The 144,179-nt window shown below is 35.7% G+C and overlaps 1 protein-coding gene across 4 annotated transcripts; it reads right to left on the bottom strand.

Annotated features, from left to right (window-relative positions):
* Positions 1-24,070: 24,070 nt before the first annotated feature.
* On the bottom strand, positions 24,071-136,536 carry Snx7 (sorting nexin 7). 4 transcript variants are annotated; one of them, XM_087213172.1, is made up of 11 exons: positions 136,166-136,354; positions 120,102-120,178; positions 109,737-109,810; positions 106,981-107,163; positions 101,309-101,419; positions 100,735-100,899; positions 97,992-98,190; positions 93,243-93,442; positions 90,332-90,418; positions 48,353-48,505; positions 24,071-24,560 (listed from the first exon to the last, which is right to left on the bottom strand). In XM_087213172.1, the coding sequence occupies exons 4-11, from the start codon at positions 107,149-107,151 to the stop codon at positions 24,483-24,485; spliced, it is 1,164 nt and encodes a 387-aa protein (XP_087069298.1). In that variant the 5' UTR covers positions 107,152-107,163; positions 109,737-109,810; positions 120,102-120,178; positions 136,166-136,354; the 3' UTR covers positions 24,071-24,482. The 4 variants fall into 4 exon arrangements, with proteins under 4 accessions (XP_087069298.1, XP_021103502.1, XP_004869158.1 ...); XM_021247843.2 differs by lacking the exon at positions 109,737-109,810; XM_004869101.3 differs by lacking the exons at positions 109,737-109,810; positions 120,102-120,178 and having other exon boundaries at positions 136,166-136,536.
* Between the last annotated feature and the right edge of the window lie 7,643 nt (positions 136,537-144,179).

Below are 144,179 nucleotides of genomic sequence, written 5' to 3'. Positions count from 1 at the left end.
AAAATGGACTGAGAGCAACCAGAAAAGTAGAAAAGCATCTTCACTGAGAATGTAAGATGTAAAATACAACAGATATCAAGTGGGAAAGACAAAAAATTTATTCATAAAGATTAAGCATTATCTCTCCTTAAACTATTGTATAAAATACATTTTATATATAAAGCATAAAGATATAGCTAGGTATATTCTATATGTTGTATGATTGAAATATACAACAAATGTTTAAATTGTTAAAAAAAAATGTGTTACAGTAGAAGACACAGTGCCCTTGATTCCCCTCAAAACACTTACCTTCCTTCACTTCAAAAGCACTTATCCCATCATTCTTGTCACTTTCTGAAACAGTTCTGGAAATCCTCTTTCATGAGAGCCTGTAGTTGCACTGTCATGGTTGCAAAACATTTATCTTTCATGGTCATTTTGACTTTGGGGAAGAGCTAGTTTTATGGTGCCAGATCTGATGAATAAGGTAGTTGAGGACACACTGTAATGTTTTTAACAGCCTTCCTTTCCTTTGGATGGTACTTAGCACTCACTGTATTTTCTATTACACCTTGTAGATATGAAAGAGGACTCCATAAATGCTCCTAAAGTGAGTTAGTGATGGGATAAATGTGTTTGAAGTGAAGGTGAGTATTTTGAGAATTTTGCTATACATTAATATAGCAATGTATCTTTCACTGTAATAAATGTTTTTTAAAATTAAATATTCATCATATATTTTTATTATATGTGAATACTTTCTAGATATGAAATACATTTATTACTGAATTTCTGCTTTGTATGTGTAGATCAAGTTGATAAGTCAAAATTACTTTATGAAAATTAACTATTTTATTTTTTAAAAATCAAGTTTCTTATTTAGTATCAAATTGGCAATCCTTAAATTTAAGTGTTTCAGGTGGTATTTATTTATCTTTTAAAAAGATGAGTATTTTGCCCAAAATCTGTACCAAGGAACAAGAGTCAAAGGTGCCTAAGCATGGTGCCTCCTGTGTACCAGAGAACGGTAAGTAAAGCACCTCTCACAGGTCACATGCGGCAGTGACGGACAAGTAGCATTTGATGTGAGTATGCTATCTGCAGTAGAAGCAGCAAAATACTGTATATTAGAAAGCTATCAAAGGGAGGAAGAAGATGCACTTTAAAAGTACATTTGGCTAAGTTCTGACTTCTTTCAAATTCCTGAGGCCAGGACCTAGTATATAACTTGTGGGGCCCTTTATTCAAAAACTTATTATGCCTTCCAAGATGGAGGCAGCAGAGCATTAAATCAAGCACCAGAGTCTTAAGTGTAGGGTCCATTGTGACTATACAGGACACTCTAAAATGTCCATCCAAAGACCCTGATAAGCATTTTCTTTGAAAATTCAGAGACTTGGTTAATCTCCAGGGTTCCCTACAGACTTTAGAATTCTGTATCATGACTTACATTTCTCAGATGAAAATGATTATAATGTTTATTTCTATGGCACAATTTTATGATTTTTCCCTCTGAAAATGTATTATTCATCAAATTATCTTCCAGTATTTGTAGTATACTTGCCTTAAAGGAGAAAAAATACTAACCTCTTAAATGGAATTCTTGATGATCTCTATCACATATTTCTAAAGAAACACTTGACTAAGGATCTGTGTAACACCTTCTGGACAAAAAAAGAAATTGAAACTATTAGATATTTTCAATCTTAAAGTTTAGAACTGGATAATAACAGTTCTTTAGTTATATTTTCTATTTTAGTACTTTAAAGTTCACCACAAGATGCAAATTATACCATCAAGCCATCTTGAGTTCTTTATGTTTTTGTAATATAATAATTAAACACAAATGTTTTTCTTTTAAGGAAGTATTGATGTTAGCATTCTTCTCCCCTCCTCAACATGCTAGAAACTGAATTGTTTACAGTGAGATGCATTGCAAGAAAGCAGAAATAAAGGAACAAGCAAAAGCAAGAGTGAAAAAATAAGGATAAGAAGAAAGAAAGTAAAGAGAAAGAGGAAGGAAGAAAGGAAGAAACAAGTCAATACTGTGATGTTACTCTAAGGAATATTTATATTTTATATTAAGGAATTTACAGAAACAAAATTAAGTCACTGCAAGGACAATTTAAGTAAAATTCAATGGAGAAAAAAATCTCTAAGTCCTTCTAGGTTTGGTGTGGACAAGCCACAGAGCCTAGGCTCAGGGCCGAAGGCATCTCATGATACCTAGGCTTTAGGTCTGTGATCCACCACAGATGACTCATAGTAAGAAGTGGAATTCATACACTGTCCACTGCACGCTCTGAGGTACTGTGGATACTTCTGGTACTTGCATCTAGGCTTTGTTTTCCCTTAGTAATGAAGTTTGGATTTTATTTGGTAGAAGCTGTTTATACAAACACAAAATTACATCTCCAGTTTCCTTTGAAGCTGGTGTGCCATATGACTTGTCACTGAATTGTGATAAATTCTGGCCATTAAATTAAAGACAAAACTATTTATTATGGGCAATTTCCTAATTGCCAAGTTCACAATGGCTACTCCCTACACGTTCTCTCCAAAGTAATTATCTTTACTTTGTTTTTACTTACCCTGAAATTGTCCTTCCTAGTTTTCAAAAAATAAGAATCTGACATTTTTCTCTTCAACATTTTAGCAACTCTTTTCAAGTATTTACAGTTGTTGCTTTAGTTAAGATTTCAATAATTTCTAATCTGGGTCACAGCAACAAATTTTTAATTAATCTCCCAACCTTTGATGTAAATGTAGTACTTCAGTTTGTTTTGTGTTCTATACTAAATATTTTCATGTTTTCTCTAGTAACTTTGAACTAGCAAAAATTGCTGAGAATTACAGCAATTTATTATTCCTGTGATTGTATTATTGTCAGGGTGATTTTGACAAGCAAACTTCTGGAACAGTGGGACATGCAATATATATGATATCAAGTGCCACCAGAGGACAGGAGGGAAGAGTGATTCTTAGAGAATGTAGAAAAATTCATCAAAGAATGGGTAATAATAGGTAAACCTCAAGGAAAAAGCAAGACTATGGTTGTACTAGTTAACATTCTCTCTGACAATGCAGAAGGGTTCCTTTTGCCCCTGTGGTCTCACCAGCATTTGTTATTATTTGGTTTGATGATGATGGTCATTCTTTCTGGAGTAAGGTAAAATCTGTTTTGTTTAATTTGCATTTCCCAGATGGCAAGAAATGTTGAACATTTTTTCATGTATTTATTGGCTATTTGTTCTTCTTTTGAGAAATGTGTTTGATTCAATTGCCCATTTTTTGGATTGGGTATTTTATTTGGGAGGTCTAATTTTTTAAGTTCTTTAGATATTCTAGATATTAGTCCTCTGTCTGAGGAACAGCTAACAAAAAAATTTATTTTTCATTCTGTAGATTGTCTCTTCACTCTCCTGGCTGTTTCCTTTGCTGTGTAGAAACTTTTAAATTTGATATGATCCCATTTGATGATTACTGGTACTATTTCTTATACACTAGGGTTTCTGTTTAGAAAGTCCTTGCCTACACCTGTGTGTTCAAGAGATCTAGCTATTTTATCTTCTAGAAAATTAAGTGTATTTGTTTTAACATTTAGAGCACTGATCCATTTTGATTTTAGTTTAGTACATGGTGAGGGATATAGACCTAGATTTAATCTTCTGCATGTGGATAGCCAGTTTTCCCAGCATCATTTATCAAAGAGGCTATATTTCCTCCAGTGGATGTTTTTGGCTCCTTTGTCAAAGATCAGAGAGCTGGATGCACCTACAGTTGTTTCTGCATCCTCTATTCCAGTGGTAGTGAACCTATGACATGCATGTCTCAGTGGGCTGTTATCATTGAAAGCTCTAAAAGGCTTGCTATCACTGCTAAGTCTGTTCCATTGATCCATATGTCTATTTTAATGCTAACACCATGCTATTTTTATCCGTGCACCTTTGTAGTATAACTTGAAGTCTGGGATTGTGATGTCTACTCCATTGCTTTTGTTGCCCAGGATTACTTTTATATTTTGGGTCTCTTCTGCTTCCATATTAATTTTAGGATTGTTTTCTCTAGTTCTGTGAGGAACAATATTGTTATTTTAATTGGAGTTGTATCAAATCTGTATATCAGTTTTGGAAGTATGGCCATTTTGATAATATTGGGGCTGCCTATACAGAGATATGGTCATTTTTAATTTTCTGAGGTTCTCTTCAAACTCTTTTTTTCAGAGTACCATAGTTTTTGTTGTAGAAATTTTCTACTTTTGGGGGTAGGTTAATTTCTAAATATTTAATTTTTTATGTTATTGTGCATGATATTGTTTTCTAATTTCATTCCCACTGATTTCATTGTTTACAGGAATGTTATTTTTATTGATATTATATGCTGTTATGCTACTGAAGTTGTTTATTAATTTTAGGAGTCTTTTGGTAGAACTTTTTGGGTCTTCTATGAAGAGGATCCTGTCAACTGCAAATAATAATTCGTCTTCCTTTCCTATACATATCCCTTTTATTTCATTCTCTTGCCTGATTGCTCTGGCTGATGTTTCAAGTATCATTTTGAACAGAAGTGGTGATAGTGGACATTCTTGTTTCTGATTTTAGAGGGAAAGCTTTCAGTTTTTCCCCTATTTAATAGGTTTGCCATAAACAGTTATCAGATTGAGATAAAATCCTTCTATACCTATTTTCTGAAGGATTTTTTTTTCATCAATGGGTGTTGGATTTTCTGAAAAGGTTTACATCTATTGAGATGATTATGTGATTTTTGTCCTTGTATCTGTTGATGTGATGCATTACATTTATTGATTTGTGTATGTTGAACCATCCTTACATCCATGGGATGAAGCCTACTTGGTCATGATGCATGATCAATTTGATGATTTGTTGCATTCTGTTTGCCCATATCTTGTTAAGGAGTTTTCCATTTATGTTCATTTAAGAGATTGGCTTGTTGTCCTTTTCTAGTTTTGTAATCAAGATATGCTAGATTGCAGGAATAACTCTGGGAGTACTTCTTTCCTTTCAATTTCATTAAAGAATATGAGAATATTGGTGTTTGGTCTTCCCTGAAGTTCTTGTAGAATTTACCAGTGAATCCCTCAGTACCTGGGATTTTATTAGTTGGCATTTTTAAAATTACTACTTCAGTTTCATTGCTTTTTATTGGATTATTCAGGGATTTGATATCTTCTTGGTTCAGTTTTGGTAATTCACATATATCTAGGAATCTATGCATTTCTTCTGGATTCTCCAACTTATTGGAATACAGTTTTTCAAAATTGTTACCAATAATCCCCTCTTAGTGGTGTCCATGGTGATTCTGTCTCTTTCATTTCTAATTACACTGATTTGGGTCTTTCCCTTTTTTTGGTAGGATTGTCTAAAGGTTTGCCAATTTGGTTTATTCTTTCAAAGAACCAGATCTTTAATTCATTGTTTCTTTGTGTTGTGTTTTTAGTCTCAATTTCATTAATTTTTGTTCTGATCTTTATAATTTCCTTCCTTGTACTAGCTTTGGATTTGTACTGTTCTTGTTTTTCTAGGACCATGAGGTGCATCATTAGGTTATTTACTTGGGTTATTTACTTGTCTCACTGATGTTCTAATATGAGCATTCATAGCTATAAGCTTCCCTGTTAAGACTGCTTTCATTGTGTTCCATAAATTTTGTTACGTTGTACTGACATTATGATTTGATTCTAGGAATGGGACAGGACTTATTTAATATTTATTTAATAATCTCATCTATCTCTAGATAGTCACCATAGAATGTATTCTCCAGTGATGGCATCTCTTGAGAGCAAAGAGTCCATTATAAGAAATACTGATGGTTGTGATGTTTTATTTCATCCAAATGAGAAATGTGTGGGGTTGATCCATCTATTTACCAACATAGGTATCACTCTTCCATCTATCATTACTATGTTACTATCTATCTTAAAACTTAGAAGGGAGAAGATTCCCATGAAAGTATGAATTTATATGTCTATTTTACTTGAAAAAAATGAGGACTGGCTTTTCCATTTAGGTTATTTGGTAGACATTTTCTATTAAGTTGAATGAACCATGTCTATAACTTCAATGTTTTGATAAAAAGATTTAAAATACTGATTTAAGTACTGTATCAAAAATTGTAATGGCAAAAGTGTATTAAAATTATCAAATTTTACATTTCTCCAAATCTTTCTGTTTAACAAGGTCACTTGACACTATAATAATTAGGGATTATAATTGAATAAGTTTCGGTAAAACATATTTTCTATTTATCCCAGAAACGGAGAGGAGAAGCAAGTCCTTGCGGCATCAGATAACAGCCCCACTTGCAGCTTAGTTCTCCCCCCACCGGAAACCCCATGGTGAGAGGCACCTCCAGCTGCCTCCTCTTCAGATCCACTGTGGTGTTCACGTGGGTGCCATGTTGCCCCTGACTGCTCAGAGAGTAGCTGAGTAAAACAGAAGTACAGACCCGGGCCTTTTTTTTTTTTTTTTTTTTTGACAATTCAGGACTCTTTTAACAGGTTTTTTTTGTCGTTGTTTGTTTTTGTTTTGGTACTAGAACTCCTTTGTGGCCTAAGGCTTTCTTGGGCTTGAGTTCTCAGCTGAGACTCTTCACCCCTAGTTTTCTCTCCTGGTACTTCACCTCTCAGGTTCAGATCTGCACTGCAGCCTGAATGAAGTCTTCTGCTCCTCTTTTCATTATTTCTTACAGGAATATCCTCCATAAGTCTCCAGTGTTTCTAATTTTATCTTAGAGTGTCTCATCCGTATCTGAGACACTCTACTACTAAGGCACCAAATCCTTTTCTGATTCTGCAATTTTGGCAAAATTGAGAGGATCTAATCAAATGGTTCACTGCTAAATAATACAAAATTCTAATAATATATCTAGTAGTGGGATAATTGGAGTAGAAGGAATTGCATTCCCCTTCTTTGGGATTAACTCAGAGGTTTAGGCCTACCCTTATTGTTGTGTGAGAAAACAGTCTTGGGAATGGGTTTAAGAGATGGACAGAGGAAGGAGAGGAGGGGAGAATGAAGTAAAAAGAATTTTAAAAAAAGATAATATACATTTCAATTTGGAGACATGACAAACAAAGAGAATGTTGTTTGGTATTCTGGGAAAGAGATTCCCCATTCTTAAATATTTGAAATAATATTTTAAGATAACCATTTGAAGAGACAGCTTTTCATTTTCTCTTGATATTGCATGTGCAGATGTGAAACCAAAAGCCACCAACTCATTTCATACAGTGAGAAAAGAAAACAGAGGAAGGAAGCCAACAAACAGTGGGAACAATGTGTTCACAAACAAGGGAACTACTGAGAAACAGGTGAAGCAAACAGCCTAGGTGATCCTAATGCCCACCCTACCTATGGCCTTCCTAGTTAAATAAGAAAATATTTTTTCTCTGTTAAAGCTCTTCAAAATGCATTCTGCTTCCTTCAACAGTGTTCAACTTCTATTTCTTCACTTTTATTGGAACCGGTCCTGAGCCCAGTGTGGGCCAGTTCTCTCCTACAGGAGTGGATGCTTGTTTCCTACACTCCAGCTGCTCTTCTGGGACTGACATGTAATTATTTCTTATGACTTTCAGCATTGCCTCTATACGTGCTTCCAATTTATATTTCCTCTGCAGCAAAGGACCATTTTGGACCCAGACACTACCCTGAACTAAGGACAATGTATTTTTCTGTTGGACTTTCAGCTACATCTCTCTCTAGCCTCCACAACCCCCATCAGTGACATCGGTCAGTGCTCAGTGGATGGTTACAATTTCAGAGATTATTGCATCTAATCAATTTAGGTAAGCATCTAAAATAATTCACTTTAAGCTTATTCTGCTAAACACTTTTTATAAGGATACGCATATGTGTAATCACATTTGCATACATATTGTACACATGTAGATATACTTGCATATAAATATGTATATCTATGTCTCTCCATCACATTTAAAGCCTTTCTTACTATGACATTCATATCACAGATGAATGAATCAGAACAATGTGTAGCAAGTGATAGAGCCAACACAGGATCTCATCTCATAATCATGAGATAATATTTTCATTTCTGAAACTTGGGGTTAGTCTAAGGAAAGTACTAGGAGAGGGGCCAGCAGAGTAACTGGAGGCCCACAGCAGTAGCTATTTATCAATTGTTATCAAAGTATTTAAAAACCAGAATGACTAGTATTGCTGTACTAGTGTGAGACATCTTGAATATTAACATGTTATAATAATTTCAGCTGTTATAAATTTCAGATACTCTTATTTGTATTCTAGCCTTCTTCCTGCTCTTCTGCCATTCACAGCTTTCTTATATCCTCCTATGTGCCTGCTTTTTTCACTTGTTACTAAGGAAATAATAAAGCATACTGATTGAGTCCTTTCTATGTTCATACTATCCTCAACCAAATTTTGGCAACTGCTCACAATTAAAAAAAAAAAAGACTCCACCAAGTTTAAACAGCTTTCCCCAGGGCTCCTTCTTTCTCATTCACAATACTCCAGATATCCTGGTTTTCCATTTTTTCTTTCTACACATTAGATTTTTCCCTAGCTCAAGGCCTTTAAATGTACTGTTTCAGCCTCAATCTACTCCTTTTTAGCATGTCTGCTTAGTTTTTATTCTCTTGGTCTTCAGTAGTTCTTCCCTGTCTGCTCAATTTAAAAAGTTGCTCCACGTTATTCTCTTACTAGCCTGATTATATCAGAGCATTTGCCACAATTTGTAATTATGCATTTTCATTAAAATTGTGCTCCTTCAAAAAAATAAAAAAACATAATGTTGAGGTCCTAACTCCCTGTGAGAATGTAATCTTATTTCTATATTGAGCCTTTATAGAGGTAATCAAGATAAAATGAGGTCATCAGGATGGGTGCTAATTCAATAAGACATGTGCTTGTTAAAAGTGGCAATTTGGACACAGAGAGAGTTGCAGGGGAAGAAAATGTAAAGACACACAGGAAGAAGAAGGCCATGTGACTGGAGAGATGCATCTGTAATTTTGGAAACACCAAGGATTAGCAGCAAATACTGGATGCTTAGGAAAGACAAGGAAGGGTCTTCCCTAATGGGAAGACACTTTGATTTTATGCTTTGGGCCTGTTTTAAGCCACTCAATTTTTGTGTTTTCAAGGAAGCTTTAGGGACTAATAAATATGCTGAGATTTATTTAGTATTTATCACATGATATTTGCTCATGAGACTTTGGTTTCATGAGCACAGAGGAGATCTACTTTATTAACCATTGTTTACAGCAGTACAGGTGATGGTTTCTGAAACCTGTTAGTTGTGAAGTATGTGTGGAACTAAGGAATTACTGAATGATTGGATCCATGGATTATGGTATTTTATCTCAGATTGTTCAAATAAACTACATAAAATAAAAATAATTTAATCTTAAAATCAGTGATCATAATGCCTTAAGAGAACATTTTGATGCATAATTATCAAATGCCTCTCATTAGTTATTAGATGATTCCCACTAAATGAGAAAGCATTGTTCTTCTGATCCTGTCAATGGATTACACTGTCATATTTTAGAATAAAAAATACAAGCTCTTCAGTCTCCATGACTTACATGAAGACAAATATAAATAGAAACTGGAAGTTCAAATTTTCTCATTTGAATGTGATTAATCATACCCCTAAAAAATTGCACAAGCTAAAGCAGGCAACACATACAAATAGCTGCTTCATTTTAAAAAAATCATCTTGCCTGGTACCCTTAGAAAAATGAACATACATACATTTTCAAACCTGGGAAAATTGTAATATGTAAAGAGAGGAATATAAGCAATAGTATACATGCCATTGGCTTCCTGCTTTATTAACTCATGTCTTTCACTTACTACACACATTCACACACCAACCATATCCATGTACGTAAATATGAATTTAAATATATACTGTATCTACATATATTCACACATATGAATCACATATGAAACTTTCTTTGATATATCATAGTAAAGATGACCATTACTTTACCTTATTTCAGAACCCATTCATGGAGGAATTGGAAGTATTAAGTGTTTAGTAGGTAAAAAGTGGAAGCTGATGAAGAACTTAATAACTTTATTTCAGCCAAAGTAAGTAGTCAAAGTCAAATGTGTGTAATTTATTCTTATAATTCTCTGAAATGTAGATCTGGCAGATTAATTCCACCTTTCTACAGATGGAAAATTTAGGCCTAGAATAGTTAAGTGCTCAGAATTTTAAATGCTAACATGCCTTAAAAAAAACTATGTTCAGAATTTAATTCTAGCTTTTACAACTCTAAGAGTTTACCCAAAGCATTTATTAAACACATAGGAATATGATGTCTACATTTATGTTAGATATCAAAAAGATTTACCAGAAAGAATATCTTCAAGATAATCTTCTCTCTCTCTGAAACTGTCCATGCTGCTGTAATCCTACACATTGAAAAATGGCTCAGATATGGGAAATTCTTCTAGATCAGTTTACTTCCAATGAGTTTAGCAGTACCTAATAGTTGCATGTTTCTATTTCAGAATATGCAGTAGTCAAACTGATTTTCCCTTTTTAAAAAATCCGTATGTCTTTCTGTAAAAACAATTATATCTTCCTAAAGATTTTATGTTGTTAAATGTTTAACTCATGCTGTCAATATGTACAGATCCTAACAAACATTATTGTAGACAACACTGTATTAATTAGGTACTATTAGCCTTTATATTGAACAGGTACAAGAACATTGAGCAATTTTCCTAAGGTTATAGAACTATAAATGAAAGTCAGATAAGGAACCAAAGTGTGATTGTAAAGCTCAAGTAACTGAATATTTTCTATCTATCCTCTAATACATATTCACAGGCTGTGCCTTCTCAGTAATGATATCACACTGCTCTTTAACAAGTAAGCATCAGCCCAGAGGTAGGGGCTTCCGGGCCACCCTCCATTCCACTGCTCCTGGCCCAGAGGAAGGGGCTTACAGGCTGCCATCCGTCCTGCCACACCCGGCCCAGAGGAAAGGGCTTCTGTGCCACTGTCCCACCACTCCCAGCTTAGAGAAAGAGGCTTCTGGCCCACCGTCCTTCCCACCACTCCCGGCCCACAGGAAGGGGCTTCTGGGCCACTGTCCATCCTGCCACTCCCGCTCCCGGGAAAGAGGAAGGGGCTTCTGAGCTGCTGTCCCACTGCTCCCAGCTCAGAGAAGGTGAGTAGTGCAGGTTCCAAAAGCACTCCAGGTCAAAATGAGAAGACACATAAACTATTCTCAAAAGCAGACTTCCAGATCACTACAGCAACCCCAAAGGGAAATGAGATGGAACACTCTGATACTGAGCCACCTGGACCTAATGAACTGGGAACAAAAGAGGATCTGGAAAAAATGAAATGAGAAATAATTTCTCAGATAACAGCTGAGATTGAGCTAGTAGTGCAAGACATGACTAATAAATCTAGAGAGGAGCTGAGGTACATGATGGAATCTCAACATAGGAAACAAATGGAATCCATAAAACAGATGCAAATAGATTTCCAGTAGATCAAAAACTCCACTGAAAGTCTACACAGCAAAACTAGCCAATGTGGGGACAGAATTTCAGATATAGATGATAAGATTGCAATTAGTGACCAGGAAAAGAAAAATTGCTTCAAAATTGTAAGGGACCATGAGAAATCAATCCAGCAGCTGCTAGACAAAGCAAAGAAGAAAAACATAAGACTGACTGGAGTCAAAGAAGAAGAAGGAGAAAGTGCAGATGACATAAAAAATCTCTTCACAGAAGTAATGGCAGAAAACTTCCCAAGCAGGGGAAAAGAATGTGACATACAGATAAGGGAGGCATACAGGACTCCAAATAGCCTTGATCAAAAAAAAATTTACACATAGGCATATAATTGTTAAGATTCCAGAAACTCAACAGAAGAACAAAGTTCTACAAGCACTTAGAGAAAAGAAACAAATCACATACAAAGGAAAGCCCATCAGAATCACAGCAGACTTCTCAACACAAACCATCAAGGCAAGAAGAGCTTGGAGTGACATATTCCAAGCCCTAAAGGAAAACAGTCTGCAACCCAGACTGATGTAACATGCAAAACTGTCTTTCAAAATGGATGGAGAAATAAGATACTTTCATGACAAAGAGAACCTTAGGAACTTCATGAATACCAAACCAGCAATCCAAAAAATTTTAGACAATATCTTAGGAACAGACTATGAGGATCACAACCCCAGGAAGCACAGCAGAATGAATAAATTGGGCGAGACTAGAAATTAAATGCAAAGGGGGAGAATCAAACAAAAAGAAAAAGTCATGAAAATGATAAGTCAATAAGTATCAGTTATAACCATCAATGTTAATGGTCTCCATTCACTAATCAAAAGAAATAGACTGCCGGAATGGCTCAAGAAGCAAGATCCAACAATATGCTGCACACAAGAAACACACTTAATTCAAAATGAAACTCATAGACTGAAAGTTAAAGGGTGGAAAACAATACTCCATGCAACAAGAACCCCCCAAAAAGCAGAAGTAGCTATCCTCTTTGTACATCAAGTAGATTTCAGACCAACACTGATTAAGAGAGACAAAGAAGGACACTACATCCTTGTAAAGGGAATAATCCAATAGGAAGAGATGACAATCATAAATATCTATGCACCAAATGCTAGTGCACCCAACTATATAAAACAAATACTAATGGACATGAAAAGGAATATATGCACTAATACAATTGTAGTGGGGGAACTAGATACCCCACTGTCACAAGTAGATAGATCACCTAGACAAAAAATAAGTAAAGAAATACTAGAACTCAATCAAACTCTTGAACAGATGAACTTAACAGATGTTTATAGAGTGTTCCAACCCACAAAATCAAAATACACATTCTTTTCAGCTACACATGGGTCCTTCTCCAAAATAGACTACATACTCACACACAGAACATGTTTAAGTAAGTGCAAAGGAATTGAAGTTAACCCCTGTATATTATCAGACCATAGTGCGATGAAATTGGAGATCCATAGCAAAAGAAACTCAAAAAGTTTTACAAACATGTGGAAATTGAACAACACACTTCTGAATAACCAATGGGTCTCAGAGGAAATTAAAGAATAAATCAGACAGTTCCTTCAATTAAATGACAATGACAATACAACATATCGGAATCTATGGGACACAATGAAAGCAGTCTTACGAGGGAAATTCATAGCAGTGAATACACATATTAGGAAAACAGAATGAGCCCAATCAAACAACCTGATGCTGAACCTCAAGCTTCTAGAAAAAGAACAGCAGGACAAAGCCAAAGCTCATACAAGGGAGGAAATTATAAAGATCAGAGGAAAAATCAATGCAATGGAGACTAAGAGAATGATACAAAAAAAAATCAATGAAACCAAGAGCTGGCTCTTGGAAAGAATCAACAAAATTGACAAACCCTTAGCCAACCTTATCAGAAAAAGGAAAGAAAAGGCCCAAATCCATGCAATTAGGAATGAAAAGGGTGAAATGACAACAGACCCAGCAGAAATCCAGAGGATCATCAATACCTACTTCCAGAACCTATATGCCAATAAGATGGAGAAATAATCCTAGATACATATGACAGATTCCTAGATACATATGAATTACCAAAGTTGAATGAAGAAGACCTAAAAAATCTAAACAACCCGATATTAGCCAATGAAATTGAAAATGTAATTAAAAACTTACCAACTAAGAAATGCCCAAGTCCTGGTAGCTTCACTGCTGAATTCTACAATACATTTAGAGAGGAACTACTGCCACTACTGTTTAAACTCTTCAATGAAATTGAAAGGGAAGCAATACTCCCAAATTCATTCCTGAAAGTAAGCATCACCTTGATCCCCAAAGCAGAAAAAGACCCAACTGAAAAAGAGAACTATAGGTCAATCTCACTAATGAACATAGATGCAATAATCTTTAATAAGATACTGACAAACAGAATGCAGAAGATTAAAAAGAAGATCATATACCCTGACCAAGTGGCATTCATCCCAGGGATGCAGGGATGGTTCAACATATGCAAATCAATCAATGTAATACACTGTATCAATACAGTCAAGGACAAAAACCATATGGTTATCTCCCTAGATGCAGAAAAAGCATTTGACAAAATCCAACATGCATTTATGATAAAATCCCTACCAAAAATTGGAATAGATGGTCTCTACCTCAAACTGATAGAAGCCATCTATGAAAAACCAACAGCCAATATCATACAAAATGGTCAAAAACTGAAATCCTTCACACTAAAATCAGGAACAAGACAAGGATGGCCACTATCACCACTCTTGTTCAATATAGTTCTGGAAACATTAGCCATGGCAATTAGACAAGAGAAAGAAATAAAAGGAATAAAGATAGGAAATGAAGAAGTCAAATTGTCATTATTTGCAGATGACATGATACTCTATATAGAAAACCCCAAGAACTCCACCAAAAGTCTTCTAGACTTAATAACCAAATTCAGTAGTGTAGCTGGATACAAGGTCAACACACAAAAATCAATAGCTTTCCTCTACACAAACAATAGACTCACCGAGAGAGAAATAGGGCAAATAATTCCTTTCACAACAGCATCCAAAAAACTGAAATACCTAGGAATCAACCTAACAAAAGAAATCAAAGACCTCTTCTCTGAAAACTATAGAATTCTGAAAAGAGAGGTTGAAGATGATATCAGAAAATGGACAGACATTCCCTGCTCCTTGGTAGGAAGGATTAATATAGTGAAAATGGCCATACTTCCAAAACTGCTTTATAGATTCAATGCAATTCCAGTTGAGATCCCAGCAGCATACTTCACGGACCTTGAGAAAACAACCCAAAAATTCATTTGGAACAAGAAGAGACCCAGAATAGCAAAAGCAATTCTAGGTAACAGACACATGGCAGGGGGTATCACAATCCCCAATGTGAAACTATACTACAAAGCTACTGTGATAAAAACATCATGGTACTGGCAAAGAAACAGACCTGAGGACCAGTGGAACAGATTAGAAGATGCAGAAACAACGCCAGACACACTCAGCCATCTCATCTTCAATAAAGAAGCCAAACACCCTCACTGGAGGAAAGATAGCCTCTTTAATAAATGGTGCTGGAAAAATTGGGCTTAAAACTTGCCAAAGATTAAAACTAGACCTATATCTCTTGCCATGCACTAAACTAAAATCAAAATGGATTAAAGATCTAAATATTAAAATAGAAACACTGAACCGGCTGGAACAGAGGTTAGGTAGAACACTTGAAGACACTGGCATAGTAAAAGATTTTATGAACAAAACCTCAGTTGCCCGTGAACTAGCACAAACAATCAACAAGTGGGATCTCTTCTTATTAAAAGGATTCTGCACAGCAAGAGAAACCACCAGCAATGTGAAAAGACAACCCACAATATGGGAAAAAATCTTCACCTGCTCTTCCTCAGACAAAGGTCTACTATCTCGAATCTATAAACGACTTAAAAATATCAGACCTCCCAAATTTAAAGACCCAATCTGAAAATGGGCATCTGAAATGAACAGACATTTCTCAGACAAAGAAGTAGAAATAGCAAATAAATACATGAAAAAATGTTCAACATCACTGGTCCTTCGAGAGATGCAAATGAAAACAACGCTGAGATTCTACTTCACTCTAGAAAGAATGGTTGCTATCATGAAGTCAACCAATAACAAATGCTGGTGGGGCTGTGGGGAAAGAGGAACCCTGCTCCACTGCTGCTGGGAATGTAGACTAGTGCAACCACTGTGGGAATCAGTATGGAGTTACCTGAAAGAACTAGGACTGGAAGTACCATTTGATCTAGCTATTCCCCTGCTGGGTATCTTTCCCAAAAAATTAAAAGAATCATACCACAGTGATATATGTGCACCCATGCTTATAGCAGCACAATTTGTAATAGCTAAAACTTGGAAACAGCCCAAATGCCCATCAACTGGATACTCGATAAAGAAAATTGTTTTTTTTTTAATAAAATGGAGTACTACACAGCCATAAAATATGCGAAATTAGAGACATGTATAGCTAAATGGATGGACATTGAGGTGATACTCTTAAGTGAAATAAATAGGACACACATGTATCAATATCAAATAGTTTCTCTAGTGTGAGAAACTGAAAGTGTAAATAAGGCCTAAAAGGTATAATAGATAATGTGAAATAAGAAGAAAAGGGGCAAAGGGGAAGGGGAAGTGGGAGGGGGAGGGGAAAGTAAAGAAGGGAATGGAATTAATACAAGAAAATGGAAAAATGGAAACAAAGTCTTTGTAAATAGGGAGGGATGGATTGGTTGAAGGGAGGGCAGAGGAAGGTGAAAAATAAGAACCAAGAGAGATTATGTAAAGGTGCAAATTTCCAATGATGAGTGTCATCATATTGTATACCTAATATGTACCAATAATTATAAAGAATGATTGATAATGCGAAATAGGAAGAAAAGGTTCAAAGGGGTAGGGGTAGTGGGAGGGGCAGGGGAAAGGAAAGAATGGAAAGGAAAAATAATGAGAAATGGAAAAAATGGAAATAAAGTCTTTGTAAATAGGGAATGGAGTCCTAGGAATGGGGAAAAAATAAGAACAAAGATGCATCATGTAAAGGTACAAGTTCCCAAAGAGAAAAGTAAATGTGTGGTATACCTAAAATGTACCAATAAAAGAATTAAAGAAAACCAATTAAGCATTAGTATCCCCTGGAAACTGTTAGAAACGCAAAATCTTAGTTGGGTGTAGTGGCACATGCCAGTAATCTCAACACCCAGGAGGATGAGGCAGGAAGAACATGAGTTCAAGGATAGCCTGAACTATAGCAAGATCTTTATTGAAAAAAATATCTAGGGCCCAGAATCTGCATGTTAGCAAGGTCCCCAGGTGATGCAGGTGCCCACTGAAGTTTAAGAAAGAGCGATACAGGAGAACATGGATGTTGGAAAGAAATCTGAATTTCCTGAATTCCACTAATATTCTTGGACCCACTAATTTCTAATTTGGTCCATTTGGGCAAAATAATTTTGCAAAGTTCCAGTTTTCTACGGAATCATAAAGAGAAAATGGCACCTCTGGCTCTGTATTTCTAGAGTGGAAATGAGAAAATGCAAGAAAATCACTATCAGGCTGATTGCCACATTAAAGGACTCCATAAATGATGGATACAATCATGGATATTGACTCTTGTCCCTAAAACCTGCACTCAATTTAGGCTTCTGATAGACTTAAAATACCTGAAAAGTATATACATCTTCTCTTAAAATAATTAATCATTTGGTAGTATATCAAAACACAAATCAAAATAATTCCTTCCTTTTACTCTTTCTCCTCTTCTCACTCCTCATTCAGACGTTCCAGGACCTACCAGCCTCCGTACTGAGACCGCACAGCAGACAAAGAGGAAGACTCTGTTCCACAAGTTTAAGCCCTTATACGCTTGAGTCAGGAACAATAGAGAAATGAAATCAAATGATTCAAGCAGGGAGGCAGAGTGTAGATTCTGAACTTTCAGATATCAGCAACCAGTATTGTTCCAAAAGAAATGTGGGAAGACAAAACGATGATGCAGTAGTGAGGCTTTTCCAGAGAAATAGAAGCAGAAGGGAGAGAAAAAGGATTTGCCATGAAGCTCACATGATTATGGGGTTGACAAGTCCCCAGAGCCGAAGGCAGCAAGCTGGAGGCCCAGGAGAGCTGACGGTACACCAGGTCATGGAAACATATGGGAAATATTTAAATTTAAAGTTACAGTAAAAGAGATATTGCAATTAATCCCCCTCAAAATAATCGCCCTTGCTTTGAATACACTCATCTAATCATTCTTTTTTCTATTTTATGTGAAAATAAAATTTCATAACATAAGAATAACAATAGGTAATGCACTGTGTATTACTATCTTCAAAGTAGTTACTTGGAGTACAGGATGTAGACATAAAAGATCCTTTCTTAACAAAAAAGAAACAAACGGATAATAGCACAAAATTTTTATTTTCAATGAACTAAGAGAAACTAGTAGTATATTCTTGACATTTTCTGAAGCAGTTTTGGAAATACTCTTTTGTGGTTTTAGCTGTTTTGTCATGGCTGCCTTGATGTCCTGAATTGATTCAATATATTTACCTTTCATGGTCATTTTGATGTTGGGGAGGAATCAGAAGTTGCAGCATGCCAATCCAGTGAATAAGGTGAATGAGGACGCACGGAAATATTTTTACAAGCCTTTCTTTTAATGGATGGCACTTGGCAGCAAAACACACCATACTTTTGATCACAGCTCACAAAAATAAGAAAGAGGACTTTCAAAAACTGCTTTATAAAGTGCCAAGAATAGTGGCATAAATGATTTCAATGTGTATTTTAGTGTAATAATTTTTAATGTAAACACTCACCATATATTTTAATCAACCCTTGTATATCCAGTCTACTGGCTGACAGGTTTGACAGCCAGGAAAAATCGGTATTTTAATGTAACTCCAAAGACAGGAAAAACATCAATGTCCCAGTTCTGAGGTAGGCAGGAAGAAGCGTTTTCTCTCAGCCTTTTCAGTTTAGTTGTCCTATAACTGCTCAAAATTGGCCCACCCAAATTATGGAAGGCAATCTATTTTATTTAGTACATGAATTTAAATGTTAAATCATTCAAAAACAACCCTTAGAACAGATGTCATGGAGCCTTCAAAGGAGAGAAATATGAGAGAATTGTGGTGAAATACAGGGATTCTGTGTCTCAGGCTGAATGTGTCATGATGCTAGAGAGCCTGTGAAAGGTATGATGAAGTGGAGAGGCAACCAAACAGGAGCTACCTTGTCCTTTGAGATTTCTTATATGATAAAGGTTGACTGAAATAATATGAGGGGCTGGCTTTTAAATACCTTGATCCTAGAGTGTTCAAACTAAGATCCATGAGAGGACAGAAGTAAAACAAACCTTCAAGAGCTTAACCCTCAGATGGTGCTGAGAAGGGAAACTTAGAAGACATCACCAGGGTGGCACTCCTCACTCTGTAGTCATAAGAAACCCATGCTTGTCCCTTTTATTTTCAAGAGAAAAAGAAATAAGATTGGTGCTATTTAAAAATAAAGTGAAGTGAGGGTCAGGGATTTAGCTCAGTGGTTCTGCTGGCTGCCTTGCAAGCGTAAGGTCCTGTGTTGGATCCCTGGTACCCCCCCCCAAAAAAAGTGAAACAAAATAAAATGCCAAATTAAGTCTTTTGCAAAGTATCTGTAAAGGAGGAAAAAATGGTCACAATGCTACTGCTTTAGCTCAGAAAGTGATTTTCATATACTGTGTATTTGTGTAACTTTCACTTAAGATATTATGAAAAAAAACCTGGTTCTAAATTTTTTTAAAAAGCCCATCTTTGCCCCAGACTGCCAACATTAAAAGGTGCACTACTAATGGGGTAAAAATACTACATAGTAGAGGAATCCAGCAACACACTAAGATAACATCAATTACAGGCATGTAGTCTCTTAAATTGAAGGAGTTTCAATGTCTTTTTCCAAGCAGTAATCTTGATTAGAAGGCCAGGAAAAAGAAATCTCCACACAATAGACCAATTTCATTATTCTTTTTTTTTGTATATTAATTGGTACATTTTAGGTATACAGTACATTTACATTTATCATTGGGTGTTTGTACCTGAACATGATGTATCTTAGTTCTTATTTTTTTCCCCATTACCTATGCACCCTTCACCCCCACCACCCTTCCCTATTTACATAGACTTTGTTTCCATTTTTTTTTTCCTCCTCATAATCATTACTCTTTTTTTTTGGTACCAGCGATCAAACTCAGAACCTTGCACTTGTGAGGTCGGCAGCAGCACCACTGAGCTAAATCCCCGGCCCCCAATTTCATTATTCTTAACTTTCAAGTCTTCTTGAAATAATACACTGAACTTGATCTTTAGTGATATTGGGTATAGCAATACTCACATTCCATTTGTGTTAAGATAATCATACAGTTGAACATATCTGTAAAAGAAAGGATTACAGCTTTGTCATTCAATATATTCTTCACATCAGTATGTTTCAGTGGCTTCTCAATTCAGTATTTCAGGATCAGAATGTATTTTATGTACTGGGCTCCTGATTCAATCAAATCTAATGTAAAGGTTGTTTTCCAATACAGATGAATGCACTAATAACTCTAATTTCACAGTCATGTGCTATTTCTTGGCCAAAGAAATTATGATTGACTCTCTCTGTAATTACATGTGCTGGACTAATGATTTATTTATACTTGAAATCTCCAATATCTGTTCTTTGAAGAGTTATTTTTACATTAGTCCTTGCTTATTGAAGAATTTTAGGCATACGAAGTGTTAATCATATAAATGTAGAATATAAAATTATAAATGGATAAAAATTTATGTTTAATTAAAATTAGAGGATGGACATGTAATTCACCATTATCTTTTCCGATATTCTTCTGTCATCTGGGTAACACAGCCTCTTCTTTTGGATGAGGAACATCTAATATGTGGTCTAAATGAAAGCTGCCATCATTTCTTAGCCATAATCTCCCCAATGCTTCTAATTTGCATAGAAGTGGTAATTGACCTCTGCTCTTAGCCACACAGATGGGCCCAGGACAGGGATGGGGGTCAGGTTGAAATGAAGCTTGGCTATATCCCAAATCAGTCTTTCGGAGATTTTCAACTGAACTCAAGTTGGAAGGGACAAAACCTTCCCTTCCCTGTGGAAAACCTGGGTATTTGTGAGCCAGGAGCTACTAGTAGGCATTACCTAGCCTAACCTCAGCAGTATTAACATGTTCAGTGATATTCTTTGCTGCTGGGAGCTGTCTTGTGCATTGTAGAACATTTAGCATCATATATGGCCTCTACTTACTAGGTGCTAATATCACCTTCCTCCATAGACCACCAAATATATCTCCAGGCTCTGCCAGCTGTATGTTGTGTCCAAAATGGCACCCATCAAAATGGGCCCAATTAGAATCACAGATTTAGCCTCACAGGAGCAAGCAAGAGGAAGAATGGAAACAAATAATTCAAGAAAAGTAGAGATTAAAGGTAGAAACTTGAGTCTGTAACATTAAGTGAAATAAATCAGTCACACAAGCTTAAATATCACATGGTTCCTCATATGAGAAACCTCAAGTAGATATAATTTAAAGAGTAAAATAAAGACAGATAATAAGAAACACAGTGATAAAGCTTTTGCAAATGAGAAGGGGATCTAGAGAAGGAGAAAAGGAGGGAGAGGTGAAGAAGGGAAAGTAAGCCCCTCATGATAATTGTAATCATGTACTGCCAACATGTACGAATAAAGACAAAAATAAAGAAAGAGGATTGCTGAGGAAAACATCTCTAAATACATTCCTTTTTTATTATTATGTAAGCTGATCAGTTTCTTTTTTTTCCTTAGGTATTCTGATTCTGTTCTTTTGTCGAATAAAATAATAATTCTGAAACAAAATTAGTAAAAGACAGATGGGAAAACGGGAACAAAGAAGAATATAAAAAGAAATCAATCAGAAGGCTTGATCAAAGCATAGATTAAACCATGAGTTTGGAAAAGTTACATAAGAATTTACAAGCCTGTGTACAGAAGAGAACATAAAGGAACTGGTTGTGCTGGTCATCAGCATAACTGGAATCCTAAACAGGTTCCAGACCAAATTACCTGCAAGGTAGTCATGGAATGAGCCAAAGAAGAAAAAACTCTAGACTTTTATATATGACCTCTTGGAAGTATACATGACTTGTAATGATTTTAAAGTGTGTGAAGGTAGGTGTGTGTGTTTCTTGTTCTTTCAAAAAGGAACAAATAATGTTTCCTATTCCTTCAATTGAGAGACATTTTTTAAAAAGAGAGAAGGAAAGGTAGAAGCCATGAAAATGAGCTTCTGCATCTGAACCAGATACAAGTCAGATGTTAAATTTGGCTCTGCTATCTCCAAAGTTCATATGAGACATCCTCTCTGGCCATAACCTTCATCTAAGCACAATTTTGCTTCCCATAGATACAGAAAATAAGTTTCTTCCTAGGATTCCAGGTCAAAATAACTTACAAATTCATCATCAAAGCTTCAGTTTTCAATAGCCAATTAAGGCAAAATATCTTGAATCCTCTGTTCCCCCACAGGTAAGTGGAATGAAAAAGCAGTACTACTTGGTGCCAAGCAATTGTACAAGATGAACTTGTCCTTTCATAGTCAGCCATTTTCAAAACATACTAAATCTATCCCCCATTCTACCCATTCTATATAACAGTCACAGAGATGGCCTACTTAAATAAGTGTTTGTTTATAAGGTTATATTCTTGGGGCCAAAAGAAATGAGCCACAGCATACCTGTGTTTGGGGAAATAGTTACTGAAAAGAGATGGTATTGAATGAAAAGTATATATAGACATTTGGTAGATTTTTTCTTTTAAGTAAAAGTTTATGTTGCTATTGTTAAAGGGCTTTTTATGATAAGGTATCAAATAATCATGCTTCCATATTACTAACAATAATTACACCACAACACACATCCCAACCTTGTCAAGAAAGCTACACCAAAATTTCCACTGCTACCTGACAGCACAAGGATCTCTATGGACCTGTAACTCATCACTGAAAACTATGACAGTCCCTCAACAAGTAGTGCTGAGACAACCAAATACCTGCATGGAAAGGAATGAAATTGGGCCCTTTCTTCACACCATCAACAACAAGTAACCCTAAATGGGTCAAAGCCTAAAAGCTTAAGAATTTAAGCCTGAGTTTAAGACTCTTAGAAGAAAACACTGGAGTAAATTTGCAAAACCTCAGGCTTGACAATGTATTCTTCCCAAATCATAAAGAACAAAAGGAAAAAGTTACATTGCATTTCATCAAAATCCCAAACTTCTACAGTTTAAAGAGCATAATCAAGAAAGTAAACGATCATAATTTTACAAAGATCTGTATCTACAATTTATAAACAAGTCTTACAACTCAGTTAGAAAAAGGTAATATAATTTAAAAGTGGGTAAAAGATATGAATAGTTATTTCTCCAAAGGATATATATGTAAGTCTATATTTATTTATCTTATATATATATCATTTTTTTATCTTATATATATCTATATATCATCTATATATGGCCAATAAGCATAAATATGTCCAACAGTAGCACATGAAAACATGCAGTACAGACATGCAAATCAAAACAGAAATGAGGTACAACTTCATACCACCAGGATGACTATAATAAAAAGCCTCAAGTAATATCAAGTGTTGGTGGGGTTGTGGAGACGCTGAAAGCCTCATTCTGTATTGGTGAGAATGGAAAATGGTGCAGCCAATTTGGAAAATGATCTGGCAACTAAAATGGTTAAACACAGTTAAATAACCTAGGAATTCCACTCTCAAGTACAAACCAAAGAGAAATGTAAACACATGAACACAAAATCAGTATGAAATCACTCTGCATATGAATATCACTAGAATGTAAGCTCTCTGAATTGAGGTTTTATTTTGTTTTGTTTTTTTGCACTGGGGATTGAACCCAGGGCCTTCACACTGAGCTACATTCTCAGCTCTTTTTGGTTTTTTTATTTTGAGATAGTATCTCATTAACTTGTCCAAGGAAAGCTTGAAATTGTGATTCTCCTTCCTCAGTCTGGCACTATCGGCTTGTACCACCACACTGGCTAGAGTGAGTGTGTCTTTTTTTTATCACTATAATATTTAACACCTACAAAAGTGCCTTGCAAAAGGCAGATAGTTAAGAAAATGAATGGGCTAATGATAATAAGCTTACACCCTAAAAATAAAAGCTAGGAGTGATTTGTGAAGAATACAGTGAGTCGGGTAAATACTAGGTAGGAATATGATTATATACATACTTCTAATAACTCAAATAATTTAAATCTGTTTTGGATCTTCTTTTAATTAAATAACTTTGAACAAGTCAGCTTTTGAACTTATTTTTAATGTTAAATCTCTTAAAGTCTTAATATCAAGTTAAAAAGTATTTCAGAGAAAACTATGATGAAATCAGAATGAATATATAGCATACTTGTTAACAAGGAAATTCATATTGGAATCTGTTTCAGAGGCTAGAGCTATTGGTAGAAAAAGAGCACAACACAGCTCGCAATTTCATATGAAATCTTTTATTAAAACTGAGTCTTTATAACATATTTAAAATGTCATTTTCCACAATCAAATATTGAAGAAAAAAAATCTCTATTCAATTATTGGCACATAAATTTAAGAACATAATTAAAGTTAAGCAAAATCTTTATCTATATATATCTATTTCTATAATATAATAGACCTATATATCTATATTAATATATGTCATATAATAGATCTATATAGATTGATAGATATATATATCTCCAAACTCATGTCAATGACCTGGAATACCTGAGTTTTCAAGTTGCTGGTTTTCCAGATAGTGTGAAATGTTTTCCATCCACTTTACAAAGGGCACAGCTGATCCAGAAAGAGTAACTTTGGTTCAAAGATGCTGTCTCCCAAAGATCAAACAGAAGTCCTCAATGGGATTAAAGTTTATCTTCAGAGTCTTCTTCTATGTGAAGGTCAGTCTGTGTTGTAAGGAATGATTCCCATGTAGCAAGGCACTGAATAATGGAAAGACATCATGTGGTCAACAGCAATTTACCTCGGTGTGAGAAGGATTAATAAATCCTGACATATATGTTCCTACCACAAGCTATCTCCTTCCTCTCTCCCATCAGCTTGCCAGAACCACTGTCATTACCTACATACTTTAATTCTTAATGAGTGATGCTATTACCAAATAAGAGGGAAACATATCAAAATTTAAAAGATTAACACAGATTATTAGAAGTAACTCACTATTTTTCTCATTGTCAGGAAAGAAAATAGGGCTCTAAGGTATAGAGTGAAAGGTGGACCAGTTCAGATCTAAGGAGGCAGGGATTAGGCATCCAGATAGGGGTAATGGTGCAAGCAGGCCTGAGGTGGATGTGAAACCCACCATATCAAATGTGAGTTTGGGATGAACTTTTCTGATAGATTCTTTAGCTATAAATTAGGTTAATGATATTACCACTAAGACAATTATAAAAACTAAATTTATATAATCTGTAAAAATTTCTATGCAGACGCCTAGCACAAGAGTAAGTCCTGAAAAAATTAGCAATTACTGTATTATGACAGTCTTTTAGGGTTTTGGCAAGACTTGGTTATTGATGTTTAAAATATTAAAGAATTAAAATAACAAAACGAAGAGTTATACTTAACACACCAACAAGACATTAATCACGCAAAATTGTCTATTAATTCAAAAGAAGGCAGGAAGAAGAAAATGAAAATAGTGAACGTATGGGACAAATAAAAAATAACAGTAAGATAATAGACTCAAACCTAATCATATCAATAATCAATTTAAATGTCTAAAGCATAAACACTCCAATAAAAGATTCAAATTGTCCCGTGAATAAAAACAGGCCCATCTCTATTTTATTTACTTTATTATAAATATTTTAAATATAAGGACACAAGATGGTTATAATCAAAAGGACGAGTAATATATCAAAAGAAAATCTGGAATGGTTATATTAATATCAGATAAAATATATTTCTGCCAAAGATCACTATCAAAGATAGTGATTTCATAATTATAAAAGGACTAACTCATCTATATAACAATTCAAAATGTTTATCATGTCAAGAGATACAAAATCAATGAAACAAAAACTGTCAGAAAGATATGGAGAATGACAAACACACATCTATAGCTGACTTTGATTGGCCTCTCATGTTAATGGAATATGAGGAGAGAAAAATAACCATATGGTTTTGAGCCACATTATTATTCAAGTTGACCTAACTGATATTTATAAAACAAAAACATAATATACCTTTTCCTTCATGTGTACAAATAACATTTACCAAAACAGATCATATTCTGGTCCATACAAGAATTCTTAATAAATTTTTAAATGATTCAAGCCCTATGAAGCATGTTCTCTGAACATAATGGAATTAAATAAGTAATCACTAATAGAAAGATATATGGAAAATTCCTAAATATATGAAATCCAAACAAGAAAATTAAAAATAACCCTCTGTGTCAAAGAAGAAATGAAAAGAGAAATTATAATGCATTTTTAACTGAATGAAAATGAAAACCCAGCATATTCTAAAGTTTGGTATACCACTAAAGGCCACTACAGTAATATACAGAGAAACGTAGCAATAACTGTCTACATTAGAAAAAATGACTCAAATCAATGACTTTTGATTTCTACTTTGAAAACTAAAATGACAACAATAACAAAACCCAAATATATTAAACTCTAATTAGAAAGTGGGAAAAAACCAGTAAAGATCAGAGTGAAAATCAATGAAACAAAGAATAAAGAAAAATTAATAAAACTAAATGTTGGATCTCTGAGATTAATAAGACTGATAATCTTTTACCCACACTGATCATGAAAAGGAAAGATCATACAATTATCAAGAGAAAAGAATAAAAGCTGGTAATATCAGCTCAGATTCTATTGAAGGAAGAAAGAAAACACCATGAAGAATGCTAAGCCTAAATGTTTGACAACCTAACACAAAATACACTAATTCCTCAAAAGGCAAAAATGATCAAAACTCACTGCAGAAGAAACAGATAACCCAAGTGAATCTGAATTTAGTTTAATATTTTCCCACAAAGACAACTCTAGGCCCAGAAATCTGCCCTAGTGAATCCTATGAAATATAGGAAGAAATGCTACTAATTCTATACAAACTTTTCCAGAAAATTGAAGACACAGGAAAAAGAGTTCTAACTTACCAAAACCAAAGATATTACAAGAGAAGGAAACTATAGACTGATTTTACAAATAAATATAGATGCAGAGTTCTAAACAAAATTTTAGCAAAGAAAAGCCAGAGATCTATATAAACAATTATATCTTTACCAAATGGGTTGCTCCCAGGAATGCAAGGTTATATTCATTCATATTCAAATAGCAATCAATATGGCTTACTATGTTAAATACAATATTATCTCAATAAGACACAGATAAAGAATTGGCAAATTCCAATGTCTATTCTTTATTTTTTTAAAAAATCAGTAAATTAGGAATAGAACTTCTGTACACTGAGGAAGAACATCTACAGAAAATCTACAGTTCACATTGTATAAAAATATAAAACATATCTGAAACAGACAAGAAGCACATGGCTCATTTTTCCTCTGCCAGCTGGAGAAGAATATGGCTTAGCCACATCTGTTTATCATCTGCCCCCACTTCTTTCTCTCTGTTCCCCCTTTAGGCCCAGTGGACTGGGACAGTTTGCTTCAGTGTTTGCCCTGGTTATCAAACTGCCATTTTCCACTGTAATATGAGTGAAGCCAGGCAGTGTGGTACCCCCCACAATTCCTGCCACTTCAGATCATACTATTGCATTTTTGAAGGAGAGGGCACCCTGGAGTGACTAGGACCAGGAAAGGAGGGATCTCTTATCTGCATACTCAGTATTCACAGAAAGCCTTCTCCAAGAGTCCCTGGTTTCAGCCCTGCCCCTCACTCACCCAGGCCTGCAAGCTGCTATATAAGCACCACTCTCCAGCCACTTCGCAGCTTTTAGTCCAGGAGGGCTTCCTCCTGTGTACTGGGCCCCCATAGGACAGGCCCTGTTAAGGTAAAGACTCACTTTGGTGTTTCTATAAATCTGCTCATGGTCTATTTCTTGGGTAGTGTGGGCTCTAAAAGTCCTGTAAGTCAATTTGGGATTTTTATCCTGAGGAGTGTGAACAAAGCAGTTGTTTCCAAAGAAAAAGAAAAACTACTTAAGAGTTATTAATACCAGAGAGCTCCAGAGTCCACAGCCAATGAGGATCAGGAGCAGAGATGAACAGCTGGTAGAGTTGACCTATAGTGTCCAGCACAAACTGGCACTGGATGGTGACCACCAGGAATAACAGTGACAGCAGCTGGCTGTGTCAACTGTTGGCCCCCAGCATTACCTAGTGTCATTTGTTGACATCAGGGACTGCTGGCAGAGCTGCTCTTTGCCAATTCACCACATCCATCTGAATCAGGCACAAGAACCCTAGGTTGATTGGCAACATTAGTATTAGTAATTTATTTTATTTTTTAAATGCCGAGAAAAAGAAACACTCATTTTTATAAATACTCAAAATCGTCTTCAAATTTCAAGCATAAAAAGAGAATGAAATATAAAAATACCAAGATATAACTCAAAAATCTATCCATAATGTTTGAAAAACAAAGCAAAATACTAAGCGGGATCAAAGGGATGAGGGAGAGCAGAAACGTAATTCACATTTGGGAAGGTCACCTGTTACCCTTGTAAATCATCGTTCCACTGGAGCTCTCTGGTCTCTTCTCTGCAAATCCACACATCATCTAGTAGCTGTTAACCCTGCAGGGCAGCCCACCGCAATTACTGCTCTCACAAGATTTCACATCTTTTTGATAACTGCCAACCTATTATTTAAACGAACTTTTGAATATCCTGAAGTAAAATTCAAAATGAAATTCTGAACTGTCTGCTCTGTTTAGAATTCCTATCAAATCAGTGATCAAAATTGCACCAAAGATAGCATTAGTCTTCTAGTGAACACTCTTCTATCATTGTCACATCCTGCTTCAACTATCCTACTTCAAGAAAGCTTATGAGATTTCAGTAGTCAACCATGCCAATCAGTGTTATGAATTAACATTTTTATTTCTAAGCAATTTTTAAAATTGACAGTGAAATATAGTAAAAAGAGACAAATTATCTATCTCCACACTTAAGGCAGAAGAAATACTCATGTATTTTGAAATACTGAATATTATAGAACAATTAGCATAGGTTAACAAGAGAAATAATGTAACACTGTTGAGTACTCACAGGAATACTTGGTCAGGCAGTGTAATGGTTGCTTTATAATATCACTTTCTTTAAATCTCACAATGATAATTATGAATTTCATTTTGCCAATGAGACAGCTGAAGCTGAAATGTTTAAGTACATTTATGATATTGTAACTTTCATAAGTGGTGTAGCCAGTGTTTATCCATCAATAAATAAAAAATAACTAATCTCCTGAATTACCACCAGGGTACATTTAATAAGTCACTGACCCATAGGACAAGATGTCTTTCCTTTACTTAGTAGAAGGGCAATTTTGGAAACAGAGGTGGGTAAAAGATATGACTACAGTGGTAGTAGGATGATTAAATTTTAGGATAGTATTTACAAGAGCTGGATGTAGGGTAATTCCCTACATAGCTCTTAAAATTCTTTATTTCCAGGAGCACATATATCCTTTGAAGATGATTAAGTCAACACATGCTAGGTATATAGCAAGTGCTCAGTAAACCCAGATGACTGCAGAGAAAGAATGTATTGAATTACCAATGCTAAAATGTGGGTCTTCATACAAACTGATTTCTATTGCTTTCTAAATTTACAATGCTAAGTTTTGCTATAAAATCCTGGTCCCCAATCAGGTTGATAATCAGTAAGTTTTCTATCCTATAATCTACAGATTTGACCTTGAAATACGGAGCTCCTGGGGCTACCAGATCTCTTTTTGAATCTTAGTAGATTTTTTACTAAGCAAACATTTATTTAACTGCCCTATCCATTTAATAGTCACATGCCATAACTGATATCCTATAAATATATTAAGTTAATGTATATAAATACTTTTTAAAACAGTAGATGATCTATAACACTCCTTAATTCTCTTTATTCTTTTAAATATTTTTGGGCATGAAAACCCATATTAAAAAGCTAAAAAATGGATTTATACCATACAGTGAAACAATTTAGTTCAGTGAACATCTACTGTGCTGAACACTGTGATAAGTGAAGCAAACAAAGAATCATCAACTCGACAAAAAAATCTCAAAACCTAGTATGATTTGGCCTTATTTTAAAATTAGTTTTTAAAAGTGATTATAGTTATTTAGATGTGCATTGCTGTTATGTTATTTTCTCATTTTTTAAATCATTACAATCAGTGAAAGTAATTAACATTTGTCCAAATCAGAGTGACAACTGAAAATACCCAGTGTCACTGCTGACCTGATCTTGAATGGTGCCAAGCAGCTCAACTGAGTTGAGATTCTCATACTACCATGGGAAAATCAACAACACGAGTCTGACTTTTATTTGAACAAGGTATCACCATTTTCCAGTCATGTGATTTTATTTGATATAACACTTCTAATAAAATCAGGTCATTTCATGTTAGTTTAGAAAATTGTCTTTTGGAACACAGTATAATGTTTTTTTCAGTGTTCCATATGAAACTTGAGAGAATGCTTCTCACTGCATGTAAAGTAAGCCAATAAATACCCTGGATACACCATTAGCCAGGATTTGGGGGTGCCTGGAAAGCAAGTTTTTCACAAATCCTTGTGAATTGAGAATCCAGTGTACTTTTCCCCCAGACAGCTCTAATGGGTAGCAAAAGGGCAAACCCTGCAGCTTCTCTGTGAGGACAGAACTTTGGAAGAGCCAGCACAGCAGCTGTGAAGGGGGCCATAGTCGGGGACACATCCAACAGGAGCAAAGCCTTCTGCTCCTGCAAGTAGGCTTAGCATCTTCTCAATACAGAGATGGAATATTTAGAAAATGAAGCTTTAATTTCAAAACTAACTTTTCATTTTGAAGATAAATCTCTTGCTTCCTTACTAAAGGTACTGATGACATTTTGCCACTAGAAAAGGTAAATGTTTCTTCAGTTCTTTTAAGCAGGCAAAATCCTACAAACAGATGTGATCAAGTTTTCTACAGAAACGTTGTTACTACTGATAGAGATATAATATAGTGCTCTATAAATGCTTCCACATTTAATAAATATGGCATTTTCTCAAGCTTGTAGGATATGAGGACATTCTGTCGCCCAGTATGACATCAGGCAAATCTCTTTACTGCTCTAGCCTCATTTGTTTATCTCTGTAGGGAATAAAGGGCTTGAACTATGTGTGTTCACTAAGCCTCCTAGAACTAAATGGATGGTGTCCAGAGATAACTGTGACTGACAGCAAGCTAGTAAATTAGACCACATAACAAATTTAAAAACACGCTTTATCTTGCTTGCCTGAACCCAATATGGCATGTGGGAAGCATAAAATTTCACCTGCTCACAAATATTTGGTATTTACAAGATAATTATTATAATACAGAGTATCCAAAGAAGAGATTCAGAAATATGTGAAGAGCATTTTCAGTCAGCAGTACAGCTGCTATTACTACTAGCTGCCTACATTTTTTGAATGCTTACTCTGTGCTAGATACTGAGTTAAGTACCTTTCTTTCATTTATCTAGTAGCTTCGAAACCTACTTTCTACACTGGCAATTTCAGGTGCAAGTAAGGTTAGTGCTAGAGATATGCTAGTTGGAATTCCAAGAAAGACATTTATATACATGAAGGCTTAAAAACAATTTAGGTTTGGTGACTCACTGGGAATATTAAACTTTGTTTCTAAGTTTTTCCCTTCATTTTCATATATTCTGCTATATACAAACACATCTACAAGTATATTTTAATATCTAGGCAAATCTATAATGAGATAGGCAATATTACCTTCAGCACTTTATAAGTAAGGGTACAGAAGCTCATTAAAATGAAGTTCTCAAGTCACTATGCTCAAAGTTACAAGCTGTACCATTCCAAAGCCCATGCCCTTAGCCACCATGTGAAAATGTCAACATAATCACTGTATCTTCACAAGTAACGGGTCCAACAGTTCATGAAAACAGCTAATAGAAAATTTAGTTCCATCGAAATTGCAACAAAATTCAAAATAAAATATGACCTATTTATCTTGATGCTAATAACAAAATTTCTAGAAATTTGCATAAAACAATAACAGTGATACTTATAAAATATGGCAGAGGCCATGGAATGCAATGGTACATACTTGTAAATCCCAGCTATTCAGGGGACTAAGAAAGGAGGCTCACAAATTTAAGGGCAGCCTGGGCAACTTAGCAAGACCCTATCTCCAAATGAAAAAATAAAAAGGGCTGAGGATTTAATTCAGTAGTATAACATTTGCCTACCATGTGAAAATGCCCTGAATTCAATCTCCAGTACTGAAAACAAACCAAGATTAAAGCTAAACTTTATCATATATTTCTTTTTAAAACCAGAAATTCCTATTTTGCAAAAGTTATTGTGCTTCTACAAGTATGTCTTAGAGAGTACCAAAATAATTGTATATCTCTTAATAAACTAAGAATAGGAAATGTAATTGAGTAACCCCTAAATATTTCAATGTATCAAATGAACTTAGGCACAGATGGTGTTGTCTACATTTGAGAAAGCACTGAAGCTCAAATGTGTAATTATTTCTTCACTAGGTCAACATCATTGCAAAATTATTTAACATCTACAAAAGTTACAGTCTCACTTAAAGTTAGGGCAATGGCGTATGTGACATTTTAGTAACTGCTTATCACCTAAACTTAAGATCTGAAACATGAAAGAAAACTTTCAATAGGTACGTATTTTCAAATTCTGTAATATAATTAACCCAGAAAGAAATTAGTGATGATATTGCCAGAGAAAAGTAACTTCTATTATTTTGGAATAGCTCAAAATTATTCATTGAATTTCATTTTTAGAAAAGTCTAAATTCAGCTTCCAAGAAATCATCTGCCAATTTGTAATTTTAGAATATATATAGCTTTAAAAGAACATGATTTGCATATTATGTTTCTAAAATTACTTCTACATAGCTCTCAAGCAGTGTGGTGTATACTTATAAATGCAACAAATACTTAAAGGACTGCAAGAGAGAATGCAAAAGGACTCATTAGCTACAAACGCCATCTTGTGGTCTGTTTATTATTTTATCTTATTATTCTACAGATGTCTGACTTAAGATCTGTTAAAGATGGAAGGGACCTTAGGTATAACATCCTATCACTCTCAGTTTTGCACATGGGTAAACTGGGGATGCAAAAGGTATAATGCATTGTACATCTTTATAGGAAGAATTTATTAAAAGCCTAAATTTGGGCCAGGGATTTAGCTCAGTGGTTCTGTCGCCTGCCTCGCAAGCGCAAGGACCTGAGTTTGATCCCCGGTACCAAAAAAAAGCCTAAATTTGAATTCGTATCTTGTCACTTTTTCTATACCCTATCATCACAAGATAAAGTTTATCCAGTGTACTAATGGACGTTTCAAACATCAAGCTTGTGAAACTGCAACAAACTACAAAGAAGAACATATTTACCTTTGGATTACCAGAACATATATTAAAGCACTACTCTATGATATCAGCTTGGATGCAATAAGATTTGTGAGGAGTTTATGGACGAAGCAAGGTAGGGGCAAAGGCAAAAGATCAATAACTTCATTGGACAGATTAGCAAATGAGTATAGAGAGCATATGATTCAGATTTTACAATTAACTAGTGGCACTGTGATATCTAACTCTGTTTTTCATTGGTAAACTCACCTTTTCTATTCGAGATGCTATATCCTACAGTGTATTGTATGTGTATTTTAAGTCATTTCTTCCTTTTCTAATATTCTTCTATCCTAATCTTTAATAACTTCCCAAATGTACATCTAGTCCAAAGGGTGTGAAGAGGCAGAGACTATGTTGTTGTATAACTGTCTATTTTACACCTAAGTTCAACCTCCTTTCCATAGATAATTAAGAAATAATTATATTACAGAATACAGGGGTTTGAGGTGAGAATAGTATAGTAGACATCTTTAAGAAAGGAGAAACCTACAATAAAAATAAAAATATGTGGAAGCATAACAATGACTTGAATATCTAATTTAGAATAAAAATCATCATTTAATCTTAATTATACATTTCCCTAAAGTTTAGTTTATAGCTCTTTCTTCTTTACTTACCCCCAAATTCCTGGTAACAATCTTCCAAACTGAAAAATTTTCTCATATCTATGGTAGCTCATCTCCAAGTATACCTTTTCCACCACTGCCACGGTCAACCAATAACAGATGACCTCCAAAAGCAGTTCAAAAAGGTTTTAAAATAAAAATCCATCTATTGATGGTTTTGGACCCATAATCAGTGATGAATCCTATCCTCCAAGCATAAGAATATAATTTTTTAAAAATAAAGTCTCACTATATAGTTCACCCTGGTCTCAAACTCACCATGTGGCTCAGGGTGGCCTTGAACTTGCAGCAATCCTCCTGCCTCCACCTCCCAAATTCTAGGTATGCACCATTATGTCTAGCTCGCTCTAAGAATACAAAGTCTTATGGTCCTAAAATAGTTATTCCATCTCTGACCTTTCTCCTGCCGTATTAATCTTTGGATTTTATTTGAAAGAGGGAGTTGATAGTTCATCAAAAAATTATTTCCATTATATAGATAAAAAAGGGTGATGATATTAATCGTTAATGATTTCTGTATTAGAAACAGGTGAACGCTCCTAGATATGCAATACATTGCCAGGTAATGGGACTAAAGTGACTAAAAGGTGGTATTTCACTTTTGATGAAGATGGCCATACTTAAATTAATTGGACAGTTCATAGAGAAGTGGCGTGATATGCCCTGAACTTCCTAATCTAGAAATTCAGGCTTCCCAGTATTACTCTCAGTGGATAAGAGAATAAATAATGAGGGCTCAAGGATGTAACGGATTGGAAAATTTAACTGGTATAAAAATGGTTAGGCTGAGTAAATTTCTAAGCCTCTTAGTCTCTTAGGCAGGTATGTTTGCTTTGCAATAAATCTCATCTGCACATACTGTTCGTAATCTCTTCAATCCTGGGCTGTATAATATAGTTCTCAGACATTCTTCACATAGTTCCTAAAATACTGACTGTTTGTTCTCCAAAGGATTCTTTTTAGCAACATCAGTAAATTTGTCTTCCTGGGTACTAAACTTCGGGGCAAGCTTTAGTAATTCTTAGGAAGGATGATTGTAAAAAGAAAAGCAACACAATATGGAAGTCCTTGTCCTGGTAAACAATTATTCCAGCTACAGCCAACTATGTCATTATGACAAGGAAAGTGCCTCTTACTAAGGCAAACTGCCCCTTACTCAGATTTGGCCTAAGAGATGGGCAATATATTTAGAAAAAGACCATTTTTTTATTCCTTAATTTTATTGGTACATTTTAGGTATACAATATGCTGACATTCGTTATTGGGAATTTGTACCTTCACACAATATATCTTGGTTCTTATTTTTTTTCCCCATTCCCCTGCCCTCCCTTCAACCCCTCCACCCCTCCTTATTTACAAAGACTTTGTTTCCATTTTTTTCCTTTTCTCATACTTATTCCTTTCCCTTCTTTTCTTTCCCGTACCCCTCCTACTTCCCCTTCCCCTTTGGACCTTTTCTTCCTATTTCACATTATCTATTATACTTTTTGATCCTTATTTACACTTTTAGTTTCTCACACCAGAGAAACTATTTGGTATCTATGTGTGTGTTCTATTTACTTTACTTAAGAGAAGTAGAAATAGTAAATAAACATATGAAAAAATGTTCAATATCACTGGTCATTCCAGAGATACAAATGAAAACACAACTGAGATTCTACCTCATCCCAGAAAGAATGGCTGCTATCATGAAATCAACCAATAATAAATGCTGGCAGGCCTGTGGGGAGAAAGGAGCCCTTCTCCACTGTTGGTGGGAGTGTAGATTGGTGCAACCACTGTGGAAATCAATATGGAGATACCTCAAAGAACTAGGATTAGAAGTTGAATTTGACCCAGCTATTCCCCTGCTGGGTATCTTCCCAAAAGAATTAAAAGAATCATACCACAGCGACATATGTGCACCCATGTTCAGAGCGGCACAGGATACAATAGCTAAAACTTGGAAACAGCCCAAGTGCCCATCAACTGGAGACTGGGTAAAGAAAATGTGTCTTTTTGTTTTTTACATAAAATGGAGTACTACTCAGCCATATAAAACGAGAAACTAGAGACACATAGCTAAATGGATGCACATTGAGGCCATACTCTTAGAAAAATCTTATAATTTAATATAAACCATGTATTATGTCTCTGTCCTAAGTTTTTTGGGGGACAGGTTCTCACTGTGTAGTTCAGGCTGGTCTTGAAGTCACTATGTAGCCCAGATTTGCCTTGAACTCAGGACAATCCTCCTGTCCCAGCCTCCCAAGTGCTGGGATTACAGGTGGGCACCACCATCTCCGGCTGTGATTTAAAAGAAAAAGTCTAACACTACCCGTTATTCTTAGGGTTCAGAGCCATGTTAAATTGCTCTATTTGCATAAAAATTCTCCACCACTTCTATCTTTTTGGATCCAAGACAGATAGGCTGTTCACAGAGAGTGCAGTGGCATTAGGTGATCCTGAATGGTGTGCATCAAAATTACAGACGAGGTTAACTGCTTTGGACACAGGTGTCGCTGTTTCAGTATCCTCACCTTTCTGGAACTAAATTTAGTATTCAGAAAAAAAATGGGCCTGCCTAAGTGGAGATCTGTCAGTCTTCTCTCCAGGAGTCAGCTGAGAACAAAGGGCTTCAGCTTTCAGCTAGGACTCTGAATGCTTTACTCTGCAGTTGGTAAAGGGAGGGTTTTTGTACCATTCATTAATATATATATATATATATATATATATATATATATATATATCTTTATTCTTTTGTGTAAAATATAATTTATCTCTTCAGATATACAGGATTTTAGTTACTTTTTTGTGTTTGCCAAGCCCTTTCCACTTATACCTACCACTCATTGAAGAAGAAAGTGAAAGAAATTAGGCAGCTGTGATTTCTTAAGAAAGTTTCCATTACAGTTTCTACTAAGGATTCATTTTATCAATTTTAGTACAGCTTATTCAATCTTAATTTTCTTGTCCAAAGTGGCTCCTCTACACACTCACCCTCCCTGGACACTGTCCAGAGTTCCTGCTTTTTTCCCAAGCCTCCCTGACACTTCCTGTTCTCTCTACTCATCCTTGCCTATATTCCTCTCTTTCATCTGCACATTTTATAGCTTGTGGTCCACAGGTATAATCATACGTGGTTCTTTATCTTCTTTACTCTTCATTCTTCAGGACTGCTCATTCCTCTTAAGTCATACTGTCTTTTAAAGTCTGTGAATTTGAAAGTATAATGAGCCTTGCTATAATTTTTTTTAGCCACTTTACTAAATTCTGGGGAATATGACTGAAAATGGCTAGGGTCTCCTTCCTTTGCTTTTACGTCCAGATGTTGAAATGGAACTTTCTTCCTAGGTTAATAGCATGTTAAGATAGCAGCTCTTTGCTAGTCGTAATTACATCTACAGGGGGCTATTCTCTTCATTGTTGAGCTCAGCAAAATTAGTAACTTTTCTGATTTTCGCTTTTAAAAGAATGAATTTTTTCAAAAATGTAAATTTTATCCATCAGAATCTCCCTTAGGTAGCAAGTTTATACTCATTATTAAAATAGATGGAACTCTTACAGTCAGACTATTTGGGAGCTATTCTAACTTGGACCAGGACGCTTTCTAGTAAATAGTTACAAAACCTGTAAGATGTTCTTAATTATATGGTATAACAATAAATTTAAAAGAACCTTTTGACTAGAATTCACCATTTTCCCAACACAACTAGGAATAAATTCCTAAGTAAAAAAAAAAAAAAAAATACTTCAAGGACCTTCTTAGATACCCAGTGCCCATCCATTACTTAATTTATAGTACTTTAAGATCTATTTTTTAAAAGCTTCCACAATTTTTAAATGACTCATAAATAGCTGGAGTTTAAAAAAGCATTCACAGTACAGCTCATTTGGCTAGAGATGTGCCCTTGTAATGATTTTTTCTTTCTTTTTTTATCTTTCAGAAAATATATTTCACTACAGTATCATTGTTTTTCTGCTTCCTAAATATTTATATAGATAAAAATATCTGTATTATCCACTAAAGACAAAATCTTTCTATTAGGTCTGCCCACTATAATTCACGAAAATAAAATAAGTTTAAATATTCTCCCATTTAAAAAATAGCACGTTGTAAACCTGTATCAATTAAGCACATATATGTGGCTACTCTTCCCTAGTAAACTTTAATCTCCTAATGGAAGAATGATTTGGATCCCTGCTTAACACATGGCTTTGATAATAACTGAATCTCAAATGAATGATTTTACATGTGGCAAATGACTCTCCTATTAAGACTGATGATATTGGATATCCAGTAACCATTGATCTGGTTATTTCCTGAAAATATTACCAAGCAACTCTTTAAAAAGTGGACATTCCAATTATTTTTAATTCCTCCCTCCCTTCCTTCCAAGGGCCACAGGCCTATGCTGCTATACCCATCTTAATATTATTTATGATAGAAAAAGGAGAAAACATACAAGTGTACAAGTATAAGTAATTATGTTAGCTAATGAAGATATATCAATATGCTGTATTATATAAAGTTGCTATATGGAAAAGTACATAAAACAAATGAAAAACATGGAACTCAAAATGTCATGTTCACTTTAATCATCATGACACAAAATAATTAATATGTTTTTATGTTGACTCATTCAGAAAGGCCCACCTGGAAAATTGTGAATTAATATTTTAATCTTAAAGTAGCAAATTATTTTTCTATAATTATATTCCAATATACTATTTTCTAGAAAAAAAATTCTTTATTTCTGTTTTATTCATTAGTTTATCTACTTAAGTTTGTTGTTACTGTTTATTTTCAGTGAGCTTGCCTTTTACAAACAGAATAAATAAAAGAAGAACTCCCATATATCTACTACTAATTGTAAAATAAACCCTCAAAGGAATAAACTATATTCTTTCATTACGTTCACTTAACAACCAACTGTTTAGCAGGGCAAAAATTAGCATTAAAACCTTCCTATGACTGAAACTTAGGCCAGTTTGGAGGTTGGTGCTACAGAGACCTTAAGTGAGATGTTCTGTGTGACACACAGGGCAGGACTCATCACCAAAGGTCCTCAGAAACAGTGACTTAGCACATATACACTAAGAATCTGCAGTGGACTACAGGCTTGCTAGAATGTAGCTCTACCCTTCACGATAACTTCAAAACATCTCTTAGGAATCGCCTATTCTTTATTACAACAAGCTATCCTTGATATATTACATACAAAGAAAATAAACACATTAAGATGATCAAAAGGCCTTCAAGTGAGATGTAAAGTTGATCAGGGATGTTTATCCTTTTATTGATAACAAAAGTGATGACACTGAATTAAGTAGGAAGTTTCCCATTTTTTGTATCCATCTCTCCAAAAACCAATTGTTCTCTTTTTATGATTAATGTCAAACCTAGAGCTACTCTAAAGCCATTCATAACCAGCTGCACTTTCCTGCTGGAAAATAAGAACTTACAGTCCATTTATGAGGGGACATAGAGATGCCTAAGTGAATTCAATGACATTAAAATTCAGCTTTCATAAGAATAGCCTCTTCTGATTCATTATACCTGCCAAGCATCTCTTTCTCTGAAGCCTTCTTCACCATTAACATAACCAGTACCAAAGCAATAAAAACAAAATCCCTTTTGTACATACAGGGAACAATTAAAAATATCTATGCACTTTATCCAAATGTCCTATTTCACTGTTTCAGTAATTTTTTCCCATAGCAGAAAATCAATTTCTTTGGTTATTTGGGTGCCACCGTACAGACATATGCTGCATAACAACATAGATGATAGCGGTACCACAGGATTATATTGTCTAATGATGCCATAGTCATCTTAGTTTGTAAAAATGCATTGTGTAATGTTTGCAGTAATGAAATCACAAAAGGACGCATTTCTCAGAAGAGATCCCTATTGCTCAACGACCTGAGATGACAATGAAATTATTCACCCTGTTCAAGGAATTTTTGGTTTCAAAACGTTGTTATTCTTGTTTTTTTAAATGACTTAATAATATATCCTTATTTATTAGTCATACAGAACAGACTGGGAATAACACTGTATCTTTTAAAAGTTCAGTTGCAGACACTTGTTTTGTTTTGTTCTGTTTTTCTTAAATTCTTTTCTTGGTACATTTTAGGTATACAACACAATTACATTTCTCATTGGGAACTTGTACCTTTACGTGATCTATCTTGGTTCTTATTGTTTCCCCATTCCTAGCCCTCCCTTCACACCCTCCACCCTTCCCTATTTACAAAGACTTTATTTCCATTTTTTTCATTTCTCATCATTTTTCCTTTCCCTTCTTTCCTTTCCCCTGCCCCTCCCACTACCGCTACCCCTTTGGACCTTTACTTCCTATTTTGCATTATCGATTATTCATTCTAATCATTGGTACATTTTAGGTATACAATATAATGACACTCATCATTGGAAACTTGGACCTTTACATAATCTCTCTTGGTTCTTATTTTTCACCCTTCCCCAGCCCTCCCTTCAACCCCTCCATTCCTATTTACAAAGATTTTGTTCTTATTTTTCCATTTTCTCATATTAATTCCATTCCCTTCTTTCCTTTCCCCTAGCCTTCCCACTTCCTTCCCCTCTGCCCCTTTTCTTCTTATTTCACATTACCTATTATACATTTTAGTCCTTATTTACACTTTCAGTTTCTTACACCAGAGAAACTATTCGGTATTTATACATGTGTGTTCTAATCATTTCACTTAAGAGTATCGCCTCAATGTGCATCCACTTAGCTATAAATGTCTCTAATTTCTCATTTTTTTATGGTTTAGTACTCCACTTCATAGAAAAAACCCACATTTTATTTATCCAGTATCCAGTTGATGGGTATTTGGGCTGTTTCCAAGTTTTAGCTATCACAAAGTGTGCTGCTATGAACATGGGTGCACGTATATCACTGTGGTATGATTCTTTTAATTCTTTGGGGAAGATCTCCAGCAGTGGAATAGCGAGGTCAAATGGGACTTCCAGTCCTAGTTCTTTGAGGTATCTCCATACTGATTTCCACAGTGGTTGCACCAGTCTACACTCACACCATGAGTGGAGCAGGGTTCCACTTTACCCACAGCCCTGCCAGCATTTGTTATTGTGTGATTTCATGATAGCAGCCATTCTTTCTGGAGTGAGGTATAACCTCAGCGTTGTTTTCATTTGCATCTCTCGAATGACCAGTGATGTTGAACATTTTTTCATGTATTTATTTGCTATTTCTACTTCTTTGTCTAAGAAATGTCTGTTCATGTCAGATGCCCATTTTCAGATTGGGTCTTTAAATTTGGGAGGTCTGATCTTTTTAAGTTCGTTATAGATTCAAGATAGTAGACCTTTGTCTGAGGAAGAGCAGGTGAAGATTTTTTTCCCACATTGTGGGTTGTCTCTTCACACTGCTGGTGGTTTCTCTTAAGTGCAGAAGCATTTTAATAAGAAGAGATCCCACTTGTTGACTGTGCTAGCTCACGGGCAACTGAGGTTTTGTTCATAAAATTTTTTCCTACAACGATGTCTTCAAGAGTTCTACCTAATCTCTGTTCCAACTGGTTCAACGTTTCTATTTTAATATTTAGATCTTTAATCCATTTTGATTTTAGTTTAGTGCATGGCAAGAGATATAGGTATAGTTTTAATGTTTGACAATTTGAAACCCAATTTTTCCAGTACCATTTATTAAAAAGGCTATCTTTCCTCCAGTGAGGGTGTTTGGCTCCTTTATCGAAGATGAGATGGCTAAGTGTGTCTGGCATTGTTTCTGCATCTTCTAACCTGCTCCACTGGTCCTCAGGTCTGTTTCTTTGCCAGTACCATGCTGTTTTTATCACAGTAGCTTTGTAGTAGAGTTGCAGGTTGGGGATTGTGATACCCCCTGCCACGTCTCTGTTACCTAGAATTGCTTTTGCTATTCTCGGTCTCTTCTTGTTCCAAATGAATTTTTGGATTGTTTTCTCAAGGTCCGTGAAGTATGCTGCTGGGATCTCAATTGGAATTGCATTAAATCTATATAGCAGTTTTGGAAGTATGGCCATTTTCACTATATTAATCCTTCCTACCTAGCAGCAGGGGATGTCTGTCCATTTTCTGATATCATCTTCAACCTCTCTTTTCAGAATTCTATAGTTTTCAGAGAAGAGGTCTTTGATTTCTTTTGTTAGGTTGATTCCTAGGCATTTCAGTTTTTTGGATGCTATGGTGAAAGGAATTATTTGCCCTATTTCTTTCTCAATGAGTCTGTCATTCGTGTAGAAGAAAGCTATTGATTTTTGTGTGTTGACCTTATAACCAGCTACTTGACTGAATTGGGTTATTAAGTCTAGAAGACTTTTGGTGGAGTTCTTGGGGTCTTTATATAGAGTATCATGTCATCTGCAAATAATGACAATTTGACTTCTTCATTCCCTATCTTTATTCCTCCCTCTATTTCTTTCTCTTGTCTAATTGCCATGGCTAATGTTTCCAGAACTATATTGAACAAGAGTGGTGATAGTGGCCATCCTTGTCTTGTTCCTGATTTTAGTGTGAAGGATTTCAGTTTTTGACCATTTAGTATGATATTGGCTGTTGCTTTTTCATAGATGGCTTCTATCAGTTTGAAGTAGAGACCATCTATTACAATTTTTTGTAGGCTTTTTATCATAAATGCATGTTGGATTTTGTCAAATGCTTTTTCTGCATCTATGGAGATAATCATATGGTTTTTGTCCTTGACTGTACTGATACAGTGTATTACATTGATTGATTTGCTTATATTGAACCATCCCTGCATCCCTGGGATGAATCCCACTTCATCAGGGTGTGTGATCTTCTTGATGATCTTCTGCATTCTATTTGCCAGTATGTTATTAAGGATTTTTGCATCTATGTTCATTAGTGAGATTGGCCTATAGTTCTCTTTTTCAGTTGGGTCTTTCTCTGGTTTGGGGATCAAGGTGATGCTTGCTTCCAGGAATGAATTTGGGAGTATTGCTTCCCTTTCAATTTCATTGAAGAGTTTAAACAGTAGTGGCAGTAGTTCCTCTCTAAAGGTCTTGTAGAATTCAGCCGTGAAGCCATCAGGTCCCAGGCTTTTCTCAGTTGATAAGTTTTTAATTACGTTTTCAATTTCATTAGTTGATATTGGGTTGTTTAGAATTTTTTGGTCTTCTTCGTTCAACTTTGGTAATTCATATGTATCTAGGAATCTGTCATATATATCTAGGATTATTTCTCCATCTTATTGGCATATAGGTTCTGGAAGTAGGTATTGATGATCCTCTGGATTTCTGCTGGGTCTGTTGTAATTTCATCCTTTTCATTCCTAATTGAATGGATTTGGGCCTTTTCTTTCCTTTTTCTGATAAGATTGGCTAAGGGTTTGTCAATTTTGTTGATTCTTTTGAAGAAACAACTCCTGCCTTCATTGATTTTTTGTATCATTCTCTTAGTCTCCATTGCATTGATTTCTCCTCCGATCTTTATCATTTCCTCCCTTGTATGAGCTTTGGGGTTGTCGTGCTCTTCTTTTTCTGGAAGCTTGAGGTGCAGCATCAGGTTGTTTAATTGGGCTCATTCTGTTTTCCTAATATGCGTATTCACTGCTATGAATTTCCCTCATATGACTGCTTTCATTGTGTCCCATTGATTCTGATATGTTGTATTGTCATTGTCATTTAATTGAAGGAACTGTCTGATTTCTTCTTTAATTTCCTCTGTGACCCATTGGTTATTCAGAAGGGTGTTGTTCAACTTCCACGTGTCTATGAAATTTTTCCAATTCCTTTTGCTATGGATCTCCAATTTCATCACACTATGGTCTGATAATATACAGGGGATAACTTCAATTCCTTTGCACCTACTTAAACATGTTCTATGTGTGAATACGTGTTCTATTTTGGAGAATGACCCATGTGTAGTTGAGAAGAATGTGTATTCTGATTTTGTGGGGTGGAACACTCTGTTAACATCTGTTAAGTTCATTTGGTCAAGAGTTCGACTGAGTTCTAGTATTGCATTACTTAGTTTTTTGTCTAGTTGATCTATCCATTTGTGACAGTGGGGTGTTGAGGTCCCCACTACAATTGTATTAGTGCATATATGACTTTTCATGTCCATTAGTATTTGTTTTATATAGTTGGGCGCACTAGTGTTTGGTGCATAGATATTTATGACTGTCATCTCTTTCTGTTGGATTGTTCCCTTTACAAGGATGTAGTGTCCTTCTTTGTCTCTCTTAATCAGTGTTGGTTTGAAATCCACTTGATCTGCAAAGAGGATAGCTACTCCTGCTTTTTGGGGGGATCCTATTGCATGGAACATTGTTTTCTATCCTTTAACTTTCAGTCTATGAGTTTCTTTTTGAATTTAGTGTGTTTGTTGTATGGAGCTTATTGTTGGATCTTGCTTCTTGACCAATTCTGTCAGTATATTTCTTTTGATTGGTGAATGGAGACCATTAACATTGATGGTTATAACTGATACATACTGACTTATCATTGTCATGACTTTTCTTTTGGTTGGATTCTCCCCCTTTGCTTTTAATTTCTTGTTGTGCCCAATGAATTCATTCTGCTGGTCTTCCTGGGGTTGTGATCTTGTTGTCTTTTTCTAGGATGTTGTCTAAAATTTTTTGGAGTGCTGGTTTGGTATTCATGAAGTTCCTGAGGTGCTCTTTGTCATGAAAGTTATCTTCTTTCTCCATCAGTTTGAAAGACAGTTTTGCAGGTTACATCAATCTGGGTTGGAAGCTGTTTTCTTTTAGGGGTTGAAATACATCACTCCGGCCTCTTCTTGCCTTGATGGTTTGTGTTGAGAAGTCTGCTGTGACTCTGATGGGCTTTCCTTTGTATGTGATTTGTTTCTTTTCTCTTAACCGCTTGTAGATCTTTGTTCTTCTGTTGAGTTTCTTGAATATTAACAATTATATGCCTATGTGCATATTTTTTTTGATTAAGGCTATTTGGAGACCCATATGCCTCACTTATCTGTATGTCAAGTTCTTTTCCCCTGCTTAGGAAGTTTTCTGTCATCGCTTCTGTGAACAGTTTTTTTATGTCATCTGCACTCTCTCCTCTTTCTTCATTGACTCCAGTCAGTCTTATGTTATTCTTCTTTACATCGTCTAGCAGCTGCTGGGCTGTTTTCTTGTCTTCCCTTATAATTTTGAAGCAATTTTTCTTTTCCTGGTCATTAATTGCCATCTTGTATTGTATATCTGAAATTCTGTCCTCACATTGGCTCATTCTGCTGTGTGGACTTTCAATGGAGTTTTCATCTCCTGGAAATTTATTTGCATGTTTTATGGATTCCATTTGTTTCCTATGTTGGGATTCCATCATGTTCCTGGGGTCCTCTCTAGATTTATTAATCATGTCTTGCACTAGGAGCCCAATCTCTCCTGTTATCTGAGAAATTATTTCTGATTTCATTTTTTCCAGATCCCCTTTTGTTTTCAGTTCAGTAGGTCCTGGTAGTTGAGTATCAGATTGTTCCATCTCATTTCCCTTTGGGGTTGCTGTAGGTGATCTGGAAGTCTGGTTTTGAGACTTATTTACGTGTTTTCTCATTTCGACTGGAGGGGCAGGGGGGGTGCTCTTGGCGCCGTGGCTCACCTCTTCTGAGCTGGGAGAGGTGGGACAGAGGCCTGGAGCAGCGGTAGGGATGGTGGGCCAAAAGCCCCTTTCTCTGGGCTGGGAGCTGCGGGACAGAAGGTGGCCCAAAAGCCCTTTCCTCTGGGTTGGGAGTGGCAGGAGGGATGGTGGCTGGGAAGCCCCTTCCTCTGGACCAGGAGCAGTGGGATGGTGGCTCAGCAGCCCCTACCTCTGGGCCAGGAGCAGCGGGACAGAAGGCGGCCCAAAAGGCCTTTCCTCTAGGCTGGGAGTAGCGGGACAGATGGTAGCCGGGAAGCCCCTTCCTCTGGGCTGGGAAGGAAGGGAAAGAAGGTGGCCCAAAAGCCCTTGCCTCTAGGCTGGGAGTAGCGGGACAGATGGTGGCTGGGAAGCCCCTTCCTCTGGGCTGGGAAGGAAGGGACAGAAGGCGGCCCAAAAGCCCTTTCCTCTGGGCCAGGAATGGTGGGACAGACTGCAGCCCAAAAGCCTTGTTTTGTTTTTTTTCACTTGTTTTCTTTTTATTATTATTATTTTTTACTTGTTCTGTATTTGGAGTCAACCTATACATAAATTCATGCATGTAAGCACAACATTTCAATATGACAATGATTAGAGTCTGATACAGAATCTTATCCCATATTTATAATCGGATTGCCTTTGTCATTTTGACAAATAATAAGCTGTGATCATTTCACTTCATATAAGTAAATCCAAAGGCAAATGTTTATACCCCATTTTATCTATCACACTAGGAACAGACCCCTTTGGATATTTATATACATGTTGATGAAAAAAAAATTTCCATTAGAATATGATTAAAAATTATTATTATTATTATTATTATTATTATTATCACTTTAGGTTTTTGTGACAGGGTCTTGCAATATAGTTCAAGCTGGCCTTAAACTCACTACATAGCCCAGGCTGGCCTTAACCTCACAACAATCCTCCTGCCTCACCCTCCCGAATGCTATGATTAAAGGCTTGTGCCACCATGCCCAAGTCTAGAACAGAATTAAACAGGGAATGGCAAGAGTGAAACATTTCATGTCTTTGTATATCTGAGATATTTTGGAGTAAGTAAATAAGAGCAAATTGTTGTTTAGGTCTTACAGTCTGCTAATTAAAATCCTTGATTATTTAAGGGCCCCAACTTCCTGATTTTGCCTTATATATTGATATGCCAAAAGGTTAAATTTTTTTCACTCAAGAAAACACACAGGCACAGTCACACACAAGTAATTGGAGCTGTAGGAGTCTTTTGAAGTTATAGTAAAGAAAATCATTTATTCTCTCAATTTTTAGTAACATCTAGAAATATAATTCACTTGGGAGAAAGAATTAAGAACACTGATATAAAGTGCAATGAAGAACAAAATTTGCAATATGGCAGAGTGAAGCTAATTTAACTATTTCTAAGAAAATAGTGTTTTCTATAAAATGAATGCAATCTAGGAGAGTGAAAAACATGTATTCATATAGTAAGTACAGTCAAAACCCAAACATTTGGAGTTTGGTGTAATTGTTATGAACATTTCCTCATCAAACTTTTAAAACTTTGGCATACTTTTTCATTTAAAGAAAAATATGTTGGCTATATTTATCATATATACCTACAATAACATTTACAACTATAATTATGTATATTCCATAGCACATTCTAATTTCAAGGCATTTTCATATAAATTATCTCAGCTGTCATTACAATCCTGAAATATAAGTGGGTACAGGCGAAGTATTTACTGCTGTGGATTTAAATAGTTAAGTGGTAATTAAGCTTTAGTTTGATAAATGTATTTTATTAAAAATTATTTTTAAATCATTCAAAATCTTCCTCCAAAAGGAGCATCAGTTACTGAACATATTCTGTCGCTTCTATGCTTCTGTCCATGTGTTTCTTTCCCTGTAACTCTGTCCCTCAGATCTTTATCTGGTGACCCCTTTTTCTGGATTAAGGTCTCAGTTTAAACATGTTCTCTGAGACTTTCTCGTGTCTTTTAGATTAGTTCTGATGCTGCTGCAGCATCTTTCTATAGTAGAATTTATATTGCTGTATTATGATCTCTTGCTTTAATTAACTGGTTCCCTTGCTGATTACAAGTATGTGAGAAGGGGACTGTGTTTCTCTTATATACTGTGGTCTCTCTCGGGGTCCCAGACAGTGTCTAGTGATAAGAAATGCTCACCTAACTCTTGTTGAACACAAAATAACAGCATCAGATAGTATTTCAAAATTTCAATTTAAAGTACCTTTAAAGTGATAAGCATTATAGACTCTAAAACATAATTTCTTTAATTTATCTATTTTATTATTTGTTAATTCAGCCTGAGATAAAATTAAACATGCATATTTAAAACATTCTTCCTAGAAAAGTTATTTTTAGAATGTGCAGGACAGAGAAAAATGATAGTATTATAACACTAAACTCTGAGAAAGTAACTTCTTTGAGGAACAGTTATAAAATGAAAAACAATCATTAAAAAAGTAAAATGATGATCATGCTCTTTTCTGAACCCATCCCCACAAAAAAAATACTGCTACTCTTTTGCTAATACAACAGTGTTCTCCTCTTGTTGTTGCTTTCTGAATAGCATCAAAAACCAGGATTCCAAGGATACAAGGCACAGATACAAGCTAAACTGATTTCCTGCCTATTCAAACCTCTGCTCTTTCCCTTCCTTTGCAAATGCTTTACAAATAGGAAAGAGACAGAAAAAAGGAAGTCAGGTGAATCATAGATGAATCATTACCAAGTGCTTTTAAAGAATTCAGATCCTTCCAAAACAAAGAACAAAATGCTAAGTGTTAATTCCACTGGAACTGAGCCACCAAAGAGGCTTTTTGAATGTGACATTTGGTTGTTTAAATTGACCCCATTAACATGGAGTCAGGTATAAAGTAGAAGAGAATATTGCCTTCTAAAAGTGAAGCAATATGAAATATCACCAATTACCTGTTCATAATAGTGGATGTTCTCCTCGGCCATGTCTGTAAAGGCTGACTTGATATCATTTTGCATATTTTGTTTCCATCTTTCCCAATCTGCTTTCAGGGCATTATTGGCACATTCCACTTTATCTTCAAGTTTTCCAATCTCTTCTGTAAGCTAAAGTAGGTCACAAAGAGAGATAAACTGATCTATATAGTCCTGCCATGAGGTGAATTCATTGATTTTATGTAGAACATTATATAAAATCAGTTTAAGATAACATTTTTAAAAACTCATCGGTATTTACATGTGTACATGTTAAAGTAAAAAGAACACTGGTTTAAGCCAGGACTCTCAGGTCTACCACCTGTGACTGACTAGCACATGGAAACAAAGAAAAAATAAGCCACATGATATCTTTGTTTTACCAGCACTCTTGTCATCATTATCATTTCTGGTAATAACATATATGCTGAAAGATATGGTTTTGCTCACTTTAACCTCCTTTTCACAAGCCTCATTTTTTTTCAATTGTTTTTAACCAAAAACTCAATTAACTGACACACTATAACATCTATACTGTGTAGTACAACCTGAAGGCCCAGGGAATTAACTTGTGCAGTTTCACTTAAAAACAGTAACGGGGGCAGGTTTATATCTCGAGATACCTGACCATCATTTCAAGATACTTGGTTCAACAAGCTTAGTATATTATTTACACCCACCCCAACTTACCTACCAACATCTATGCATGGATTTCATTCATTTATTTTTTATATTTGAGATGTGAATATATATTATTGTATACATAAAAATTCATTCATATATCTAGCATATATTTATTAAATGCCTTGTCTGTACTAGGTATTATTCTAGCACCTACAGACTCAGTAAAGGAGGCAACGTGAAAAAAATCCTGCTTTTACCAGAGCTTATATTTTTTGGGAGAAAGATAAACTATTACTGAAATAAAATATGAACTATCAGCTAGTAATAAAAGGTACAGAGGAAAATTAAGTTGAAAGGTGGGTAGGAAATGTTAGGGTGCTGCCATTTTAGATAAGGTGACCAGGGAAAATGTAAAAAAGAAATATCATAAAGGTGTGAAGTAGATGTGAGTGAGGCATGAGATACTCCACAGAAAATCAGTTCTGGCAGGGGACTGGAGGTGAAGCATGACTGGCTGCTCCAGAACAAGGATACTGGCTTGGCTGCAGTAAAGTCAAAAAAAGAACAGGAAAAGTCCCAGGCAGGGAAAAGAACTCTGAGAAGCAGTGGGTGACCATGTTGTGTGTGGCAAGGTTGGATGAGTGTGATCCAGAGCTCAGAAGATCTGAGCCCGACTGACTCCATCTCTCTCGTATTTTATATAATATTAATTGGTACATTTTAGGTATATAATACATTTACATCTATCATTGGGTGTTTGTACCTGAACATGACGTATCTTAGTTCTTATTTTCTCCCCATTACCTATGCGTCCTTCACCCCCACCACCCTTCCCTATTCACATAGACTGTTTCCATTTTTTGTTTCTTTTTCATAATTTTTCCTTTCCTTTCTTCCATTTCCCCTTCCCCTCCTGCCACCCCTCCACCTTTGGACCTTTTCCTATTTCAAATTATCAATTATTCATTTTAATCGTTTTCATCCTTATTTACACTTTCAGTTTCTCACACTAGAGATACTATTCGGTATTTACACATATGTGTCCTATTTATTTCACTTAAGAGTATGGCCTCAATATGCATCCATTTAGCTATAAATGACTCTAGTTTCTCATTCTTTATGGCTGAGTAGTACTCCATTTTATAAAAAAAACACATCTTCTTTATCCAGTTTCCAGTTGATGGGCACTTGAGCTGTTTCCAAGCTTTAGCTAATACAAACTGTGCCGCTATAAACATATGTGCACGTATATCGCTGTGGTATGATTCTTTTAATTCTTTGGGGAAGATACTCAGTAGGGGAATAGCTGGGTCAAATGGGACCTCTAGTCCTAGTTCTTTGAGGTATCTCCATACGGATTTCCACAGTGGTTGCACCAGTCTGCATTCCCACCAACAATGGAGAAGGGTTCCTTTCTCTCCACACCCCTACCAGCATTTGTTATTGGTTGATTTCTTGATAGCAGCCATTCTTTGGGGGGTGAGGTGGAATCTCAGTGTTGTTTTCATCTGCATCTCTCCAATGACCAGTGATGTCGAACATTTTTTCATATATTTATTTGCTGTTTTTACTTCTTTGTCTGAGAAATGTCTGTTCATTTCAGATGCCCATTTTTGAATTGGGTCTTTGAATTTGAGGGGGTCTGATGTTTTTCAATTCTTTATATATTCTAGATAGTAGACCTTTGTCTGAGGTACAGCTGCTAAAACTTTCTTCCCATATTCTAGGTTGCCTCTTAGCTCTGTTGGTAGTTTCTCTTGCAGTGCAGAAGCTTTTTAATAAGATGAAGTCCCAGTTGTTGACTCTTCGTGCTAGTTTCTGTGCTACTAAACTCTCTCATATTTTTAAGGGGTCATTAGGCATTAACAGTATTTTGTGACTGATTATATTCATAAAGGCCACCAGTAAAGAAGACAACATATTTCAAAAACGTTACAATATGAAAATGTCTTGGATTCAATAAAATATAGCTTTGAAGCTTGCTTGAATTAACTTTTATTAATATAAAATTTCACTTCTCTGTTCTTAATTCACTATGACCATGTGTTTTCTCCCTAAAAATACATATGCATACATATATGATCATATATATATATATATATATATATATATATATATATATATATATGCCTGTGAGATCTAGTTCAGTAGTAAGGTTAATGTTCATAGTTTTTCTATATGGCTTTTTTTGTTTGTCTTTTGTTTTTCTACTTTCCTGTTTTGTTTCTTGGGTAGAATTCTATGAGGCCATGTATTACTTTACTTTATTCTTGTGAGCAATTATCTTGACAAATCTTAAGAGACCATCTCTAAAGGGAAGTTAACTGAATAATAATGATAGGCTATGGGTGCTAGAAGATAAAGTAAAAAAAAAAATTTTAAAAGGCCAAAGTCAAAAGGATATGGGTCTATATCTATCACCATGCACTAAACTAAGATCGAAGTGGATTAAAGATCTAAATATTAAGACAAAAACACTAAAACTGCTGGAAGATAAGTTAGGTAGAACTCTTGAAGACACTGGCATAGGAAAAGACTTTATCAATAAAACCTCAATAGCACGGGAACTAGCGCAAAGAATCAACAACTGGGATTTCATCTTACTAAAAAGCTTCTGCACTGCAAGAGAAACCACCAACAGAGCTAACAGACAATCTACAATGTGGGAACAAATTTTTAGCAGCTGTAACTCAGACAAAGGGCTACTATCTAGAATATATAAAGAACTGAAAAACATCAGACCCCCCAAATTCAAAGACCCAATTCAAAAATGGGCATCTGAAATGAACAGACATTTCTCAGACAAAGAAGTAAAAACAGCAAAGAAACATATGAAAAAATATTCAACGTTATTGGTCATTCGAGAGATGCAGATGAAAACAACACTGAGATTCCACCTCACCCCCCAAAGAATGGCTGCTATCAAGAAATCAACCAATAACAAATGCTGGTAGGGGTGTGGAGAGAAAGGAATCCTTCTCCATTGTTGGTGGGAATGCAGGCTGGTGCAACCGCTATGGAAATCAGTGTGGAGATACCTCAAAGAACTTGGGCTGAAGGTCCCATTTGACCCAGCTATTCTCCTGCTGGGTATTTTCCCAAAAGAATTAAAAGAATCATACCACAGAGATATACATGCACCCATGTTTATAGCGGCACAGTTTGTAATAGCTAAAGCTTGGAAACAGCTCAAATGCCCATCAACTGAAAACTGGATAAAGAAGATGTGTTTTTTTTTTATAAAATGGAGTACTACTCAGCCATAAAGAATGTGAAACTAGAGTCATTTATAGCTTAATGGATGCATATTGAGGCCATACTCTTAAGTGACATAAATAGGACACACATGTGTAAATACAGAATAATTTCTCTAGTGTGAGAAACTGAAAGTGTAAATAAGAATTAAAAGGTTTAATAACTAATAATTGATGATTTGAAATAGGAAAAGGTCCAAAGGGGTAGGGGTGGTGGGAGGAGATGGGGAAAGGAAAGAATGGAAAGGAAAAATTATGAGAAAAGAAAAAAATGGAAACGAAGTCTATGTAAATGGGAAGGGTGGAGGGCTGAAGGGTGCACAGGTAATGGGGAAAAAGTAAGAACTAAGATACATCATGTACAGGTACAAGCACCCAATGATAAATGTAAATGTACTGTATACCTAAAATGTACCAATAAAAGAAGTTAAGAAAAAAAAAAAGGATATGGATCTATAGAAAAAGCTCAAAGGCTGTTAGAAAGCCTCACTCCTCAGAGTTGTTGGACAGTCATGTCAATTGTTAGCCAAATAGAAATTATTCACTGATTAACCTAGATCCAGTATCTAGTAATGAAGAGGCAATACACCTACTATAACCATACTATAACTCTTTTTCTCTTCAGCTTTGCAGTCTAAAACGGCTATGAACTGGAGTGAGATAACTGGCAAAGAGAATCTCCAGGAATTAGATTTAGGAAACACAGTACCAAAATCATATATTTTATTTTCTTTCTCTTCCTGATGAAGTTTAAAATGGTGTCACTGTGCTAATAAATTTACAGCAAGGATTTCCCCCTTCTCAATCTGCAAATCCCCCCTCGTGAAAGTCCTTGAAGTGTTGCTCAGGTGGTGGGTAGTTCTGCTCTGGCCAAGAGCTATTGCACTCCTAGAGAGGAGGCTGCTTTGACTTCACTCTCATCTACAGAGAGAAGTTTGTAGCTTTATCAGTGCACTGCTAGGATGGTGGGAACTGAAAGTGAGTTACCACCCTCAGATTAAGTCCTACCCCTGTCATTTATAAACTATGTGACACGGTAAGACTAATTTTTGGAGTCCTACTTTCTTCATCTTTAAAAGGAACATAAAAATAAAAACACTCATTTTGTAGAAATTTTTAAGAGAATTACATGACATAAAAAACATTAATCAATTTATACAGGGCCTGATAATTTGCCTACTAAATTCTCACTATCATTACCCCCACCATTACTAGTTGTAAAATTGATGCTGATCCTTTCTCCTCTTCTGGTATTTGGTCTCTGGCAATATGCCATTCTTCTGCTACTATCTAGCTCAAAAGTCCACTTTTCGTGCTATTTCTTAATCTAGTCTCTTCAGTATAGAAGATAATACATATGATTTAAATACAGATGATCAATTTTTATCTTTTTGTGGCTATATCTGAGTATTGTTTTCTTTGATGATTTCATTATTTCAATTGGAAAAGGAGAAAATAAGACAGGTATTTCCTATAATGAGCCATTATCCCCTAACTTCAATTCTAAGAAACAGTAATTGGTAATAAGCACAAGGATCCTAATTCAGACTAATCTGGACAATATCTTTGTAACAATTTGTAAAAGCATAATATAATTACATGTCCTTCCCTTCCTTTGACACTAGTATTGGCAATTTCTTTGGCACAAGGACTGTGCATTCTGACTCTGCCCTCTGCAGGCTCTAACAGAACATATATACTCAGTGAAAGTTAACCAAATTGGGAAAATGAAACGTGTGAGCAATACGTCAAGCCAAAGAAGCTTCTCTAGTGCTCCGGTGTTCCCTCCAAAACCATGCAGAAGCTGTTAACAACTTTAACCATAGAAATTTAATTCATCTTCTCTGCAGCAAAATAGCACGGAAAAGATTTGGATAAAGAGGATTTAAAGTTTGCATGACTCTTCACATTGGCAGCAACTGGGCCTCCTGTCAGTGCAAAAACTGAAGAAGCAAGCAACTCTTTTTTTTCCATAAAATGTTATAATGCCAGAATAAGTAATAATAGAAGACTGTACAATAATGTAAAAAGGTTTATATTTAATATCAGGATAATGGTTAATTTCTAGCTTCAGTTATGTTCAGCTAGAAATTAGCCCCACAATTAAATGAAAGTCATTAATATTGAGAGCTCAAACAAAAACAGTATCATCCTTGAATATGACATACCTGTGGTAATAGTAATAGCAGTAATTCTAACCACTGAGTGCATTTCTGACATGGGCCACTGTACATTCTATATAGTCTACATATATTATTTCACTTAATCTGCACAAGTATGCCATACATTGAACATTATTATCTCCCTACCACAAGCTGGGAAATTGGGAGAAAGAAATGATAGAAATTGCAGTTATTTGGGGGCACAGTAAGGATTCAAATTAAGATATGCCAAACAAAGAAGTGTTCCATCTCTATTCATTGAATAGGACCAGGCATGGGGCTAGCTTGCCTGTGACTTTCAAGGTTGAGCTAATTAAGTGTTTGTCTTAAGAAGTCTGTAATATATTAAGCTACAGATATCCAAAAATAAGCAAAGACTATCATAATAAGCAGAAGCCGCGTGTGGTGGTGCACAACTGTAATCTCAGCACTTGGGAGGCTGAGGTATAAAGATAGCCTTGAATTTGAGGCCAGTCTGGGGTATATAGTAAGTTCAAGGCAGGCTTGAAATACATAGTAAGACACTGTCTCAAAACAAAACAAGCAATAATAATAGTAAGCAGAGTGTAATACATAACATCACACAAGAAGAAAGTGTCATCTATACAGGATAGAAGATTATTTCTGATTGACGTTTCCAGACATTTGGCTGTTACCTTACTGTGCAGTGACTGGGGCTGCGAGTGTGGCAGGCAAACAACCACAGAGATCATGTGCTGCAGAGTGACTCTGGGACAGTTTGGTTTGGAGCCACAGCAAGCAAGAGGAAACATAAGAAATGCAGCTGGGAAGGTGGATTGAAGAGTGACTGCAAAAGCGTGGAAATGATACCGAACATGAAGAGGATTTGCCACTGAAGGCTGTGACCAGGCCGGGGCTGTACATTGCACAGATTCCTGAGAAATAGGTATGGAGGATGGAGGAAAGAAGGAGGAGAAGGGAAGAAACCAGTTAGTCTGAAATTGGACTAAGGAGACAATGATGAACAACAACAGGCAAGATTTGGTTCTCTCCCACTCACCCTCACCATGCAGCATTCACTTAGCATTCATCCAGTTTACATTAGGGGCTAAAATAGAGGGAGGGGGAAGAAGCAGACTTCAGCCTCATACACCCTTGCTGGTTGGGAGAGACGAAAAGCAACTGGACAAAGAAAATATGAACGGCATTTCAGGCAAAGCAAACTGCAGGTGTAAATTCACAGAAGCATGTTTATTTTGGAGTTTCTGAGGAAGAATCACAGGTGGTTCATGTGGATTGATAACTAGAAAATGAGTAGGGGAATAGTGTAAGATATGGTCACAAGGACAGGTGGCTATTAGGTCCTAAAAGAATTTTCATAGGGGTGTTTAGATTTTAATAGAGGGGGTGTAGCAGCTCTGAAGGTGTTTAAGATAAAGAACTGGGGGGCCCTAACATGAACCAGATTTCTGATACCAGAGAAACTGATGAGACAAAAATGTTGAGAGGCAGAATGAGGAAAGTCTGTCATTTGTCTATAGGTGGTAATTGGGAGAAAAGTCTGTGTTGCAATAGAATGAGCTGAAAGAACAGGCAGAGTAAGAGATAAAGCCCTGAAGGCCACAGTAATAATACAGACTGACATTCACTGTCCTAAATTATCCTGCCTTGCCTGATGAGGCACATAGTTATACACATATTAAAAACCATTTAGTTGCACATGGGCCATTAAACTTCAATTTTAATTTCCTACTCCTTTTAAAAATTTAAAGGTGCAAAAACATATCTTCACATGAGTTCAACCATCAGAAACAGATCTAATGTTAGACAAAAGTTTCTCTCAATATGTTTCCCTTATAGAGGTAAGGAAATTCAAATATACCAATATAAATAATTATTCTTTTTAATTCTATTCCACTTTCCCATATTCTCTTACAAGTAGTTTTAGAGAACTGTATTTGGACTTTCTAGCAGAATGAACAATTACTTCAAGATTATTTTATAATAGCTGTGTTTGGCAAGGTCAATAAGAGCAATTAGCTTTTGGAAGGAGAGTATAAAAAAATGAAGAACCATCAACCCAGTCAGGTGAGTGACATCATCTCTGCTATTAAGGAAATGACAAACAGACCTGATCAACTTCACGTTCTTCCTTGAAGGTCTTTTGATCATCTTAATATCGTTCTGTCTCTAACTCATCAAGGACAGTTTGATAGTACAGAAGTAAAGAGTAGGGCATTCACAAGAGATGCCTTGAAGTGATGGTGCAGGACACAGTTAGTAAAGGAAGCTATGTTCCAGCACATCTGTAGCAATAGCTGATTCTTAGAATATGCCTGCTAAGTCACCATTTCTAAGCAATACTGTGATCAGTCCTGCCCTGTGTGGCACAGATGGTATTCCACGTCACTTTTCCTGTAACCCTTAGAGGTTGCTTTCTTTCCCTTCAACCTAGTTGGTCTAATTTTCAATAACACAAAATTAGAATTTGCCTTGTGACACAGGTCCCTATAACAGTACACTGTCAACACCAGTAGGCTGGTTCTCATCTATGTTTTTCTTCTTCCAAATTGAAAAATTCAATCTAAGGATTACTTTTTACACAAAGCTTAATTTTATTTATCCATGTTTTTTCATAATCTAATTCTCCACCAAAATGCACATTATTACCTATAGTAAGAAGGAATTAAAAAATAAACTTGGTGTAAAATTTTCATCCATTTAACAATCTTTATCTTGAAACACGTGCTAAGTGCTAGGCATTGGCTCAGGACTATGATCAAGAACACAGGATGAATATAGATGGGAAGGTTCCTTTCACTGAGCACTTGCAGTCCAGAAACGATTTAAGGTCCACCCTGCATTAGGCATTCCCTTTTATCTTACCTAAACAGTTGCCTTAGAGGATAACAATGTGCTCTGAATCTCTCAATCTCTCTCTCTCTCTCTGTCACTCATAAAGAAGCACCTTAAAATTTAATTTTAAGAAATCTAGTATACATGAATTTAAAAATCCCCTCAAAATGAGATGTGTAGAGTCAATAAATATTCCTTATTGCACTAAATATTCACTTGATGGAATTAAACTACACATTAATAAAGACATTTAAACAATTAAATGCAATCAACTCTGATGGGGTGACATCTTCAGGTCAAGGACCCTTGTACATTCCAGTGCAGACCTGCATGTGGGGACTTTGATGTATATTTGTCAGAAGAGAGGGTGCAGCACCTGCCTCAGGGGTAAGTGCTTTAGGTTACAAGACTTGGATTCCACATACACTAGACATGTGGGCAGCTCCACTTTGAAGACCTTTGGAGAAATAACATTTCATTTTTCGCAGTTGTCTTATAATATTAACAAAATATTTTTGCCTCTTCCTTCTTTTTTTGCTTGCACCTTAACAATTTCATAACCACACACATATTCAGTGATATAAAACTTGGGTTGTAAAGTCAGACAAGGCCAATACAAACTCTGAGACCACAGAGGAGGTGGGTTCATTCACCTGGTACATTTTCCTCATCTGTAAAATGAGAAACAAGAACTCACTTCACAGAATAATCTTGCATAATGTATTAGAAACATGAGAAGGGCTAAAGCACTTAGTAAATGGTAAGGTTAGAGTGGTACCTGAGGTGATTACAAAAAAATGTTGTTAAGGGACGGAAATGTCCTGACAGAATTTGCCCTCTCACTCATTCATTCTAAGCCATAGAATCTCTGTCAAGGACCTGTGTAAGAAACAACAATCATGTTACAAGCAGTTAGAGAAAAGAAACAAATCACATACAAAGGAAAGCACATCAGAATCACAGCAGACTTGTCAACACAAACCCTCAAGTCAAGAAGAGCTGGGAGAGACATATTTCAAGCCATAAAGAAACAGAAGAGATCCCACGCTCCTAGGGCAGAGAAGGTGAGCTGGTCCCAGCACCTAGAAGGAAGCTCCCCCGCTCCCATCCCAAGATCCCAGGGCAGAGAAGCTGAGCGAGTCCCAGCACCTGGAAGGAAGCTCCCCAGCCGCCATCCCATGCTCTTAGGGCAGAGAAGGTGAGAAGCCTCAAAAACAGACTTCCAGATCACCTACAGCAACCCTAAAGGGAAAGGAGATGGAACAATCTGATACTCAACCACCTGGACTCTGAACTGGCAACAAAAGAGGATCCGGGAAAAATGAAATCAGAAATAATTACTCAGATAACAGCAAAGATTGTGATCATGGTGCAAGACATGATTAATAAATCTAGAGAAGACACAGATAAAAAAATAGAAGTCTGAGGAACATGATGGAATCCCAACACAGGAAACAAATGGAATCCATAAAACAGATATAAACAGATTTCCAGGAGATTAAAAACTCCATCAAAAGTCTGCACAGCAGAATGAACCATTGTGAGGATAGAATTTCAGATATAGAAGATAAGACTGCAATTGGTGACCAGGAAAAGAAAAATTACTTCAAAATTGTAAGTGAACACGAGAAATCAATTCAGTAGCTGCAAGATGATGCAAAGAAGAATAACATAAGACTGAATGGAATCAATGAAGAAAGAGGAGAGAGTGCAGGTGACATAAAAAAACTGTCCACAGAAGTGATGGCAGAAAACTTCCCAAGGAGGGGAAAAGAACTTGACATACAGAGAAGTGAGGCATATAGGACTCCAGCTAGCCTTGATCAAAAAAAATCTACACATAGGCATATAATACTTAGGATTCTAGAAATCCAACAGAAGAACAAAATTCTACAAGCAGTGAGAGAAAAGAAACAAATCACATACAAAGGAAAGCCCATCAGAATCACAGCAGACTTCTCAATGCAAACCCTCAAGGCAAGAAGAGCTTGGAGTGATGGATTTCAAGCCCTAAAGAAAAACAGCCTCCAACCCAGATTGATGTACCCTGCAAAACTATCTTTCAAACTTGATGGAGAAATAAGATACTTTCATGTTAAAGAGCACCTCAGGAACTTCATGAATACCAACCGGCACTCCAAAAAATTTTAGACAATACCCTAGGAAAAGACAATGAGGATCACAACCCCAGGAAACACAGCAGAATGAATCTATTGGGCATGAAAAATTAACGCAAGAGGGGAGAATCCAGCAAAAAGAAAAAGTCATGACAAGGCTTTTAAAATTTTAACTTCATCTCCCTTATGGGTATATAATTCAATCTTGTTATTGTACTGATTAGTATTTTTCTGATTCTAGAGCTGCACACCTTTCCTTGTGCTATACTGGCTATTTATCATCTTCTTATGTCTACTTCTTAATTGGGTTGTCTATTAATGAGCTGTAAGAGTTCTTTATATATTCTGGTCATAGGTTATATACATTGTAAATATGGTCTGTGTAAGGACTACTTTTCATTTTAATGATGTCGTTTAAAGTTCTAAATTTTGATGGAATCTCATTTATCATTTTTTTTCTTTTATACATCATGTTTTTTGTATCCTAGGTAGCTCTTGCCTACCCTAAATTCATAAACATTTTCCCTTATAATTTCTTCTTAAAGTTTTATACTTTTAGGGTTTCTTATTTAGGTTCATAGATCCCTTCAAGTTATTTCATGTATGGAAGAAAAGGGTTGAGGTTAATTTTTTATATACAGATACCAGGTGTTCTAGTGCGATCTGCTGAAAACACTATCTCTTCCTCGGCTCTTGAATTGAGTTTATATTCTATAAAATGCTAATGTTAAATAATCTTTCACAACTCAGTGGACCATATATGTGTGCTTCTACTTCTAGATTCTCTGTTTTATTCCAATGATCTATATGTCTTTCCTTACACCAACACTGCCTTGATTACTGTAACTTTAGAAGAAGTCTTAAAATTAGGTACTAAATGTCTTCCAACACTGTTTTTTGTCTTTTTATTCTTTTTTTAACTTTTCTAGGTCCTTTGTACTCCTACATAATTTTTCAATTTCAATATCCAATTCATTTATAGCATGTATACAAAGACCTGAATTTTTATATATACCTTGTGTTTTCTAATCCTGCTAAATTCATATACAAGTTCTAGGGGCTCCTAGTGATTTCTTAGTATTTTCTCTGTAGATGATCATTTCATTTACTTATAAAGATTTTGCTTCTACCTTGCCAATCCTATCCTAATTGTGTCATTTGACTGCCAGACTATTTTGGTTTGGCCTAGATTTCAAAGTTTAATGGACAGATAAAGAGTAAGCATTTCTGCCCTTGTTCCCCACCTTAAGGAGAAAGCATTGTATTTTCTCCATTCATATAAGGCATTCTCACTGGAAGTATGGAGTACATGTCTTTAATCTGTTGAGAAGGTTCTGTTCTACTTCTAGTCTCCTGATAGCTTTTACCATGAACAGCTGTAGAATTTAATATAGTACTTTTTCTCCAACTAGTGACAGGATCATATGGCTTTTTCCTTTCCTCTGTTAAAATGATGACTTTTGGGGTGGATCTTCCAATGCTGAACCAACACTGCCATCCCTATAATAAAAACACTTTAAACATACTGCCAGATCTGACTTCTAATAGTTTGTTTTGTTAAACAAATTTCTATCTATGTTCATACCTTTTTCTTCTATTATCTTTATCCAGTTTTAGGATTAGCACAATGTTGATTTCCTAAAATGAAGGGAGAAGTGTTCCTTTTTTTTCTGCTTTAATTGTTTGATATAATTTATCACTTAAAATGTTTATGAGCCTGCTGTTGTCATATAGGTAGGTTTTCAAGCTAGGAATATACTTTCTTTAATAGGTGCTATTCAAATTTTATATTTCCTCCAGAGTCAGTTTCATTAATTTGTCTTCCAAGGTACTTCTCAGAAGTTATTAAATTTATTTCAAAAAAGATATTTGTAATATGCTTTCTATATCCTTTTAAATTCTGTAAAATCTGTGGTAATGTCTCCTAGATATTGACATTGTAATTTTAAAAATGTATGATTGGTATTGTGTAATAGGAAGAAAAGGTCCATAGGGGCAGGGGAAGTGGGAGTGGCAGGGGAAAGGGAAAAGGGGAAAAGAAAAAATATGAGAAAAGGAAAAAAATGGAAACAAACTCTTTGCAAATAGGGAAGGGTGGAGGGGATGAAGGGAGGGCAGGGGAATGGGGAAAAAAATAAGAACCATGATACTCATATAATGGTATAAGATCCCAATGATGAATGTAACTGTATTTTATACCTAAAATGTACCAATAAACTTAATGGAAAAAATATTTTTAAAAAAAAGAAACAGAAGAGAGTGCAGATGACATAAAAAAACTGTTAACAGAAGCGATGACAGAAAACTTCCTAAGCAGGGGAAAAGAACTTGACATACAGATAAGTGAGGTATAGGACTCCAACTAGCCTTGATCAAAAACAAATCTACACATAGGCATATAATTGTTACGATTCCAGAAACTCAACAGAAGAACAAAGTTCTACAAGTAGTTAGAGAAAAGAAACATATCACATACAAAGGAAAGCTCATCAGAATCACAGCAGACTTCTCAACCCAAACCCTCAAGGCAAGAAGACCCCGGAGTGATGTATTTCAACCCCTAAAGGAAAACAGCCTCCAACCCAGATTGATGTAACCTGCAAAACTATCTTTCAAATTGATGGAGAAATAAGATACTTTCATGACAAAGAGCACCTCAGGAACTTCATGAATACCAAACCAGCACTCCAAAAAATTTTAGACAACATCCTAGAAAAAGACAACAAGATCACAACCCCAGGAAGACCAGCAGAATGAATTCATTGGGCACAACAAGAAATTAAAAGCAAAGGGGGAGAATCCAACCAAAAGAAAAGTCATGACAATGATAAGTCAGTATGTATCAGTTATAACCATCAATGTTAATGGTCTCCATTCACCAATCAAAAGAAATATACTGACAGAATGGGTCAAGAAGCAAGATCCAACAATATGCTGCATACAAGAAACACACTTAATTCAAAAAGAAACTCATAGATTGAAAGTTAAAGGATGGAAAACAATGTTCCATGCAATAGGAACCCCCCAAAAAGCAGGAGTAGCTATCCTCTTTGCAGATCAAGTGGATTTCAAACCAACACTGATGAAGAGAAACGAAGAAGGACTCTACATCCTTGTAAAGGGAACAATCCAAGAGGAAGAGATGACAATTATAAATATAAATGCACCAAACACTAGTGCACCCAATATATAAAAAAAAAATACTAATGGACATGAAAAATCAAATAAGCACTAATGCAACAGTAGTGGGGGACCTCAATATCCCACTGTCAAAAATAGATGAACTAGACAAAAAATAAACAATGAAATACTAGAACTCTAACTCTTGAACAAATGAACTGAAGTTTACAGAGTGTTACACCCCACATAATCAGAATAAACATTCTTTTAAGTTGCACATGGGTCATTCTCAAAAATAGACCACATACTTGCTCATAGAACATGTTTAAGTAAGTGCAAAGGAATTAAAGTTATCCCCTGCATATTACCAGACCACAATGCGATGAAACTGGAGATCAATAGCAAAAGAAACCACAAGAATTTCATAAACACATGGCAGCTGAACAACACACTTCTGAATAACAAATGGGTCACAGAAGAAATTAAAGAAGAAATTAGAGAGTTACTACAATTAAATGATAATGCCAGTACAACATATTGGAATCTATGGGACACAATGAAACCAGTGTTATGAGGGAAATTCATAGCAGTGAATACTCAAATTAGCAAAACAGAGAGAGACCAATTAAACAACCTGATGCTGAACCTCAAGCTTCTAGAAAAAGAAAAGCAGGACAAACCCAAAGCTCATGCAAGAGAGGAAATTATAAAGCTCAGAGCAGAAATCAATGCAATGTAGACTAAGAGAACAGTACAAAAAAAAACCAATGAAGCAAACAGTTGGTTCTTCTAAAGAGTCAACAAAATTCACAAACCCTTAGCCAACCTTATCAAAAAAAAGAGAAAGAAAAAGCCCAAATCCATGCAATTAGGAATGAAAACAGTGAAATTACAATGGACCGAACAGAAATTCAGAGGATCACCAATACCTACTATATGACAATAACTAGAACCTATATGCCAATAAGATGGAAAACACAGAAGAAATGGACAGATTCCTAGATACATATGGATTACCAAAGTTGAACGAAGAAGACCTAAAAATTCTAAATAACCCAATATCAATCAATGAAATTGAAAACATAATTAAAAACTTACAAACTAAGAAAACCCCAAGGTCCTGATGGCTTCACTGCTGAATTCTACAAGACATTTAGAGAGGAACTACTGCCACTACTCTTTAAACTCTTCAATGAAGTTGAAAGAGAAGCAATACTCCCGAATTCATTCCTGGAAGCAAGCATCACCTTGATTCCCAAAGTAGAGAAAGACACAACCAAAAAGAGAACCAATCTCAAAAATGAACATAGATGAAAAAAATCCTTAATAAGATACTGGCAAATAGAATGCAGAAGATCATCAAGAAGATCATACACCCTGATCAAGTGGGATTCATCCCAGGGATGCAGGGACGGTTCAACATATGCAAATTAATCAATGTAATACACTATGTCAGTAGAGCCAAGGACAAAAAATATATGATCATCTCAATAGATACAGAAAAACCATTTGACAAAATACACGCATTCATGATAAAAACCCTACAAAAAATAAGAATTGAGGGTCATTACCTCAATCTGATAAAAGCCATCTATGAAAAACCAACAGCCAATATCATACTAAATGGTCAAAAACTGAAATCCTTTCACACTAAAATCAGGAACATGACAAGTATGTCCACTATCACCACTCCTTTTCAATATAGTTTTGGAAACACTAGCCACAACAATTAGATAAGAGAAAGAAATAAAAGGAATAAAGATAGGAAATGAAGAAGTCAAATTGTCATTATTTGCAGATGACAGGATACTCTACATAGATGACCCCAAGAACTCCACCAAAAGTCTTCTAGACTTAATAACCAAATTCAATACAGTAGCTTGATACAAGGTCAACACAAAAAAATCAATAGCTTTCCTCTACATGAACAGACTCACTGAGAGAGAAATAGGGCAAACAATTCCTTTCACAATAGCATCCAAAACACTGAAATACCTAGGAATCAACCTAAAAAAAGAAATCAAAGACTTCTTCTCTGAAAACTATAGCACTCTGAAAAGAGGGATTGAAGATGATATCAGAAAATGGAAAGACATCCCTTGCTCCTGGGTAGGAAGGATCAATATAGTGAAAATGGCCATACTTCCAAAACCGCTATATAGATTCAATGCAATCCCAATTGAGATCCCAGCAGCATACTTCATGGAACTTGAGAAAACAATCCAAAAATTCATTTGGAACAAGAAGAGACCCAGAATAGCAAAAACAATTCTAGGTAACAGAGATATGGGAGGGGGTATCACGATTCCCAACTTGAAACTATACTAGAAAGGTACTATGATAAAAACAGCATGGTCCTGGCAAAGAAACAGACCTGAGGACCAGTGGAAAATATTAGAAGAGGCAGAAACAACTCCAGACACACTCAGTCATCTGATCTTCGATAAAGGAGCCAAACACCCTCACTGGAGGAAAGATAGCCTCTTTAATAAATGGTGCTGGAAAAAATCGGTTTCAACTTGCCAAAGATTAAAACTAGGCCTATATATCTCACCATGTACTAAACTTAAATCAAAGTAGTTTAAAGATCTAAATATTAAAAGAGAAACGTTGAACCAGCTGGAAATGAGGTTAGGTAGAACTCTTAAAGATATTGGTGTAGGAAAAGATTTTATGAACAAAACCTCAGTTGCCCATGAAATAGCATAATCAACACGTGGGATCTCTTCTTATTAAAAAACTTCTGCGCAGGAAGAGAAACCACCAACATTGTGAAGAGACAACCCACAATGTGAGTAAAAATTTTCACCTGCTTTTCCTCAGACAAAAGTCTACTATCTAGAATACAGAAAGAACTTTACAAAATCAGACCTCCCAAATTTAAAGACCCAATCCAAACATGGGCATCTGAAATGAACAGACATTTCTACGACAAAGAAGTAGAAATAGCAAATAAACATATGAAAAAATGTTTAACATTTGAGAGATGCAAATGAAAACAACAATGAGACTCCACCTCACCCCAGAAAGAAGGACTGCTATCATGAAATCAACCAACAACAAATGCTGGTGGGGGTATGGGGAAAGAGGAACCCTGCTCCACTGCTGGTGGGAGTGTAGACTGGTGCAACCACTGTGGAAATCAGTATGGAGATACCTCAAACAACTAGAACTGGAAGTCCCATTTGACCCAGCTATTCCTCTGCTGTGTATCTTCCTCAAAGAATTAAAAGACTCATACCACAGTGATATATGTGCATTCATGTTCATAGCAGCACAATATGTAATGGCTAAAAGTTGGAGGCAGTCGAATTGCCCATCTACTGGAGACTGGAGGAAAAATATGTGGATTTTCAAAATAAAATGGAGTACTACTCAGCCATAAAAAAACGAGAAATTCCAGACATTTATAGCTAAATGGATGCACATTGAGGTGATACTCTTAATTAAAATAAATAAGACACACGTGTAAATACCAAATAGCTTCTCTATTGTGAGAAACTGAAAGTACAAATAAGGAGTAAAAGGTATAATAGATAATGTGAAACAGGAAGAGAAGGGGGAAAGGGGAAGGGGAAGTGTGAGGGGTAGGGGGAAGGAAAAAAGGGAATGGAATTAATATGAGAAAAAGAAAAAATGGAAACAAAGTCTTTGTAAATAGGGAGGGATGGAGGGGTTGAAGGGAGAGCAGGGGAAGGGGGAAAAATAAGAACCAATGAGATTATGTAAAGGTGCATATCTCCAATGATGAATGTCATTATATTGTATACCTAAAATGTACCAATAAAATTAATTTTAAAAAGAAAAGAAAAGCAACAACCTTCACAATAAAAACAATGAAATTGTTTTTAAATTTGGCTTAAACGACAGTCCTCCAACAATCCATCCCACTGTAGCATTTATGTATAAAGTAGGATTTTTTTTCTTATTATTATTAATCTCATTCCACTATTCATTTCCTTAACATTCATTAGAACTAATAATTACTAATAAGCTCTGCCACGGGGGGGGGGGGTCACATGTCTACCATTTTACCATTATCTTCAGTGCTTACATTATATGGAAATTTCGTAAATATTTGCAGGTTGAATTATTTTAGGAATGTGAAGTATTAGTGATGAATTCAGGTTAGTTTACCAAGAATTATTTCTTTACATTTATAAACAGGACAAAAATTTAAAATACCTACCCCACAAGGCATTTGTCACCAAAATGTTTGAGCAAAATAAAATACAAATTGAAGATGATAGTTATTCTTATTGAAAAATACCACTGTTTTCCTTTCTAAATGGCTTCTCTATTATTTCATTTTAGGGCAAAGGAAAAAGACCTTAACCATTCAATCATGTTTATTCAAATGCTGAAAACTTCTCTTCACAATCAGAAAAGCTAGGAAATTATCTTTTTGAAAAGTTCTTGAAAATAACACACCTAAATAAAAAGGTTTAGATTGCCATTCCATCAGAAGACAATGGAAAATTCAAAATTTCAATTCTAACCTGACAGCTACCTCTTCTTAACAAACATTAATTAAATTGCAGGAGAGAGCTAAGAGGGCTCTTAACAATAAAACTGTATTATTTTCTGATTCATGAGAGAAGTAAGATGTGTCTAAAGAAATTAGATGCTTAATTATTCAATGCTGCTTAATTATACAAAGCATACATGTGATCACTAAGTAGTAATTTTTAATAAAATTTATAAAACACACTTTTCTCAAAAAGTAGAAACCTCTCCCTGAAACCTATTGCCAATTTTCTTATCCAAATGTGACTTGTTCTGTAAAACACAATGCATTTTCTAAAAATGACAAACTGAGTCACAAAACACCCACAGATGTAGCTGATGTATCATCATCTTTCTAGCCAGCACCTCCAACAGCATTAACATCCCTCAAATGATAATTACGACTTCTTGTTACACGGCAGGCACCGAAAGCCAGTTATTTAAATGGTAGTATTCTAGGAAATGAAGAGATTCTCTGAATCTTCTGCACAAGTGAAATACAGTAAATATACACTGGAAGAGAGGGGATTCATTAAAACATAAAAAAAAAAAAACTTTAAAAAAGAAATTATGTGGCTCCTTCAAAAAAATTCAAGGTCTTTTAACTCTGGGTCTGATCATTTTCTGTATTTCTTTCTGAAGAACATAATCTAAGACTAAAAAAGCAATATGCCACAGTGTTACAGCAATATGCAATATTGCCATTAGGTTTTTCTGAGGATAAAAGTTATTTCAAAGTCAAAATCTAACTTTACTTATTTCACAGACATTCACAGGCCATGATATCATGAAATATTTTTATTTCACTTACTACTTAAGCAGTATCTTACATAATATCTTACTCAACACTCATATACCCCTTTAAAGTAAATACTACATTTCCTAGTTTACTGATGAGAAAAAAATGAGGCTTATGGAGATTTAAATGATTCTGTTTTACCTTTTGCCTAGAACTCAGTCCTCTAACTTTTTATCGAAACCCCACCTTACTAAAAACCTCCAAAAAACAACCTCCATCCATGAAGTGGATGAACTTTAGGGCAAGTACTAGACAGCTCAAGGTCCTGGATATTCAACTCATTGAGTTTTCAGTATATACTTACATGCATAGTTTATAATACAGATAAAATACATGTAGTACAAATAAACAATTATAAATAACAATGCATATATAATGGGAGACACACCAAAAAGTATTTATTTAGGTGATGGAATACATGTTGTCCTTTGGATGAGCATTCCCTAAGGTCCATGTGGTAAAGGTTTACTCCTCAGCCATGACACCACTGGAAGGTAACAGAATCTTTAAGGGGTTGGGCCTAGCAGGAGATCTAATGTCACTGGGAGTGCCAATCCCTGTCTGCTTCCCATATGCCACAAGATGAGCATTTTGTTCTACTACACGGTCAGGCTCTGTGTAGCACCTCACCACAGGCCCAAAAGGAACAGGGCCAACCAACCATGGACAAAAGTCTCCAAAATTATAATCACAGTATACTTCTTCCTTATAAGGTGATTATCTTGGGTATTTAGTCAGTGACATGAGGTTGACTAAATGAGTATGTAATTTTAAAAGTCTGGCAATTACCATGCTATCTTTGCCGTAATACTGTGTCTACTGTATTTCTAATCAGGTGAATTCTCCGGACATTACTTTCAGATATTCATCTCTTTTCTATTTCAATCCCTACCAGAACTAAAACTTACAAATAAATGAACTTTCCTCTTTAATTCAATCAATCAAATTACTATACATGAAAACACATCTCCTAAAACATACTCTAAAATAGAGCTAGCTCACATGTTCCTAGTGTGGTGACAGAATTTCTCCATTATGGCCTGCCCAACACTGCAGCAAGGCACACATGGAGACTGTATCAGACAACACAACTCTAGAAAGTTGTGATCACAGACCTGGAGCAATGCATGTGCTCAGATAGAGAAGGTTGGCCTTCCCCTCAAAAGTACCCTTTAATAAAGACAGTTGCTTCTATTTTATATTTTTCCTAGAAATCCTCTACTATTAATGAATATTTTTTCAATTGCTTCATTCTGAATAACAATATAACATAACAATATAATCTGGACAATAATATATTTGGAAGAAATATTAGCCTGAACCAAACTCAATTAATAATACTGTCAGATACATATAATCTACTGATGAAGTTAGGGAGAAAAAACAACAAACAACAGACTATTTCTGAAAATGACCTCATAATTCAAGTGTTTGTTTATCATGATAAATATTTCTATTTTTACTTTCAAAAGCACTGTAAAAAAACAAATATGGCAATGAATGGGAATAGACAAATCCCGCCACATGTAAGACATTCTAAAACCTCAACAGTATGGTCCTGTAGCATTATTTAATGGACCAAGGGAACATGTAGAAAGTCTGAAAATAATCACATGTGAAAACAAAAATATTTCAAAGGTAACATCTCAAATTACTAGAGAAAACACAATTATTCAATATACAGCATTGGCAAAACTGAATAGTATCTAAAAAATATATCCAAGCCTCATGTTTATAACCAGAATCAATTGCACATGGCACAAAGATTTAAATGTAAAAAAAGAAATTCAAAATGTTAACAGAAAAAACCATGAGACAATCCTTCTCTAACTTGAAGTAGAAGGGCACTTGCTGACTCATTCTTAAAACTAAATCCTTAAGATAAATCTGACTTATGACATTTATAAATCTGCAAAACGAAAGTCAGTATGAAAAATTTAAAATTCTGACAGAGTATTATCTCTAATGAGTTCTTAAAAACCAGAGAAAGAATAAAAATAGAAAGAGCCATGAGCAAAAATAGACAATCACAGAGAGAGAAACAAATTTTACTTAAATATAAAGAACAATCCTCCATCTACTCATCATAAAATAGCAACAAAACCTACAATGGGATGCCATTTTTCATTGTTTTCAGAGGACAATAAGTCTATAGTCTGATGCCACTGATAAGGCTGAGGTGGGTAGAAGGTATAGAAATAAATAAGCTGCTGAGGATGTAAACAACTCTGCCTTTGGAGACAAATTTGATGGGAACAATAGGTTTTAGCCCCTCCTATTTGCCGGGTAGTACTATTCCAAGCACCATAAGGATAATATACTTAGTCCTATGAGCTAGGACTATTATTATCTCTATTCTACAAATGAAGAAACTGAGAAATTGAAAAATTAGCTAATTTGCCAAAGGTCACACATTCAGAAAAGCTATCACAATCAAATACCCTTTGATTGAACAATTTTATTCTTAGACAATTTATTTCACAGATCTACTGGTACATTTACAAAATTATATATATATATATATGTATATGTATTTACAAAGTTCTTCATTAAAGTACTATTTAAAGTAGCAAGGATAGGGCTGGGGATTTAGCTCAGTGGTTCCACTGCCTGCCTCACAAGCGCAAGGACCTGAGTTCGATCCCTGGTACCAAAAATATAAATAAATAAATAAATAAAGTAGCAAGGTTAGACTTTAGTATTTACCAGCAGAGGTCAGGCTAAATAAACTCTGGTATTTACATGTAAAGAAGTATCATGTAGTTATAAAAGGCCAATAAAGATGATTTGTAATGTACGTGACAATATATAAAAAGCAAAGTGCAGAAATCTTTATAGTATATCACCACATACATAGAAAAAGAAAAATCAGAATGTCCATTTATATTTGTTCCCATTCATAAAGAAACCTGGAAGGCTACCAAACTAACAATGGCACATACAAGAAGTGGACTGGGAGGGTAGAATACAGGGATGGGAAGGAAACTATCTACTAACATATTTTTCTAAGTTTATGAATTCTGAACCATGTGACTATATTATCTACTCAAATCATTGTTTTTTTTTTTTTTTAAAGCAACATGCCAACTAGTTACCTTAGAGATTAACAACATACATCTATGGGACAAATGAAAGATACAAGTTCCTAATACATAAATGAGAGAGTATTAGATGACTCAAAAGAAGTGTTAAAAATGCACAATAGGCCAGGCATGGTGGCTCATGGTGCATGCCTGCAATCCCAGCACTCAGGAGGCTGATGCAGAAGACTGCCAAGAGTTCAGGGCTGGCCTGGGCTACATAGTGAGTTCAAGGTCAGCCTGAACTACATAGCAAGACCCAGTCTCAAAAAATAAATAAATAAATAAATAAATACATAAATAAAATAAAAATACACATGACAGTGGGCAAAGCTATTTTAAATAACTGCATATTCATATGTGTGATCTTAAACATATATAACTGTTAATCCAGCTACTATAAATAAAAATTTGGTATTGTTTAAAATTCTTATGTTTTGGTGCAGTCTGCTCTGGGAAACTTGCATGAGGGCAAGTTTGGATCCATACTTCTACATGAGATAAATGATTACCACGTCTGCCAGTTCTTTTGCCATCTGATATATGTGCATATCACTTTCATTCCCTCTTTCAAGGAATGTCAATAATATATCCAGCATTTTTCTGGTACATGAGTCTCTGGCAGGTCTTCTAAAATATTAAGGGTTTATTTTAGATCACTGATAGCTCTGTCCACTTGCTTACTAATTTTGGATTAAAAGCTTCTAAATCAGAGGGCCTCAGAAGCAATGGAACCTGTGTCCTAGGAAGGTCACTCTTTGGAAGTTGGCATAATTTGAAAATTATTTTCATCTACTCCCCAGCCACACTGTTTTTAAGAGTCACTAACATGCATTAAGAGAAGAATATTGTGCTTCTTCAACTCATTTCCTACCCTCCTCTGAATGGGAAATATATAAGTCAGGTCAACTTAAACCAAAATAAATAGTCATCCCTCAATATCCAAGGGTTCCACATCCATAAATTCAACTGAGGACCAAAAATATTCAAGAAAGAAATTTTATCAGTAGTGAACATGTACAGACATTTTTCTTGCAAGGATTCCCTAAATTATACACTATAAGATCTATTTATATAACATTTACATTGTACTAAGTATTGTAAGTAATCTGTAGATGATCTAAAATACACAGGAGGAAGTAAGCAGGTTATATGTGAATATGTGCCATTTTATATAAGAGACTTTTTTTTTTCTTTTTTGGTACTGGGAATAGAATTCAGGCAAGCACTGGGCACTGAGTTGCATCCCCAGCTCCCATATATAAGAGACTTAAGCATCTGCAGATTTGGGTACCCACAGACAGCTTGGATCCTATCCCCCATGGATACCAAAGAACAACAATGCCAAGTAAAATGCCAGTTTGTTGGGACAAAATATCTCAAGTAACCAATAACATTTTGCAGCATGAATGACAAATAATTTATTAGACATCCAAACACTAATTGGTAGTAGTTTTCTGAAGCACATCAGTAAATGATTTTGACAGTCTATCTGGGTTCAGATCTAAAGTTCCATGATGGACCAGAGGTTTTTGCTATGTATAAAGGAGTGGACCTACTCATAAATGTTTCTGTGAAATGTAATTCTCAAGTTTTCAAACACAGTAAATAACACAACTTCTGGAGTTCATCAGTAATTCCTACAAATGCAATGTTGACCCAGTAACTATTTCTCTGTGTCTTAATTATCACATTCACAAAATAAAACAACAGTGCTTATACTTCATTACATTTTATAAGATGTAAATGAGATAATACATGTAGATTAGAACTCTGCCTGGAATATAGCAACTGGTTAAGAAATGTTAGGTATTATTATTATCATCAATTAGTATAGCATAATTTGTTGATATGGTTAAAATATAATTCACTGTCATTCCTTAGGGAGAATTTTGAAGCAATTTCAATCCTGAATGATATCCAGAACATAATACTTTTTCTGCTCAATTAAACTGGTAATTTAAAAGAAGAATTCCCTTCAGTCACACATGAACTAATACAAAGAATCAACAACTGAGACCTCATCTTATTAAAAAGCTTCTGCACAGCAAGAGAAACCACCAACAGAATGAAGAGACAACCCACAATGTGGGAAAAAGCTTTTACCAGCTGTTCCTCAGACAAAGGTCTACTATCTTGAATATATAAAGAACTTTAAAAAAATCAGATCTCTCAAATTTAAAGACACAATCTGAAAATAGGCATGTGAAATCCAAAGACATTTCTCGGATGAAGAAGTAGAAACAGCAAATAAACATATGAAAAATGTTCAACATCACTGGTCATTCAGAAGTTGCAAATGAAAACAATGCTGAGATTCCATCTCACTCCAGAAAGAATGGCTGCTACCAAGAAATCAACTAATAACAAATGTTGGTGGGGTTGTTGGGAAAAAGGAGCCCTTCTTCACTATTGATGGGAATGAAGACTGGTGCAACCACTGTGGAAATCAGTGTGGAGATTCCTCAAAAAACTAGTATTAGAGGTCCCATTTGACCCAGCTACTCCCCTGCTGGGTATCTTCCCAAAAGAATTAAAAGCATCATACCACAGGTACATATGTGCACTCATGTTTATAGTGGCACAGTTTGTAATAGCTACACCTTGGAAACAGTCCAAATGCTCATCAATGGATGAATGGATAAAGATGTGACTTTTTAAATAAAATGGAGTACTACTCAGCCACAAAGAATGAGAAAGTAGAGACATTTATAGCTAAATGGATAACACTGAGGCCCTACCCTTAAATGAAATAAATAGGACAATTGTGTTAATACTGAATAGTTTCTCTGGTGTGAAAAATGGAAAGTGTAAATGAGCACCAAAATGTATAATAGATAATGTGAAATAGGAAGAAAAGGTCCAAAGGGGAAGGCAAAGTAGGGAATGGAGGTGGGGGAAAGGAAAGAAGGGGAAGAAAAAATATGAGAAAAGGAGGAAAAACTGGAAACTAAGCTTTTTTGTAAATAGGGAGAGGTGGAGGGATGGAGGAGTGAAGGCGTGGAAGAGAGAGAATCGGAATGGGAAAAAAACAAGAACCAAGATACATCATGTACAGGTACAAATTCCCAATGATGAATGTATAACTAAAATGTATACCTAAAATGTACCAATAAACTTAATAAACAAATAAACAAATAAAATAAAATAAGAATTCCTTGAAAAAAGATAAAAAGGATTTCAACTATCTGAGGTCACTATAACTCTACACATTCCAAAGTATTTTCAAGTTTAATTCCCAATTTTTTTAAAAGTGTTTTTTTTGGGGGGGGGTGCGCAATGGACAAAGCATCAAATTCTTAAAATACTTTTTGTTTTGATTTTAGTAGCAGATAATTGTCACTTGCCTTCAGATTCTCTCATTTCTCTTGACTTCAAATACACCTATCATGGGAAAAAAAGTAATTCTGAGAGATCAGAGGGCACAAGGCTAGGTTATAATTCTGGGTTTGCTGCTTTAAGTAGCTGTATGACTGAGAGCAGAGTAAGGCTGATGTCTATGCTAATAGAGGAAAGAAAGGTAAAGTTTTGGTGGCCTGGAGCAAAATGTCCAAGCAACAGGGTAAAAATGTAGTACAATATATGCACAAAGGAGTCTCTCCTGGGAGGGAGTAACAACCCAAGCAGGATGAGAAGGGCATTGTACGGGGGAAGGGAGAGGTGGCATGAGGAAACTGAACCCTATAAAGGTAGGTGGAGGCTCTCACATTGGGATGGGCCAATGAAGGGCTAAAAGCCCAAGGGAATACCTGGGACAGGTGAGGAGGGGAGCTATACAAGGTTAGTTACATAGGGCTGGGGATTTAGCTCAGTGGTTTCGCCGCTTGCTGTGCAAGCTCAAGGACCCGAGTTTGATCCCCAGTACCAAAAAAAAAAGATTGGTTACATACAGGGGTGGTGATGAAGTCCACAGACAGATGAAGGACAATGGGAGTCTGTTTCTCAGCCCCAAAGAGACTACAAATAGGAGAAATCTAGAATAAGTCTTTCTGATAATTGAACTAAAATTGGACTCAATGGTATGAACTCATTTTTCAAAATATGCATCCAGCCCTCTGTGTGGCTGGGTTTTGTATCTTTAAATGTAACCAACAATAGATCAAAAATAACATTAAAAAATGGCATCTTTTCATGACTTTCTAAATAATACAGCATTACCAACTATTTACATAGGATTTACACTGTATTAGGTAACAATTAGGTAATAATTTAAAAATTATTTAAAGTATACAGAAGGATGGGCACAGGTTATATGCTAATATGCGATTTTACTTAAAAGATGTGAACTTGGGCAAATTTTTGTATCCAAATGGGAAGTGGGGGAGTCCTGAAACCAATCCCCCACAGATACTGAGGGATAATTGTACATAAATAGAAAAACAAACACTGTATAGATATAAAAATGAAGGATGGGATGTAGCTTAATGGTAGAGCACTTACTTGGGATGCAGGAGCAAGCCTCTGGTTTTAGATTACTAGTATGTATCCGGTAATACTTTATACTTTTATACTGAAACTTAGCAAAAGTTTCAGAAACACAAGTTCTAGATATAAAAATATTAATTCATTTTTTAAAAACTTTCTTTAAAGTAAGCATTATTTCTGCATGTTCATGGATAAAGCATAATAAATGACTAATTAAAGTCACAAAGTAAGTAAAAGTGAATCAAAGCCCTCTCCAGGCTTCTGACTCCTATTGTGTTGTTGCTTGAAGCATAATCAAATATTTATTGAGTTCCCAAGCAGGGCTGGGAGTGAAAGAGATATGTAAGACAGATCTTAGGGACACATTTCTATTTTTTCACAAAACGTTTAAATTAACAAGAAAATGAATCTATTCTGAGTTTCTGCACAGGACAGCTCTTTAACTACTATATTCACGACAACAGGCGAACCCCACAGAGCAAACTACAAATCCAAAGTAGAATTTCTTAAAATCCTGAGAAAAAAATGACTAGAATTTTAAACTACTCCTTTTTACCATCTGTTACTTTTTCTGATGTACTGAAGGCAGTGAAGAAAAAAAGTATAAAACTTCTAGAGAAAGAAAGAGAGCTTCCAACTTTTCTTTAGAAAATTATCTACCACAATGTTACATTGCCTCTCTTTCTCCACAATTTTTCCTCGTCTTCTCCCTTCTCCCACACTCTCCCACCACAAACACACACAGGCCTTAGTCAACACTTTAAGTTTATATGTTCTTTTTGCAAACTAGTAACCCTTAATATGTGTTTACTTCCCTAAGAATATTTAATTGGTGAAATTTTGGAAATAAGACAGTGCTGTTCACCTCACTCTGCAATATCTCCTAACTAGTTTTCTGAGTAACCACTGGAGCCATTCAGTACTAAGGCAGTGCTCAGAAGAGACACACTGGTGTTTGGTGTTTGTTCATTCCAAAAAAAAAAAAAAAAAAAACCAACTAAAAATGCATGTTTTGAGATCAAAAATATGTTGTAAAAATGTGGTATTTGAGATGATTTGTAATACTTCACCTCTAGTTCCTATTAATTTGGTTCTGACTTATTTCATATTAGACCTAAGATGTTACTGTATTCTACTAGTGTTAAGTAGAAAATGACACTAGTGTGAAGAGAAAATAAGAGTAAACACAAGGAAAAGTCAGCAGCGAGGTGGCCTATAAAGGACACATGAGGCAAACAGACTGGGGTCTGGACAGTCTGGTAGCTAAGGTAAAGAGTGGGCTATAAAGTGGAATCAGAGCAGGTGAAACCAACACGTGAATAAGCTAAAAACACACAACTCAGGAGAGATGAAATTCTATTGCTGGTGCTGAGATGTAAATAAAACATTTTTCATGAGTCCTCATACAGGAAACATGAAATATTCAATACTGTTTGATGCTTATCATAATTAGATTTATGGTTCTTAAAATGTCCTTCATTACACCATTGATATAATACCAAGAATACTGTATTAAGTAATTACATGGGAGTCCAAAACACAGCTTTTTGATAGTCTACATAAATTCAGATACATTTATAGTATCTATTCAATTGCTGAGAGTGAGCAGATAGGGCTAGTAGGGTTGTCACTATTCAGCTCAAGCTAACTGCCTGCTGTCTTCCCTTCCCTCCCCCCCCTTCTTCCCCTTTTCTCTCCCCCCCTACCCCTCCTTTCCCCCCCTCCCCTTCTCTTCCCTTCTCTTCCTTCCCTCACTTTCTTTCCTTTCCCTTCTTTCCTCCCTCCATTCCTCACCGCTCATTCTCTTGCGCTCAACAGCATGAACATCCACAAGTAGAACTACAGCTACTTTACAAATTTTGATCTACAAGAAAGAAATGTACAATATGTATTTCTAAAAAATTTCCTCTAATATTCTCTATAAAATAAATAACTGGCTAATCCTGGCTAGGCACCAGGCTAAGGGTTTCATTTGAAACTGTAGGAAGATATTACTCATATCATTTGTAGCTGAGAAATCTAAACCAATATGCTCAAAACTACAAGGCAGGAAGTCACTTCTTTGCCACACAATGCCATGGTTTAAATCAAGCACAATTCTGCAACTGGGATTCAGACCTTACATTAAATAATTTTCAGGGGTTGTTCCACTTAAAAATGCAAGGGGCACAAAAATAAATGAAAGCGGGGAAAAAGCCAATATGGTAAAAGTCCAACAGAGGTGGTAAGCTCAACAGCCTCTTGTCCATAGAGTAGATAGCATCTGTTTGTTGCTACTGAATCAAGTACTCCTCATTACATTTTTCTGAAATAATTTTTACAAGTTTATGTAAATAGGAGCACATCAGGGTTTTTTTTCCCTCCTTACCCTGAATGACAGAATAACCAAGGAGGGACAGAGGGACAGGAATTCTAGGCACCTGCTGGTACTTTCTTCTGGGAAGAGAAGGCTGCCAAGGCCTTCTTGATTACAGCACCATTCATCTACCCATATCAAATACCAGTTATGCATATGGGAATCCAATATGCTACATTGCGTATATGGAGCAGGCATGTTTTAGTATTTTTTTTTTAACCTGGAGCCCACCCACCATCCTCTTCTTACTTTCTGAAGAGCCCAATATTTTCAAGTATCTACACCAGAGAGTGTACAGTGGCTAATGTGAGTCAAGTCTAATTGTTGTACCCTCACCCTAAGTGACTAGAGTGATAGACTATTCCCAGTCCTGACTGAGACCTCGACTAATAAAAGGAAATACAAAGCCTTTTCCCTTAGTGTGAGCATGAATGTGTGCATGTGTGTATTCTGTGTGTCTGTGTATGAGACACAGACATACGTAGACACACAGACAAAAAGAGAAATGAGGACCACATTAGAAAATAAGGTACACAGAAATATTAACTTTGAAAAAAGGTTTGGGGAGACAAGTGAGCCTGCAAACACCTAAAAAGGGGCAACTTCCACTCCTTATCACGACAAAAAGCTCCGTATGTCAGTACTACCATTCTTTAAAGCTTCCTAATTAAAGAGAAGGAAACCTTGCTCTGTGCAGCTTTTAGTACACACTAAGATCATTACAAAATTGATAACCACCATTTGAAAATGAGAGTAAAACACTAGTTCAAAAATAGCAAGTTATATAAAGAAACAACCAGCCTGAATAAATTTGGTATCTGTTTGCATCTACTGAATCTAGCTGTATGCAAATCCACATTATAACAATCTTATGCAAATGAATTTTTTACTCACATAAATATATTGCTAAATAGCTATGGCATTATATCTAGATCCAAACTTCAGAGTCTATGCACATATTGCTAAATGTCAAATGTATTCATATTCATTTATACTTGAATGCTGCTGTGAGTGGAAAACTATAAATCATCCATTCAAAAATAAAAATGAAAATAAAATGGATATGCAGCATTATTTAGCACCATAGATGAACTTTATTTATTTTACAGTTAAGTAGTAAAGTGAATAAGCATTTTCAAACAGAAGCTCTGGCTGAAAACTTACAACCAAACCACAAAACCTACAAGTTGCTCCTACTATTTGAGCTTTTCTCATAACCCCAGTTATCATTATATCTTTACTGCCAGTCAAATTCTCTATCTTCTTTATTAGAGTACATAATGCAACTCCCATTTTCTTTTGACTAATCTATCTATATTTATGTTACTTCTGTATCAAACTGTTTTTAATAAATGCCTCACAAACAGAAGTAGTTGGTTAAAATGTTGAACAATTCACAGTAGATCCATTTAGTTTATCTTACTGGTCCAATTACCTACTAGTATCCAAAACTATATAAATTTCCTTTACTTTCCCTCACCAGATACTCCTGATTATTGCATTATCATTAACTTCTTAATTTTAGAATACGACAAGGCTCAAGCTTAGGCATTCTTTCTTTTCTCTTCCTTTAATGATCTCAACTAATCTCATCTATTTTCTAATAGTTTCAAAAGATTTAACTCCAGTAGGGGCCCTCTCCTGACATGTTAGTTTTTACATGTAATCCCCTACTTAAAATCTCCACTTGATATTTATAGGCACTTGAACTTTACATGTCCAAATCTTATTTCCTCACATTCTGCAATAAACTTGTTCTTTCTAAAGTCTTCCTCATCTCAATTTCCACTACTGCCTTCCAGTTACTCAGTCCCAAACTTCTGAATCATCCTTGATTCACCTTATCCTTTCATAAACCAAAATCCACCAAAAAGCAAACAGCTATTTCTACAAAATATACTCAGAATCTGACTACTTCACACCATTTTCACCCTGGTCCAAGCAACTATGTCTCAATAGAATTGTTAAGAATTACTCTCTAGTTCCTGCTTTCCCTGGCCCATGTACATACAATATATACATCCTGTTGCGTTTGCCTTCAGCATAGGAATGCTTTTATAACTTAAGACTGATCCTGTTACTCCTGTCTGTCAACTGTTCTCTTCTTATCTGACTAAGACCAAAATCTATGGCCCTACATGATCTAACCCTTGTCTATTACTCTGACTTCATTTCCCAGTCTTCTACTTGCTGATTATATTCTAGCAACAGGACTTCTCACTTCTCCTGGACTATGCAGACACATCCCCTTTGCCCTTACTGTTCCCCCTTCCAGAGAGACTTTTCTTCCAGGTAACTCATGCTACTTAATCATCAATTCCTTGGTAAGACTCTGACTCCTAAATTTCAATTGCACCACTACCCAATACTTTCTTTCCTACATATTTAATACTGTATGACAATACATTATAAATTTTAATTAATGACTTCTTTTTTTCCTACCCACTAGAATGTAGGTCTCATGAAGTGCTGCTTTCATGACTGCTATTCCCCAAGGCCTAGAACTGTGACTCATGGTAGGTACTCAATAAAGTCTATTTGCTGAATACCTCTATGTCAAATATCACTTTTTCATGACATGAAGATGTACATCTCCAAATATCTTTTTCCTTCCTTCCTCATTCTGTAGCTCAATTTAGAAAGTCACTATCACCGTATGTGCTAGATATGTCAATCATTAACATGGCCTCTCATTCTACATGTGACATGCAATCTATCTTCCACCTACCACTCTCTCAGACTAACTCCCCTCTCCAACTCCACTGCCACCTTTTCAGCTCCAATCTCACTGGATCCTTACTGCACATTGGAGAAAGCCCATGTTCCTCAACTGTACATGTCAGGCTCCTTGACTACCTGACACAGCCTTTGTTTAAGCCAAATGTCTTCGTCTTCCCTCTCCCCTGTTCCCATACATTGATCTGGTTCCTTCAATTTAGTATGCTTTCTTGAGCTTCTACCACTTTTAATATTACTTATTCTACCTAAAATATTCTTTGGTCTTCAATAAACAATTTCTTAGTTATTTTAATCTATTACAAATATTACTCCTAAATAAGTCAGCAAAATAACAGCAGTAGTAACTACTGAATGGTTACTATAATCCAAGCAATTTACTTGCATTATAACATTTAATCCTTAAGAAAGATAATAATAATTTCCCCAAATTATATTTTTATATATATATTTATTTATTTATTTATTTATTTATTTATTTATTTATTTATTTATTTCAGGAAATTTGTCCTGGGTCTCAGAGTCAATAAGTAGACAGGCTAGGATTTGAGGATTTGATCCTAGTTCCATCTAATTTCAAAGCTTAAAGAAGAAAACTCTAAACTGATATCAAATGAGTATTTTGACTGTCTCTACTGAGCATAGGTCATTTTGAAACCATTAATTGTACTTCTTATGAGATAAGAACCACAAACCACAAGCTAAGCAGCAACCACTTTACACTTCTCAAGTTAAACATCAAGGAACTCACTATAAAATATTATTTTCATTTGTGGAAAAATACATAACTTCTATAGATATATTTGTATGATGAGTAAAAGTACCCAAGTTATCGATTCTCATTCATAAGACATAGTTACAAACAAAGTAAAAAGACCAGAGCTTTGTATTTGCATGCTACAAAAACCACATAAAAGTCATCTGAACATGATCATTATACACTACAAACAAGTACAAAAATATACATACACACATATATGAGAGAAGTCCAAGAACATAGGGGGAGGGAGGGGAAGAAAAGGAGATAAAAAAAGAATTAAATGTGTCATATACAAGTACCAAGGTCCCAAGATGAATATAATCATTATGTACTGTGAACATGGACCAATAAAACACACACACACAGACACACACACACACACACAAACACACGTCATCTGATATATTCAACATGACCACTGGAATGTGTAATATCATGCTGTCTTTCCACCTGATAATTATTACACTCCTAATCTTGGTCTTTCTTGGTAGAGCTTCGTTTCACTGACCTTTGCATTTTGAGTTGCTTCACGGGCTTTGCACATAGCATCCCAACCAAAGGTGCCTTTGATGGAGCCTCGAAGGCAGCCCCAGCAAGTTTCCATAGAAGTGGCCTCAGGGTTGTTTCCAATGTGGCCTCATCTGGGTTGCCATGGTAAACAACTAAGCAGATTGCTATAAGCAGTTTTCTGCCAGGGTCGCCATAGTGACTGCAAAGGACTGCTCCTTAGAAGGACCTCACAAGAACAGGTTTCCATGGTGACCCCATCCTGCATATTTCTAAGCAACTTCCCCTCAGTTGTTCTGTGGCCAGTCACAGCAGATTCATTTTTAGAGTAATTCTTGAAGATTTTTTTTTCAAAGACACCATTATAATTCAGTGATTTAGGTACAAGAAGGCTTGTAAATAATTTAACCATATGAAAATGTAAATGGGGGAAACTGATAAATCATTAAATCAGTCTGTATACATTTTAGGAAGTATCTGTTTTTATAAGTAATAAAACATAACTGCAATAATTCTATTAAGTGTTTTTACTTCAAATCTTAGTTAAAAGTATCTCATAAAATATAAAATACACTTGATCTTAGCCAAAAGGCCGAGAAGCGATCATAAAATATAAAATAAAGTTTCAAATTTCTTCAATCTTACAGCAGTTATGTAGGTACAAACATAATGGACATGACACACACAAATGAAGTCATAATACAGACAGAATGATCAATATTTTGCAATGCAATATCAAGGACATTTTTATAAAGTAAAAGAAAAAATTTTATAAGCCAAATTAAAAATATATAATATATATACAGCATATATTTATATATTTTATATAAGTATATAAGTTTATATATATACTTTATGTACTTACATAAAGGCTTAGGAAAATGATGGAAACCATGAATGCCCAAAATAGAAAAGAAATGGAATACATGAAACAGATTCAAATCTAGGAAATTAAAAATTCCACTGAAATCCTGTAAAGTCAAATGAACAAAAGTGAAGACAGAATATCAGACCTAGATGACAGGATTATGGTTAGCCATCACGAAAAGAAAGATCTCTTAAAAATAGCAAGGGACCATGAAAAAACAATACAACAGCTGCAAGATGATGCAAAGAAAAACAACATAAGATTGATCAGAGTCAATGAAAAAGCAGGAGTCAGCACAAAAAACATAAGAAACCTGTTCACAGAAGTAATGGCAGAATACTTCCCAAGCATGGAAAAAAAAAATTGACATACAGATAAGTGAGGCATATAGAATGCCAAACAGCCATGACCAATGTATATCTTGACCAAAGCACATAATAAACAAGATTCCAGAAATTCAACGTAAGAACAGAATATTAAAAGTGGTTAGAGAAAATAAACAAATCACCTATAAAGGAAAGTCCATTAGAATCACAATCACAGAACACTTCTCAACACAAACCTTTAAGTCAAGGACAGCTTGGAGTGAAGTATTTCAAGTCCAGAAAGAAAGCAACCTCCAACACAGACTGATTTTCCCTGCAAAACTATCAGAATCAAAGGAGAAATAAGATACTTCCATGACAAAGAACAACTGAAGAAATTCACCAAACCCGCTTTACAAAATGTTTTGAAAGATATTTTAGAAAGAGATAATGAAAAATCACAATTTCAAGAACATCAGTAGAAAGAAGGCACCAGGCAAGGCAGGCAATTAACCAGTGAAAAGACGGAACCAACAAGAGGAAAATAATATGACAAGGATAAGCCAACACATGTCAGTAATAATCATCAGTGTAAATGGTCTCAATTCACCAATCAAAAGAAACAAACTTACAGAATGGATGAAAAAACAATATCCAGCAATTTCCTGCATATAAGAAACACATATATAGGAAACTAAAAAAGAAATTCATAGACTCATAGTCAAAGGATAGAAAACAATACTTCATGCAACAGGAGCCCAGAAAAAAACAGGGATAACTATTCTATTTGCAGACAAAGTGAACTTCAAGCCAAGACTGATCAAGAGACAAAGAAGGTCACTACATACTTCTTAAAGGAAAACTCCAAAGGAGATAACAATCATAAATATATGTGCACCAAATATCAGTGCATGCAATCTTATAGAACAAATATTAATAGACATGAAAAATAAGAAAAACACTAACACAACTGTAATGGGTGACCTCAATATCCCCCTATCACAGAAAAGACACATAAATTAATCAAAAAATCAAAAAAAGAAATATCAGAACTGAACCAAACCTGTGAACAAATGGCCTCAGTAGATATCTATAGAGTATTCTACCCCAAAACATCAGAATACACATTTTTCTTAGCTGCACATGCGATGTTTTCCAAAGTAGGCCACATACTAGCTCACAGAACATGCTTAAGTAAATGAAAAGGAACTGAAATTATCCCATGCATATCATCAGACCATAGTGTAATAAAATTGGAAATCAATGGCAAAAGAAAGCACAAAAACTTCATAAACACATGGAAATTAAATAATACCTTCCTGAACAACCAATGGGTCACAAATAAAATTAAAGAAGAAATTAGACAGTTTTTACAATTAAATGATAATGCCAGTACAAGAACTTATGGGATGCAATGAAAGCAGTTCTACAAGGCAAATTTTTAGCGGTGAACTCTCCCATCAGGAAAACAGAGTGAGCTCAAATAAACAACCTAATATTGAACTTCAAACTTCTAGAAAAAGAACAAATCGAGCCCAAACCTCATACAAGGGAAGAAATTATAAACATTAAAGCAGAAATTAATGCAGTTGAGACTAAGAAAACCGTACAAAGAATTAATAAATCAAAGAGTTGCTTCTTTGAAAGATTACATAAAATTGATAAACCCTCAGCCAAACTTATCAAAAGATAAAATGAAAAGACTAAACTCCATGCAACTAGGAATGAAAAGGGTGAATTCACAACAGATCCAGCGGAAATCCAGAAGATGATCAATACCTATTCTGAGAACCTTTATTCTAATATGACAGAAAACACAGAATAAATGGACAGATTCCTAGACACATATGAACTACCAAAGCTGAATCAAGATGATATAAAAATTCTAAATAACCCAATAACAGTCAATAAAATTGAAGAAGTAATTAAAAATCTACCAACAAAGAAAAGCCCAGGTCCTGATGGATTCACCACTGAATTCTACAAGAAATTTAGAGATCTAATCCCACTACTTCTCAAACTCTTTAATAAAATTGAAAGGGAAGCAATACTCCCAAAGTCATTCCTGGAAGTAATACTGGCGTGATACCAAAACCAGATAAGGAGCCAACCAAATAAGAGAGCTACAGATCAATCTCCCTAATGAACACAGACACAAAAATCCTGAATAAGTTACCGGCCAGAAGAATAAAGCAAATAATCAAGATTACACACCACAACCAAGTAGGATTCATCCCAGAGTTGCAAGGATGGTTCAACACATGCAAATCAATAAATGTAATATAGTGAACATTCGAGTTACGAATGGCATCATATATAAACAACTTGGGTTATGACCCGAATTTTAGTTTTAATTTACAATCAAAATCTTGAGTTATGACCTGAATTCCAGTCTTTCCTATGTGGGGTTAACTGAGAAATCCTGGGCAGGACAATGTCTCTCTAAACACACTGAGGTCTACCTGGAAGAAAGTGTGACCTAAAAGTACACAGGAGAGAGACACTGAAAGCTGTGTAGAGAAGCCTGAACCCTCAATTAGCCCTCTGGTTATGACACTGTCACTATAGCAGAGTCCATAGACTCGCAGCTGGACAGTGGTGATGTGGAGGAACTGGTGGAGGAACACCCAGAGGAAGTGTCTACAGAGGCATTTTAGCCACTTCTGGGTGAGCAACAGAAAATGGTAGCTGAGGAGCTTACTGAAGAGGAGGGGAAGAATCAATAATTAGTGCAGCAAAGTTCTTCTTTTGAAATAAAGGAAATCCTGAAAAACTGGACAAAGCTGCAAACATCTGTAGAGATGACCCACCCAGACAGAGGAAAAAGCCAATCATTGCATTCACTTGCTTAATGACAATGTCATGTCATACTACAGAACAGTGTTAAAGAAAAGACAGAAACAGACAACTTTAGACCAGATTTTTAGTTCTAAAAAGGTTGAGACATAGTGAGCCAGAAGCAGGTCCTAGTGGGCTAGACTCTTCCAAGAAGAGAAAGGACACCAAAGAGCCAGATTCCTCATATTCTTATGGAAGGGGACTCCCATTCCAAACAATAACCACCTTCAATTTCATCCTCCCTTCCTGCAAGCCAAAGATTTCAACTTGAATGGTGAGTACAGTATGAAATTGTTGTTTCTAGTAAACTAAGCAAATTTTTTTTTTTTGGTACCAAGGATCAAACTTGGGACCTTGAGCTTGCAAGGCAGGCACCGGAACCACTGAGCTAAATCCCTGGCCCTACATTTTATAACTTTTTGGTGAATACATTAGGAAAATTATTGGTGTCTCTGGTAAATCAGGCACATTACACAACCCTATTTTATTATGAAAAGGTTAGTTAAGGAGTGCTGTGCAAGGTTTGGAATGCATTATGGGTATTTCCATTATTTCTTATGAGAAAAATAGTCTTGACTTACAACCAATTTGAGTTACAACCAGCCCTCGTGAATGAACTGAATTCCTAAGGGTCTGCTGTACACCATATTGACAGAGCCAAGGACAAAACTCATATGATCATCTCAATAGAAACAGAATGCAGAAAAAGCATTTGACAAAGTCCAACACCAATTCATGATTAAAAACTCCACAGAAAAATGGAATGGATGGCCTTTATCTCTATCTGATAATAGTCATCTATGAAAAACCAACAGCCAACATCATATTAAATCGTCAAAAACTGAAATCTTTCACCCTAGTATCAGGAACAAGACAAGGATGCCCACTATCACCACTCCTATTCAATATAGTTCTGGAAACATTAGCCAGAATAACTAGGCTAGAGGAAGAAATAAAAAGAATAATGATGGCAATTGAAGAAATTAAACTACCATTATTTGCAGATAACAAAATGCTCTGCATAGAAAACCCCAAAAATTCCACCAAAAGACTTCTAGATTTAATAACTTAGTTCACCTGCATAGCTGGATAGAAAGTCAACACTCAAAAGTCAACAGCATTCCTGTACACAAATAACAAACTTACTTAAAGAGAAATTAAGGAAACCATGACTTTCACAATAGCATCAGAAAAAAAAAAGAAATACTTAGGAATTAATCTAACAGAGGAAGTAAAAGACCTTTACATTGAAAACAACAGTACTCTGAAAAAGGAGATCAAACAGGATATCAGAAAAAAGGAAAGATATCCTCGCTCGTGGGCAGGAAGAACCAACATAGTAAAAATGGCCACACTCCCCAAATTGTAATACAGATTTGATCCAATCTCAATCAAAATACAATAACATACCTCACAGAACTGCAGAAAACATTCTTAAAATTCATTTGGAACCAGAAGAGATCTAGAATGCCAAAAACAATTCTAGGCAACAAATGAAAAGCAAGGGCATCACAATCCCTGACTTGAAATTATACCACGGAGCTACTGTGATAAAAACAGCATGGTGTTGGCAAAAATGGAACAAGGATCAGTGGAAAAGAATATAAGATGCAGAAACAACTCCAAACACACTCAGCTACCTCATCTTCAACAAAGGCCAAACACCCTCACTAGAAGAAACATAGCCTCTTTAATAAATGGTAATAGAAAAACTGGCTTTCCACATGCCAAAGACTAAAACTAGACCCATGTCTCTCACCCTGCACTAAAATGGATCACTAAAATCAAAATGGATCAAAGATACAAATATTAAAACAGAAACACTCAATCTGCTGAAAGAGAAAATAGGTAGAACTCTTGAAGACATAGGTATAGGCAAAGACTTCATGAACAAAACCCTGATCAACACAGGAAATATTACAAAGAATCAACAACTGGGATCTCATTTTATTAAAAAGCTTTTTCATGACAAAAGAAATCACCAAAGAATAAAGAGACAACCAACAGAGTGGGAAAAAACGTTTGCCATCAGACAAAAGGCTGATATGTACAATATATAAAGAACCTAAAAAAAATCAAAACTTCCAAATTTAAAGACTCACTCCAAAAATGGACATCTCAGAAGAATATACACTTCTCAGATGAAGAAGTAGAAACAGCAAATAAATACATGGAAAAATGTTCAACATCATGGGTCATTCTAGAGATGCAAATGAAAATAACACTGAGATTCCATCTTACTCTAGAAAGAATGGTTGTTATCAATAAATCAACCAATAACAAATCCTGGCAAGGCTGTGGGGAAAAAGAAACCCTTCTCCACTGTTCATGGGAGTATAGACTGGTGCAAACACTGTGGAAATAAGTGTGGAGATTCAAAAAAGTTGGACAAGAGGTTCCATTTGACCCAGCTATCCCCCTTCTCGGTATCTTCCCAAAAGAATTAAAAGCATCATACCACAGTGATATATCCACAGCCACATTCATAACAGCACATTTTGCAACAACTAAATCTTGGAAACAACCCAAATGCCCATCAATGGATGAATGCATGTAGAAGATGTGGATTTATACAACAGAGTACTACTTAGCCATAAAGAAGGCTAAACTTGAGACATTTATAGCTAAATGGAAGCACCTAGAGACCACACTCTTAAGTGAAATAAAGCGAACACACATCTGTGAATATTGCATTGTTTTCCTGCTGAAAGTGTAAATAAGGACCAAACCATATAACAGATAATGTGAAACAGGAAGAAAATGTTCAAATGGGAAGGGGCACAAGGGAGGGGGGAAGAGAAAGGAAGGAAGGGAAAAGAAAAAAAGACAAAAGAAAGATAAAATGGAAATAAAGCTTTTGTAAATAAGGTGAAGTTACATAGAAGGGAGGGAAAGAGAATGGGATAAAAATAAGAATCAAGATATACTACGTACAGGTACAAATTCTATATGATAAATGTGATCATTATGTATGTCTAAATTTTACCAATAAACTTAATTAATGATAAATATATATATAATATATATACATATACCATATATTTATTTATATACATAAATATATGTATATCAATGTATATAAATTGAGTTGGGAAATGCTAGCTGTATTTGGACCTATGCCATTTTTTTCTGTGCTTCTGTGGTTGTAGCAACCCCAACTAATTTTCCTTTCACTTTAAAGTATGTTATGTACATGTATCAATAATGAATATAACCATTATGTACTTCAAACATGTACTACAATTAAAAAATTAATTTCTCCTTCTTTAAAAACTAAAATCTGAATACAGGCCCTTCTGAAGATGTATGATTGTTTGTTTATTTGTTTGTCTGAGACAGGGTCTTGCCATACTATGTAGTTCAGGCTGGCCTTGAATGCTCTATGTAGCCCAGGCTGGTCCTGAGCTCATGGCAATCCTCATTCCTCAGCCTTCCAAGTGCTGGGATTACAGGCATGCACCACTACATCCAGCTGAAGATGCTTGGTTTGTAAGTCATGTTATTCTCTTAAAAACTTTGAAATAATACACTTTATCTAGTATTTAATCAAGAGCACAATCATATCTACCCATTAATTTGAATCTTTAGTGTCATCTAACAAAAAACAAAAGTTAAAAGTTCAAAAAGTACAATTAAAGTTTCTATACATGTGCCTACTCTGTTTTGCTCTTTCTAGGTGATGGAAAAAACATACAATACATAACTTTCATCTTTGATGAAAAAAGGTTTAATCTTAGGTTCCCTATCTTTGCTTCATCTTGAGGAAAAAATACCTATTGACTTGGGGAATGCTAGCTCTTCCTCCAATTCTACATTTTCTATTATTTTCTCTTCTGGATTCCTGTCTTCTACTCTGTCCATAGCAGCTCATTATTCCCCACTCAAATTCCATCCAGGAGAATAGCATTTCAGTTTGGAATATATGTGTAATCATGAAACATGAGTATAATCTATAAACACTTGTTAGTGGAGTCTCAGCTTTTACCCTGTCAGGTCTGCAGACACCTGTTGCTTCAAGCCTCTGACCCCTTACATGGATCAGAGTAGTCATCGCGATTTTCGTTCTTTCCTTAAGTATTTATGGAGTGATCATGAGGTGCCAGGGACTGCTCTAGTGGCTGGGAACTCTTCAGTGAACAAACTAAGGTGTTTAGATTATGGAGAACAGAGAAAGAGAAAAATTATATAAAGAAAATCAATTAGGAAACTATGTATCATGTCATGAGATAATGAAAAGTAAGGAGAATATTAAAATAGGGAAGAAGGATGACAGTCTCAGCCAGGTAGGGCTGGAGCTAGTACACTACAGATTTATGGGGGCTTTTCAGAGACTCCCTCACTCACATGTAGTAAATGTATTCAAATTGTATTCAAGGCCCATCTAAATCTTTAAAAGAAAAGTTAAAAAATTATTCATAGAGCTCCTCACAGAGCACTCAGTAGACATTAACTAAAGCAACAGTCATCTTTCCCCACTTCTGTTTTTGCTCTACGAGACACAGCCTGGTCTGAGGCTGGCAAGAAAGACCATCACCTTGCAGATGCACAGGGTGCTTAATGCTTAAGAGATCTTAGTAACATTTATTGAATGCTTAGAGACAATCATATAATGAATACTATGTCATTAATAAAAATTTTAGACAATTGCATCTAAATTATTCTATCTAAAAACTTAAAAACCTACCAGATCAGTATCTCCTTTTCTATAGGTCAAAGCTTCAACTTTGGAATCCAGTTCTGCTTGTATTTGGTCTCTTCGTTTCATAACACCCTTTATATTAAAACAAGGATAAAACAAATAGCACTTAGTTTAATTAATATTTCTATAGCAAAAACATATATTTCTAAATATAAACAATCATCAGGAATATATTCCCTATACAAAGCTGGTTTCCTTAATCTTAAAATCTCAATTGTAAGCAAATACTCAAGATAATTTTTGTAAATCTTTTATTAGTTTTCCCAATGCGTATTTCACTAAAGTACTGTATGTATGTTCAATATTTGAAAGAACGTCTTCACAAAAAGGAAAGAACAACAGAAACAAGTCAGTGGGGGCCCTGAAAACACATGGTGTAGTACTTGGTGTGGCCCGGAGTCACAGGGCCATTTACCTGGAAATATCCCATCAGTACAAGCCCTCTTATCTGATGCCAAAGGGACAGTTAATCAAACAGGAAATTTCAGTGGTAATCAGGAAACTGACATGTACATTCACATCTTAAACATTTTATTTTCACTCAAAATGTATAAGTATTCATCAATTAGCCAAGCTTATTTTGATGAGAAATCATGTCCTATTTTTCCATAGTTCGACCTTGTTTTTTTGACTAACCACAATTTCAATATTTTTAAACTTAAAACATCCTTGTGAAGCAACATTGCTGCAGAATCAATCTGTATCTTTAATAACTTTTTCCAATCTTTTATCCTTCTCTTGGTGATTCATTTTTTTAGACTTTGTATGCATGAGGTATTTGCAGTCATGTTTCACTAGTCTTCACAATATTAATAATAAAATTCTAGTAACACAAATGGCCTACACAGATTAAGGAAATAATAAAATAGACTCTGAGTACGCAAACAAGTCCGTCAGTGAGAGAGTCCAGGTCATAGAGAGAAGAGCCTGAGAGAGGTACAGACCTGAGTGTTTTACAAACAGAAGAATCTAAACACAAATCAGTTACATGGATGTCATAAGATGGATCTGCAGCATTTGAATGAGAATCAGAGACATTAGGATAAAGTGTCCAGAGAACCACCAGTCTAGTTTTGCATCTAGTCAAATTATGCTTAAAATATTCAAGAGGTTAACATTTTCCTTAGTTTCAAATAAATCAATACAAAATTCAACTAATTATAACAAATTTCTTTACATTCACTTCATTGTGTTATGTGTCATTAATGTCAAGAAACCCCTGTCTCTCTCGACTCCAAATGATTCATCATGTAATTTAGTCTCATACACTTAAGGTCCTTTTCTGTAAAGTATTGAGCTTCATATGCATAAAGATATTCTAAGTAAGAGGTTGCTTCATAATTAGTGAAAATCATAGAAAATTTAATCATTTTTATCAAGAAATTATGATTGATGGGCCGGGGATTTAGCTCAGTGGTTCCGGTGCCTGCCTTGCAAAAGCAAGGTCCCAAGTTCGATCTCCAGTACCAAAAAAAAAAAAAAAAAAAAAAAAAGATAAGAAATTATGATTGATTCATATTTATGCTCAAATTGAAGAAAACATCTCAATATAAAACAAAACCAGAAATGTGATGTATTACTGATTGTCATAGGAATCTACAAAATTAATTAATTGAAGCCCATACAATAATTCTTTGTAGTTGCTATTATAATTTTTGTACACCTTTAACAACATAAGATTTCACTTGCATAATTTCCATTCTTGACATAAGAGAGAAAAACACTACCTAATCAAGAAAAAAGAATATACAAACCAGATCTCTTTGAAGAGCCACACAAGGGGAGATCAATAATGAAGTAAAATCAGGAGATGTAGCCAAGGAGATTAATTGAGAGAACCATGAGGCTCCTCAACCACTAAAACTTAAGAGGTTTGGGGAAGCAAGCAAAGTTTGCTTATAGGAGGATTTCAATAAAGTCAGATATATGCAGATGTCTGCAATATGCATATACTATTTTTTTTTTTTGGTACCAGGGATCGAACTCGGGTCCTTGCGCTTATGCATACACTATTTAATAACACTCTCAAAAGAACCCTGAGCATGATAAACAAAGTACTAACAGAGCTTATGCTGAAAAGCTAAGGTATTTTTCCTAACCAATATTGAGACAAAGTTAAAAATCTCTAGAAATCAAGGGCGCAAAACACCAAAAGCAAGACATGGCTCAAATTATAAATGGCAGAGGCTATGCAAGTTGACTTCTGTTTCTACTGTCACCCTAAAACATCAGAAACCAGAGGGTGACAGTTTGTACAAAGTACTATGGGAAGAGGATAACACCACAGGAAAAAAATTAGCTTTGCAGATAGCATTGCTAAACCCCAAATATCTGGAAATCTTTAACTTGAGCTGAGAAGGTAAATTGCAAAACTTTGAATAACAGGAATAAAAGCCTTTTCAAATAGTGAAAGAAACCCATTTTAACTTGAAGGATTTCTTTTTGTAGCAACCAGAAGGCAAAATAAGCATCAAGATCCTACTCAAGTACTTTCCACATAATGGTATTAAATCTATTGCTAAATCAAATGTACCTAGAAGTGTTCTGGAAAGCAACTCTCATGAAAAGAAATTGCCAAAGCATTTAAAAATGTTTAAAGTAAAATTTTTAAAAGGTTGGAGAAACCATATTTGCTAAGTAAATCTTGACTGGTGATGCTTCTATGCTAATCTTACAAATTGTTGGTGATGCTATTGAGTATTCCTGCTTTTTATCAGTATGTTCTTCCATTCACCTACTCATACACACAGTGAACAAATATTTATTGATCACTTATTTGCAAAACATCCTGCCAAGACAGGAAAGCTTTGGTACAAAATCAGAAGTTAAAAATTGACATTATAAAGCCTTGAATCAAGTAAGGTACCATGGATAACTGTAAATTAGATGTTCTTACCATTAACATCTCACTATAAAGCACGTACTCATGCACGGCAGGAAGCAAGGCCTCAGACAGTCCAGACATCTGCTTTTCAGTGGCCTTGCAGCACTTCTCAATGCAGCTGGCAATGCCTTTCAGAGTATCAACCAGATCTTCTTCTGATGCAGACCATAGAACATGAATGGGCCCATATTCTTTCATTTCCTCAAAATATTCTTTAAAAAATTAATGATTTAATGAGTTCATCAATTTACAAATGTTTCCAAAATCCTTATATAACAGATCTCTAGCTTACACTATGGCAAAGGACTCCTAACTGTTCTCCCTCTTTCCATTCCTGTCATATAAACACTGAAATTTTTTTATAATCAATCCCTACCTCCCTCTCCAGGTTCAACTCTGAAGATTCTCTGCCAAGTATATTTGACTTAAGCCAAAATATGTGTTCATGAATATCTCATGATTTCTCTGAAACATTTACCTTGCCTTTTATGATTTCTATAGCCCAACAAACTATTTTTAATTCTTTAAATCCCAGTTCAAATATATCTCCTCTGATTCTGTTCCAAAGGACTCTTAAGTTGCTTTTGTCCTCAATATGCCTATCATGTTTTATACTTCTATTAAGGCATTATCCCACTCTGTTATAACTGCTTGTATTGTCACCTCCTAAAACAGGGGCTGAGTTTTATTATTTTTTATCTGAAGGTCTGATAAGTATTGTACTCAGTAAGTATTTTCCTACTAATGAGAAAATGAACGAATAAGCAGAGCTACTTAATGCATGACAGATTATGTGTTCAAAATTATGGATTTCATTTTTAAAGGTTAATATTACATTTTTACATTCACACTATGAAATATATTTTTCAAATTAATTTTATTGGTACAGTTTTGATATACATAATGATCACATTCATTACAGACAATCTGTACCTGTACATATTATATCTTAATTCTTTTTTATCCCTATTCCCTCTCTTCCTCTCCCCCTTCCTGCCTTGTTCCCCTTCCCATTTGGACATTTTCTTCCTACTTCCCAATATCAATCACCCATTTTGGTCCTTATTTATCCTTTGACTTTCTCATACAATAGAGACAATGCAATATTTAAACATGTGTGTCTGATTTATTTTATTTAAAATTATAGTCTCGAGGTGCATCCATTTACCTAAAAATAATTCAAGTTTATCCTTCTTTAAGGCAGAGTGGTACTCCACTATATATAAAAACCCCATCTTCTTTATCTATTCATCTGTTTATGAGCACCTGGGCTGTTTCCAAGATTTAACTGTTTCAAATTGTGCTGCTATAAACATGGGTGTGCATATATTGCTGGGGTATGATGCTTTTTAACTCTTTCAGAAAGATACCTTCAAAAAGCACATCTGGGTCAAATGAACCACTAGCTTTAGTTTTTGAGGAATCTCCATACTAATTTCCATAGTTGCTGTACCAATTTACACTTCCACCAACAGTGGGGAAGGGTTTCTTTTTGCCCACAGCCTTGCCACCATTTGTTATTGATTGATTTCTTGATGACGACCATTTTTTCTGGAGTGAGATGGAATCATAGTGTTGTTTGAATGTGCATTTCTCAAATGACCAGTGACCTTGAACATTTTTTCACATATTTATTTGTTTGTACTTCTTCATTTGTAAACTATTCATTTCAAATGCCCATTTTTGGATTGGGTCTTCAAAATGGAGGGGTTTTGAGTTATCGACATATTCTAGATATTAGTCCTTAGTCTAAGGATAGCTGATAAAAAATTTATTCCCACTTTGTGGGATGTCTCTTCACTCTGTTGATGGTTCCTTTTGTTGTGTAAAAGTTTTATATGATGTGATCACAGCTGTTGATTCTTTGTAATATTCCCTGTGCAATTAGGGTTTTGTTCATAGTCTTTGCCTAGACCTATGTCTTCAAGAGTTTAATCTATCTTCCAGCAGTGAAGTGTTTCTGTTTTAATATTTAGATCTTTGATCTATTTTAATTTTAGTTTACTTCATGGTGAGAGATATGGGTCTAGGTTTCATCTTTGGCCATGGAAAACCAGTTTTCCTAGCACCATTTATTAAAGAGACTCTCTTTCTTCCAGTGAAGGTGTTTGGCCCCTTTATCAAAGGTAAGGTAGCTGAGTGTGTCTGGCGTTGTTTGCATTTTCCATACTGTTCCACTGATCCATGTTCTGGTTTTTTTGTTTTGTTTTGTTTTCCAGTACCAGGCTGTTTTTATCACAATAGCTTTGTAGTATAGTTTCAAGTTGGGGATTGTGATACTGCTTGCCTGCCTTTGTTGTTCACAATTGCTTTTGCTATTCTAGGTCTGTTCTGGTTCCAAATGAATTTTAGGATTGTTTTGTCTACTTCTGTGAGGTACGCTATTGTTATTTTGATCAGGATTGCATTAAATATGTATGACAGTTTTGGGAGTATGGCCATTTTTACTACGTTGGTTCTTCCTACCCACAAGCAAGGGATATTTTTTCATTGTCTGATATCTTCTCCACTCTTTTTCATAGTATTATAGTTTTCAATGTAAAAGTGCTTTACTTCCTTTGTGAGACTGATTCCGAAGTATTTCATTTTTCGTGGCACTATTGTGAAAGGCATGGTTTCCTTAATCTCTCTCTCAGTGAGTTTATTTGTGTACAGAAATGCTATTGATTTTTGAGTGCTGACTTTGTATACAGCTATGCTACTGAATTCAGTTATTAAATGTAGGAGTCTTTCAGTGGAGTTTTTGGGCTCTTCTATGTAGATTATCATGTCATCTTCAAATGACAGTTTAACTTCTTCCTTTCATATCCTTATTCCTTTTATTCCTTCCTCTTGTCTAATTGCTCTGGCTAATGTTTCCAGAACTATATTGAATAGGAGTAGTGATAATGGGCATCCTTGTCTTCTTCCTGATTTTAGAGTGAAAGATTTCAGTTTTTGAGAATTTAGTATGATGTTGGTTTGTCATAAGTTGGCTTTTATCAGACTGAGACCTTATATTCTGATTTTCTGTAGGATTTTATCATGAATGGGTGTTAGACTTTGTCAAATGCTTTTTCTGCATCTATTTAGATGATCATGAGATTTTGGTCTTTGGTTCTGTTAATGTGGTGTATTACATTTATTGATTTGTATATGCTGAACCATCTTTGCATCTCTGGAATGAATCCTACTTAATTATTTTAGTGTATAATCTTCTTGATGACTTGTTGCATTCTGTTTGCCAATCTCTCACTGAGGATTTTTGAATCTATGTTCATTAAGGAGATTAACCTGTAATTCTCCTTTTAGGTTGGATCCTTTGTCAGTGTAATGCTTGCTTCCAAGAATAGCTCTGGGAGTACTGCTTCTCATTCAATTTCATTAAAATGTTTGAGGAGTAGTGGCATCATATTGCCTCTAAATTTCTCACAGAATTCAGCAGTGAATCAGTTAGGACCTGGGATTTTCTTGGTTGGTAGATTTTTTAAATTACTTCTTCAATTTCATCCTCTAATATTGGGTTATTTAGAATTTTTATATCTTCTTGATTCAGCTTTGGTAATTCATGTGTCTAGGAATCTGTCCATTTCTTCTGTGTTTCCCATCTTTTTAGAATAAAGGTCCTGAAATAGGTATTGATGATCTTCTGGATTATTAAACTGCATTTAGTCACCACAATGATCTCATCAAGTGTCAGTGTAGGAAAAATAAGGAAGAGAAAGGGCAAAATACATTCAGCCACAATTTCTTTTCTGCAGCTCCTTTAATAATTGATCACTTCTTGATAAAGCAAGTTTTCTTACCATTATTTCAAATGCTATGTCATTCATTTATGCTTTCAACCACTGAAAAAATTTTAACTGAGCATTCATTACGTTAGGCACTACCTAGAAACTATATACTAGAAATGCAATAAATCTTTTCCCTGGTTATTCTAATGAACCTTACAATTTAATGATGAACACAGACATTCCTGTTTATCTGTAAGCATTTCCTCATTTCTAACACTAACATATATTAGGAAATATGTTTGCTGATTTAACCATTTATTTTTAATGTAAGTGCAATTAGAAAATTAGAATGAAAAAATCAAAAAAGAAGAATCATCAAGAAATAGTCTAATTTACTAATATTTTTATGAAAAGGCAGAAAGTAACAAAAGGAATACTATAGAAAATGTGAAAAAGACATTTTCCAATATATAATTCTTTCTGCCATTTTTGAACAAGCCTAATCATTAGTATCATTTCCTACACCATCACTATCAAAATAAATTACTAGAAAAGATAGCCTATTTCTTGGAATATTCCTTCTTTTACTTTAACCGATGGTCCATATTGAACAGTTGATACTGATTTCATATAACCACATTCAAAATCTGAAACTCGGGAGCCAGGTGTAGTGGCACACACCTGTAATCCCAGCACTCAGGGGGTTGAGGCAGGAGGTTTCCTGTGAGTTGGAGGCTAGTCTGAGCTGCATGTGGAGACCTTTTCTCAAACAAAGCAAAACAAAACAAAATCCTAAACTCAAGACTTAGTTTATCGCTAATATCTATAAATGGGAACTGAAATAGATACTAATTGATAGAAGCAGATGGAGACTGGCAGTGACTACCTTCAAAATCATTTAGGAATGAGAAATTTTCACTTCATAGTTGGGCATAAATTGTGCCTTGAAGGTAAAATTCTAACAGATGTAGCCATATTGCAGTATTAAATGTGAAGATTCAAAAGAAATTAAACAGCTTCGAAATCACACATCAGCGATTCTACCTACCTCTTTCTTCCTTGTAAATCCTCTGAGATATTTTATCTATTAAATTAATCTTCTGGCTAAATATTTCAATAAAGTTATTCATTTCCATGAACTCCTCTGGGCGGTTTTTGACCCCTCTGAAGGAGGACGCAACAGCTCTGACTGTTTGCCCCATCCTGCTCAGCAACCCAGGTCCTTGCTTCTTGTGAGAAGAGAGCTCCTAGGAAGGAAAAATGAAACGTCTGTGGTGAATCAAGTGATAAGATTCCAAGGCTCAATAAAAAAGGAGACCTAACTAGCAAAGTAAGATAAAGATAATAAAACTCTTCATATCTACTTTTTTCAATGTTAGTTTGAAGCAGCTGAGTTTTGTTATGGTACAGTTTCTCCCCCAAGTCTCAGTCCTGAGGGTAATATTCCTTTTCAGAGTACTCATGTGAAACAGGTAGCTAGTCTTTCCTTAGAGTAGAAGCCCTTGAAAGAACACAATGTACAGAGGGAACAGTGCTCAAGGAGATACTAGAGAAGAAAGGAGAATATGATAGGTCATCTGTATTTTCTAACAGGAATTTAGGGAAAATGATTGAGAAGTTTGTCAGGGCCTGCATTACTTCCCACAAAATGGAAAACCTCAATAATTGTTTAGCTATAGCAATAACCAGAATTTATTGAGAACTTAATACATTTAGGCACTAATTGCATTTTTATATACATAACTCACAATAAACTTATGAGTTAGGTTCTACTATTATCCTCATTTCACAGAAGAAAATAGAGACACAGCAAAGTTAAGAAACTTGTTGAAGATCTAAAATCAGTTAAGTAAGAGGTGGAGCTGAATCAGAATCCTGGCAATTGGACCACAGATACCTCACTGTTAGTTAATCTTGAACCTACTTTGCCTCCTTAACATCATTAGGATAGTTTGCAAATACTACCTGACCACAGCTCTTCCACTGAAGTGAGTAAATTGTGACACCACCTCCACTGGCTGGCTGTCAGCAGAGAAAGATTTTTAATAAGATATGCAACTAGTTATTTCAGAGTTCACCCAGGAAGCACAGTTACAGGCTTGTAAAACAGAAGACATGCTATAAAAGGATGCACTACATATAAAAGTATCCCTTCAGAAATATGGCATGTTTTAAAAAGAACAAAAAAGAGGACAAAGGATCATTCACCAGGTGGATGGTTGTAGCATTTGTGGAAAACAGGTTTGGGATTGAGACAGGAGAGTAGGGTGTGGCAAAGCTGGGTGGAAAGCAGGCATGATCTGTTAATTACAAAATTCCAGGGCATGTGTGCAGGGCAGTTCCCAAAGCCCTGCACATGGACTTCTCACAAGAATTTGAGAGCAGGCTTTCCACAGGATGGCTGAGACCTGATGTCAGCCTGAGGAGTGGGTGATACAAAAAGGACAGTCCACACTGAGGTCTCTGCCACTGTGTTCTCACATAACACCCCATTCTTTCTTATATGTTGTACTTCCTTTACTATTTTTATGTCACCCAAATTCACTCTGAAGAGCCTGTTTCCTTTCCTATCTTTAATAAACACAAAACTTTGCTACCATTGGTGCTTGTTTTGACAAAGAGAACCTATAAATAACCTCCAGAAGGAGAACCCAGCACCTCAAAACCCGGTAACAGGGTCAAAATAAAGGTGAAGAGTAACACAATAGAAATGTCTGTAAACAATAATACTAATCACCTAATTCACAGATTCAAACATTATGTATTACCTACCCAAATATTGAATAACATTTTCAGGCTTTTTCATTCCTGAAAAATCTTAAAGAAACATATACGTACTTAAGTATCTTACAGATATATTTAAAGTCTTACAGATATCAATCTATATCTTGTTTGTCTCCAAGTCAGTATGTTACTATAAATAGTAACAAATGGCATCGTTGACTGGGCAACACATCCATCTAGGAGTGCCACAGCCTCACTTGATAGAGAAAACATTATCAGAGACAGCACAAATCACAACGGGCACACTGCTACTGCAACTGCTGACTGTAGGGAAGGTTTCTAACAGCTTTGAAAGTTCTGGAGTCAGGCCACAAACTTATTTCACCTAAGTCACAAGGGCTTCCAGAGAGGAAGACTATTTGTCAAGATTGAGATGAAGCATTTTTTAGCTTCCACCACTTTGGCAACAAGAGAGAGACATAAAACTCGACATTAGTCAGTAATTGTTTAATATTGACCTTTTTCTTATATATCATCTTCCTTGCCGAGGTTACAGCTTCATAGAAGAAAATACAAAAAGAAGTAAAATATGTAAGGTGGTTTCTGTATTAGAAATTAGGATACTCACCACATAGATAATTAAAGGAAAAGGAACGAGATTGTTTTTATCTCTCTCTCTGTCTCTCTCTGGCTCCATCCATCCATTTAATAATGACTTAGGTCTTAACTTGAAAGTCCTCATGCATTATTACTCAAAATAGTATCAATGAAGTAATTTATATATGTTCAGTATGGCCTATATATATAAGGAGCACTCTGATATTTTAAAAAATCAACCAAAAAAATAAGATCAGTTAAACCTGAGGAAGACATAAGATCTTGGTAATGTTTATGTGTAGACTGGACACAGAGTTATTGCTGAAATGTGAGGCCCTAGTGCTTTTTAAAACCGCCATCTCAATTCAAGGACACTACTGCCTGATTTGTAACGGTAAACAAAAGGAAGGATATGATCCATGAAACATAAACACTACAGGATTGTATGAGTATGAATCAAAATTATTTACCCAAGCTTGTGCAGTGAGAAAAACCTTGAAGTCTTCATTAAATGTTAAAGTTGGATGATCAGCAATTCTATTCAAAAATTTATGTAATGCCTTCTTGCGGGTCTCAATGAAGTCATCGTTAAAGCGCTCCACCATTCCTTTCACTATAAACTTTTCTGGTAATGGCTGAGACCAGAAACATAAAAACAAAAACAAAAGCTATCTGAGTATTATGTCTCACAGGTTAACAGGGAATTCTACACTTTTTCGTTTTGCAAGACTAGTTGAACATCACATTATTTCTTGTAATAACAACTCATAAAAATTCACAATTTATGTGAAAAAGTCCATTTTACAATAGTTTTATTAAAAAAATCTATATAGTTAGATTGAAAAGTTTAGAAATAAATGTGCCTAAGATAAATGTTTCTAAGATAAATGGATTACACTGAATTTAAGTCTCATGTTAGATTTAAGGCATTCCAAAAGACTCACAAAAGAAAAGAAAAGAAAAGAAAAGAAAGAAAGAAAGAAAGAAAGAAAGAAAGAAAGAAAGAAAGAAAGAAAGAAAGAACGAACGAACTTGCAGACTTACGGGAATGATGAGAGTTGGGTGTGCTTCTTCAAGTTTTCCCTTCAACCAAAGGAAATCTTGATAACGTCTCCTAACTTCAAATTCACTAGAGTCAAATTCCCCACGAGATGTCTGAAGAAAGGAGAAAATAACAGCACAAGCAATATAAGACAGAAGACATTTGCCCGTTATTCTAGACCTTCTGAAATAAATGAGTCTCTAAGAAACATTAACAAATTGTAATTATTCAGTGTTTGTCAGCCTGTATTTTTTTAGTCATCTATTCATGTAGCAGATGAAATAAAGCAAACTTTCTGGTATTTCCAAAAAGAAAGCAAACATTATGCTTAAATTTAAAGTCCAAACTGAAAAATCTGTCTTAAAACAACCATCTGCCTTCCAAAAGATTTTAACTATTATCTTTGGCATCATTTTCTCACTTAAGAAAAAAGTGCCTTCTGAATCAGGCTTCAAATGTATTTCTTTTCACAAGATGATTGGAATTCAGAATTTGAGGAAAGTCCTATTTTTACAATTTGGAAAATAATCTGGATGTGGCTGAGAAAAATGTTTTCTTGAAATTTGCTCAAATGAATTGCTTTGCTATAATTTGTTCTTAGTATATAAAAATTCTAACATTTTTCAGAGTGATTTTACCACTGTATTTTAAAAAATGTAATTAATGGATATTTGATATGAAAAGAAAATCATTCTGTCATTTCTCAAGTTTTGAGTTATGTGCCCAAACTCCTGAAAATAAAGTGAATACATTAAGATATCTGTTCTTAGCCAGTCAAAAATCTATGCCATCACATATGACAAGAACATGGGTATAATATCAAGCTTACATGTACTACCACAATCCTGACCAAAAACAAATGTATTGCTTATGCAACATATACTGACCTCTCATTAGAAAACGGATTATTTTTCCTACATCTTAACTGAGTTTTTACACGTTAGAAATTACATGCAGTAATATTTAGGTTTAAATTTTCCTGAAAGACTAAAGATGGAAAAAAATACTGCAAATATATCGCACTCTCACCAAAAATATCAATCTCTCACACAGATAAGCCAATTGTAAAATTAAGCAGTTCAAGGCATGAGATGCACTCTTGTTATGAAATTGTGAAACCTGTATCTCCAAAGCCTAATCTTTTTAAATGAATATTTAAAATATTATACATTATAGCTTAGTAAAATATTCCCTTTATGGTAAATGTTCAGGAAATACTACAAAAAACTATTTCCAAAAGGGGGTAAGATATGGAAATAGTAAAAATAGGAAAATTCAATTTAGTTGAAACACACTTTACCAATATAGTCATACTAATTGGTATGTGTATGTGTATATATATATGCAAATACACACATGCATGTATACATACATATGCATACAAAACATGGTTTAGAGTCACTGTTTAAGAAATACTTACAGAGCACCTCTCTGTGCCAGGCACATATGTACAGGTACACTACCAATTTCCAAGAAAATAAATTGGCATAACTAACAATAAATGCACTAAAAAATGGGCAATTAAAGTAAGATTGAGCAGTATATGTCCTCAAGTATTTCCAACTCTTTAGTAAACATAAAACATTCTGATATAAATGTCAGAAAGAAGAAGATATACAATCAAGTCAATTAATTGCTTGATTCTGTTCTCATCACTCTGTCATTGATTTAAAAGAATTCTCTAACATACTGCAATTGCAGAAGAAAAAAGAAGGTAAGTACAAGTACCAAGAAAAAATATGCTGTTACTTCCTGAGACTTTATTCAATACCTAAAGGGACTGTGACAGGAAATAACCAAAATCAACTGGGTTTAAATCATGAGTAATTTCTCTATAGCAGAGAATCATTATCTCTCTTAAAGTAACCAGATTTGGTTATTAGAAGATAGACAAAAGTTTCCAAACTATAGAAATAACTGGCTTTGAAGATAGCTTTCCAACTTAGAAAGAACATGTGTTCTATAAAGTTCATTTGGAGTAGAAATAATGCTAACCTAGAATATAGTTTTCCATGGAAGCAATATTGTAAATGATGGTTAATTGTTTATGTATGACCATAAAACCTCAGAAACTTGAAGTTTGATTCCAATAAACCCCATGTAACCTACAAAATTCAATAAACACTGACCTTTAGTCAACTGCAAACAATTATTCTAAATTCCAAAGATTTAGAAAATTGTTTTGGAGAGAAAATAAATCAATTCAATTCACCCCATCAAGAACATTACTTAACCCCTACCTGCACACTGCTAGGCATTTATAGGTTTGTCTTCATGATGAGGATGTGGGAGAAAAGTCCACTGTTAAATCTCTTAGTTCTTACTTCTACAGGTAGTAAGGGAAAGGAATCTCTAGACCTTCAAAAGAGAAAATACGTACTGCTTCTTTAAAGTACTCAGTCACTTTAGATATCTAACCGGGAGAATAAGATGCAATTTCCCATAAGAAGAACAGATGCCGTGAAATTGAGTGTCCTAGTGCTCACCATTATTTATAATCAAATCATTCTAAAGTATTGCTGTACAGGAGATTGTTAATGTATGTTAATATGTATATATGCATTCATCCTTATAAGCCTCAGTGTCCATGAATATAAATATTTATAAAACTAAAATTTTCTCAATTGAAGCCATTTCTGAATGTCCATTACATGGAGTACTCACAATATCTTGTATTTTCCTGCACAGCATTTACAGCTATAAATTAAATAACTATCTAATTTTTAATATGGTCACCCTGCCCATCACCCTGATTGATAGATCCATGAAGGAAGAAGGGTCCTCTCTCAGGTCTGTCCTGACGAAGTGTCATCTTAATACACAAGCCAGTACTGAGAACCAATGGGCACGCAATAAAGCCTTATAGAATAAATTATTAAATGAATAAATGAACATAAATCACTGGAAGAGGAGGGAGAAGAAAGGATAGGATGAGGAACAGGAGAGGATGGGGGAGGCAAAGTAAAATTGATCAAGATGCACTAAGTGTATGTACCAATTTCCCTAGATAAATGTAATTATTATGTCTTGCACACATATACTAAGAAAAACAAAACAAAAAAAATCTTATTTAACTATATAGCTAAAAAAAGGATATTTTAGAATTTTGACATAAGTAAATAAATAAATATAACATCCATTCAACAAATGAGGGAAAAGTGGAATAAAACTTTAGATTATAAAAAGAGAAGAGAAGTAAATAACAAAATATTATTTAATAACAATGTATTCTAGATGCTTATGTATTTGTACCTGTAAAATATATTTCAGCTTACATAGATACATTCTATATAGTAAGGACGTTAGTAAAAGTAATAGGGGGTAAAACAAAGGAACACAGTGTATAATAGGTAAAATTAAAAATAGTTTGCCATATTCATACACTGACCCATAAAAACATAATAGAAAAAAATAAAGTATGAAAGTAAACTGTTTTTAAATCCAGCTCAGCAAATTATGCTATGTAATCTTTGGTTGTTACTAAGTTGTGTTGTTCTCATTAGTAAATTAAGGACAAATTATAGTATCTAAAGTCTAGAATAATTATGAGCTTAAATAAATTAATATGCATAAAATGGTTAGAACATTATCTAATGCAAAGTAGGCACAATCAATATTAGCTGGTTTCTATATTCTAATATTTTTATTACTATGACTATAACAGAAGTCAATTCAAAATATTATGTAAATATGGAAAACTCATATGTTTTATTAGTCAGAATAAAATCTATTGTTGTGGCTTATAAAAAAATATCTTTCTGAGAGTTAAAAATGATGAGAAAATAATTCAGCTTCACAAATTTTCTGCTTAGAAGGACAATGACAATGCATGTTTGTTATTACAACAGTAGGGACAGAAGAAATCTGCCTCTATTCTTAGCAGTATGCTTGTATTAACATCTTCAATGTTCATTATGACCCTATGAGTTTAGTACCGATACCCTATTTACAGATGAGGAAACTAATGAAGAGGAGTTAATTAACATGCCCAAGACACATAGCAAATAAGGTAAGAAATCAAGATTCAACTCTATATTGTTTTTTTTTCTACCACCTCTTGATATAGCTAAGATACTATAAAGTCCTCATTAATTCATTTACCGAACAATTAAATTGCTTACTTACTATACCCTGAGAATTGTATTTGGAATGAATAATTTTAGATTTAGTCACCTTCCTTGAGAAGCTGAGGACTCACTGAGAACAAATACAAATAAACACATAGTTATCTACTCAAAGACAGATAGATGGTAATTGCTGAATATTTATCATGTGTTATGCACTTTGCTAAGTGTTTTACATTGAGTACTTATCCTAAATCAATTCTGACAACAACACTGCAGGTCTAGGGTCTATTATCACCTCATTTTATAGATTCCAAAAAAAACTGAGGCTTGGAAGGATTAAACACGTTTTTAATCTTCGCTATACTGATTCCAGTGTCTTGCTTTCCTTAAGTCCAGCTAGGAAGGTATGAAAGAGCATTCCCCCGTGAGGCATTGAGGAAGAGGAGCCTTCACAGCCATTTGGCATTTTGTGTTGCATCTGGAAAAATACACAGCAGTTCTTCTGTCCTTGTTGGACACATCAGACAGAAGAGAAAGCACAAAGTCTTGAAAGCAAGAAGTACCTTAGAATATTCTAAGACCAGAACATCTCTAACAGAGAGCTGGGATTCTGAATGTGGGGAGTCAAAGACAAGTCTTCTGAGAAGTTCTTCACATGTCATATAAGAGGTTTGCATTTTTATATTGTAGGAAATGAAGGGCTAAAAAAGAATTTTAACAAACTAAGTGAGGAGATCAGATATATACATTTTCAAGAAACATAACTGCAGCAGTGTGGAGGCCGCGGTGGAAGATGTGATTACAGGAACACAGTTCAGAAGCTTTATAGCTGAAAAAAGAAAAAGGTGGTGCTGAAGATGTAGCTGGGGTGAAAATGCTTCCCACCAAACCTGGGCTCCTAGGGTCAATGTTCAGGGTAAACAAACAAACCAACCTAGCATCAGCTTCAAAAGAGACAGATGTCCTTTCATATCTATAAACCATGGGTATAGGGGAAGACTGTAACAAGTTTTTTAACTTATAAATAGAATTTTTTTATATACTGCCACTAAGTAAAGGGCCTGGTGAAACATAAATTATACTAATTGGTTAATTTATTTTGTCTAAGGTAAAGTATTTTTGAAGAGGATTAAGGAGACTTGAATTCTAGGTCTACTTCTGCCCTTGAATTATCCAGACAAGTAATTTTACTTCATATATAAGACAAAATGACTACTTACTCCTGTTTAGAAAACAAGCAGTATTATATTTTAAAATCTTCATAAGAAACAAAAATATAAAATATTATCCCATATTTTTAACCATTTACTTTCTTCACTAACAACCTAAGACTCTTTTCTAAAGGGATTTCTTTATAATTACAGTAAAATCCTAAATGTTCTTATACTAACAAATACAATGAAATGAACATTTCTCAAGTCAATTCAAATGTCACATAATTTATACAGAACAAGAGAAAGGCAGATATGATGCATTACCCAAAACAGTTTTTAAAAACCTCAATTCAGCTAAGATCCTGGTAAATTAAGAGTTATGATGAATAAGAAGCATTTCTAAAAGTCCAAGGAGAGCAGTGATATTAAAGAATATGCTTATTCAGTGTTTACCTTTGTAATAATTCTATAAGTAATAAAAGTTTCAATTGTAGTAACATAGCTTTCAGGTTCATCGACTGTAATGAAGAGATCCTTTAAATCTGACTCATCTTCAAACTTGATTTGGTTTATCATTGATAAAGGGGATGTTGGCATCATAGGGCTGAAGGAGTTAATGTCCATCAATGAGGCATCCTACAGAATAAAACATTTAAATTTTAACATCAAAACAAAAAAGTAGTTAAAAATTCAATTTCTTAGATTATACCATATTAATGAAATATTTCAAGAGTAAAAAGGACTACTGGACTTCTGGTTAAGTACGGCATGTTAAAATGAATGCTGGCAAGGAAAGGATGGGAGGGGATTATACACTGTTGGTGGAAATGTTCACTAGTACAGCCACTGTGAAAATCAGTATGAAGGTTACTCAAAAAGCCAAACAATAGAGCTAACAATCGGTCCAACTATAACTTTCTTTAGTATATACCCAGAATAATTAAAGTCAGGATACCTGCATGTGCAAGTTTATTGTGCCACACTTCATAGTAGCTAAGCTATGAAAATAGCCTAAATGTCTGTCAACTGATGGATAAAGGAAATGTGGTACATGTACACAAGGGAGTATTATTCAGGCATAAAGAAGAATGAAATCCTGTCATTTGCAAGAAAATGAATGGTATTACAGATCATCATGGGAAGTGACCACAGAAAGACAAATATGTTTTCACTCATCTGTGGAATCAAGGAGAGAGAAAAAGAGAGAACATGAAAGTAAAAGGGAGACTATTGGAAAAAGTAAGAAAATAAATAATGGGGGTTGGAAATATGATCAAATATGTTATAAGCAAGCATGAATATGCCAAAATGAAAAATTATTCTGCATAATTAATATGCACGAAAACAAAAAAAATAAAAGATTATATGAAAAGTTGCTTAACATCATTATTTCTCAGGGAAATACAAATCAAAACCATGATATAATACTTCCTTCCCACTAAGCTAGCTAGAATTAAAAAAATCAGATAATAAATGTGAGAGTTAATCTTGATTGTCAAATTGGTTGGCTTGAGAAATACCATGGTGATCGGTAAAGTGCATTTCTGGGGGTGTCTGGGCTGGTCATGGGAGGGTGACCTCGTCTCCAGCCCTTTCTTCTCTCAGGCTTTTCCCTTGCTGCTTCCCAGATGCCATGAGTTGAACAGCTTTCTTCCACCATGTTCTTCTACCAAGATATTTCTGTCTTGGAACCAGCCAACATGGGCTGAAATCACAAGCCAAAATGAATACCTCTTCCCTTAAATTGTGAATGTCAGGTATTTTGTCTCAGCAACAGAAAGTTGACTAATACAGTAAGTATGTGAGACAATTTGAAGTAGCTGGAAGTCTCATACACTGCTAGTGGGAATGTAAAATGGCATAGCTATTTCACAAACAGCTCAGTTATTGCTCAAACTGAAGCGAGGTGTGTTAGCACATGCCTGTAGTCCCAGCACTTGGGTAGCTGAGGCAGGACACAGTTTGAGGCCAGACTGGGCCACACACTGAACCCATTTCTTAAAAACCAACCAAACAAAAAACATTCCACAGAGTTGCCAAAAAGGCCCTGCAAATCCACTCCAAGCAATATTTGCAAAAGAAATGAAAACACATGTCCACTCAGAAACTAATGCAGGAATGTTCAATGTAGCATTATTGCTAATAAAGTAGATACTGCCCAATGTCCAACAAATGATTACATTCCTATGAAATATCCAGAATGGGACATACATGGAGACTAAGAGCAGATCTGTGTTTTGTTAGTGCTGAAAGAGTGAGGGGTGAAAGGGTTGATAACTAAAGGTTACAACCTTTCGTCATAAAGTCAGAAAACTATCTTAAAATATCCTGTTGATGGATATATAACCTGGTGAATATGCCAAAAATGATTTAATTATATATATTAAATAAGTGATCTGTGTGGCACATGAGCTACACTTTATCAAAATTGTTAGAAAATATATAAAAAATATGGTATGTTAAACTGTTTTTATGTTTGCTTCCTCATAAAATCTCATGAAAAAAATATAATAAGAAAGAAACGAACAAAAAGCATAAATCCTCAAGGATCCTCATGGTTTGAAGGTATGTATTCCCTCCAAAATCCATGTTGAAACTGAATCCTGAATGCAATGGTATTAAGAGGCAGGGCTCTTAGGAGATGATTAAGTAATCATGGTGAAGCCGTTGTAGGGGCACTGGTGAACTTATAAAAGGGCTGCAGGGAATAGGTGGCTGCTTGTTTTTGCCCATCCGCCTTGTGCCATGTGAGGACACAGCAACAAGGCCATCATCTTGGAAGCACAGAGTGTCCCTCAGTAGACACGGAACCTGTCAGCACCTTGATCTTGGACTTTTCAGCCTCAGGAACTGTGAGAAATAAATTTTTACTTCTAAATTACTCATTCGCAGGTATTCTGTATAGGAGCACAAACTATAAAAGAAGATAAAAAGAAAGAACAGTAGCAAGTGAGATATATCAACCACTTTTTAGAAATCAGAAATCTGACCAAGTGCTAACTGAAACAGTGCACAGAAAGATGAAAAGTAACCCTGAAAAGAATGGTTAACTAGAAAGATGCAAGGGTATTAATGATATCGTATCCTGGAAAGCTCAGGAACTGGAAGTACCAGTAATCTGTGGGTACAGAGGTGGTGATAGAACTAAAACTAGATAATTAGTTTAAAATGTAATCAAACAAAAAGTAACTTCAGATTCACTCACTTACCCATGCAATCAGGTGACATTCCTAACCCAATTCTGCAGAATATTGGAAGTGTGCTTTATGAAGGGTTGCTAAACCTGAGGGCATCAAGTGAAGAGGAGAGGCGGATGAATGTACAGATAATAAGCAAAAGTTCTACATCCAACCCTCTTCCTTCACTTGGTCCCAAGAACATTTGCAGGAAAATTTGAAACCCACTGTCTTCATCCATTCAGGCTTTCTCCAAAGAGCTCTGGTTCCTTTTAAAGGAGACCAGTATTTACAAACCAAAATATGAGTGCTAGGAAATACATGTATCATACACACAGACCGACACATACTCCACATATACACATTGCATTTAGATCTGGCTCTATGAATAGTCAGAAAAAGGTATGAGATGTTGAGTTCACAAATATCTCCAATTCTAATTTGATACACAAGGATTATTCTAGTCTTTCTCTATTTCTAACTCTATTCACCAGCAGTAAGAAGTCTGGCTCCCATTCTCCTAAATTCATTTACTTATTTGTCCAATCCCTTTGTACCAATTTACCCATAAACCAGTCACCCCCTCTGCTCTAACTATACAGAAGGCAGCCTCGTTTTCAATCCCACACTTGTTGGTGCCTCCTTGACCCAATGCCAGGAGCAGCTTCCTTGGCCATTCTGGTCTTCTCCTTTGAGTTCTCTGCTCTGTTCTCTTTAAATAGAAGAAAGGGAAGAAATGGGTAAGAAGTCCTACATTTTTTTTTTTGCAAATAAACATTTTTAAAATGAAACAAAGGGATAATGTGCTGTCAATTTTAAGTCAAATGCCTCATTTACATGTAAAGATAAAGCTAACTATCAATACAATAGTTGAGTAATTTGGGCATAATAGTAATGACTTATTCTCAAACTTTATACTTGCTCTTTTGATACATTTTTCCCAAAAAGAATATATAGATGTTAGAATCAAAAGTTTCATCTATTGCTATGAACAAGACTAATGTGAAACTGATATATTCAGAAATTAAATTTGCAACAAAGCTCATCTTAGTTTAGCAACTCAATTAGCCAGTCCTGAGTGAAAAATGAGCCCCAAAACAGCTCCTGATCCTATCTCTGCTGTTGTCTAAGCAGGGAATGTGAGATCATTAATTCAAACTATGTTAAATTAAGGAGTTGAACTTAATGATTTTCAAAATCTTCAAATGTATTACTAAAATAAAATGTAGAAAAGGCACTTTTTGTGGAAGTATTACTGGGGGAATAAAGATGAAATCATAATATGGACTTGTTTTTTCCCTCAAACCAAATCAATAAAAATGCTTTTGAGTCATCGATAATATCCAGAGCACTTTCCTAAAGGCTCTTTCTACAAGAAGTTTAGCTATGCAAACTCTAACATAGCATTTAGGAAACCCGTAGGTGCAATAACAGAAGAGATATAATCATGGGACAAAATAACTGAAGGTAGAAGAATAAGGATGGTCCATTAAATGAAGAAAGACAGGCTATTTTGATCACAAAAAGATTTGTGAAATGTAAACATTTAGGTATGCTTTGGACCAAAGAGTAGAGGTCAAATTTCAGCTGGGTCAATCAGACACACAAAAACAGAGGTAATAAATCTCTTGAAACAAAAACAATGAAATAAATCATTTTACATTTCTATGATATGAAACAATAAATTTGATCCATGATAAAATACAATAAAGTGATTAGAAGTAATATTTTAAAAGAATATACAGTAACTTGAAAAACGTTTCACAGAATGTTACTGAACAAAGTAGCAGATTATAAATTTTGGACACACCAGATTCCAACATGTATTAGTACATGTATCATCGATGATGGGTGGCGAAAGGAAGAGAGGGAGGGAAAAAGCAAAAGAACTTAGAAGCTATACAGGAAAAAACAGAAAGTTAGGATCGGGGATTTAGCTCAGTGGCACTGCATTTGCCTTCCAAGTGCAAGGTCCTGAGTTTGATTCCCAGTACTAAAAAAAAAGTTAACAGAAGCTATTCCAGATGTTGGTATTGCTGTTGAGATTAACATTTTCCTATGTGGCTTTCCGCCTTTTCCAAATATTCTAAAATACACACATATTATTTTATAATCAGAAGCAAATGTTAAACTTGTCAGAGTCAACATTGTACATGATGTGTTCAAGAGACAGTAAAAACCATGATGATAATGTTAAAAGAGTAAAAGAGGGCCATTTTGGCAGAAGACTTGGATTAAATTTGTTTCTTTTTCTTTTTTCTTGAATCAGCAAGACAGCATAGTTAAATAGAAAATTCAAAAATATGTCAGAATCCAATGAAAATGAGATTGTTCGAATAAAGTATGGGATGCTAACATAATGGAATATTAAGCAGCCATTAAGAGAATTTAGAACTTGCAAATAAATGTACGATCAGCAAGTACAAAAACCTCTCCAAAACCCTTCCTCATAAAGAGGTTTTTTTAAGCTGATAAATTTTAATCTGATGGACAAATGTACTTTAAATTTCACTGACACTGAATACAGCCATGTGCTGTGGCATTCTTTTTACTAACCCCCCTCAACTCACCACAACCCACTCCTTTTACCTACTAGATAATTTCACATTCTATTTCTTCTGCTTAAAATGCACCCTTTTGTGGAGTGGGACAGATCTGCATGAATTTACAAAGGCTCACAATTCCAGTGAGTGTAGTGTGGTGTCATAAAAATATGCTTCAATATCTAGCAAAGGAAGAAAATTACAGGCTGAAATTTAGCAACACCTAAGATTTCAGTAGAAGGGTTTAAATTATTATGAATCACTCAAAAACATTCTTAAAACCTCAATAAAACTGACTACCTAAAATGTATTATATACATTCCCCAAAAAAGAAATAAAATATACTAATAATACTTAAAAGATTTACATTCGGATATGAATAACTTATGAAAATAAGTGACATGATCCAAAAAAACAATTAACCAAAAAGAATTGTATTTAACCTTTTCTGGTTGATGCTTTTCAGATGCAACAGATCATGAAACATTTTTCTTTCCAAAGAAAGATCTCACCTGTACAATTCTTCTTTTCTATCCCTACCCCTCTCTTTCCTATCCCTCCTTCTCTCCCTTTCCCTCATGCTTTCTTTCGCTCAACATTGAGATACATACCTACTAGCTTATAGTCTTTTAAACAATAAAAACCTTTTTTCTTCAAGAGATTAGAGAAAAGGGAAATTATCTGTATGACAAATCTATACTTCTTAAATCACAGTTAATACCATTCATGTAGCTAATATAATGAAAATGTGCACCTACATAAAACCAAGAAAACCTTGGAATGGATGCAGGCCAAGATTTGAATGTGTATAATAGATAAGAAAGCCCAATATGTTGCAAGAATTCATTGTCTTTTAACCTCACTGCAAAACAATATATTTATTGTAAGGAAAATCACTGAAATGAATAGATTAGAATGGTGTTAGCATGATATTGGAATTTACCACAAATTAAGTGTAAATTTTCTAGTTGTTACTTTTGATTTAGAATAAGCATTTGTTATTGAGACTGTGGGCTCACAAAATCTATATGTTGAATTACCTCAGAATGTAACCTTATTTGGAAATAGGGTCTTTATGGAAATGATTAACTTAAATGAGGTCATTAGAGTGGTACCAAATTTAATGTTACTATTATCTTTGTAAAAATGGAAAATTTAGACCAGAAATATGCATAGAGAAAAGATGATGTGAAGGGACACTGGGAGAAATCAGCTGCCTACAATCCAAGTTGAGAGGCCAGAAACAGATCCTCCCTTCAAAGCCCAAAGAAGGAAGCAATCCTGCTAACACCTTGATCTTGGACTTCTGGCCTCTAGGTCTGTGAGTCAATACATTTCTGTTTTGAAAAATACCTAGACTGTGATACTTTATTACAGCAGCCCTAGGGAATTAATACAGTATTTCTGCACCGAGAGTTGTACACAATAAAAATGTGAGGGTAGAAATAAAGGTAGAAGGAAGATAAAAAGATTAAAATATTTCTTCCTTGCTCTATTCATTAACTTTTTTTTACAGGTTAATTATCAACTCCTGTAATTCCTGGGAAAGGATTCTGCCTCTTTCCTTTCATGGTTATTAGATGATTCTAAAATTCCTACTGAAATTAAAATTTTAAAAGATACATAGCTGAAATTTAAAACAAATGGTTTGTCAATACCAAAAGAATTTAAAAGTTGAAATATGACCTCTCTAAGAGGTGACCTTCCTTAACATCCCTCACTAAAATGCTACTCAGGAACATCTCATAAATATAACATGAATTACTCTGATAATACTAAATCACATCCACCATCTGTGCACAAACAGCTATTTTCTTTTTACAAGTCGAGGAAGAAAAAAAAATCAATGTGAGAAGGGCGATAATCAGAATACTGCCATGAAAAGGCCATGCAAATAAAATTGCTGATGCACGAGAAACATGTACACCAAGAGACATCTGGTAAAAAAGCAACTTAAAGTAGGAGTTTGAGAAACCATGTTGCGAAGAGGGACACTCATCTTGACAAGCCTAAATTTAGACTTAGCAGCTGTGTTTTGGTTTACAAATCCTTCCAATCTGCCTGCTTATAATAATAATAATAAATGAAAAAGACCTTCCGTGGAACACTGTTGAAAACGTGATTGGGGGAAAGCCAGGCTCTGCGGTATTTCATGAAGGGACACACAACACTCTAATCTTGTTTGACATAATTACCATTGCTATGTAGTATGTAAGCCCTTGTATGCATATACCACAATTTTTTTTATCCATTCTTGTTTCTTTTTTTTCCCCTCAATTTTCTAATACTGGTACCTTGAATATACTTGTACTTCTTTGGGTTTTGTGTAATACAGAGTTATACAGGCACCAATGAAATTTTACAGATAATTTTCCCTTCTGACCAAAACCAAAAGTATTATACTGTGTTTTTAACTATGCTTTGTCCCTACAAAATATCTTGTTGATATTAATTGTCAATTAATCATACTGAGTGGTGGTAGGACTGTGACAGGTGATTGGGTCATGAGAGGTACTGCCCACGTGAATAGGTCATGTAGTTATCACAGGACTAGATTAGTTCTCTCTAGAGCAGCTTCCTATAGACCTGCTCTCTTTATACATGCCCACTTTCCTTATTCTGTTCATCAGGAGTTAAAGCAGCACAAGAACCTCACCTGGAGCTGCCACCCAATTTTAGATTTTCGAGCCTCCAGAACTATGAACCAAAATAAACCTCTTTTCATTATAAATCAGCCTGTCTCATGTATTTTATTATAGCAAAAGGAAACAAACCAAGGCATGGCACGGTAAAAGAAAAGTCTTTGTAGTAAGGCAAAGCTAAACTTAATCTAAGTTTAGACATGTACAAGCTGTGGGAACTAGATTAAGTCATTTTACTTTTCTGAGGTTTAGTTTCTCACTTACAATTTCTTAGAAAGTTCACGCCTCACCTTGGATCACAGAGACTTAAGGAGAAGATCCAAAGTAATATATGTGATGTGTATAATATTTGCTAGAAGGCTCTATATAAACTATCTTACATAAACCTTATCAAAATGCCTAGAATATATATGTTCCTTTTTAAATACATACACATACTATTAGCTAATATTCTTTCATCTCTTGTTTTCTGATGATGAAACAGATTAAATAACTTGCTCAAACTCTAATTGGCATTAAACAGAAAAACCAGGATATGACTTCCTAAATCCTATAAGTCAAATTTGTAACAAAATTTGATACTGACACCTGAGAGTCATCACTGAATTCACTTTTTACAGTTTCTCATGAAGTGAAATAGAATACTAAAGCAAGAACAAATAAATGTCTATGATCAGTATATTGCTACATAATGCCCCAAATCTGAGGAAGTAAATTCTACTATTCTATCATCAGGAGTCTGAAAACACTTTCTGTAAGGGACAATCAGTAAATATTTCAGATTTTATGGGCCATTTGGTCTCTGTTAAAACTTCTCAACTTGGCCACTGTAGTATGAAAGCACCCAAAGGCAACACATAAATGAATGGATGTGGTTGTGTTCCAGTAAAATTTTATTGAAAAAATTGAGGTCAACCATATTTGTCCCATGAGTTTTTGTCCCTCTTTTGCATTAAAGATATTATATAGAAAGCATCATAATACAGAGAGATAGACATTTTATATATCTTTTTTATATGTCTTAGAATATTCCATAATAAAAATCACTTTGAAAGTTTAAAAAGGGTTCCTTCGAGTAGGATAAGTACAGAGTTTTGATTACTGAAGAATTCCTTTGAATTTCTTTGCACAGTTTTCTCATGGAACTTTTAAAGTCCTCTGCATGACTAATAAGTAGACAGAAGATAAGTTTCAGATTTTTAGCATTTCTCTTAAGGGCTTTTTTTAAACTTAGAAAAACATACACCCACAAATCAATGTCTTTAATCACATCAATAAACACTATGGCACATATAAGAGAGGATAAGTAAAGACAAACTAAAATGCTACAGCTTGAAGGTGAGGCTTCCTCATTAAGTGTGTACTCAAACACTGAGGCAGTTCACGCTTATCCCTCAGCAATAAGCCATTATCACTGTGCGTCAACAATGTTTATAGTCATGAATGCTAAGTCCACAGATGACAATTGACACTGTCCAAAAGAAAGCCTGGGTTGGCCGGGGATTTAGCTCAGTGGTTTCGCTGCCTGCTATGCAAGCGCAAGGACCTGAGTTCGATCCCCAGTACCAAAAAAAGAAAAAAAAAAAAGAAAGCCTGGGCTAGTAGACACACTCAGGAAATAAATATGGTATCTGTCAAGTGTCCAACTGTGGATTCAGTGATGACTAATTGGGAGCAAAATAAGCCAGGAAATATACTCTAAGCAGAACTTCTGAAGGGGATGAAGGTATGTGCTATGGACAGATAACACTGAAGTGCATGCACTCTCAGGAGTGCAACAAGAAATGGCTTATAATCAGCGAAATCAGATGACTGTGCACTTAATAAGTAGGGCTGAAATGGATCCTGGAATGTTTAGTCCTCTGCTCCAAAATGTGGTCATTATAGACAGTCCTCCAGGAAAAGGTTGAACTCCCTTGATATGTAGCTCCAGCAACAAATTTATAGATTTTCTGAAGAGATTTAGTATATGCTTATGTATACACATTACACAAACCACTAAAAGACTATAAAAGATGAACCAAAAACTTTTATCCCCTAGTACCTCCAAACTGACTGGAGGACACCACATGTAATGATTTACTCAAAGAGGGAGCTATGCACATACTATAAAGCAATGCAAGAATTTTATTACTCTCAGAAATAACCTAAAAGAAAACTTTTTCAAATTAAAAGTACCCTTCCAACTAAATTTTATCTCCATGGAGCCTACTCAGGCTCCATGGCAGGTCTTTTTATACTTTCCAAACTTAACTAAGTAGCTGTATATATAGTTGCATAGACTATCAATATATTACAATATCTTCCCTTAAATAAATATGAGCTTGGTAAAAATAGAAACAAATATATTTTTGTGATACTGAGAAGATCTTACTGCAAACTCAAAGTAAATGGCTATACAAGCAAAAGACATTAATTTTATATACCATAGTTATGAATATTGAGAGTTTTCTAAGTGCGAGCAACTGTGTCCTAGGAACATTGCATGCATTTTCCTTAATCCTATCAATAACCTCATGGAGTATGATTACCATCAGCCAGATTTTGCAGTTAAATAAATTTGTGGTATAGGGATGCTAATAGTTCTCTTCAAAATCACTTATGTCTGAATTTATACAGCTAGGACTCAACCATCACCACCATCAACAGGCATAGAAAGCATCTACTATAATAATTTTACACATTTAACAACTGTTTACTAAATGCCAGCTGTGTGTCAGGCACTGGGCTGGGGATACAAAGGCGACCAAACCTGGCAGAGTTCTTGCTCTCATGAAGCTTATACTTCCAGTTGGATGGGGAGATATAATAAACACATGGATAAAAAACCACTATTCCTGATGAAATTATAAGAATAAATGTTGATAAACAAGGGATGTATTCCAGAGAAATTGGACCCATTACTTGGGGAAGGGGTTAAGGCAGGGAGCAGGAAGAAGGTATTTGCTAGAATCTCAGGGAAGGTTTTAAGGACACAAAGTAAGAAGCCAGCTTTGCAAAACACTGAGAAGTACAGTAAGAAAATAAGGACCACAGCAGAAAAGAACTTAATATGCTCAAGGACCAGAAAGGAGACAAATGGCTGGATCATGGGTTTCTATAAAGGAATAACCAATAAAGTTCATTTTAACAGTTACTGTGTCAAAATTTCAGTTTTCACATCTTAATCTTGTAGATCTTTAAAAGAGTGAGGGAGAACTCCATGAGGAATGTTGCACCTGAATATTCAAAAGTAAGACGTTTGCGCATAGACATTGCTAACCATCTATATGGTCTTATTCAGATTTCTTGTGAGCATTTGCCAATTTGCAGGTATTAATCATAACTGACACTGTCCCACTCATATCATTACAGTTGGGTAATTTCTTACCTAACAGAAATTTTCTTTCTTTATACTTAACAGTTAAAAATGTGAGTTTATTCACAAAGGTCCAATAATATTGTCATAGACCACAACTGAAGGTGGCATTATTATTCTTACCGTGCAAGAATTATACCTCCTGTCTAACTCCCAGGCAACTTTCAGTGCCTCTCTAGGAGGTAAAATAGTTCCTCACTCCAATAGGTTTGATCATTGTCCAGATGCAGATAAGTGCCTATCTCTGAGAAGAAGACACAAGAGCTACTTCCTCTTTCCACCAACAAACATTTTTTTTTTCTCTCTGCTACAGGAGTTACCTACTCCATTTAGGGATTGCTCTTCTAGTCTGCACCCCAAAATAGAGATGACTTACAGAGTGGATTCAAAGCCTATAAAAGAATCACATCCCAGCTCCAGATATAAGTTCACCAGCTAAAAATAAACATTTATTGTAGGTAAGACACTTGAGGTTGTTAAATGCAGCATAACTGAGTGAAAGCTGATGAAGATACAATTTAAAATTGAAATAGATTAAAAAGTAAATACATAATTTGCTCATTTTTAGTACAAGAGAATTAGGGATTTTTTTCCAATTTTGAAGATTCATATAATAAGAATTTGCCACGTTTTTGATCACACATAAGGCTTTCATTTTAATTCTAAATAGATTTCTGTTCTTCATATTTCATTTTAAAGGATTAAACTATTTTTCATTTTAAAATAAAAGCTTCTATCTCTCATATTAAAAAGTATAAACTTACAAAATAAAATTACAAAAAAGAACATCAAATATATTATGCTAAATGAAAAAAAACAAGACATACTGTCTGATTTATATCATACTGTATGATTCTATTTATATAAAATGAACTGAGGAAGAAAATACAGACAAAAAGTATAGGTTAATGGATGTCTATGGCTGGGTGAGAAAATCAGGATTAATTATAAATGAGCAATGATGAACCTAATTGGGGAGATGAAAATGTCCTAAAACTATTTTTCAGGGATGATTGTAAAACTCAGTTACTACTATACATTTTAAAAAATCATTTACCAAAAATGGGTGAATTTTACAGTATAAAAATAAATCTCAATCTATTTCGTTTTAAAAAGAAATTCCACCAGCCAGGTGTGATGGTGCACGCCTATAAGTCCAGAACTCCAGAAACGGAGGCAGGAGGATTGCTGTGAGATCCAGCCTGGGCTACACAGTGATTTCAAGGCCAGCCTGAACTAGAAAGTGAGACCTGGTCTCAAAAAAAGAAAACAAATAATTTATTTTAATTATATTTAGTTTAGCATCCCAGAAGGGAAGACCAATACAGTGCAAACTGATTTTGCTGAAAAATCATACAGTTGACAAATTACATACTGTAATAATCCAGTCTATAAATCTAAAAAAAAGCCAGAAGCCATGTCATTCATGAATGTAAATATATTCTGAATACATAATTTAAATATTCTGTATTGAACTTCCCTACACTCCTACTATCAAGCAGCTTAATTCACTGGAAATAGACAAGCAAGTTTTTTACACAAGAGAAATATGTACCTGCTTATGAGGCATAATGTATTATTAAGTATTATGATATTCAAAACATTATTATGGAAAACAGGAATAAGAAAGAAATCAATTCTATCTGGGGAACGAAGAAAGTTCTTAGGAAAGAGGTAGTTTTACAATGGGCTATAAATAACAGGAAGGATTTTGTTTTGTTGATCCAACAACAATTACACAGAAGTAGAAAAATACAAAGTAAGCTCATGTGGTTGCAAGTAGATCGATCTAGATCAGTGTTTCCAGACCAATGTTTTTTGAATTATAATGTGGGGAAAAAAAAAAATCACTCACCAGGAAATCCAGTTCAAACATAGATTCTGAGTCACTGGTTCTGCAGCAGGTTAGAAGACCACATTTCTTACCAGTTCCTAAAGGATACAATAGATTTGCAGGACATACTCTGAGTACTGAGGCTCTAGAGGAGACACCATAGTAAGAGAGAGAAGAATCTTGATGTCAAACTGAACATATGCCCAAAGCCATGTGAGCACATGGATAGACTACAGGCAGAAGGTGACACAAATAAAGACCTGATTAGGCTGTATTACCTGGGAGCATAACACATTTTTTGGCACACAGGCACAGAAGCATGGGTGTGTCAAACCCATGATGATTCTTTAGAATATTTCTATTGAAGAATTAATAATTTTAATTTTGAGTTTTATTACATTAAACAATGAGTGCTTAACAGGAAAAAATATCACAGAAATAAAGTATTGCATTTTTAATATTTATTTAGTGTCTATAAAAAAGTACCCAAATTTTCAACATTTTTTTGGTATACAAAGTCTAAAAAAGAACAATATGAATTAATTCCTATATGAACTACAATGAAAATACCAATAGCACTCTACCAAAAAAAAATCTGCACTTCATTAAACACACCTAAGTCAGTCTTCACACATGACAACAACACATTACATATATACATATCGCAGATACTGACAGCACATGTGTTTTGCTTTCCTGGCCTTTTTGTAGAATATACTTGACATCTTGATCTTGCTGTTTTCTCAGGAGGTTCTTACTATATTATATAATGTGTAGTTAACAGGAACATAAAATATCAATAAAATAAAGTATTAAGTTATTACTATGTATTTGCACATTTAGAATAAACATCAACACTTTCACATCAGCTGTGTATTTCTTACAAAACTTAAATGATAACATCAGAAATAAAAACCTATGTGAACTACAATGAAAATACCAACAGAACTCTACAACATAAATAACAATGGCTTCAATTGTCACACCTAAGGCAGTCTTCGCACATGAAAACTGCATCATCCGGCTAAGAAAAATAATATAACACTGATTGGAGTCAATGAAGAAACAGGAGAGAGTGCAGACAACATAAAAAAACTCTTCACAGAAGTAATGGCAGAAAACTTCCAAGGAGGGGAAAAGAACTTGACATACAGATAAGTGAGGTATAGGACTCCAAAGAGCCTTGATCAAAAAAAATCTACACATAGGCATATAACTGTTAAGATTCTAGAAACACAACAGAAAAAAAAAGTTCTACAAGCACTTAGAGAAAAGAAACAAATCACATACAAAGGAAAGTCCATCAGAATCACAGCAGACTTCTCAACACAAACCATCAAGGCAAGAAGAGCTTGGAGTGACATATTCCAAGCCCTAAAAGAAAACAGCCTCCAACTCAGATTGATGCACCCTGCAAAACTATCTTTCAAATTTGATGGAGAAATAAGATACTTTCATGACAAAGAGCACCTTAGGAACTTTGTGAAGACCAAACCAACACTCCAATGAATTTTACACGATATCCTAGGAACAGACATTGAGGATCACAACCCCAGGAAGCAAAGCAGAATGAACCCATCTGGCATGACAAGAAATTAATTGTAAAGGGGGAGAACCCAACAAAAAGAAAAAGTCATGGCAATGACAAGTCAATACGTTTCAGTTATAACCATCAATCTTAATGGTCTCAATTCACCAGTCAAAAGAAATAGACTGGCAGAATGGGTCAAGAAGCAAAATCCAACAATATGCTGCATGCAAGAAACACACTTAATTCAAAAGGAAACTCATAGACTGAAAGTTAAAGGGTGGAAAACAATACTCCATGTGACAGGAACCCGAAAAAAAGCAGGAGGAGCTATCCTCTTGGCAGATCAAGTAGATTTCAAACCAACACTGATTAAGAGAGATGAAGAAGGACACTACTACATCCTTGTAAAGGGAAGAATCCAAGAGGAAGAGAAGACATTCATAAATATCTATGCACCAAACACTAGTGCACCCAACTATATAAAACAAATACTAATGGACATGAAAAGTCATATATGCACTAATACAATTGTAGTGGGGGACCTCAACACCCCACTGTCACAAATAGATAGATCAACTAGACAAAAAATAAGTAATGAAATACTAGAACTCAATCGAACTCTTGAACAAATGAACTTAACAGATGTTTACAGAGTCTTCCAACCCACAAAATCAGAATATACATTCTGCTCAGCTGCACATGGGTCATTCTCCAAAATAGACCACATGCTCACAAAAAGAACATGTTTAAGTAAGTGCAAAGGAATTGAAGTTATCCCCTGTATATTATCAGACCATAGTGCGATGAAACTGGAGATCCATAGCAAAAGAAACTCAAAAAATTTCATAAACACGTGGAAATTGAACAACACACTTCTGAATAACCAAGGGGTCACAGAGGAAATTAAAGAAGAAATCAGACAGTTCCTTCAATTAAATGACAATGACAGTACAACATATTGGAATCTATGGGACATAATGAAAGCAGTCTTAAGAGGGAAATTCATAGCAGTGAATACACATATTAGGAAAACAGAATGAGCCCAATTAAACAACCGATGCTGAACCTCAAGCTTCTAGAAAAAGAAGAGCAGGACAAACCCAAAGCTCATACAAGGGAGGAAATTATAAAGATCAGAGGAGAAATCAATGCAATGGAGACTAAGAGAATGATACAAAAAAATCAATGAAACCAAGAGCTGGTTCTTGGAAAGAATCAACAAAATTGACAAACCCTTAGCAATCTTATCAGAAAAAGGAAAGAAAAGGCCCAAATCTATGCAATTAGGAATGAAAAGGGTGAAATTACAATAGACCCAGCAGAAATCCAGAGGATCATCAAAATACCTACTTTCAGAACCTATATGCCAATAAGATGGAAAACACAGAAGAAATGGACAGATTCCTAGATACATATGAATTACCAAAGTTGAATGAAGAAGACCTAAAAATTCTAAACAACCCAATATCAACCAATGAAATTGAAAATGTAATTAAAAACTTATCAACTAAGAAAAGCCCAGGCCCTGATGGCTTCACTGCTGAATTCTACAAGGCATTTAGAGAGGAACTGCTGCCACTACTGTTTAAATTATTCAATGAAATTGAAAGGGAAGCAATACTCCCAAATTCATTCCTGGAAGCAAGCATCACCTTGATCCCCAAACCAGAGAAAGACCCAACTGAAAAAGACAACTATAGGCCAATCTCACTAATGAACATAGATGCAAAAATCCTTAATAAGATACTGGCAAATAGAATGCAGAAGATCATCAAGAAGATCATACACCCTGATCAAGTGGGATTCATCCCAGGGATGCAAGGATGGTTCAACATACACAAATCAATCAATGTAATACACTATTATCAAGAGAGCCAAGGACAAAAGCCATATGATTATCTCCATAGACACAGAAAGAGCATTTGACAAAATCCAACATGCATTTATGATAAAAACCCTACAAAAAATTGGAATAGATGGTCTCTACCTGAAACTGAGAAAAGCAATCTATGAAAAACCAACAGCCAATATCATACCAAATGGTCAAAAACTGAAATCCTTCACACTAAAATCAGGAACAAGACAAGGATGGCCACTATCACCAGTCTTGTTCAATATAGTTCTGGAAACATTAGCCACAGCAATTAGACAAGAGAAAGAAATAAAAGGAGGAATAAAGATAGGAAATGAAGAAGTCAAATTGTCATTATTTGCAGATGACATGATACTCTATATAGAAGACCCTAAGAACTCCACCAAAAGTCTTCTAGACTTAATAACCAAATTCAATAAAGTAGCTGGTTACAAGGTCAACACACAAAATTCAATAGCTTTTCTCTACACAAATGACAGACTCACTGAGAGAGAAATAGGGCAAATAATTCCTTTCACCATAGCATCCTAAAAACTGAAATACCTAGGAATCAACCTAATGAAAGAAATCAAAGACCTCTTCTCTGAAAATTATAGCACTCTGAAAAGAGAGATTGAAGATGATATCAGAAAATGGACAGACATCCCCTGCTGCTGGATAGGAAGGATTAATATAGTGAAAATGGCCATACTTCCAAAACTGCTATATAGATTCAATGCAATTCCAATTGAGATCCCAGCAGCATACTTCATGGACCTTGAGAAAACAATCCAAAAATTCATTTGGAACAAGGAGAGACCCAGAATAGCAAAGGCAATTCTAGGTAACAGAGACATGGCAGGGGGTATCACATTCCCCAACCTGCAACTATACTACAAAGGAACTCTGATAAAAACAGCATGGCACTGGCAAAGAAACAGACCTGAGGACCAGTGGAACAGATTAGAAGATGCAGAAACAATACCAGACACACTCAGCCATCTCTTCTTTGATAAAGGAGCCAAACACCCTCACTGGAGGAAAGATAGCCTCTTCAATAAATGGTGCTGGAAAAATTGGCTTTCAACTTGCCAAAGATTAAAACTAGACCTATATCTCTCGCCGTGCACTAAACTAAAATTAAAATGGAGTAAAGATCTAGATATTAAAATAGAAACACTGAACCAGTTGAAACAGAGGTTAGGTAGAACTCTTGAAGACATCGGTGTAGGAAAAGATTTTATAAACAAAACCTCAGCTGCCCATGAACTACCACAAACAATCAACAAGTGAGATCTCTTCTTATTAAAAAGCTTCTGCACTTAAGAGAAACCACCAGCAGTGTGAAGAGACAACCCACAATGTGGGAAAAAAGTCTTCACCTGCTCTTCCTCAGGCAAAGGTCTACTATCTTGAATCTATACAGAACTTAAAAAGATCAGACCTCCCAAATTTAAAGACCCAATCTGAAAATGGGCATCTGAAATGAACAGACATTTCTACGACAAAGAAGTAGAAATAGCAAATAAATACATGAAAAAATGTTCAACATCACTGGTCATTCGAGAGATGCAAATGAAAACAACACTGAGATTCTACTTCACTCCAGAAAGAATGGCTGCTATCATGAAATCCACCAATAACAAATGCTGGTGGGGCTGTGGGGAAAGAGGAACCCTGCTCCACTGCTGGTGGGAGTGTAGACTGGGGCAACCCCTGTGGAAATCAGTATGGAGATACCTCAAACAACTAGGACTGGAAGTCCCATGTGACCCCACTATTCCCCTGCTGGGGATCTTCCCCAAAGAATTAAAAGAATCATACCACAGTGATATATGTGCACCCATGTTCATAGCAGTACAGTTTGTGATAGCTAAAACTTGGAAACAGCCCAAATGCCCATCAATTGGAGACTCGATAAAGAAAAAGGGTTTTTTTTTATAAAATGGAGTACTACTCAGCCATAAAAAATGAGAAACTAGAGACATTTATAGCTAAATGGATGCACATTGAGGCGATACTCTTAAGTGAAATAAATAGGACACACATGTATAAATACTGAATAGTTTCTCTGGTGTGAGAAACTGAAAGTGTAAATAAGGACTAAAATGTATAATAGGTAATATGAAATAGGAAGATAAGGGGCAAAGGGGAAGGAAGTGGGAGGGGTAGGGGAAAGGAAAGAAGAGAATGGGATTAATATGAGAAAATGGAAAATTAGGAACAAAATCTTTGTAAATAGGGAGGAATGGAGGGGTTGAAGGGAGGGCTGGGCAAGGGAGAAAATAAGAACCAAGAGAGATTATGTAAAGGTGCAAATTTCCAATGATGAGTGTCATTATATTGTATACCTAAAATGTACTGATGATTAGAATGAATAATCAATAATGCAAAATAGGAAGTAATGGTCCAAAGGGGTAGGGGTAGTGGGAGGGGGCAGGGGAAAGGAAAGAAGGGAAAGGAAAAACGATGAGAAATGGAAAAAATGGAAATAAAGTCTTTGTAAATAGGGAAGGGTGGAGGGGGTGAAGGGAGGGCTAGGAATGGGGAAAACATAAGAACCAAGATGCATTATGTAAAGGTACAAGTTCCCAATATGAAATGTAATTGTGTTGTACACCTACAATGTACCAATAAAAGAATTTAAGAAAAAAAAAGAAAATTGCATCATCCATTCAAATCCCAGATGAGCCCCCCTAAAAAATCCAATCAAAACAAAAGAAAATTGCATCTTCCTTACACAAGCACTGATTACACTGATAGCACATATGTTTTGCTTTCCTGTCCTTTCTTGTAGGGCACAGTTGACATTTTTTTGTTTTTCCTGTTGTCATACTAGGTCTTTGGGATGCTGTGCCCGCTTGTTCACTTGTCAGCTCACCAGTGTGTTCTACAACTTTTTTGTTAGTTTCCTGGGCAGAAACATTTTGTTCTTCCTTTGTTGTAAATGATCTCTTATGATTTCCAGTCCCAATCACCTAAGAAGATTTCTCTGTGGTACTCTGCAGTTGTTATTTTCTTTGTAAACTATCATACTGTTTATGCCACACATGTTTAGAATCAAGAAAAACACAACCATTGGCCAATGCTTTATGTTTTGAATGACATCATAGTTGCTCATATCTCATCAACAACATCTACTCACCTTTGGTTTCTGTCTCAGAAACTCTGAGAGTTTCTGTCTCAGGCTTCCGTTTTGTCAAGGTTTGTTTCCCTATCAGTATTTCCATCATGGTGCAATGTTGACATCAGTAATACCAGTTTGTTTTTCTTTGCCATATATGAGGCCAATGTTATATCTTTCTGAAATCCAAACTTCTTACTATTAAATTTTGTTCTGAAATCGCAACATTTCATTTGGAATTTCTGCTTTGTTCCTGTGTACAGTTCCTGCACTAGTCAACTTGTGCTCTGTTAGCAAATGTAATATCCATTGGAAACTAGTAAACCAATTGTGGAATGTCACAGTCCAATTACTTTGGGAGATGGGAGTAACAAGTCTGTTCATAATATCACTCGGTTTATTACTATATAAATAAGGACCTGATGGCTGAATTCCAGGATAAATTTCTAAATTGAAAGCATAATATGTTTTTGCATCTACAAAGGCATAAATTTTTATGCCATATTTTTGACCCATCACTTTTCCATAAATCTTTTACATGTCTGTGATTACAATGAGAAATCCCTGCTAACTACAGCAGACCTATGAATGCTTTCAGTTCAGCTAGTGAGGTGGCATAACGAAAACATTTTTGAATATGGATATTGATGCATACAGAACCTGTTACTTGTATTTCATCCTCTGTGCATTTCACAGCATCTTGTAGCACTTTGTGTGTTACAATTTCCAACACTGAATGGCAGTGCTTGCATTCTGTCCAATAGGTTTCACCCCTGCCAAGGTCATCACTACATTTCAGACCTGGTTCTAACATTGGATCGTTCCATTTGGTTGTATGACCATTTTGCAACATTTTGACTAGTCAAATATGCCCTCACATTGCTGTTTTCTTTATCATCTGAATCAAGGAGGTCTGCATTCCCTGTGTCGTCATTTCTTGCTCCATTTCACTGTCACAGGAACTTTGGTTTCACATGGCCAAAGTCAAAGTCATAATCATTATCATCATCATACACTCACACCACTCTTCTGTTATGAAAACATGTATTTTATCATAATGAATCATCTTGAATATACACGCATGAGTAATCTGATGACTCACTTTTGACCTTCTCCAAAACTTGCAAATCTAGTTTTTCATGTGCTATTATACTGAAATGGGCGACTTCTACCAGAAAAATCAAAAGACAACATTTTTTTAAACAAATCCTAGAGTAGTGTAGGTGAATTATGCCCTCTGTGATGCTCTGCTAAACATAATACCTGTTAGAAGGAGAACTGTGTGGGTGAAAATCCCAGTTTGACATTTTTTGCACACGTGCCCATACCTTGCTGTTTGTCGTACCAAGTGGGTAAAGGCAAAGATTACTTCCTGTATCCCTCAAGCAAAGGTACTGAGATGTACAGCTGGCTAATAGTGCGCTAATGTTAAAATTTACAGCAGAAAAGTAAGGGATGTGTTTGTGAAACCCAGTGTTATGCTTGTAGGGTGATTCTTGGAGGTAATGACATAACTACTGATCATAACACTGGAAAAAGAAAGAAGGCACTAACTCTAGAGATTAAGAAGGGAAAACAGATTCAGACTCCTATGATATTAATAGCAGAAAAGTAGGTGGAAAATACAATAGGCTTGGAAAAAGAAACACTGAGAATTGGGAAATGGTAGAATATATTGTAGTTCAGTTGGAATTAAGTTGAAGGGATGAGTAGCGTCACCCAATTAATCATTTCCTCTGCTCTCAGTTAAATTCAGGAAGTTATAATTCCATTATAACACAGTTTGAATAAAGGAAAAAGACAGTTCAACAGTCACATCCTCCTTTCCTCTTAGAAAGTTAGTCATCCAGCTTGTGCTGGGACATTTTAGTGATGGAATTCACAACTACACTGGCTAATTCATTTAATTTTGGAAATTTCAATTAGAAACTCTTCTTTAAATTGACCTGAAATTTACCCATATATTTTTGACCCAGTCATCCTAGTTTTGCCCTTCAAAACTGTAAACATTTCTTCCACCTATATCATAATTACTCTTTATTCAGAGTTGTTAAAAGAATTAATCCAAGTCTTTTCCAAGTTAAACTACTCTGCTTCCCAGACCTTTTTTAAAGGCCATGGTTACCCAAACATATCATCAGTTAAATCTCTTTATTATCCTCCATAAATATCTAAATGTGTGACAAAACTGTTGCTACTTCCTGTGTCATTAGAAGACAATACTAACAGAGCAATCCTAACCCCAGACAAGATTTCAAGCTTTTATCTCAACAGATAACATTCCAAAGAATTAGTAACAAGGCACTGGCATTTGGAGATGTGATAATATTTCTTTGTATTTGTAGCACAAATCATCGCTCCCTTTTTAAAATACTGAGAGTAAAATGCATCTTCAGAAGTGGCGCAGATGGTTCAGAGTTCAGTACAATTAATATTCCATATGATCTTGAAAATATGGTGCTTGTTGAGATTCGATATCATATCATTTTCATTTATGCTTACTGATCTCTTAGGCACTAAAAAGCAGGAAGAGTTGGGTGAGTTGGCACACCTGTAATATACATTTTGGGAGGCTGAGCAGAGGGATCACAAACTCAGGTTCCACCTGAGCAATTTAGTGAGACCCTGTCTCAAAGTAAAAAATAAAAAAAGAGCTGAGGATATGGCTCAGTGGTAGGGTACCCCAGTACCACCAAAACCAACAGATCAACCAAAGAAACAAAAATACACAATGAATCCACATAAGTGGTCTGATAAACTGCCTCCTCAAACTTATTGTTTGTTTTAATTTTATCATCATCACATATGCTAACTCAAAAAGAGAACTTGAGGACTGTTTATCTTCTTCACTTAGGAAGGATACAAGAGTAAAATTTCTAGTGGTCAGCCCTATTGGTCTGTCTCTCCCTCCTCCCCCGTTTTTAACCATCAAATTGTAAATATCCTTGAGCCAGAAACAGGAAGGATATACCTTTAAAAAGTGGGAATTAATATAGTAACTCATAAATCTGGATATATATTATTTATCCTTCATTTTACTGTTTACTGTTTTTGTTTTACAAACAAAAAAATCTGAAACATTGACATTAAATAATTTGCTCCATGAAATAAAACTAATAAGCAATGGAGCCAGAATTTCAAAAATTCATATAGGCAACACTCCCACAGAATCTGCTCCTAACAACTAAGCTCACGTCTTGATTATGTTTTTGCTTATAATGACCTAGAGTTTTCTTCAAAAGTTAACAGTTATCCCAATTAAACTCCATATTATGCTCCTATTATGCTCACAGTATTATAACTTATCAAAAGATTTAGCAGGCTACTTGTATTAGGCTATTAGCTGCTATTATAATTACTATTGCTATATAGCAAACTTTTGAGGTATAGCAAAATTTTGTGGTATAAAACAACTTTGTTAATATTTTATTATGTTCAGTGATTTATTGGGTCAGGAATGCCAACAGCACACAGCAGAAACTTGCTTCTCCTCCATTATACCAGAAGTCTCAACTGAGATCTGATGGCTGATGGCACCTGGATGCTAGAGGCTGAAATCACATAGACATCTTCAAGCCACCCACTTAATAGGGTCTCAATGTAACCTCAAAGCATGGAGGATTTAGGTTACATTTCTTACACAGCAGCTTCAAAAAGCACGGTGTTACTGAGCAAGGTAGCACACAGTTATAATCCCAACATTCTGGGAGACTGAAGCAGGAGACTCACAAGTTTGAGCAACCTAGTAAGACCCTGTCTCAAAATTTAAAAATCTAAAAAAGGAGGGCTGGGGATGTAGCTCAGTGTGCAGGTCCTGCATTCAATCCTCAGTACTGAAAAAACAAATTTTTTTAAAAAGCACAATGACCCACTGGACAAAGTGATTACTGTATTCCTTTTTATGGTCTAGCCTTCAAAGTTGTAGGGCATTATTTTCACCAAATAGTCACAATCCCACCAGTTTCAAGGACAGGGGCAGAGATCCCAACTCTTCATAGGAGAGAGGCTGATTACATTATAGAAGAGCATATGGAGAGGGAGATACTAATACGCCCATCTTTACATAAAGCTATCCTCCACCCTTAGTACTACGTTCTAACTAGTCCCTCCTTACTTTCACTCTCAACCCCCACTCATCTATTCAATATGCCCTGGGAAGCTGACCCCTGTGGATACATCACAATAGCACCTAGACAAGGCAATAAGCAGGAGATCTAATGGCAGGAGTGTTATCGTTTATATCTAGAATTTCCCCAAGAGCCCTGTGCACTCACAGGCAGGGCTTTTGGAAGGTAATTGGATTATGGGAGCCTCTAGCTGACTTGCTATTAGGAGATAGTGACCGGTTGGAAAAGGTGAGCGTCTGGGGTTTTATCTCCCTCCCCATCTCATTGCTTCACTCTGTGCTTCCTGTCTCCCATGCCATGCACAGCTCTCCTCCACCAGGACCCTCCCGTGGAGCCAGCTGACTATGGACTGCAATGTGAGGCAAAAAACCCGCTCCTCCCTTAAGTTTTGAGTGTTGGGTATTTAGTCACAATGGTGAAGAAAGGGACTAAGATAGAGTTTAGTACCTAAGAAGTGGGGTTGTTGCTGTGACACTACCTGAGCATGTGATCTAGACACCTTTGGAACTGGTTCAAAGGAGGAGTTTGGAAAAGTTTGGAGATGCTGGCTAGAGAAATAGCCCTGTAAGCTGAACTTGATAGGAGATTCTGGTTTTACAGATATGCAGAATATAAGAGTTGTAGGGCCATGGATGTTTCCACCCAGATTCCAGAAGAAGGCCTGTAAGGACAGGCAATGTATCCCTGAAAGGTCAGAGCATGATGCTGTGAGAGAGAAGCCAAAAGCACAGTGAAGACCTCAGGAAGTTGGAAGTGCAAGGAATGTAGAACAACTGCTGAGGAAAGCCACAAGGAGGGAGCAAGGGCAGCCCAAGAGAGAAGCCATGAAGGCTACAATCAGTGGCAATGCGGTAGGGGCGGGGCCAACTGAAATGTATGGAGTTTGGGTCTCACTGCAGCTTTCCCTGAGTGCTGCACATAGAGCTACAGGATTTAATGTTTGCTCTGCTTGAGTTTTGGTCTTTCTATCCTCCTATCCCTCCCTTTTGGCAGGGGAATATTTACCCATTAAATGTCAGCAGTGTTTCATTTTCTTCTTTATTTTCATAGTAGCTCACAGATAAAGAGATTACTGTAAGTCTCAGACACTTTGAACTTTGATTTTTTTACCAATGAACTGTTAAGACCTTGGCTACTGTTGAGATGGACTAAATGCATTTTGCATAAAGGGATGCACACCCCTTTTGGGGACTAGGGGTGGAAAGTTTTGGTTTGTATCTAGTTGTCCGCCAATAGCCTCATGTGTTCATAGGCAGGTCTCTGGGGAGGTGAGTGGGTTATGGGGCCTTATAGCTGACTTACTGTTAGAAGGTAGGGTGTAGTTGGAAGAGGTGGGTGTCTGGGAGCATGACCTGGAAAGATGTATCTCCCGCCTCAGCTCATCCCTTTGTTTTCTGCTTCCTGTCCACCATGCCACAAGCAGCTCTCTTCCACCATGCCCCTCTGCCCTGACATCGCCCCTTGGTGCCAGCCAACTCTTGGCTAAAGTGTGAGCCAAAGTAAACCTCTCCTCTCTTAAATTATGGGTGTTGGGTATTTTATCTGTGCAATGAAGAAAGTGACTAAGACAAAGAGGAAAGACGTGTGCTCAGGAAACGTACTCTCTATTCCCCTCTTGCCTTTGTTACTATATTGCTGCAGTAGGTACAATCTCTCTATAAACACAGTTTTTGCAGAAATGGCCCCTTCTCCAGAGCTCGGCTCTCACTGGGTTCCAGTAACACTATTTCCATTCCTTGTCCCCTCAGAGCTAGGGGGTTACTGGCTTTTGGTTACACTGAGATTCTACATGCCCCTATATACCTTATATGCCTTTAACCCTGCCTATAAATCTATAAATAGCCCCTGCACTACGATCTAATTTCAAACCTGAAAGAATTCTGATTTTTATCAAGATCATGACTGATACAGGTATACAACAGAAACAAAATATAGGGTGAGAGACAGTGTCCAAAAAATTAGTAAGTAGACTTCTACAACCTTCTTCTAGGTATGTGATAGAATTGTTGAATATTATAATTATGCCCCTCCATCACTGCTATGGTCTGGATATGGTACGAACCAAGGGTTCCTGTGTTGGGAGCTTTGTTCTAAATGTGCTGACATTGGGAGGCCATCAGACCTTTAAGTGGGCCTACTGGAAGGTCCAGAGGTCACTGGAGGTACCACCCACAGAAGGGATTTAAGTAGGTCTCTAGGACCTCCAGTCAATTCTTACCACTAACCAGCCTCTCTGGCTATAGGTCTGGCTTTGTGATCACTTCATCTTGCAAAACTGTGAGCAAAAAATTCTTTCTTTACAAAGTTATCCTACTACAGTTATTTCATTATAGTAGCAATGGAAAAAATGGATGTCTCAGCCCTATAACCTATGCTTTTTTTTTTTTTGTACCGGGGATTGAACTCGGGACCTTGCACCTTCAAGGCAGGCAGCAGAACCACTGAGCTAAATCCCCGGCCCCATGACCTATACTTTCAAAAGTAACCTTTTTTACAAAAGTATGAATTATTATTTCAAAACCCTCCTCAAACCTGTCTGTTGTCTCATTTCTGATTTACCATTTAAAAACTTAAGTTTTTCATTATTCTTATAAAACATATTAACTTGTATTATGTATGTCTTTTCAAAGTGTTTATCAACAAAATACTAAATTATTCACTTCATGGCTTTGCTGGGTATTAAAATTAAGCCACTAGTCCACACCTTCCAGAACTTCCTATTGTCCTATCTCTAGTTTTGGGGTACCAGTCCATTCCGTGACTTCTCCAAGATGACTGGCTGTGATGAGGATAATTATATCTGCAAGTTTCTCATTTATCTTAGGGTTTAGACAGATAAGCAGTCTGGCATGAGAAATAAACCTTTGAACTAAAGTTCGCTTTGCCCTAGTTTTAACATAATTGCTACTGTTTGTATCATTTTTATTTTTCCTTTGTTTGACTGATTGATTGATATCATTGCTTAATTTTTCCTCCCTTCCAACTTCTCTACTTGTTTTTAAATTAATCCTCTGCACTCTCCATGGTCTCTTGAGATTTGGCATCATTTTCTCCTCACTGGACATTTGAAAGCTCAGAACACCGACTTATGCTGGCATTTAAAGTTTCTGTCATATATTTCCACATAGACTAAAAAAATTGTTATAGTAAGAAACAAATGTTTTTTTCTCAAAGAATACATAGTAAAGCCATCTTACACACACACACACACATACACACACACAAATGTACTTGGCATGTACTTGTTAACATGTTGTGAGAAGAAAAGAAATAATAAGACAAAGTTCTTATTCTTTGAAAAACTTCTAGAAGGGGGCACCAGGTATACATGCACAAGGTAAGGGATAAGGTGACTACAGATGTGAATGGTGACAGTGTTAGCACACTGAAAGACAATGGCAGTTGCCTTCAAAAGTAATTGAAGATGCCATCATAGGGTAGGCTGGAAGGTGGTAGAGTTCCAGAGAGGAGCGTAGGCCAAATGGAGGAGATTTTCCTAAATTTACTTGTCTAACTATGGTTACTGATTGGAAATTTTAACTTACTGAAATGTAAGCAGGTAGATAATTCTAAATTTTCCAACTATAGTAGTATTTTCAGACTTTAGACAATAATATATCTTTAATCTACGTAGCCAGTTTCTATAGTGGTGGTTCTTAACTTTCTCTAAGCACCTAACAAATGCAGTTAACCGTAATAAGGAGGGTGGGTCCAGTGCAAGGTCTGAAGCTCACAGTTTGGAAGGCCATCTTTGCAAAAGAACAGAACATTACAAACAAAAAAGATTGCGAAGAAAAATAAACTTATATTTAGAATGAGAAAAGAAATCTCAACAAATGATTGGAGGTGTAGAGATACAGATTTCTTATTCTGACGCAGCTTTAGGCTACCGACCAGGAGCACTCACTAGGAATGCTTCCGGTTACAAGGTGTCATTTGCTTTCCACCTGGAACATCTACAGCTACAGCAATCCCCACCACTCCTACAGGCCTGGGCAAATGAACACCTCTGCTGCTTCAGTTCCATCAGCTTTGCCTTAGATCCACCTCTAACAGCAAGGTCTCATTAAAACAGTGACTGAAGAGCCAGCTGGGACACTTAAGACTCTGAGGAAAGAGACCACCTGGTAAATTTAGAACAATTCCAGATGATTTTTCATACACAACTGCAGCTCCCAGCATCCTCCCCCAACCTGCAGCCCAAAGTTGGAAGTCACAGGATGCATAATTATAGACTGTTACTCACAATTTAATGGGCAATGTAAAATAGGAAAGTATAGCAAAAAAAAAAAGTCAATAGACCAATTGTCCTTGATGTGAACATCAAGTACATGTGGAATACAGAAAGGCAATGTTAGCCTTTTACAACTAATCGTAAAATAATTCCAATGCTTTATAATTTAAATAAATGGAGAAATCAACAGCACAAATCTGTCATGCTCTTTCTGAACACCTAGAATACAACTGGGCCTATCATTCCACTCAACCCTAAGGGAAAAAACGGATCTTAAATATTTCTCTTTGAAGTTAGAGTTCTTTTCCAACTTCTGTTTGCTCTCCCAGATTAAAGACACGGTTAAGTAGATTGGCAGCTTTAACTACCATCTCAAGGTAACATTTAACTTGGTAATGAATACAGTGTTCTGATCTGAACTCAAGTCTCCTATTAGCAACTTGAGAAACTGGAGTGACATTCAATCGCTCCACAAGATAGTTTTCTTTTCCAAAACCTTTAAGAAATTACAACTAGGACAGTCTCCCTATACCCAAAGTTTACTACTAATCCCACAAATCCATTCCTTCCAATTACAATTCAAGTCAGAAAGAGCTTCTGGTCCCACATGTAAGGAGGAGAGAGAGGAGAGAAGGGAAAGTTGCTGGCTGTGGGCTGGATGGCAGTAGCTGGCCATCTGAAAAATCCTCCGCTCTGCAGCTTCCTGTTAGACACACGGCCGCTTTCTCCTGTAGAGGGGATCGCCTGGCACCTATTCCGTCTGGATTTGAGACTCACTTCGAATGTCACGCAACTCTCAAATCCACAACCAACAACACTAAACCCAAAACAAATTCCGTAAACTTGGTTGATTTTCCCCCGAGTTGAGAGTGGGCCGCGCCCGACCAGAAGCTGGCAGTGACGGAGGCAGCTTCAGGCCCCCCGCCCCCGGGATTCGGGGACTGTCGCAGGGAGCTGTCAGTGTCGAAGGAAAACAAACACAACTTTACAGACTCCTCGAAGCCACGGCCCTGCCCAGCCGAAGGTCAAAGTACGGAGGAGGGAGTGCCTGTGGCTCAAAATCCCGCCGCGACGCAGCCCGGGCAGCGGAGACGTTGCCCGCGAGGTCCGCAGCTCCGGGACCGCGCCGCCGCCGCCGCCCAGCCCCGCGGGGACGCGGTGTCAACTCCAGAGTAGCCTGGGAACTTTGCCGGCACGCGCCGCCGCCGCGCCCTCACCTTACTGAACACCTCCAGGTCGTCCTCGTCCTCGTCCAGAACCAGCACGTCGGCCTGCAGCGGGGCGCAGGAGCCGCTGTCGCCCAGCAAGGGGATGCCGGCCCCCGTCCTCTCCCCGCCGACGCCCCCGACCTGGAGGTCCGAGGAGCGCGCCTCAGATGCCCGGCGCTCGCCTTCCATCCCGAGAGTGAGCGCCCTGCCGGCAGCTGCCGCCCGCCCCGCTCCCCGAGCGCACCCATTGGCTCCCGCGCGGCCTGCACCTCCCAGGCCGGCCCCGCTCCAGCCCCTAGCCCGCCGCGCAGACGCGGAACTGCCGGGACGCGCACCCGGCCGAACGGGTAGGGCCACCGCGCCTGGACGCAGCCTCGCCGGGCCGCGCGCTGGCCGGCCGGGGGCGCCAGAGCGGGACGCCGGGAGCCCAGGAGCGTGGGCAGAGGCGTGGCCGCCGCCGCCCGGGCCTCAGGGCGAAGGGACGTCCTCACGCTGCGCCAGCCCGTGGGCCACCGAGGGCGGTAGTCCTCCGGGACTGGGTCTGGGAAGAAGCCACGAGCGAGCCCTGGACTTCGCGGGATCCTTGCTTTTCTTCGAGGTTGTGATTTTCGAGTTTGTCTTTTCTAAGGTTGATGCAAAAGATAGACGATATGGAGACCTCCTCTGTTTTGTGATTGATTTTTGACCCAGTGACTGGTCTCTCCAGTCGTTTCACTGTCAAGCCAAGAAAGTTGAGATTTTCAAAACTATTTTCAGCCACTTTCCAACGTATCTTTACTTCTGGAAGTCTTCTTGAAGTTAATAAGGAAGAATGTTACGGAGTGCCAAGGACAACTAGCAATACTGGCCATTGCCACCAAGAAATAATTTTCAGTCCTTGCACTGCCAAGGCAAAGCTGTAATTACTTAGTTGCTTGTTCCGTGCCTATTATTTTTTTTTTTTTTGAAAATTCCAAAAATAGTGGAAAATTGAATGCAAATTGATCTAAACTATTTTCATATGTTATTTTTGTCTCTTAGCTTCACCTCTTTTCTTCTGTAGGCCCTTATTAAAATTTTTAAGTAAATTAAGTTATATGTAAGAATTCCCTGTTGGGGAACTAAAGGATATTTTCATTTCTGACTACAAGATGAAGTTTCAATGTAGTCCCTCTTAATCAAATGTACCTCCTAATGATTTCAAGATACGCGCTCACCTCAGTCAAGTTAGTCACTGCCCAGTGATTATATATAATTGTTTCTGTGCTTTGTAATTCCTGTACCCAAAATGCTATCTCCTATACCTTTCATAATTAGCTATAATCCCATCGCTTTCAGACTTTCCAAATGGCAGTGTTCCCAGTTTCTTAATTCTATTCCAACTTATAGGTTGCATTTGTTTCATATGTCTTACATTCCTTACTAAACTGTAACGTTCTTCAGTTGAGGATTATAATATATATTAGTATTCAGCAATACCAGACTTACTCAAAAAGGTTCTCTACTGAAATCTAGGAATATAAGTTATTTAAAAACTTTATTTTTTCCTCTTTAAGTTCAGAAAGCAAATAAGGAAAAAATCTTTTGTAACTGCAATCTCTAAACGAAGAAATTCATAATGATACTTCACTCACAGAATTGTCTAGGAGATATAGAAAGCACACCCAGAAAATGGAGAGAACAAACCAAGGAAGTGCAACTTGGATCTCAGTGAATACCGTGCCACAGGAGCACTGATGCAGACAGTGCTGCTACCATTACTTAATACTACATGCCACATCGCCTTCATATATTGCATTAGTTGGCACTGATGTCACTGGAGTCCAAGGTGCTATCTCTGTCTTCAGTTCTGCACTGCCTCTGAGAACTTCCCTATTGTTATTGCCACAAAAATGTCTCCACAGTTCCATTTCTCTATGTTGATTGTCCTAGGCTCAGAACAGGAGGGTTTGCCTGCTTGCGTTGGGCTACCTGGCCGGGTATCATGAAGATTCCTAAGGCAGAGAATGTACTAAACGTATAAAGGCCATATTGATGCTGGTCAGTGAAGAAGGTCAGCATGGTGGAAGGGAGAGGAGGAGAAAAGATCTCTACAGCAATTTGCCCCTTTGGCTGTCCAACAGGCACATCACCTTTTCTTTATATATGCCCTCACACCCCTCTTGCAGAGTATACTTCAGCTATGTCTTAAGTACTTGGATGTACAGTCCTCAGCTCTTGAAAGAAGAAAACCCCACACCTACTCATTATTAGTACAGCCCAAAATCTAATTGGTCTTACTTTCCTACAGTCTCAGTTACACATTAAATTGGGCCGATTGCTGTATTCATTAATGGAAGAATTCTTAATATGATACTAAAGCCTTTTAAACCACCAAGTTCCAAAATTTTGACTGCAAGTAAAATACCAAAATGTTCCACAGCCAGTCCTATCCCTTGTTCTCTAAACTCTTATTCCACATTATTTTTTGCCATTTGGTAGTAACATCTAAAAATGGGCAGCTGCAGCTCTATGAACCTACTCACAGGTAAACAGAACAAGAATGGCGAAGGCAAATCCTCCTGGTGGCCAGAACTTCCAGTGTGATCTCTGGTTATATACTATGTCAGCAAAGAGAAATGGCCAGAAATACAGGTCTATATTAATGTGTAGTTGCAAATGGAATAAATAATATCGTATGATTAATCATGGGGCGTTTAAAGAAATATGTGAATGGATTATTCAGAATAGTCATAAAGATATTTGTGAATGTAAAACACCCACCAAAAGGTCAATACTGCAGAAATAACTTAGTGATCACATAGACAGGCTTATGCACTTTGGGTGTCAGCCTTTCCCCCCAGCCATCACATCCTTTGCTTACTAGGTACATGAACTAAGAGGCTGTGGTGTCAGGAATGGAATATAGGCCTGAGCACAGTAACATACGTTGATGAGTGCTGCTGCTGCATACCTACTCTAACAACAGCACAGCCCAACAGTGGGCCCTCAATATAATGAAATTCCTGATATGTGGGGGCCAAGCCAGCCTTTTCCTAGCAGGTTGATGACACCAAACTTCTGACTTCATGGGTTGGGTAGAGATATAGTCTTACTAAAACACACACATCCTGGATATGTTATTATCTTCCCTGCCATTAATGTTTGCCAACCCACCATCCATGGAGTTATAGAATGTCTTGTTCACTATCATGGCATTCCATATAGCATTACATCTGATCAAGAAACATTTTACAGCAAAGAAATAATCCATGGGCTCATGTGTATGAAGCCAAATCTTCTTACTATGCATTCTATAACCTGGAAGTGGGTGGACTGGATTCCTGAAGACTGTTATAGTGCCATTTGCATAATAACCTGAAATTATGGGGTTCTGTCTCAGAGGAAGCAGTATATGCTTTACATCAGAGTCTCTTAAAATATATTTGTCTACCCCCAATAGGTGAAACAAGGGCTCAGGAACAAAAGAGTGACATCGCTCACTGTTAGCCCTAACAATCCACCTGGCAGAATTCTTGCTTTCTAGCCTATCTCTTCTGACCTAGAAGTGACTCATATTTCTTTTGCTCTTAACTCATTGGCTATAACAGGTCACATGATTTCACTCAGCCTAAAGAGGGTTACAAAGTATAGTTGTACTGTGTGTTCAATATACAGAAGGTCAAAACTACTGGAACAGCACAAACAACAGTTGTAACCCTCAAGCCATTAATTCTGGGTGATTAACATGAGGCATGGACAAGCTAATGCAGGGATCATAACCCCAATTCTGTGGTTAATACCCAATTATGTCCAAGTGAACAGTTTTTTACATGAAATTTCTTTCTGATTTTGAGAACTGAGGCATGTATTTCAAATTATTAACTTCAATTTTCTCAACAACAAAGTTGGATAATTAATAGTAGATACTTCAAAGGTTATAAGGATCAAAGAAACTAATATACATGAAATCCTTTGTGAACTAAATAGCTGTATAAATCTTAATGGTTTTATTAGTATTACCATTAATATTAAGTTGTAGCATATCGTTGCCGTATTTGCCCTATAATTTCACTTAGAGTCCCAAGCAGTAACATTGGGGTTCCTATAATGCTGTGTAATGCTTCGTAGCTCTTACTAGAATATGTATTTTCAGAAAGCTTTCCCTTGCTATGATGGTGACACTGGCAATTTTAAGTCCTCCACCTTTTAATGAAATAAACACATAATAAGTACATAATAACATGATTTTAAATACTGTATCTTTAACAAAAAATCCAAAGGAAATAGACTGTGCATGTAATTCTATGATCTAAAATGGCCTACTTTTCTCTTGACCAGGATATAATAATCCTGCTATCAAAGCAGGAAATTAAGGATGATCATTAGTCAAAACAAAAAGGAAATTTATTATATAATACAACTGAAAATATAGAGGGTAAATTCAAGGCATACCATGATCATTGTTCAATGAGTTACCTAATTATTTTTATAAATGTGCTGATTTTAAAAGCTTAATATTGCCAAATTTGTTTGCAATATATTGATGTTTTCAACTGAAAGCAAGCTTTCAGTTGTTTTTAAAGCTTCTCAGAGCCACCATACTCTCTTTCCATGGACAAATCCATCAGATAGACACTTGCTATCATGGAATTTCATAGAAGTAGTACTAGTATAATCAGAATTTATCAGCAGTTCTTTAAAGATATTTTCTTTAAAACTTTAGAAAAGTTATTTCTAATAAATTATAGTAAATATGTTTGATACAGCTTTAAATGAAAGTGTTATAAAACATAGAGGAACTATATCATAAAAGCAAGACTTATGCTTGCTTTCTTTTTCTTTTTAAAAATAATATCTTTATCTGAGATATAATTCATATACCATACAATTTATCCATTTAAAATAGACAAGTCAATGATTTTTGATCTATTTACAATGTTTTGAAAGCATCAACAAAATCAATGGAGAACAGTTTCACCATCTCCCCCAAAAAGCTCTGTTCCCATGAATAGCCATTCCCACTTATCCCCAGGCTCCAGACCTTGAAACTATTGATTTACTTTTTATCTCAATAGATTTTTCCTGTGCTGCACTTTATGTAGATACAATCATATAATATGTAGTCTTTTGAGACTGGCTTCTTACTCTTGGCATAACATTTTTAAAGTTCATCCATACAGCATGTAACAGTATTGCATTCTTTTGATCACCAAATAATATACCATTTTATGGATATATCACATTTTATTTACATATTTGTTGACTAATGAACACATAACTTGTTTTCACTTTCTGGCTGTATTAATGTGGCTATGAATAATTACATACAGGTTTTTGTGTGGCTATATTTTCATGTTTCTTGGGTATATATCAATGAGTAGAATTGCTAAGTATATAGTAACTCTATTTTTAAACTTTTGAGAAAGTGCTTGGGTGCTTTCCAAAGCAGCTGTACTATTTTACATTCCTACCAGCAATGTATAAAAGTTTCAATTTCTCCATATCTTGACAAAACTTGCTATTGTCATTTTTGGTTGTATCCATCCTAGTGAAATGAAGTGGTATGCGTCATTGCAGTCTTGATTTGCATTTCCCTGATGCACAGTGACACTGAGAATGCTTTTATGTGATTGTTGGCCATTTAGGTCCTATCTGTAGAAAAAATCTATTTAGATCCTTTCCATAACTTTGATTTGAATGCTTGTATGTTCCTATATGATGTATAAGCAAAACTTTACAATTAAAAAAGAAGAGGCAGATTTGTGTAGGAATTTGATCAATTTGTAGAGAAAAGCCAACTTGATATTATTGTCTTCTATCCATGAACATTGGATATCTTTCCATTTACTTAGGTCTTTTAAATTTTCTTTTTAAAATATTTAGTGATTTTCAGTATATAATTTTTAAATTTATTTTATTGAATTTATTCCTGGACATTTTATGCTTTGTGACACTGAGACAAGAGATTGGGGTGTGGCAAACCTGCCTGGGGAACTAGGCATGTTAATTACAGGGTCTTGGAACACCAGCACAGAACAGTTCCCAAAGCCCTGCATGTGGACTTCTCATGAGAACTTGAGCAGGTTTTCAACAGGATGGCCTAGTCTTGAAGTCAGCCTAAGGCATGGGATCCCAGCAGTGCCTCTCAGGACCATATGCAGATGTTCTTGCAGGTTTGAGATGTGGGTGACATAAAATGACACAGACTCCAACAAGTGGTTGCTATCATGGCTTTCCTCAAGATAGGCCATCCTATGTTCTCTAGGGAGACTTTTTCTCTTTGGCCCAAGCTTGCTCTACAGAGCCATTTTCTCAAGCTTGTTCTGCAGAGCCAGTTTCTCCTTCCTTCTTCACTTTTACTTTTTCAAATAAAATTTGTCACCACTTTTTGCTTGTTTCATTCAATTCTTTGTTTAAGATAAGAAGAACCTGGACTCCAACTCCAAAAGGAAATGATAGCACCACAAAACCCAGTAATGTTTATTTGGCAAGGCACTTTTAGAAGGAGGTACCTGATAACAATACTAATATAAATGGAGTTGCATTCTTAATTTTATCATATAGAGAAATACATTTGTAAGAATTGATCTTGTATCCTTTAACATTGTTTATCATGGTTCTTAATTCTGACAGTTTTTAAATGGGTTCTTTGAGATTTTCAATATATAAAGTCAAGTAATCTGCAAATATAGTTTTACATCTTTTCTTCAAATAGGAATGGCACTTTTATTTTATTTTCTTACCTTATTATTTAGGATTATTGAAGAAACAGAATCTATCTGTGTAACTACCTAAAGATATTTACTATAATACACTGACTAACAAGATTATATAGGCTGAAAACCCTAATATTCATATTTGGCAAACTGGAGACATAGGAAACTCAAATGTATAATTTTAAAGCCTGAGGCCCTATACGCAAGAATGATATTGATATTTCTGTTTGAAACCAAGGACAGAAAAAAATAGTCTCACCTCAAAATCAGGCAGGCACAGCCTCTTTTTGGTTCTATTTAGGCCCTCAACATGAAAAAGAGCTATTTGCTTTATTCAGGCTTCCAATTCCAATGTTGATCTTATTCACAGAGATACTCTCACAGACACATCTAGAATAATACTTGATCAAATATTTGGACACCTCTTCACACAGGCAAATTGATATGTATTTACCTAATGCAAGACCAATCTTTGTCAATTTGGCACTTGAGATATCGTAATATAAAAATATATATGTGGTCTTTATCCATGATTTCTGGCTAGAGCTCCAAAAGCCCTTATAATTTCCTAAATGATTAGACTGATTAAGATGAAAAGATCTTGTTTTGTTACTCATGGAAAGTCCCTTTCAACCACACCTGAGTTATGTTAATAAAGTGTTTTCTGAAATCCCCTAAAGATAGGAGGCTGGTTGCCTGAGCAACCAAAAATGTGATTAGAAAGTTGGAACTTTAAGCTTCACACCCTGACTCCCAGAGAGCGAAGAGGGATTGGAGATGGACTAAATCATCAGTGGTCAGTGTTTTAGTTGACCATGCCTATGTAATAAAGCCCCTCTAAAACTTGCAAAGGATGAGATTCAGAGAGCTTTGAGATTGGTGAATAGTTGAAGTTGCACGTAGCAGGATTCTCCTGGAGAATCAGTAGAGGCCTTGTGCTCCTTGCCTTCATAACTTGTCCCATGCACCTTTTCTATCTGGCCGTGTGTGAGTTATATCCTTTGTAATAAACTGATAACCTAATGAGTAAATTGTTTTCCTTAATTCTGTGAATGAAGGACAGTCATGGGAACTTCTGCTTTGTAGGCATCTTGGGTAGATGTTGTGAGTAATCTCAAGATAAACTACTTGCAATTGACATTTGAAGTGCTGGGGGAAGTCCTCTAGGACTGAGCCCTTAACTGTGGGGTCTGATTCTACCTCCAGGTAGTGTCATAATTGAAGTGAATTCTAAGAGATCCAGTTGATGTCTACTAGAGAATGTAATTGAATTATTTTGGGGTAAAAAACACTAATTTTGTGTCAGAAGTAAAGTATTGGGAGTACTGTGAGATTATTGAAGAAAT

Source organism: Heterocephalus glaber, unplaced genomic scaffold (genome assembly GCF_053883595.1).
Source record: "Heterocephalus glaber isolate CG9 unplaced genomic scaffold, H.glaber_assembly_v1.0 deba00001442, whole genome shotgun sequence".
Classification (NCBI taxonomy): Eukaryota; Metazoa; Chordata; class Mammalia; order Rodentia; family Bathyergidae; genus Heterocephalus; species Heterocephalus glaber.
Note: the sequence above shows the minus strand (reverse complement) of the source record. Positions and strands in the feature narration are given on the sequence as shown.

Coding starts and splice junctions, on each gene's coding strand:
- Snx7 (XM_004869101.3), bottom strand. CDS start 136,345: ATGGAAGGCGAGCGCCGGGCATCTGAGGCGCGCTCCTCGGACCTCCAG. Junction 101,420..106,980: donor CTTATAGAATTATTACAAAG/GTAAACACTGAA, acceptor TCCTTTCTTCAG/ACATCTCGTGGGGAATTTGA. Junction 90,419..93,242: donor TTTATAGTGAGATGTTAATG/GTAAGAACATCT, acceptor TTTAATATAAAG/GGTGTTATGAAACGAAGAGA.